Here is a 142,815-nt window from a genome sequence, read left to right as displayed (position 1 = left end):
CTTATTCGCCCTCCTTGTCTACTTTCCCCACTTCTCGACAAACTTTATACTCTGAGGACCATAATACAGAAACATACAAGCCACAGGCGCGCCTTCAGGGGGACAATCCTTTGACAAGGGTCCTTCCATTTTCGCTTTAAAGTTTCACTCACACACGGAAAAGAAAATAATGCTGCTCTTGCCCACAACGAGCCTTCTCCCTATTCCTTTTGTTTTGCTTATTTTTTTCTTCGTGGGACCCTGCCCACAGATGCTCACTCGCGGGAATCGAACCCACGGGTACCTCCGGCTGCCGCGTCTCTCCTCATACCTGAACGGAGGAATCGAATCGAAATTCCCGTCGCAACCGCTCGGCCAATTGCTACCCCTTTCGGCGACGATGCGATGGCGGACTTCAACTAACCCACCCGGAAAGAAATTAGCGTCCCGGCGACACACTCAGTCCCGCTTTCTCAAATATGAGCTGCCGCGGACTTGAGGCTGGTCGGTCACCGGGACTCAACTCCGCTTTCCTGTGTAGCGAAGCTAAAGATTATCCATGGCGGCAGAACCTCCAAGGAACTGTCGTCGCTGATATAAACTGGACTCTGACTCTAGCACTCGTTCTCAAGCAATCTTTATTTTACTTGAGCAGGAGGAGAACAGTCGGGCCCCTATCCCCGAACTATTCTAAAGTTTGAACAAAGAAATGCCATTTTTATACAAATATTGACTGGTTGGATACAGATCAGCTTGGTACGGCAACTGCTCTGCCCAGGACCGCAAGAAACTGCAGAGAGTTGTGGACACAGCCCTGTGCATCACAGACACCAGCCTCCCCTCCATGGACTCTGTCTATACCTCTCGCTGCCTTGGTGAAGCAGCCAGCATAATCAAAGACCCCATCCACCCAGGACATTCTCTCTTCTCCCCTCTGCCATCAGGCAGAAGATACAGGAGCCTGAGGGCAGGTACCACCAGGCTTAAGGACAGCTTCTATCCCACTGTGATAAGACTATTGAACAGTTCCATTACACAATGAAATGGACTCTTGACCTCTCAATCTACCTTATGACCTTGCACATCCCTGTAGCTGTGACACTTTACTCCACTTTACTCTGTATTCTGTTAGTGTTTTTACCTGCACTACATCAATGCACTGTGTAATGAATTGACCTGTATGATCAGTATGCAAGACAAGTTTTTCACTGTACCTCGGTACAAGTGACAATAATACAGCAATACCAACACTGTGTACTAAAATTGAAGGTTTTTTGGAGCATTGTCAAAGACAGTTACAACACCAGAGATCTAAGCCTGTTAAAAGAGATGATAACAAAATGCTTGGGTCAGCACCCTTGGCTGCCCCACGACAGCCAGCTTGGGCGATGGACACGGTAGAGGTAGGGGATGGGTCTGTTTTGTTTGCCGACAGCCTGACCATTGGGCTCCAGAATGCCCTGGGTGCCTGTTGTGAGAAAGGTTCTTTTGGTATCTTAAAAATAAAGGTCTGGACACACAGTCTTTGTAATTTAAAAATGGTTTATTAACAAAGACAAACGCAGGACAGAATGAATGGGAACAGATGCACACTCGCACACTCTCAAGCATGAGATCATGAACGTGGAGGGAAATCGCGACAGAGGGTGAGGTTCACACACACACACACACACACACACACACACACACACACACACACACACACACACACACACACAATAACTGGGTACAAGTGATCAAGGAATAAACTATACAATGTTTGGACACCCTGATTCTGGACAAACATTGGCTCTTTGGTCTCGGAAGTCCTTAACTAACTGCCCCGGAGTAGTGCACAGCTTACCTCAACATCCTGGGACACAGAAAAAAAAGAGGAAGAAAAACCAAACATGCAGCACTTTTATGCTGCTGGGGGGCTGGGTGGCCCAGCAAGGACAAAGGTGTTTTAAACGGGCCAATAGTAGATGTGGCCAGGAACAAAGGTGCTCGCACAGACCAATCCGAGTGGTCCAGCAAAACAAAGGTGTTTACCTAATGGGGGCGGAGCCGGACCCCTGATTGACAGTGGTATAGCTTCCGACCTGATAGGCAATGCTATCATCCGACCATGCGGGTCAGTAGTGTTGTCACTGTCATCTGACCCCTGGCTTTGCATACTACAGTGCCAAGGCCATTTTGAAAGTTATCGGCATCCACGTACGCCACCAGCTATGCAATTCTCCTTAAACAACCCATTTGATCAACAACCTCAGCTGCCACAACAGGTGTGCCACACCCAAATTTTGCCCTCTGTAAAGTTTTCTGAGCCTATTATTCCTTTGACTACAAATGGACAACAGCTTGATTGCTTGATCGATACTGGAGCCACTTATTCCATGATCTGTGCTTCTGATTGGCCACAGGCACCATTGAGCAATGAATCAGTGAGCGTTGTGGGACAGCCAGTCCCTTTACCTGTTTCTCGGAAGGTTATTTCTGGGCTTCAGGGATACCCAAATGGAACATCAATTTCTCATAGCACAGAATCCTCCAGCTAATTTGTTGGGTCAGGATCTCCTCTGCAAGCTAGGCTGTACATTGACATGCTCCCCCGAAGGGGTACAACTCAAGGTATACACAGCTGTCTGCGCCTTGTTAGAGGAGTCGGTTCGGTAAAAGCCAAAGTTTGGTGGTAGAAATTTACTCACGAATCTCTGTCCGCAAGGGTGTTAGCCAGTTAAGCAACTGCTGCAACCTCCTGAGGCCCAAATGGTGTTGGAAAAATACCCGTACATAATATCCGAGTGGCATACAACACGTCATTGCACAGTCCACTATTCCGTAAAAGGTCTGGACTGTTCGTATGAGGAATCTGTGAGGCAACTAAATTTAGATTTAGATTTAGATATCTTTATTAGTCACATGTACATCAAAACACAGTGAAATGCATCTTTTGCGTAGAGTGTTCTGGGGACAGACTGCAAGTGTCGCCACACTTCTGGCGCCAACATAGCATGCCCACAACTTCCTAACCCGTACATCTTTGGAATGTGGGAGGAAACCGGAGCACCCGGAGGAAACCCACGCAGACACGGGGAGAACGTACAAACTCCTTACAGACAGCGGCCGGAATTGAACCGGGGTCGCTGGCACTGTAATAGCGTTACACTAACTGTACCATATTGCAAGATCGCCACAGTAAGTCCTTTTCTCTTTGTCATGGAAACTCTAACCTACAATAAGAGACAATAACTCTGAGATTCGTTCCAAGGCTTTATTTTACATAGTACCATGGAGAGTGGGCAGCAATCTCCCCTGTCACCCAGACTCTGACATACAGAAGGTTACAAGCTTATTTTATATGTTAAGACAACAGCCGTATCACGTGACTGGTCCAGTTAAGTCACTTAAAAATTTAATCAATGTATCACATCGATCAAGACAAGACAAAAAACAACACCAATCAGTACCCCTTATCAGTGTGCTCAAGGCTGACCTAGCAACCTGTTTTATTTCAAAGTCTGGTTTCAGCAGTCTTCTGCAGACCTGTTGGCTCCAAGCCAAGATTTACTGTTGCCTGCAAGCATGGTACTCTAATACAATGTCAAGTATCCCAATGTCAGTATAGTCAAAAGACACCATTTATTCTTCTACACTCTTACTATGTCTGCCCTCTGTGTGGGTCCCAAAGGCGTTGCTGCTGCTGTGAAACTACTGCCTGATGCAGGCCCACTTTTCTGAATGCTGCCTAATGTAAGTCCACACGTTACCCTTCACGTTACGCCACCTTATTGCCAAAAGGACTTGGGACCAATGGTTGACCGTCTTTTACACGGGACACTGGAGGCTAGCTATACTAATCCAGAAGGAACTCTTTCAGTCTTTCCCCAAGCAGTTGTCTTCACACACAGTGAACTGACATCTTATCCCACCGATTTTTGAACACCATGTCTTTTTCAGAACTACAGAATGATGATCACCTGCTTGCCCGGATACCAGAGACACTATGGGCGAAAGGAAGAAATGATGTGGGACGAGTAATGTCAGCTGAACCCTTTAAGGTACAATTAGATCTGGCTAAACCACCACCGCAGAGACCTCGGTATCCCCTGAACCCTGAGGCTGACAAAGGTACTAAGCCAGTGTTGGAGGCTGCCTTACTCCAGGGAATTATTGTGCCAATGGTGAGTCCCTGCAATACTCCTTTATTACCAGAGAGGAAGCCAGGGAAGGGCACGTGGTGCTCTGCTCAAGACCTGCGAGCTATTAATGAGTCCATGATACCAGCCAAACCGATGGTTCCCAATCCAGCTACAATTCTTAGTTGCATTCCACCTAATACCACATATTATACTGTAGCTGACTTGTGCGGAGCATTCTTTTCCATCCCAATCCACCCGGACTCCCAATATTTGTTTGCCTTCACCAACCAGGGCAAAAGGTACGCCTGGACCTACCTTCCACAGGGATATACCGAGAACCCTACCATATTCTCTTGGGCTTTGCAGAAAGACTTGGCAGATGTAACTTTCCCATCTGTGTCCATATTATTTCAGTCTGTGGGTGATCTGTTTGTATGTTCCCCTGATCGTGGAGCGTCTGAATGGGATTCAGTGGTTCTTTTATGTGCTCTGGCTGATAAGGGCCATAAAGCATCAAGAGATAAACTACAACTGTGTCAAACCTCAGGATGTTATCTGGGTCATGTCCTGAGTGGGTCCAATCACCTGCTTTCAGATAAAAGGGTGATCGTTAAGAAGGATCTTGTCCATTTTCCGCGTATGACTGGGTATTGTTGACAGTGGATCCCTAATTATGCTGAACTCAGCCGTCCTCCTCACGACCTGGCTGGGTTAGTAAGTTTGCAGACGACACTAAGATAGGCGGTGTTGTGGATAGTGTGGAGGGCTGTTGGAGCTTGCAGAGGGATATTGATAGGATGCAGAGCTGGGCTGACAAGCGGCAGATGGAGTTCAATCCGGAGAAGTGTGAGGTGGTACACTTTGGAAGGACAAACTCCAGGGCAGAGTACTGGGTGAATGGCAAGGTACTTGGCAGTGTGGAGGAGCAGAGGGATCTGGGGGTTCATATTCACAGTTCATTGAAAGTTGCCTCACAGGTGGAAAGAGCAGTTAAGAAGGCCAATGGGATGTTGGCTTTCATAAGTCATGGGATCGAGTTTAGGAGCCGCGAGGTGATGATGCAGCTTTACAAAACTCTAGTTAGGCCACACTTAGAATACTGTGTTCAGTTCTGGTCGCCTCATTATAGGAAGGATATGGAGGCATTGGAGAGGGTGCAGAGGAGATTTACCAGGATGCTGCCTGGATTAGAGAGTATTGAATATGAGGAGAGGCTTAAGGTGCTAGGGCTTTATTCACTGGAAGGGAGGAGGATGAGAGGAGACATGATAGAGGTATATAAAATATTGAGAGGAATAGATAGAGTAGACAGTCAGCGCCTCCTTCGCAGGGCACCAATGCTCAAGACGAGAGGTCATGACTTTAAGGTTATGGGTGGGAGGTTCAGGGGAGATGTCAGAGGGAGGTTTTTCACCCAGAGAGTGGTTGGTGCATGGAATGCACTGCCTGGGGTGGTGGTGGAGGCAGATACATTGAACAGGTTCAAGAGCTTGTTGGATAAGCATATGGAGGGATGTGCGGGAGGAAGGGGTTAGGTAGTGTGAGGGTGGTCTGATGGATGGCACAACATGGTGGGCCGAAGGGCCTGTTTTGTGCTGTATGGTTCTATGGTTCTATGACCTTGCTCTGCCCACTACTCCGGAGCGGCTGAAGTGCACAATTGAAGCCAACAATTCTTTTGCAGCCCCTCAAGTCAGCCCTCCTGTCTTCCCCAGCCCAGGGATTCCCAGTCTACAATCAGCCCTTCCATCTGTTCGCTCATGAAATGAGATGCTTTTCCCAAGTAGTACTTGTGCAGCAACATGGCGACACCTACCACCCGGTGGCTTATTACAGCACGCGCCTGGACCCTGTAGCCCAAGGTTATCCTGGATGCCTGAGGTCTGTGGCTGCCCCATACCATGCAGTGAACTCATCTCAGAACTTAACTCTAGGCTACTTGGTTGTGTTGCATGTACTGTGCACTGTAATAAATTGTTCTGTACAAATGGTATGGAAGATAAGTTTTTCACTGTACCTCGGTGCAAGTGACAATAATATACCAATACCGCATTCTCTCTCCATTTTACTTAATAATCCAGCTACTCAACGTTTAACGTGACTCGCTATGAGACAGCCCTGTTGTCCGATCCCTCAATTACCATCATCCCATGTGCAACGCTAAATCCTGCTACACTGCTGCCAACCAAGGACGATGGAGAACCGCATGACTGACGCGGTAATCCAGGCCACTACCCTTTTGTGACCCAACCTTCAGGATACTCCTCACAAAATCCCGATGTGGTTGTCTTTGTTGATGGCTCCTCTTCCCGATCAAGCACTGGAGATGTTCTTGGTGGTTATGCCATATGTTCGCCCTACTCACCTGTTGAGTTGGCCCACCTCCCATCCAACCACTCTGCACAGGCCGCTGAACTCTTGCCTTGACAAGGGCCTGCATCCTCGCTGCTAACACCACAGTAAACATTCGTACAGACTCTCGTTATACCTTTGGAGTGGCACACGATTTTGGACAATTATGGAAACTACACGGGTTTCTCACCTCTCCGGGGGCCCTGTTCAGCACGGTGAGTTAATTGCTAATCTCCTTTCTGCTATTCGATTGCCTTCTGTGATTGCTGTTATTAAGTGTAAGGCTCACACTAACGGAAATAGCCAAAGGAAATAAACAGGCTGACACCACCGCCAAGGCAGCAGCAGCGGATTCTTATGGGCACGTGGTACCCCAATGTGTTCAGACTGCCAACCCCTTCCCAAACTCTATTGACGAACTCGTACATTTACAGGTTGATGCATCAGAGACTGAAAAGATTCCCTGGACTGAGGCATACTGTGTGCAAGATTCAAAAGTCCTCTGGTCTCGCCCTGATGGCTGTCCCGTCACGCGCTGCTCCCTTCTCCCATGGCTTGTCCGCATGGTACACGATTTGACATTGGGGGGAGGGGGGGGTGGGAAATGGTGGCCATGATCGAGGACCAAAGGTACGTGCTGGCATTCCCGGTCAGAGCAGGGAAAGTGGCAGCGAATTGCATGATTTGGCAAAAGCACAATCTGGGAAAGACGCCCCCAGTGTCTGCTGCCACTGGGCCCTCGCCCTGGGGGCCCTTTGTGCATCTCCAGATGGACTTTATACAGTTGCCTAAATGTCTGGTTATAACTATGTACTTGTTATCGTGTTTGTTTTCCAGATGGGTAGACGCCTATCCAACTCGTAGAAATGATGCGGTAACTGTTGCTAAACTTTTATAACAACAATTTATTCCTAGGTCTGGAACTCCTGAAATGATTTGAAGTGACAACGGACCACATTTTACAGGCAAGGCGGTACTGGAATTGATGAAGGCTTTACAGTCAACTGGAGGGGTCGAATAACAGAGAACAGGATCTTGAAGAACAGACTGGACTGAAATGACCAGAGGCACTTCCACCGGCCCTCATGACGATGCACTGTGCTCGTAACCGTGTGACGGGCCTATCTCCGCATGATGTAGTACTGGGACGTCCCATGTGGTTACTGGTCGCACCTCCCCTTTCTGTCTGGCAGATGGACATCCGTACCACGAGTCGCAGTATTGTATGGCACTAATTTTTTTATATACAAAATAAACTTTATTCATAATAAAAGAAACTATATACAATAATAAAAACTGTTCAAACCTTTACATTCGTGTACAGTTAAATTCTTAGTGTTACCTTTTTATATATAAAAAAAACACAGCACCAATGCCACTCATGTGGCTCCCTGAGGTGATACCCCAATACCATATTTACAACATTTGAGCAGCTTCCTCGCCTGACCCTTCCCCTCCCTCTCCAGTGGCAGAAGAACCCTAAACTGTCATCCTTCCCCACCGAGCCCTCGCTCTGGCTGCACCGAGCTTCAGTGCGTCCCTCAGCACAGACTCCTGCAGCCTGGAAGGTGCCAGTCGGCAGCATTCCCTCACGGACATCTCGCGGTGCTGGGAGACAAACAATTTTCGGGCAGACCAAAGGGCGTCTTTCACCGAGTTGATGACCTTCCAGTAGCAGTTGATGTCTGTCTCTGTGTGTGTCCCCGGGAACAGCCCGTAGATCAGAGAATCCTCTGTTACGCTGCTGCTGGGGATGAAACGTGACAAGGACCCTTGCATCTTTTGCCACACCCTCCTCGCAAACCCACAGCCCGCAAAGAGGTGGGCGACCGTCTCGTCCCCGGCGCGTCAATAGGTAACTGAAGGTCAAAGTGTTGTGACAACTGCATGGCAGTGTAGCATTTAGCGTAACACTTTACAGTGCCAGCGACCTGGGTTCAATTCCGCCTCTGTCTGAAAGGAGTTTGTACATTCTCCCTGTGTCTGCGTGGGTTTCTCCAGGTGCTCCAGTGTCCTCCCACATTCCAAAGACATACGGGCTAGGAAGTTGTGGGCATGCTATGTTGGCGCTGGAAGTGTGGCGACAGTTGCGGGCTGCCCCCAGAACAGTCTACGCAAAAGATGTATTTCACTGTGTGTTTCGATATGCATGTGACTAATAAAGAAGTCTTATCTTATCTTAGAGTGCCATACCTACCAGCCGTGCGATTGGGTACTCATGAAATCCTATCGACGGAAAAATTGCCTTGAGCCCCAGTGGGAAGGTCCATACCAAGTGTTACTGACTACGCATACTGCGGCGAAGGTCCGGGGAAACCAACTTGGATCCACGCATCACATGCCAAACCTGCTGTGCCTCCAGACCAGGGAGCCAGTGGCAAAGAAGGTCCTGAAGACAAGGACTAACCAACAAAATTATCTAATCATTATCCTTGAAACTTTAAGTAGTCATTATGTGTTTTTAGATTATGTATACTCTGTGTGTGTATCCTTTGCTTAAGTGCAGAACCACATTACAACACCATTTCACATCTTAGTTATGAATACTCTCTGCGTTCCAATCAGTTACGTTACTGGGTATATTCTAGCAGACCCAGACATCCAGCGGGAGGTCTTCCCTTAGATCCCATCTCCCTTTTCTCTTTCTGAAATGGAAGCTTGGCACCATTTCAACAACAAGATTAGGAAAACACAGCGGTACCTCGTGGTCGGGAGGGAACTGGGAAAGAATCGGTGAGGCCCAAGATTGATGGTATTAGGAAACAAGGTTGCAGGGCTGGACTGCAGTCTGAAGGAGAGATGTACACTATCTCCATATGTAGGCACCGGCTTTGATGGATGGTATCTGCCTTCATCTAACAGGCCCCCAGCACCATCCTCTCTAACCCTGACGGGGTGAAGGAGAGGTGAAGAGTGCACGTGCCATTGGGAAATAGCGCGTGTCGATTCAATAACACACAAGCTGCTGCACCGCTCCTGACCCATAACAGGACACACTGGGTGCGCGGCATCAAAGTGTACCCATGGTTACCTATAGGATGGAAAGGCTGTTGCTACTTGGCCTACGTAATACCACATATGCACCACCTATGGTCTCTTTCTCTGCATCCGGCTATGTAAGGCCACCATCGAAGGGCTGAACACTCCTGGATAATAGCAGGCCCATTTTGGGGATCTTCAAGACTTGCTCATGAAAACATCAATGTGGCTCCTGCCATGGAAGGATTGGCCAATGAGACGGCCCGGGCGTTACATGACACAAGCCAGGCCATTGAGGACATAATGGCTGAGATGGCAGCAATTCATACTGTGGCACTTCAGAACCAGTTGGCATTAGACTTCCTGCTGGCTGAGGAAGGTGATACTTGCACCATTATTGGTCGAGAGTGTTGCACGTACATCCCTGATTCATCCGAAAACATCAATGGTTTGGCCGCACATATCCAGAAGGAGGCTGATGAGGTCAGAAAGACTGGGCAGGAGTTACATAGGAACCCTTCCGCAATCTGGGGGCCCTTTAGCTGGCTCCATTCCCTGTTGGGAGGCTGGGGCAGCTCCATCATACAACAGATACTGGGTGCCATCTTCCAGCTGGTTGTGATATTCGTTTTAATCCCTTGCCTGATATCACTCTGTGGGGTGATGGCCCACAGAGCAGCCGCCTCCATCGTGATCCAACTGCCCCGATAAGATAAGATATCTTTATTAGTCACATGCACATCGAAACACACAGTGAAATGCATCTTTTGCGTAGAGTGTTCTGGGGTTAGCCCGCAAGTGTCGCCACGCTTCCGACGCCAACATAGCATGCCCACAACTTCCTAACCTGTACGTCTTTGGAATGTGGGAGTAAACCAGATCACCTGGAGGAAACCCACGCAGACACGGGGAGAATGTACAAACTCCTTACAGACGGCAGCCGGAATTGAACCCGGGTCACTGGCACTGTAATAGCGTTACGCTAACCGCTACACTACCGTGCCTGCCCTGTCCTGATGAAACCGTCATGGAGTTTCAGAGACTCTGTGCTACTGAAATTCAGTAAGATTTGTGTTGTCCTTTACAGGACAAAAGGGGGAAGGGTGGGGGAGTGTGGATGCTGTGGCAAGGCAAGGGTTAAGATAATGTATAGACAGAGATAGTTTACAGACAGGTCAACCGAGGCGAGAAAAGTCCTTGAGAGTATAGCTCCCCTTTGCACAGCATGGGACCTAAGGCCATTTGGCTTACCGAGACAAGACAAGGATCCAAACAAAAGATGCAAGGCACACACTAACTATTGGACAATTACTTCACTAGCTCTAGGGTCTTATTGGCCACTAACTTGTAGTTTCTCTTGGCTGTTAACACCTGTATTATGGTAGAATGATTGGTGATTAATTTATGCAAATAAGGGATTTGTATGTACACAAGGTTTCCAATTGGTCAATATCTGTATCCAATGAGTCAATATCTGTATAAAAATGGCATTTCTTTGTACAAACTTTAGAATAGTTTGGTGGATACCCTGAGGCCCTCTTCATTATTGCAGGTGACTTCAACCAGGCCAACCTCAAGAGTGTACTAACCTCAACCAAAGTACTATCAGCATGTCTCCTGCTCCACCAGGGGCGCCAACACCCTTGACCACTGCTATACAACCATCAAAGGTGCCTTCCGAGCCACCCCTCGTCCTCACTTTGGGAAATCAGACCACCAGGCTGTGCTCCTTCTCCCTGCATACAAACAGAAACTGAAACGGGAGGATCCGGTACGGAGAGTCGTGCAATGCTGGTCTACGTGACTGCTTTGAGACAGTGGACTGGACCATGTTCAAAGACTCAGCTGCCAGCCTTGATGAGTATGCCACCACCATCACAGACTTTATCAGCAAGTGTGTGGAGGACTGTGTACCAAAGAGGACAATACAGGTGTTCCCAAACAGGAAACCATGGATGAACCGGGAGACCCACTCCCTACTGAAGTCGAGGACTGCTGCACACAAATCTGGTGATCCTGACCTGTACAAGAAATTGAGATATGACATTCGGAAAGCTATCAGGAATGCCAGGAGACAATACCGACTCAAAATAGATTCCCAGACCAGCCGTCAGTTATGGCAGGGCTTACATGCCGTGTAACAGGCTACAAAATGAAGACGGGCTGAATAGTTAACAACAGTGCATCCCTTCCTGATGAACTTAATGCCTTCTATGCACGTTTTGAACAGAAGGGAAGTGGATTGTCACCACCCACCCTGATAGCCTGCAATGCAACTGAACCTGTAGTCACTGTTGAGGATGTAAGATCGGTCTTCCGGAGAGTGAACATGAGGAAAGCATCTGGCCCAGATGGTGTCCCTGGCCAAGTGCTCAGATATTGTGCTGATCAGCTGGCGAGGGTATTTGCAGACATATTTAAACTCTCCCTGCTTCAATCTCAGGTCCCCACCTGTTTTATGAAGACCGCTATCATCCTGGTACCGAAGAAAAGCAGGGTAACATGCCTTAATGACTACAGACCAGTGGCTCTGACATCCACCATCATGAAGTTCTTTGAGACGCTGGTCATGGCACGCATCAACTCCAGCCTCCCAGACAACCCGGACCCACTGCAATTTACCCACCACCGAAACAGGTCTATAGCAGACGTTATCTCCCTGGCCCTACACTCAGCTCTGGAGCATCTCAACAGTAAAGACACCCACATTAGACTATTGTTTATTGACTACAGCTCCGCCTTCAATACTATAATTCCAAGCAAACTTGTAGTACTATCACTACTAGATCAGTTTAGTGTTTTTTCTGGCTATAGATTAAATTTTAATAAGACCGAACTTTTTCCATTAAATATGCAAACCCCAATTTACAGGCAATTACCCTTTAGATTGGTAACTGACTATTTTATGTATTTAGGTATTAAAATTACCAAGAAACATAAGGACTTATTTAAAGCTAATCTATTGCCTTTAATTGACCATGCTGAACAATTATTTACTAAATGGTCCCCACTGTCTCTATCATTGGTAGGCCGAATTAATGCGGTTAAGGTGAATATTTTACCAAAATTTTTATATTTATTTCAAGCGATTCCAACTTTCATCCCGAAATCTTTTTTCGACACCATTGATTCTAAAATTCTTTCATATATTTGGCAGAATAAAAACCCAAGGTTAAGTAAGAAATATTTACAAAAACTAAAAAAAGATGGTGGTATAGCCCTGCCTAACTTTAGATTATATTATTGGGCAATTAATATCAGATATTTAATTTTTTGGATACAAGATTCAGATGTAATTCAATGTCCCAATTGGGTACACCTTGAGCACCAATCAGTACTTGGATTTTCATTAGTTTCCATTTTAGGAGCTCCACTCCCTTCTGCACTTACCAAATTAAGTAAACATATGATTAACCCAATTGTTAAAAATACAATACGAATATGGTTTCAATTTCATAAATTTTTTTGGATTGAATAAATTTAATTTATCAAGTCCCATTCAATCTAATTTTTTCTTTCATCCATCCGGCGTTGACTCAGCTTTTTCCATATGGAAAAGAAAGGAACAGTATGTTTTCGTGATTTATTCATTGATAACTGTTTTTCATCTTTTGAACAATTGTCTAACAAATACAACTTGCCTCGATCACACTTTTTACGATATTTGCGGATTAGAAATTTTTTAAAAGCTACTATACCCTCTTTTCCCACACCTTACAAAACTGAAATTACGGAAAAATTTTAGGTCTTAATCCTTATCAGAAAGGCTTGATAGCAATAATCTTTTAATTATGAAAATATGTCCAGAATCACTGGGCAAAATTAAGAATGAATGGAAAAGTGAACTCCAGACACCTTTACCTACAGAGACATGGAAGAAAATTCTTCATTTAGTTAATACATCTTCAATGTGTGCCAGACACTCGTTGATACAGTTTAAGGCAGTCCACAGGACCCATATGTCAAAAGATAAGCTAGCCCGTTTTTATCACCATATAAATCCTATATGTGACAGATGTAAATCGAATGTGGCTTCTCTGACACATATGTTTTGGTCCTGTCCTCTTTTGGAAAAATATTGGAAAGACATTTTTAACATTATCTCAACTGTATTGAATATTGATCTACAACCTCACCCTATCACTGCAATTTTTGGATTACCAAGGATAGAGTCTGGCCATTTATCTGCTTCTGCTAACCGTATGATTGTCTTTGTTACATTAATGGCCAAACGATCCATTTTGCTTAAATGGAAGGATCCAATACCCCCTACTGCTTTTCAATGATTCTCTCAAACTATATCATGTTTAAACTTGGAAAAAATTAGGAGTGGTACTGTTGATCCTTTGAATTTAAAGATATTTGGAGTCCATTTTGTTCAATATTTTCACATGATATAGATCCCCTTTCAATAACTTTCTAATTTAAAGGAACAGAGTTGACGACATAATATTGTTCTGTTTTTACTGAGAAATTTCAGTCCAGTCTTTTTTTTCTTTTTTTTTGTTCTTTTTTGAAATTTTTCTGTTTAGTTTGATATATTGTTTATAATTTTTCTTATTGATTTGGGGATTTTATTTTTTCTTTCTTTTATATATATATAATAAATCTTTTTCTTTCCTTTCTTTTATATTATATTCATTTACTAAGAGATTGTTGGATCTACAGATGTTTTTTATATTTTGTTGTTCTTTATGATTATCTATGCTGTGATTGTTATCCTGATCTCTTTGTATTACATGTACAAACATTGATGTTATATATTAATCTGTATTAATTTGAAAACTAATAAAAAGATTGAAAAAGAAAGAACAAAAGCGCTGGTCATTGACTTCAGGAAAGGGGGTGGTGTACATGCACCTGTCTACATCAATGGTGCTTAGGTCGAGAGGGTTGAGAGCTTCAAGTTCCTGGGAGTGAACATCACCAACAGCCTGTCCTGGTCAAATCATGTAGATGCCACAGCCAAGAAAGCTCAGCAGCACCTCTACTTCCTCAGGAGGCTAAAGAAATTCAGTATGTCCCCTTTGACACTAATCAACTTTTATTGATACACCATAGAAAGCATCCTGTCTGGATGCATCACGGCTTGGTACGGCAACTGCTCCGCCCAGGACCGCAGGAAACTGCAGAGAGTTGTGGACACAGCCCAGCGCATCACAGACACCAGCCTCCCTTCCTTGGACTCTGTCTTTACCTCTCGTTGTCTTGGTGAAGCAGCCAGCATAATCAAAGACCCCACTCACCCGGGACATTCTCTCTTTTCTCCTCTCCCATCAGGCAGAAGATACAGGAGCCTGAGGGCACATGCCACCAGGCTCAAGGACAGCTTCTATCCCACTGTGATGAGACTATTGAACGGTTCCCTGATACGATGAAATGGACTCTTGACCTCACAATCTACCTTGTTGTGACCTTGCACCTTATTGCACTGCACTTTCTCTGTAGTTGTGACACTTTACTCTGCACTGTTATTGTTTTTACCTGTACTACATCAATGCACTCTGTACTAACTCAATGTTACTGCACTGTGTAATGAATTGACCTGTACGATCAGTTTGCAAGATAAGTTTTTCACTGTCCCTCGGTACAAGTGACAATAATAAACCAATACCAATGATAGGGGCCGGACTGTTCTCTTTGTACACAAGTAAAATAAAGATTGCTTGAGAACGAGTGCCAGTGTCAGAGTCCAGTTTATATCAGTGACAACAGGGGAAAGAAGGGAGGGGTTGCTGGGAGTTAGAGAAATTGATGTTGAGGCCGTCAGGTTGGAGACGACCAAGGAAGATTATGAGGTGTTGTTCCTCCAGTCGGCATCTGGCCTCAACGTGGCAGTAGAGGAGGCCGTGGACAGACATGATCTCCGCATGGCGGCGAGGGTGGTGTGCAGAATCCGGCGGGAGAAGCGGAAGGAGTAGCAGTCAATGGAACGTAAGTATCTGGGATCCTCTTTGGGGCTAAACTGGGAGGCCTGGAAACAGAGCCGGAAGTCATTTGGCACAAGATGGTGGCGGACACAGGTGGGTTAGTAAGTTTACAGACGACACACAAATTGGCGGGTTGCAGACAGTGAAGAAGGTTGTCAAAGGATACAGCAAGATACAGATATGGGCAGAGAAATGGCAGGTGGAGTTTAATCTGGACAAGTGTGAGGTGTTGCATTTTAGGAGGTCATTTGTAAGGGGAAAGTATACAGTTTACGATTGGCTAATAGACTAGAATATCACATCCTCAAGGAATTCTAGTCTATTAGTCAATCATAAATTTTCCTTTGATAACTCTATGTTGATTCTGCTCAGACTTATTATTATAGATTCCAGCATTTTCCTTGCCACTGGCAGTAGGCTAACAGGGACCCACCCATCTACATTTACATCCAAGTCATTTATATATATAGTACAAATAACAGAGGTCCCAGTACTGATCCCTGCGGAACACCAACCAGAATAACACCCTTCCATCATTACCCTCTGTCTTCTGAGTTTCAGAATTGGCTTGCCCCAACTTGTAAGTCACCGTGGATCCCAAGCATTTTATTCTTCCTGATCAACCTACCCTGAGGGACCTTGTCAAACACCTTACTAAAGTCCACGTAGACAATATCCACTGCCCTATCCTCATCAATCACCTTCGTCACCTCCTCAAATAATCAAATTTGTAAGACGAGATGGGCCCTGCACACAGCCATGTCAACTGGCCCACATTCTTTCAAATCTGAATAAATGCTATCCCTGAGAATCCACTCTAATAGCTTCCCTACCAGTTATGTTTAAACTTGGAGAGTCTGTGCCTGTTTATTGGTATTGGTATTGGTTTATTATTGTCACTTTTACCGAGGTACAGTGAAAAACTTGTCTTGCATACCGATCGTACAGGACAATTCATCACACAGTGCAGTTACATTGAGTTAGGACAGAGTGCATTGATGTAGTGCAGGTAAAAACAATAACAGTACAGAGTAAAGTGTCACAGTACAGAGAAAGTGCAGTGCAATAAGGTGCAAGGTCACAACAAGGTAGATCGTGAGGTCATAGTCCATCTCATTGTATAAGGGAACCATTCGATAGTCTCATCACTGTGGGGTAGAAGCTGTCCTTGAGCCTGGTGGTATGTGCCTCAGGCTCCTGCATCTTCTACCCGATGGAAGAGGAGAGAAGGGAGAATGACCCAGGTGGGTGGGGTCTTTGATTATTATGAAGAGTCAGTGTCTTTTAACTGTAGGGAGTCGGTGTTATGACTTTGAATGAGCAATACGGAGACCAGAGCCATAGATGCAATGAGATGCAATCAGGCTTTGTTAAGGGCAGGTCCTGCCTTACGAGCCTGATTGAATTTTTTGAGGATGTGACTAAGCACATCGATGAAGGGAGAGTAGTAGATGTAGTGTATATGGATTTCAGCAAGGTGTTTGATAAGGTACCCCATGCGAGGCTTACGGAGAAGTTGAGGAGACATGGGATCCAAGGGGACATTGCAGTGTGGATCCAGAACTGGCTGGCCCACAGAAGGCAAAGAATGGTTGTTGAAGGGTCGTATTCTGAGTGGAGGTCGGTGACCAGTGGTGTACCTCAGGGGTCTGTACTGGGACCCTTACTATTTCCGATTTTTATAAATGACCTGGATGAGGAAGTGGAGGGGTGGGTTAGTAAGTTTGGGGATGACACAAAGGTTGGGGGTGTTGTGGATAGTTTGGACGGCTGTCAGAGGTTACAGAGGGACATAGATAGGATGCAGAGTTGGGCTGAGAAGTGGCAGATGCAGTTCAACCCAGATAAGTGTGAAGTGGTTCATTTTGGTAGGTCAAATATGTTGGCAGAATATTGTATTAATGGTAGGACTCTTGGCAGTGTGGAGGATCAGAGGGATCTTGGGGTCCGAGTCCACAGGACGCTCAAAGCGGCTGCGCAGGTTGACTCTGTGGTTAAGAAGGCATATGGTGTATTATCCTTCATCAATCGGGGAATTGAATTTAGGAGCCGGGAGGTAATGTTGCAGCTATATAGATCCCTGGTCAGACCCCACTTGGAATATTGTGCTCAGTTCTGGTCGCCTCACTACAGGAAAGATGTGGAAGCCATAGAGAGGGTGCAGAGGAGATTTACAAGGATGCTGCCTGGAATGCGGAGCATGCCTTATGAAAGCAGGCTGAGGGAACTCGGCCTTTTCTCCTTGGAGAGACAGAGGATGAGGGGAGACCTGACTGAGGTGTATAAGATGATGAGGGGTATTGATAGGGTGGATAGTCAGAGGCTTTTCCCCAGGGCTGAATTGGTGGCCACAAGAGGACATAGGTTTAAGGTGCTGGGGAGTAGGTATAGAGATGTCAGGGGTAAGTTTTTTACTCAGAGACTGGTGAGTGCGTGGAATGGGCTGCCGGAAATGGTGGTGGAGGCTGATACGATAGGATCTTTCAGGAGACTGTTAGATAGGTGCATGGAGCTGAGTAAAATAGAGGGCTATGGGTAAGCCTAGTAATTTCTAGGGTAGGGACATGTTCGGCACAGATTTGTGGGCCTGAATTGTGCTGTAATTATTCTATGTTCTATGTTCTATGAAACTGTTTGGTGGCTGACTGCATCCCTTGGTTTGCCTTCTCTCCCTCTGGTCAGCAATGGATGGCTGCTGTTTGGCTCAATCTCTGATCTAAACCGAACCCTTATTTGCATTTTACTGATCAAGTGCTGAACTTCAATCACATTTGCGTTCTAGGAGACCAGAATGATTTTAATTCTGGCTGGTCATTTGCATTTTACAAGACTGTGATTACATCACATCAAGCTTTCTGAAAGAATTCCAACACCTCATCAGGATGTCAGAAGTCTTTGTGATTAGGAAACGCAACATTTGACATTACACCCAATTCTTCCAAACTATCTCCCAACATACCAATCTCAATTTTCCAATTTAGGTAAATACAAATGATCAATTTCCCAAAATGCCCATTTCTCCCTAAAACATGGGAATCTCATATCTGGGATAAGAGATACTCATATTTTCCACACATTGACCTGGATTCCACATAGCTGGTGTGAAATCTAGACCTTTTGTTCTCTCTCATATCAGTTCCATGGTAACGAAATAAAAGAACACAAACTCAAAAGAGAGATATGAGAAAAACAAAATCCATGCTTGTGCTTTCCTTCTTTCAGAATCTTTGCAAGTAACTGAAAAAAATGCAAAGAGAAGTTAATTTCCTTTAATTTAAGGTGAAAAACTTTAACATATTCCAGAGAATAAAAGATGGATGGATGGGTCCCTTACACATTCACAGAGCTTCATAAAGAGACACTGCCACTTGAGACTAGTAGGTCCTGCAGATTTATTTCAAATAATCTTTCTTCTGGTCACATCCTACTCCTCTGAAACGTAAGATTAATATTCAAATATCCTCCCAACACAGATTTAAGAAACCTGTAACAACCTTTTCAATTGCTCACTTGTTTACATATTCTATTTCTGCAAATTTAAATGAACTCACCCGCTGCCACCCCTCATGCAACACTTTAAAACTCACAGACTATTTGCAATTTAAACCAGTTCAGAAAATCAAGGGTTAAACAGTTAGCAAAACAACTTAAAATAGATCAAACTTTAAGCAGCTGCTGATTATGATCAGAACAGCAGCAGAAGGATCTCGTTCAATTTGATTTGTAAATGACTGAATTCCTGCCAATCCGCTGTCCTGGCCTGGTACAGTCAAGCTCACCACAGGACATTAACTCTTTGGTGCTCTGTTTTGTTTCACCACTGTCCTGCGTGTACCTACTGGATTATGACTGTAGCTCTTCCACAAACTGATCAGAACTTTAGCAGGAACAGATGGAAACATTTTGATGGGGAAGGTTCCTGCAGCCCCAATTTTAACCTAACTTGCTTGTAGTGGGACTGCGGAAAATGAGGTTAAAATCACACATATGGGTGATCTGCACCCTTTCCTCACCATTACCAAAGCCCTGAAATTTCAGGGAGCTAATGGGACAATGTTAAAATCTCAAGTTGTGCTATAATGACGCCATACCTGCCTCACTCGACTCGCAGAGTCGGCTGCCCAGTAGGGAAATGTCGGCAAAACCCAGTGCAATTGTTGTCTGCCAATGGCTTGCATTGGTAGCTCCATGGGTCACAGGGACCATGTCCATCCATCTTCCTGATCATTCCTTCTGCACATCTTTTGAACTTACAATCATATAGTCAGAGGCCTCTGCTTTCTATTGACTTCATTATTGTTGCTTTGTTCTGGTTACAATTCCAACCTTGCTAAAATTTTCCAGTTGGTTTCATGCTCGTAGCATTGTGGTCAGTTATCAGCCGAATATTGAGCAGTTCTTAGAAATTGATCCAGAGATAGGAGTTGAAATCCCACCACAGGAATTTAAATTCAAGCAACTAAATAAATGTAGAAGTTAACAAGCAAGTAGAAGTTATGGCAGCTACTGGAGTCGTAAAAACCCATAGTTTATCTATATCCTTCAGGGAAGAAGATATGCCCTCTTTACATGGTCTGGCCCAAATGTGACTCCAGACCGACCAACGAATTGTCATTGAGTTACACAGCATGGAAACAGGCCCTTCAGCCACCCATCAAGAAACTATTTACATTAATTTTACATTACTCCAATTTTATTCTCCCCACATTCCCATCAACTCTCCTCAGATGCGATCTGCATCTCCCCGTTGCCAGTCACTTCAACTCCCCCTCCCACACTATCACTGATATGCCAGTCCTCGGCCTCCTCCACTGCTGGGAGAATTCCAAGCGCAAACTGGAGGAACAGCACCTCATTTTCTGTCTTGGAATCTTGCAGCCTAACGGCACGATCATTGAATTCTCCCACTTTAGGTAATCCCCACCCCCTTCGCCACACCCCCCCCCCCCCATTATGCTTCTTCTCTTCTTCCCTCTCCTAGCCTTTTTTATTCTCTTTTTCTCTATCTCTCCTTACCTTTGACCCACCCCCCAGTGGATCTGCTCTCCCCTCCTCCCCTGCACCTGCCTATCTCTGTCTCTTACCTGCATCTACCTATCACCACCCTGTGCCCACCCCACCTCCCCTCTTTTGTCCACCTATCACTGCTCTGCTTTTCCCTCCTATATATCGGGCTTCCCCTTTTCCTATCTTCAGTCCTGAAGAAGGGTCCTGACCCGAAACGTTGACCCCCTGCTTTTCTCCACGGATGCTGCCTGGCCTGCTGAGTTCTTCCAGCATCATCGTGTTTTTCAACTCTCCCCAGAATCTACATCTTATTCACACACCAGGGGCAACTTACAGCAGCCAATTAACCAGCTAACTTGTATGTCTAGGGGCACAAACTGTTGTTCTTCAGTTCTGCTGAAAACCCATTAGTTGGTATTGGTATTGGTTTATTATTGTCGCTTGTACCAAGGTACAGTGAAAAACTTGTCTTGCATACCGATCGTACAGGTCAATTTATTACACAGTGCAGTTACATTGAGTTGGTACAGAGTGCATTGAGATAGTACAGGTAGAAACAATAACAGTACAGAGTAAAGAGTAAAGAGTGCTGCCTCATCACCCTTCCATTCTTTCTTACCTTGTATGATTTCCTCCCTGATCACAGCACCTGACCACTACTATTACATTAGGCAGTTAATACTTTCATGCAATAAATACTTCAATGTTTCTAACTATACGAGTAGCACAAATGCTTAACCTCACTTTCACCATATTAATGAAGTTTGGTCCATATGTCTCCACATAACCATCTCTGTGAAGTTGATATTAGATGATCATTGTTTTGATGCTTGTTGTCCTTTCTTGAGGAAAGATGCTGTTGTTGGTGAGTTAGTGAAAGATGTGCAGTACTGGGCAATACTAAAGTTAATTTTCCTGTTCGATTTTCACAGCTTGTGATCCTTTGAGCAGAACTTCAGTGAGACCAGTAAAAGGAGTTGAGATACAGGTCAACCATGATCTATCTGAAATCAAGGATTACTCAGAGGGGCTGAATGGTCTTCTCTTTTCTCTTTTATCTGTGAATGAAGCACAGAGGAGGCCAGGGTGGAAGGGAACCATTGAGGAACTCTCAATCTGCAGTGTGGGAATAGTGGCCTAACCTTTGGATCCTAACCTTTCCCTATTCCATCTGCTGATTCATCTTAATTAATGGGTGTTATTTAGTTCAGGATTGCTAGAATAGTGGGATATGTTGGATGGGAAATTGTACAGTCACGGAAAACTGCTGAGGACTAAGGATTGAGGGATAGGGATTATGAAGGGATGTGATAGGGAATTGGACAGAAGGAGATCCCCAATGATTCCTTCTTAGTCCCAAGTACTAACCTTGGCCTCCACTGATCATTGACCTTGTCTACTCTCAGCCTATGCTGATGGCTCCCACATCAGATCAGAGCACCAACATTTCAATATTAATGAGGTCCAGCTTGCCAGATAACCATAGGAACAAACTTGGTGGTTATAAAAAATTAGCCAGAGGACAAAGAGTTCAGAATAATATCACAGTTCTAATGGATTTGCATTTCCTAATGCTATACAAAACAAATGCCCTGCCACAGTACAGCCCATTATCTTCACAATACATAGGACAGGATACAGTGCAGAATGAAGCAATGCACAAGTAAAAATATCAATTTGCAGATTTCCTCAAGAGCTGAAGATTCAAGTACTTCTAACGTTAGTGAAAGATGTGCAATCCTGGGCACTGATAAAGATAATAAAAGTAAGTTTCCTCTTTAATGTTCTGAGCTTGAAATCCTTTCCGTACCAAATGTCTATCAGCACTCTAAATAATGGTCAAGGTTATGCGCACTGATGGGACACTCTACACCTTCATCATTACTAATGGATAAGATTTTCTTGTTGGACTCTTATATTATCATCACTGTGTCCTGTTGAATCAGTTATGGAAGACTTCCTTCACATTTTCTTAACCAGATACTTGTGTAATAATTTTGCCATATATTAATTTTATACCTGCATTAGACTTCACATTCTCCCTGTTATATACTTATTTATGACTCAGTAGGGCACATGGCTAACTCCTGCTATTAGTTCTTATGTTCTCATGTTCCTAATTATAGATTTGTTCAATATTTTAGTGACATAGACTTGCTGCCTCATTAGACATCGTTAGTTGTCTTAGATAGTTTGTGTACCATGTTGTCTCTTCTTATACTTTTTACTTCCACTCTTATTTAAATTTAAAGTGAACACTTTGCTGTAAAATGGTATAATAATTTAAATATTCTCCTTGTCATCCATATATAACATTTTGATTAAATGTTGTTTACTGCTGAACGTTGCTTGGATAATTATTGACCTGGACAAATATTTTACCTGCAAAGTTGGTGGAGTTGCAAAGTTTGCATTTACTGTAGATGTGATCTGAAGCGTGTTGCCAGCAAACTAATGTTGTGCTTATTTTCTTTCATAAACCAGTATGTTGCTCACTGCGATACAAGTTGGCAGTCCTCACCTTTCTCGGAATAACATTGCTTATGTCATTATGTGTTAATATCAGTATTGCTATTGTGGTGATGGTTAATAATTATGTGAGCTCACCAGGAATTAGCGGCTTCAACCAAACACACTCAAATTTTACATCCCAACACAACTTGAAGCAGGTATGTAAATTGCTGAGGAACATAGAATACAGTGCATGTGGTCAACCGTGATTCTTCAGAGTGCCAGGAAATGTATTGTACTCTCAAGGGGTTCCTATTGGTACTATTGATATTTCGATGTGGGTTATTGATCTGGATAGAAACTCAATTATTTCCAGATGACAAAAAGGTTGGAAAAGGAGTAAAGTGATAAGGACAGCAACAGATTTCAGGAAGCCGTAGATGGCCTGGTGAAAGATTAAGGCACATCCCAATTGGTGAAAATGAAGAAAGGCATCAGATTAAATGGGGGTTACAGGAAAAGAAAGACCTGGATGATCAGATCACCTTTGAAAGTGGCTGGGCTGTTGAGAGGCTGTTAACAAAGTGTATTGGACCATGGGCTTTGTAAATGGGGGAACAATTTCCAATATTTACTTGGTATTGTTAACAGAGTGAGGTGAGGAACTCCCAGATCTTCCGATGAAATTAACTACAGGACAGTTTTAAAACTTTTCTAAATGGATTTCCTGCTCAACTGTCAGACAGCCTGGCTGATGGACTAATGGATGGGATGATTGACAGTCTGATTGACAGGTTGAGTGACAATCTGGCAGGAAAATAGCTTAACAGTAGTTGTTGGGTCAATAGAGTTCCGGGGGTAGGATAGGGCTTTGGAATGGATGGGGGGTGGTGGGGGGAGGTTTGTCAGAGTTTGCAGGGCAATCAGAGCTTGTGGCAGGCAGGGTATTTGGAAATTGCAGATGAGTTAGAGATTGCAGGTTGCATATAGGTATTGTGGGGCAAGGTAGCATTGCCATGGGGCAGAGGTAATGGTGTGGGGATGGAAGATTGATGGGGTGTTGGTAATATTGAGGGGAAACTTTGTTGGGAGGGAAGACGTGCAGGTTGTTTCGAAAGCACCCTGTACCACAATTTCTCTTAATACCTCATCCAGACTACTTATGCTCTTCTATTCACCCTTTATTACTATCTTCAGACTAATTCCGCTCTCCTGTTCTATTTCTGTACTCTTTAATATACCATTCACCCTCTATTCCTTTATTATCACACCCAGACTAATTCCATTCTCCTCTTCCATCTCTGTACCCTTTAATCTCCCATTCAGACTACATCTGCCCGTACTTTGTACCTGTCAATATCCCACCACACTAATCCCATTCTCCCTCTCACTCATTGCACACTTTCATTATTTCAACCAAATAATTCTACTCTTTAACTGCCCAAAAGTCTAATCTTGTCCTGCTTCATTGGCCCTTGCTTTTAGTCTCTCACCTGGTCAATTCATAATCCTCCTGAACACAACCCTTTAATATCTCAATTTATCGAAAAACCTTCCTATTCACACTCTGCGCCTTTCACCAAGACTAATACCACTGCCCTGCTCAGCTCTCCATGCCCTTTGAAATCCTCTCCAGGCTAATTCTACTTCCTTGCTCTTTCCGCTTCCCCTGCATTTCCCAACCACAATTATCCACTGAATTATAGTACCCACACTGCTTGCTTACTTCTTTCTGCCCTCCTCATATTCTACCTTTTCACCCAGTCTAGTCACACCAACTCTTTTCCCTTGCATCTTTTAATATCCCACCTGGTGTAATAGTGCTCTCCTTCCCACTTTCCTTCTCGCTCCCTTTCTAATTCCCACGCTCTGATATTCCAGCTAATCTAGCCTTACCCATTAACCACATTTTTAATGCATCGACCAATCTAATCTTCCTCTCTTCCTCATTCCCAATAGATTTTAAATTTCCACCAGACTAAAATAAGGAGTACGAGGAGTGACCAGTTTAATGAAACGTTAAAAAGAGGGAGCAGGAGAGTAGTGGGCAGGATATTAATGGGGTGTGGGAGGTGAGCAGTAGAATGGATTAGACCTGATAAACTACTGTTGGGCACAGGGAATGAACAGAGAAATGGAGTCAGTCTATATGAGATGTAAAACATTCAGGAAAGAAGCAATAATGTAACATCAAACTATTCCGGATAATTAGGATTAGTTTGGATGGAATATTAGTGAGTGTAGGGAATAAGGACAGTAACAGTGTACATTTTGAATGTAAAGGATATGATGAATGAGTGAAAGAATTGGGATTGACCTGGTGGATTATTAAAGGATTTGAAAATGCAGGAGTACTGGAGAGGGTGGGGATGGATTGGGTGTTACCTTAAAATGTGTGACAAATGCGTGAGAAAGTGAGTGTGAGCAAGGGTGAGGGTTAGACTGCATGTGATATTAACAGCTATGGAGGGTGGAGTTAGTTTGAGACAAGTGTCAAAAGGAAGGAGAAAATAGCAAGAAAATGTGATTAGACTAGTAGTAGATAAATCTAAATGTATACCTCACCACTTCCCTTATCCACACATCATAGACAGTTTAATTCCACTTTCTTCAAACCCCCAATGCCTCTCAATATTGCATTTAACCTAATCCGTGCTCGCTCCCTCAACACTTAGAGAACTCCACTCTTGCTCACTCTTCATGCCCTTAGTACACACCCAGTCCATCCCTCACTCTGGCTTACGCTCATATTCTCCCTCATTTGTCACACACTTTAAGGTGACACCCAGTCTATCCAGTCTAATTCCACTTCCCTGCTCAATCCCCATTAACGTTGTACCTACTCTAGTTCTTCTTTGCTCATTTCCCATATGCTGTGCTATTCCACTCAATTTAATGTCACTTTCCTTCTCACTATTTAGAACCCTCACCCTATATATTTATATATACACTATATACTATATACACCCTATATACCACCCAGTCTAATCCAGTGATCCTGTCCTTTCCTTGTACTTCCCACTAACCTACCCACTTTAATCATTCTCTCCTTCTCACGCTGCTATTTCCTCTGCATTTCCTACATATGCTTATTTTCTCTATTCCATCTCTTTTAATCCTTCTCCCCAGTCCCTGTACATTTTAATAGCCAACCATCCAATCTGACTCTCTCATACATGCCATTTGTTCCAGGACAAGGTCTACGACTGGAGCCCTGATACCCAGGGATGGATTCTAAGTGCCTTCTATTATGGCTATTCTGTTTTCCAAATCGCTTCTGGATTCGTTGCAGACAGAGTGGGAGGGAAGCTACTTGTTGGTGGTGGAGTACTTGGCAGTGCTGTCCCCACACTTCTGATTCCACTTGCAGCAGATCTGGGGGCTTCCTATGTCATTGCACTGAGAGTCCTAGCAGGTTTGGTAGAGGTACTTTATAAGGATTGATATTTGCTTTTTGGCTGTAGTTTGTTTAGGCTTCAGTGGGAGTTTGCAAAAATATTTTCATCTGGCCAGATCATTACCCTCATTCTACATCGGGCATGTTAATCACAGCAGATCAGTCTGGATTAACAAGCAGTCATTTCCCTTTCTCAGACAACACCAAAAGCACTCATCTACTTGTCCAAACTTGGTCTCCACCCTATCCTTGACATTCCCTTTGTTCTCTTCACTTCTCCCCAAACCTCCAATTGAAAAAGCACTTGTTTTCTCTTTTTTAAAGTTCTGACAAAGGTCATCGACAAGGAACATTCATTCCTTTGCACTCTCCACAGAACAGTGATGAGTAGTCGGATAATGCCTGCTTGGTGCCATCTTCTCATTACCAGCATGTTTGAGGCATGGGCTTCATGGTGGTGAGAATGGGCACCAATCATCTGCCTGTTCTCCTGTGGATCCAGATCCACCTTATCCATCAGTTAGAAGCAAGGTCCCACATGTGTCTCTTGGGCATACAATGGAGTAAAATGCAGGCAAAATTTATTCTGAGCATCCCTGAGCTATCAGCAGCACTTGATTCTTCATGTTTTTGACTGTTGAACAAGTTTGAAATATCTGAAATTTTCCAAAATTTATTTTACATATCACTAGAGTTCAATTTTACCTGCAATAAGTGCTGTCTGGTCAGAGTGGGCTCCGACACTCGAACGGTCTAGACTCCTCGGCATAGTTTATTCAGGTGAGTTAGCACAGTTTGAAATGTGGGAATCTTTGTGTGAGTGGGAGTCATGCATGAAGGGAAAGGGACCAGGAGTTAAGGTTGGAGAGATGGCAAGAGAGAGAGAGGTAGAGAGGGGCAGAGGGTGGCACAGTAGTGAAGAAGACAGAGAAGTGTGAAAGATGGGGAGCAAGGATATGGAGAGAGAGAGAGAGAGACGTTTGAGGATGGGGAGAGAGTGATCAGAAGGATGGGGTTAGGAGCAAGCATGAATTGTGAACAAAGGGACGGGTCTGAACAATGGAGCAAGAGAGAGCAATGGAGGCTGGAAAGAGATGGGAGTGAAGTTCGAGAGAGAGAGGGACAGGAGGGGAGGATGGAGAGAGAGACAGGTGGTTAGGGTGGAGAGAGAGTGAGAGAGGATGGGGAGATATGTGTCTGGAGGATGAAGAGAGAATATGTAAAGAGACAGGAGGATAGTATATGGAGACGTGAATGGAGAGTGTGGAGAGACAGGAGTAGAAAGTGGGAGAGAAGCAGCAGTGGAGGATGTGGAGAGGGCACTGAAGGATGGAGAGACGTCAGGAGAGAATAAGTGGATGAGAGAAATATGAATGAAGGGTGTGGTGAGAGAGACAGAGAGGGAGGAAGGTGGAATTGAAAGAGAGACACCCCAGCCTTGGCACACAGTCCTAACGCAGGCAAATGGGATTAGCATAGATAGGTATCACGGCCGGCACGGACAAGGTGGGCCATAACGGCCCATTTCTGTGCTGTATATTTCTATGATTCTGTGATTCTGTGATAGCTGAAATCAAATACCAAAGATGCCGATTATCTGAAACTGCTGAGTCCAGAAGGCTGTAAGATGCCTGGTTGAAGGATGAGGTGCTCTTTCTGAGTTCAAGGCTCAGGAGGCAGAGAGCAGAGAGGTCATTGGGTCTGCAGAAGCTTATGATAATATCACAAACAGAGGCAATATGGGTGCTTTTCTATTCTTGTTTTAATCTGTTCTTAAAGTAGAGAAAGATAAGTGAGAGAAAACATCTGATCAGCAACTCCCTGTAAAAGCTGCTCTGCTACAACTGGCCTGAGTTTGCAGTGTCTTGCAAGAACATGTCTCTCAAGCATGGAAAACTGAATCCTAGTGCCCCCAGCACCTAGCTCCAGTGATCCTGCAAACCCAGCTGGCTCGTACAAGACTCACAAAGTCATAGATCAGGTCCACGTTTTGTCCATCTCTCCTGCAGGATGTGTTTCACTTTGAAGTAACCCAGCCGTAACTTGAGACAATCTAAGGCTGGACCAAAAGGATAAATTGATGAGGTTCTGCTCTCTGTGAGCATGGCTTGAGAAAACTGGAGGAACACAGGAGAGAAAAGCAAATGGGAAACTGTGCTGAAAGGTAAGGCACAGGAAGTGGGTCAGGAATTACAAAGACCGGCAGAGTTGGGCCAAACAATCTACTTGTACTCAGTGTTATTCCACATTATCTTGTGCAACCGATGTGACAGTCTCCACCAGTCTGTTGTCTGTCAGCAAGGTTCCAGGCGAAATGACCCACTGTCTGTCAGCAAGTTGAGGCAGGCAGAGGAAATCTCATCCAAGATCACCTAATTAATAAAATTAGTAGAAGGCACCAACAGGCAAGGGCCCATGTTGGAGCCTTGGCTGATCGTTAATCATTCCTTGATTCAGGGAGGTTGAGATCCAGGGAATGTCTGCATCAATCAGTTCGATACAGACCAAGATCATGCTGGGACTTCATGAGCTGCATGGCCAAGTACCTCACTGCTTATCTTTGGGCTGTGGTCTGTGTTCATGGAAAGACATTGACCCAGGAATCTGATTATAACTTTGCTTTACGGCTCCTGGATCTCTAATTCAATAGAATAATATGTTCTCATTCTTTCTGTTTTAGGCATGTACTTTGGAATTTTTATCAGCCTGCCGATATCTGGGGCAATCTGCTATCACGTGGGTTGGGCATATTCCTTCTACATAATTGGTGAGAGTTCAAGTTAGTTTTTTCCTAAGTACTTGTGAGGCTGTTAAAAGACTTCAAGGCTCTGTTGTTGACTGGGAGCCACTTTACTCCCAGGCTTGAAGTCAATTGGCTGCGAGTGTGATGAGGACTTGGTTGACAGGATCTCAGCTCCAGTACTTAAAGGCCCAATTAAATGATGGAATTTGGAGAAGCTAAAATTGGAAGCAAGACAAGATTAAAAATTGTATTAAGGATACAGAAAGACACTCTCACCCCATTAATGGAGCCTCTCTTGTTGTACAACTGTGATCTGTGAACAGCAGGACAAAGATACTCCTAGGCAGGAATTAGAGGAAGAAATCTGGAAGTGGTACAGAGAAGATGTGACTAATGAGATCATCAGTAGAAACATCCTGTCACATTTCTGGACTCAGTGCAGGAATGGTTTTAATGACCTAACTGGATTGGTTATCTAAATTCTGCTGTTCATGTCACTCCCACCCCACCCTACTCGCTTTGTCAATCCTGCTAGACCAACATCCGTTTCAAACCCAGTCACCTTGCTAACATAACCATCCTTCTCTTTCTCTGATACTCCACATGTCCTCACCTATCCATTAGCCACTGCCACTCAGCTTAATGTTTTTGCAATTTCTTTCTGTTTCTGACATGTACTCCATCCACAGGGTGAACACGTTTCATTATAGTTACTAATAGTCTTTTCCTTCAGCACTGCTGGAGAAACATGACAAAACCCGAGGAGAGGGATTGAACCAGAGGTTGCCCTCCACATATCTCACAGCTCAAAACTCAGAGGAGGAAGCACAAGAGATCTGTATCCCCAGCCAGTGCTGATGCAAAGATGGGCATTTCCCAACTATCTGGTGACAGAATGAAATATAATACAGGCACACGTACACACTTGTGATACAACACTCAGTTCTATTGATGAAGTGGCGACACTTGTGGGCTGCCCCCAGCATGTTCTCAGTAATGCAAAAAGACACATTTCACTGTGTGTTTCGATGTACATGTGACTAATAAATAAATATCTTATCTTATATATCTTATATTAGTTAATTATAAGTTGCAACATTTAATCAATTCGTCTCTTTTCTCTCCACTGGGACCTTCATTGTTATAGGTGGAGCAGGTCTTTGATGGGCACCTCAGAGGTTTCAAAACCAGAGGTTGTCGGCCAGAAGCACAAAAGGTCAGGGTTCTGAGCACTTTGGTTGACCTCTGATGGACCACTCAAGGGGTGTTTAACTTGGGAAAAGGAAAAGTAAAGCCTTGCAGTTACACAAGGGTATACACCAAGAGTGCATGAGGAAGTGCTACATTGTGGAGCCTGGATTTGTTCGCAGAATCTCATAATTTTATCACTGTGCTCCTTTTTGGTTGCAGGATGACATGTTGCCCTTAAACTTGCTTGATGATGAATGGGAACCAAATAATTCCTGAAGACCACTGAAGGGATGTAAACGGGGTGAATGTTTGCAAGACAGCTCTGTTTCAATTGTATTAAAATGGGCATGAGGGGTTGGAGTGCAGGCAGACAGAGCACTTTGCATGGAACTAAATGAACTTTGAATCAATTAGGACATTGCTCATAGCAACATGAGTATCTGGTACTGCATTGCTCTCATTGCCTTCTTACTCCTCAGATTTAACCACAGATAATGTTCCTCCTGCAGCTCCAAAACATGTTGCTGTCAAATGTGCAGACATCATGGCCATTCGTATCTGCTTCCACCACTTCCCCAGCAGCGCATTCCAGCCACCTACACTCTCTGTGTAAAATAAATACTTGCCTCGCACATTTCTTTTAAACTTTCCCACTCTCACCTTAAATCTATGCCCTCTAGTATTTGACATTTCCACCCTGGGGAAAAGACTCTGATTACCTGACCTAAGCCTCTCATCATTGTATGTAGTTCTATCAGGTCACCCCTCAGCCTAAAACACTCCAGAAAAAACAATCAAAGTTTGTCCAGCCTTTCCTTGTCGCTAAATGGGTATTCCTGGTCTCCCAAAAGCCACCCTGTGATCCAAGGATATCAAAGAATTGGACTGCTGAGGACAACAGTGTTGTAGCAGCTCCCAGAAAAACTTGCACACACCTCCAGTGATTGTGCAGCAGATGTACATTGAAGAAGTGGAAGCCCATGCTCTTCACACAATACTCCTGACTGATCTCGGGGTGCATTGACTGCATCTCATCTGCAGCAGATTATGCCCTGCATCTGTGATTAGCCAGATAGACATAAACCAGAGTGTCAACTTGTTCTGAACAGTGTTACGTCAGGTGAAGTTCACGTTATTTGGTGCCTACCAAACATCTTATCAGTAACAGTAACCAGTAGCTTAGAAGTCATATCTGTGACAAACGGATTAGGAGATCCTGGAAGCGGCTGGAGACAAAAATCTTAAGGGTGACGGTCACTGTGACAGCCACTGATAACACATTGCCTTTAGATCCAGCAGGGAGCAGGTCTCTGTAAGGCTGTGGATACCTGCCACCATCTGATGTAGCATTCTGAGCCTCCTGAAGCTTGCTTTATAAATATTGCTTGGAAATCTGGTCCATGCCTGACACTTATTAGTGCTTGCCATGAGCTGCACATTTCTGTGTGCCCAGTGTCTGACACACTAAGTTTAGCACCAGAGGTAAGAGGTCAATATCTGATATATTGAGACCCAGTGCCAGAGGAGAGAGGCCTGTGCCTGACACATTGAGACTCAGTACCAGAGGACAGAGGCCAGTGTCTGGCCTCAAGCACGGTCTCAGTGTGGCAGACACTGGCGTCTCATCTCTGATAAACTGAGACCCAGTACCAATAGTGAGACTCTGAGATCTGTGTCAGAAGTGAGGGGCCAGTGTCTAACACACTGAGGCCCAGAGCCAGAGGTGAGAGGCCAGTGTCTGACACTGAGGCCCAGAGCCAGAGGTGAGAGGCCAGTGTCTGACACACTGAGATGCTGCTTTCAAGTAATTTATCATAGAAGATATTTGATTTAGGTGATAATTATATTTGAATTATTTTGATTGTTTAATTATTTGTGCATTTCCTTTCTGGCAGTAAAGTTGGAAGGGTTATGGACTGCGTGCAGGTCAATGGGACTAGCCGAATAAAGTTTCAGCACAGACTAGAAGGGCCGAATGGCCTGTTTTCCATGCTGTTGTGTTCTATGGTTCTATGGCTTCCTTCCTCACCATTTCTCTGTTGAATTCTTGATGATTTTAGGTGCATGTGGTGTGGTCTGGAGTCTGCTGTGGTTCTGGATAGCGAGTGACAGACCTGAAACCCACAGGAGCATATCTGCTGCAGAGCGGGAATATATCATTGCTTCACTTCGTGGTCAGGTCAGTGAGGCCTGAGGACGTTTATAACTGATGATGCACCAACAAATACAATCACAGAGTCCGTTCAGCAATGAATCTCTTCTGCATTGCACCTCGTTACAGACCAGAGCTTTTGTTTTTCTCCCTCACCTGCCTTCCAGTTTCTATTTTGAGTGAAAGGTCATGAAAATGAAACATTAACTCTCTCTCACTGGAATGCTGCGTACTTTGTGGAACTGAACAATATTAAAAGTTGTTATAATTGGAAGTTGTGGTCTGAAGTCAACAAGGTTGTTTTCATCCTGTCACAGGTTGGTGGAGACAGAGGGGTGGGGTCAGGTTAATGGGGTGTGGCAAGAATGCTAATGTTGACAGAGCAATCTGAAATAGGCAAGAGTTCCTTTTCTACAATTAAACTTCCTTTGCAAAGGATCTGATGGAAAAATATGTGACAGAGAAAATCATGAGCTACCCAGTGACGACCATCCATCTTGTGCCACAATCCAAGATGAATTCTGCTTCAAAGTGATTGTTGAGCATTCATGTTGCTGGATTTAACATAAATGTCTGTATCTCACTCTCATAGGTTTCTCCTCATGAGGGCGATATACCCTGGCTGTCCATAATGAAATCTGCAGCAGTATGGGCTATTATTATAAGTTATTGGGGTTGTGATACATTCCATTATTTTTTGACCACAATGTTGCCAACATACATGGAGGAAATACTACGATTTGATATTCAGCAGGTAAATATATTTTTCAGTAATTAACAATGTACATGGGGGAAATACTTCAATTTGATATTCAACAGGTAAATGTGTTTTATTAGTAATTAATGACCATTTGTATTGAGAAGGTTATTATTGTGAGTCCTGCCTCTCTCCACATCTGCTGTACCTCATTCTGGTGCCTCTATCTCATCATGTACCCATATCCCTCCATGAATACTGTTTCTTTCCATGTATCCTGGATCTGTTTATTGATGCTGTGTCTCCCTCCAGCTCTCTGCCTGCTACTAGCTCTCCTTATCACTTTGAATTCAATATCTATCCTGGGAACACATCTCTCTCCACTGTGCCCACAACACCCCTCCAAGTTCTTCAGCTTTCTATATGTCTTTGTACATGTACCTGTCCACGGAGCCTATATCTTTCCTTGGGTCCTTTATTACCATGTGTTATGTAATGACGTGGTCCTGCATATCTGAGTATGCCCCATATCTCTGTGGTGCCTATCTTCCTATTCAATAACTCTACCTTCTGTCTGTGGATCCCATACATCACTGTGGTGTGTGGATCCTATCCATATTAATCAGACATTACCATGTGCCTTGTACCTAATGTGGTGTCATCTATCTCTTTGTGGTCCCAGCATCTTTTTATGGACCTTACATCTCTTAATGGGTGGTGTATCTTTACATAGACTCATGATTTTATTTAACCATGTCATGTGAGCTTTGCTGGCAAGGCCAACTTTTAAAGCCTACCCTCAATTCTGCCTTGCAAATGTGATGGTGAACTGTCTTCTTGAACTGCTGCACTCCCACAGTGCGGATGGATAGGGAGTTCCAGTATTTTGACCTGGTGATGGTGGAGGAAAGGCGATATATTTCCATGTCAGGTTTGTGTATGTCAGAGAGAAGTTTGCAGGCAATGACAGGGATATCTTGTCTTTCTAGAGGTTGTAGATTTGGGAGGTACCACCAAAGAATTCTTGGTGACTTGGTAGTTCCATATTGGTCTTAGTAGATACAACACATTATAACCACTGTATGCCAGTGCTGAAGGGAATGGAAGCTCTGGGTTGTAGATGGTATGCCAATTAAGCAGGTGTTAGAACATATGATGGCATTGTGACTATTGTGTTGTTGGAGCTATGATCCCATCTATTGGAGAATGTTCCATTACACTTCTGACTTGTGCCTTGGAGACTGGAGAGGGGTCAGAAGCTGAGTCACACCACAGGATACTCAGCCTCCATTCTGATTGTACAGCCACAGTATCTTTCTGGTTGGTTCAGTTATACTTCTGGTCACTGATGACCTCCAGTATTTTGATGGTAGACTTAAAGTGTTCATAATGGTGCTGACTCTCTAAGTCAGTGGTGAGATTTTCTCCATTTTTAAATGGCGATTGACTGACTGTCAGGTGGTGTGAGTGTTGCTGCCGTGCTTCAGCCCCATCTGAATGTCATCCAGATTATGCTACACAGGGGGACGAACTGTCTCGTAACCTGAGGAATAGTGAGTGGAACAGGGTGCTGTACAATCATCAGATGTGCCCATGCATGATGGAAGGAAGACCATTGATTAACAGCTGAAGATGGATGGAGTGAGGACACTGGGCTGAGGAACTTCCCAATCTGTGTCGAAGTGATTAGCCTCCAGCAATCTCGATCATTTTCTCGAATGACTCCAGACCATGAAGAATTTCTATTTGGTTCCTATTTACCACTTTATTTAGGCTGCTGGGATGTGGCAAAATGCAATCTATGTCACCTACATTCAATGAATGGCCTCTGGGTCATTGCTGGACCACAGGAATTTCACCAGGCCACTAAGGATAGTATTGAATGGCTTTAGTGATTGTCACACTCACATTGCCCCTGAGAGCTACTTAGACCATTGCTGTAATGAAGATTGAAGGGGAGTGGTTGTGGTGGCATCTAAACTGAGCATCAGTGAATGACTATTCTGGCTGAAAATAGTCTCAGGAGTTTCAACCTGTTTATTGAACTCATGGGCTTAACTTGGAGGAACGGACTTGACGACATAATATTGCTCTGTTTCTACTGAGAAATTTTAGCCCAGTTTTTGTTTTCTTTTTGTTGTTTGTTTTTTTTTAATTTATTTTTTTTGTTTAGTTTATATTGTTTACAATTTTTCTTATTGATTTGGGTTTTTTTTAAATTTATATAATAAATCTTTTTCTTTCCTTTCTTTTATATTATATTCATTTACTAAGAGATAGTTGGATCTACAGATTTTTTTTATATTTTATTGTTCTTTATGACTATCTATGCTGTGATTGTTATCCTGATCTCTTAGTATTACATGTATAAATATTGATGCTATATATCAATCTGTATTAATTTGAAAACTAATAAAAAGATTGAAAAAGAAAAGAACTCATGGGCTTGATGTATTGGTATTGGTTTATTATCGTCACTTGTACCGAGGTACAGTGAAAAACTTGTCCTGCACACCAAACGTACAGGTCAATTCATTACACAGTGCAGTTACATTGGGTTAGTACAGAGTGCATTAATGTAGTTCAGGTAAAAACAATAACAGTACAGAGTAAAGTGTCACAGTTACAGAGAAAGTACAGTACAATAAGGTGCAAGGTCACAACAAGGTAGATTGTGAGGTTAGAGTCCATCTCATTGTATAAGGGAACCGTTCAATAGTCTTATCACAGTGGGTTAGAAGCTGTCCTTAAGTCTGGTGGTACGTGCCCTCAGGCTCCTGTATCTTCTACTCGATGGAAGAGGAGAGAGGAGAGAATGTCCCGGGTGGGTGGGGTCTTTGATTATGCTGGCTGCTTCACCAAGACAACGAGAGGTAAAGACAGAGTCCAAGGAGGGGAGGCTGGTGTTTGATTGTCCATCACTATTCACTACTGCATGGGGCTGGTTTGCAAGCTTTCATCTGATTTGTTGGTTATGAGTTCATTTAGTTGTGTTTATAGTATGCTGTTTCCTCTACTTAGCAGAAATAGAGTTCCGTGTGATAGCATTGCCAGGATGGCACTACTTACTTAATTATTACAAGACAGGAGGCCATTCAGCCCTTTGAGTCCATGTCAGGGCTCAGTAGAGCAAATCCCAACAGTCCCATTCTCCCTCTCCTGTAGCTTTGGAACTTATTCTCTCTCAAATGCCAATCAACTCCCCTCTGATTCCTTTTGTCACTAACCTATACCAAGGGGTAATCAACAGTGGTCAATTAACCCACTGGCATTTCTCTGGTAAGTGGGAGGGAACTGGAGTGCCTGGTGGAGATCATGAGGTTACAGGGAAAACATGCAAACTCTGCATAGACAGCACCTGAAGTCAGCATTGAATGGAGGCGGAGCAGGTCCCAGCAAGTGTGAGACAGCAGCGTTAACTGCTGCGCCATGATGCTACCCTGCTGCACCACTGTACTTTCATTGTCAGGTATACCCGGTTCTATTCCTGGCATGTCCTTCCTCAGTGAACTAGGGACAGTCAGAACAAAGCAAGTGGTAGACTGGGAAAGGTGCTAGATCATGAAGGTGATAGATTATGAATGGAATAAAATTCTGCTGCTGCTAATGATCCACAGCACATCATGTTGCTCAGTTTTGAGCTGCGATATCTGCTCCGACTTTATCCCACTCAGCACAACGGTAGATGCAGACAGCATAATGGATAACGACCTCAGTGTGAAGATGGGACTTCATCCCCTGAAGATCACTCCTCCAAGAATGTTTATCCAAAACAGGTGGACTGATGAGGACGAGGCCAATTAGCTTTTCCCTTATGTTAGTTCCCTTACAATCTGCTGCAAACATAGGCTGGTTTATATGTCCTTCCCAGTTTGACCAGTTAGGTCAGTGGTGGTGCTGGTGATGGAGCTGGATGTCCTCTACCATTTGCTATACTCAGTGTTCCTTCCAGCGGCATTCAACATGATTCCATGGCTGAGGAAAGATGGATACGTTAATCACGAAAGGTTTCCTTGTCTGTGCCATGAGACTTCCCGGAGTGTAGAGCCATTGTTGTGAATTCTCAGGGCAATTCCCTCCCTCCCGTATATCACCATGTCACCATCTCTGGTGGGCCTGTATTGCTGGTGGGATAGGGATGATGATAGCAGAGGCTGACACGTTCATTGAAAAGCTTCATTCTGTGTGTGACAACGTCAAACTTGTCAGTGGGACAGCTCTCCCACTTAAGGCATTAGACACCAAATATTTGGAAGAAGGATTGTGCAGGATCAGGTTATGTCTGCCATTTTTACCTCCAAATCTAGTGCCCAGGTTGATGCTGCATGGTTTGTTTGACCATGTCAGAGGACATTTTTATATGAAGTTGCATATAGACTCTGAATATTATATGTCTCTGTAGTTTCTGTATTTCACTTTTGGTCCTGTGTCAGTTTGTGGTTCCTGTACTTCAACCATGGTGTATCGCTCTTACCTCAAGTGTCACATTGTGGTTTTCCTTTCTCTAAATTATTAATTCATCCATTGTCAAATTAGCTGGTGAATGAAACAAAACAAATCCCTTTAAATTAATTGGATTGCTGCTATATGGAAACTTGTGATATATTTTAACAGGCCATTTGCTATTTTTGCTGCAGACTGGCTTGTCATCCAGCATCCCATTTATTGCCAGCTGGCTTCTCGTCATTTTTGGAGGAGAACTTGCAGATTACCTGATAAAATCACAAAACTTCTCCACTCTTGCAGTCCGTAAAGGATGTATTGTTTCAGGTACGATAATATTCTAAGTGCTCTGATGTACTCTAATGGGCATGTTGTATACTGATTGGTGCATTGATCTATTTTGATGGGTACAATATATTCTCAGTACAATGAATTCTGATTGTTAGCGTATATTCTTGTAGATAAACTGTATTTTCCTGAGGACAATATATTTCAATTGCAAAGATATATTCTGATTGTTTCTGTGAGAATATGTCTTATCATTGTTTTCTGTGACATACAATAAAGAACATAAAATATTACAGCACAGTACAGGTCCTTCAGCCCACAATGTTGTGCCGACATTTTATCCTGCTGTGAGATCTATCTAATCCTTCCCTCCCACATAGCCCTCCATTTCTCTATCATTCATGTGTCTGAGTCTCTTAAATGTCCCTAATGTATCTGCCCCAAAACCTCTGGCGGCAGTGCATTCCACGCACCCACCACTCTCTGTGTAAAACAAACTTACCCCTGACATCCCCCTTATACCTTCCTCTAATCACCTTAATATTATAGCCCCTCGTGTGAGCCATTGTCGCCCTGGGAAAAAGTCTCTGACTGTTCACTCAATCTATGCCGCTTATCATCTTGTGCACCTCCATCAAGTCACCTCTCATCCTCCTTCTCTCCAAAGAGAAAAGCCCTAGCTCACTCAACCTATCCTCATAAGGCGTGCTCTCCAATCCAGGCAGCATCCTGGTAAGTCTCCTCTGCACCCTCTCTAAAGCTTACACATCCTTCCTATGATGAGGTGACCAGAACTGAACACTATACTCCAAGTGTGGTCTAACTGGAGTTCTATACAGCTGCAACATCACCTCATGGCTCTTGAACTCAACACCCCGACTAATGAAGGCCAACACTCCATGCGCCTTCTTAACAACCCTAACGACCTGCGCAGCTGTCGGTGTTCTGATCAGTATTCTGAAAGAGACGATATTTATTGATAGGTATAGTCCATTGACTGGCAAGCTGCTGAGCTCCTCGGGTTTCTTCTCACCAACTCCAACACTACCTTGAGTCAGTCTCCTAGCACAGTCCATTGCTGGTAAACTGGATTGCCAGCTGATCAGTGAGGGCCACCCTGGCAGATAAACATCAAAACCTAATAACCTTTACAATATTATTAAAGCCATTAAACTAACGGAAAAACTTTTGAAATGAATTAAAGAGAAATTAAAGCACTTGGAAACAATTAAATTCATTTAAACCAACAAAGTTAAATTAAAAGTGGCAGTTACCTTGTGCTTACACTTCTCTCCAAAGCCTTTTATTTTAAATGAAGTAAATGGGCCACAGGACCAGGCTGACTTGGTGCAGATTGAATGGGCAGATTTCCCAGTTCAAATCCTCTGCCCCAAAGGACTACATAATTGCCAAATGGCATTATTCTGAAAGTAGCACAGAAACATGGTAGCACAGGAAAATGGCAGTTGGAATACTAATCAGATGAGTTGTAGTTTGGGGCCTCTGTACTCTTATCAGCACAATGTATTCTGACAAGTGCAATGGTTGACATGGAATGCACCTTCTCACCCACACCCCCTTCTGCATTCCAAGGGGGCCATTTCCTTTACAACACTCTTGTTCACTCCAAGCAGCCTTTCCAGGAGAAATAGCAATTTAATTAGACTCCTTTAAAATTAGTATACTGCATTTGCTGCTCACAACAAACTCTTCTCTAGACTGGTGAGACCAAATATAATTGGAGTGACATCTTTACAATGTATAACCATTCAGTCTACAAATATGACCCTGCTGCTGGTAGCCTCTCACTTTACTTCTTCCTGCTGCCATTCTGACCTCTCAATCCTCAGTCTCCTACACTATTAATATGAAGCTTAATATAAGTCTGAGGAATAGTGCTTCATCTTCCAACTAGGCAGATTAGAACCTCCTGAACTCATCACACAGCTCAGCAGTTTGTATATGGGCTGCAATTTGCTGGGAAATGCTGGCAGATCCCTGCTGAACTGTTGGCCTTTCTCTGCCTTAAAGCATTCAAGTTTGGGAACCCTGTGCAAATGTGAACATTCTTAATTTGCTAATTGTTTTTACCTGTGTCTTTGCTGCCCGCAGTCCAGTGTTAGACTTTTCATGGAATTCTGCCATGGAGCTTGTTGGAATTCCCCAGCATTTCTGTGAGGGAATGTGCTGGCTGAACCTGCTTCAAGTTAGACCTGGCATGGGAGGAACAGCCCATTCATTTCAATTTCAATGGTGGGGAATGACTGCAGGAGACAAAGATAACTAGTTAAGACATGTTTCTTTCAATTAATTTTCTTAGTTTGTTTTAATTATTTGAAAGTGCATTAAAGTGGCCTATTTCATTAAATTTTAAATTCTGATTAACTTTTAGTAGTGCTCTATTGTTTCATTGAATTTGAAAAGTTTTTGGAAGCTTACTAATGCTTCTGAATGTCAGGGACTACTGCCAAAGCTTTTTCAGCCTTGTCATGGGTGGGAGTTTGGGGCCACCTCCAAGGTAACATTGCATCACACCAGGATTTGCCATCATACAGGTTGTTCTTGGCAAATCCAGCATATATTCCTGCCTTTATACTTGAGTGGCCCTACCTTTTCCCTAGCTACCCTCTTGTTTTTAATGTATGCATAAAATGCCTTTGGATTTTCCTTAATCCTACTTGCCAAGGACATTTCATCGACCTTATTGACCCTCCTAATACCCTGCTTGAGTTCTTTCTTGCTTTCTTTATATTCCTTAATGGCCCTGTCTGATTTCAGCTTCCTAAATCTTACATATTCTTCCTTTCTCTTTTTGATTAAATTTACATCTCCTGTCATCCAAGGTTCCTGAACCTTGCCATCCTGAAACTTGCCATCATCTCAGAATCAACAGAATTAGAGTGGAAGCTATTATCATTGACTTTGAGAGATGGCATAACACTGTATGAAAACATAGACTGCCTCACTCTTTCAATTGTGTTGGTGGTGCACTGGTTCCTGAAGTGAATTGGTGCAATTAACCATTCCTTTACATCATCTCCTGCCTTGATTGTCCTCCTCATCTTCTTCATTCCTCCTCCTCATTCTGCTTTGGTTCCAGAGAGAAGAGCGCTATTTAATTTGGCAGGATAATATTTCATTGCATGAAATTTGATATCTACCTATTCAGTATAGTTCAAAGTGCAGGTGTTATACTGGAGACCACATGGTTTAATTTGCTGGAAGCATGAATTGAGCTACAGATGGTCATTTGTGATTGGCCAGACAGCCGTGGAAGTTTAATGCTGTCACCAGGCTAATGTATGGACCAACCAGTAAGCATAGGCAAGGTCAAGTACTCATTGTATTCTATCTGGAACAATATATTCCAACAGGTGCACTGCAATCTTATTGTTAGAACAGGTTCTCCATGATAAACCTTATTCCTAATGGTTCAATGTATTCTAGTAGATGAAACTATACTGATTTGCAAAATGTATTGAAATTGGTCGAAAGTATTCCAGTCAAAATGATGTATTCTCATTTGAGCAATGCAATTTCATTGGCAACGTTCTGTTATGTAATGCAATGCCCTGTGTATGTTTCTATTTAGGGCTGTGGATATCTGGCATCTTTATTGCAGTTACAGGCTATGTGGAAGATTATAAGTTAACTGTGGCCTTTGTAACAATTTCTACTGCAACATCAGCTATTTCTGAATCAGCGATCTATGTAAATTGTTTGGATCTCACATTAAAGTAAGTATTACGAATTATCCAGCATAAATAAAATAATTTTCTATTGGTTTCAAAATCACTTGGTTCTCTGCCTTCCATTTTGAGCCATTATCCCCAGTAGGAAGGTTTTTAAATGAGAAAAATGTAAGAGTCTTCATTGAGGCTGGAAGTCAAGACGATCGCTGGCAGTTGGGCGTCAAGCTTAAGGCAAGTAAGATGATGTGATGTGAGGAAGAGTGGCACGTTCTTTGTTTTGCACCATTGATTGGACACAGGTTGTATTGACAATTGAGTCCAGTTATAATTGTCAGTGTGTGCAATAACCTTACTGTGACATAAAATAGCTTTTCGATTTGTGAAGGACCTTATCATAACCTCATCTTTCTCAGTCCATCTAGAGCAAGAACAGAGAGGCAGTGAGTTCTCATGCAAAACAAATCTCATTCAGGTCTAAGGGATCTTACTGTTGATCCCAGAGTTACATAGATACAGTAAGCGTCATGTCTGTTTAATTTATTTGTACACAGGATAGGGCCATTGCAGGCAACACAAGCATTCATTGTCCCTCCCTAATTGCTCCTGATCTCAAGAAGCAGTTTAGAGCCAACCACACTAGCGGGTCTAGAGTCACACATAGACCAAACCGAGTAAAGAAAGCAGATCTCCTTCCTGAAGGACATTAGTGAATCAGATGGGTTTTTACAACAAGCCAGTAGTTTTGAGATTTCTGTTACTGAAACTAGCGTAACTTTAAAAAAAAATCTAGGTTTATTTAGCTACTTCAATTTAAGTTCCCCAATTTCCACTGGGGGACTTAAATTCATGCCTCAGGATCAAAGGTCCAGTAACTTAACCACTGTGGTACCATACTGCCCCATAAAAAGGTGCCCAGACTCCTTGAGAAGCAGTAGACCTAAGACAAAAGTGACCAATATTTCCCCAATGATCCAAACTATTCATTAGTTTTTACCAGGCAGTTGAATGTAGAACCAGCTTTCACAGGGTTTCATTGTGGTTGTTGTCAGAGGCAGTGTCATTCCACAGAACATGGCTCTGTGACAGGCAAAGTTTAATCAGAGACTTTGGAAGCTGCAAGGTTGCCTCCTAGCACAGACCAAACTAAAATTCTTCAGCAAATATATCACCCACAAGATCTGTCATCTACAGTATGTGTTCCTTGACTTCAATAATGCCATATAAGGTTTCAATCAACATTGGTGCTTAATCTTTAACAGGTATTCTGGGATTATATTCGGAATCACAAACACAATTTCCATAACACCAGGGATGTTATGGCCAGTTATAGTTAAACACGTAACACAAAATGTAAGTAATGGCTCTTTAATTTTTAAAAGTAACAGCAGAGAGAAATGTAAAAAACAAATCCTCTTCCTATCTCTGGTTCTTTTCCCAATTACCTGGATCTGCATAGTCTACCAGTGAATAGTTTCTCCATATTTACTGCCTCAAAACCTATTTTTGAATTTCACTATTGAATTGCCCTCAACTATTTCTCTATTAAATCACTGCTCAGAGGAGTGTACACTCAGCCTTTCCAGTCCCTCTCTGAAGTTCCTCATCTCTGGCACCATTCTAGCAATTGAAAATCAAAAACAAACTGCAGATGCCGGAAATCAGCAAAGAAAAAACAGAAAATGCTGGAACTGCTCCGCAAGTCAGGCAGCGCCTGTGGAAAGAGAAACAGTCAATGATTCAGATTAGCAACATTATCAGAACTGGGAAAGAGAGAGATGCAAGTTTGTTTTCAGGATGAGAGAAGGTGGGGAAGGGGTGAGTAGAACAAAGGGAATGTTGGTGATAGGATGAGTCAAAACAGCTTAATGGAAGCAATTATCAGCACATTAAGCTTCTTGGTCTGTGTAACGGTGAGGTAGTGGGATCTTCCCAGCAGGCCAGTCTGACATAAGAAGATAAGAAAAGCTGAGCCAACATGATATCAAAACAGAAAATGGAAAATGCTAAAAAAACTAATTTCATTTTAGAAATTCCCTTCCTCACATTCTCAAAATTTGACACCCTTTTTATACTCTAGGGTCCAGAACTGGACACAATAACCAGCTAAGATATTGCCAGTGAGTTATAAAGGTTAACAGCCTTTTAAACTTAGCCTGACACCTTCTAGGAGTTACGTATTGAACACACACCCCACAGATCACTTTTTCTTGAGCCAACAATCCTTGAATTAAAGGCAAGAGTAAAATCACAGAGCCAAGCATCCACAGTAAGGGCATTTGAGAAAGATGTTGGCAGTTACTTCAAGGCAGGGTGGTTATATAACAGTTTAGAGTGAAGTACCAGCTGTGGCTAGAGTAGAAAGTGTGGAGGGATCAGGGCACAGGAGCGACAGGGCTCAGAGCACAGGACTGATAGTGGTCATCAGGCAGGAGAGGCAAGGGACAAAGCATAAGAGAGGCTGGGGCCAGACCAGTGGAGTGAGAAGGATCAAAGAACAGCAGCTGCAGAGGTCAGACCACAGGAGTGACAGGGGTCACAGTTCAAGGCAGGCAGGGGCCAGGGTACAGGGAAGGCAGAGGTCAAGAACACAAGAGTAGCCTTGAGATCTTAATAGTAATTACAAAATGGTGTCCTGAGTTCTGCGATAATTTCAGAACCTGAATATATGCCCCAATATCAACACTAATTAAAGAATCACATCCTTAGATCAACATAAGTTACAGAACTATGTCCCAAGATCATGGATGATCAGTGATTTGAACTGAGTTAATTACTTTTCATGCCAAGTAGACTCACATCTGCCATAGATTTGTGCCTTGAGATGAGGGTTAATACAGAACCAAGCTCTCATGTCTCTGTGTTAATCAAAGAAATGTGTTCTTAGCCAGGGCTAAATACAGTGATATGAAGGCGCTATCAAAAATGCTATCCCCAGGCAAAATTTACGAAAATCAATAATCTAACTATGATGCTTAGCTTTTGTGCTGGCTGGATGAGTGCAGCTCTAACAATACTCAAGATCCTTCACAGCATCCGGGACCTGTTCGAATGGCAGCTAATTCACCACACTGAACATTCATTACTTCCTGTACCAGCACACCACTTCTGCAGTAATGGAAGAAGTGAATGTTCATCTATAAGATCCAGAGCAGCACACAGATTTTTTTTAACAGCTCTTCCTAAACTTGCAATCTCCGCCATCTAGATTTTTGCACTAACACCCATAAGTTCTCTTCCACGTTACTCATAGTCTTAATTTCGACTTTGAACATAGAACATTACAGCACAGTACAGGCCCTTTGGCCCACAATGTTGTGCCGACATTTTATCCTGCTCTAATATCTATCTAACCCTTCCCTCCCACATAGTCCTCCACTTCTCTATCATTCATGTGTCTATCTAAGAGTTTCTTAAATGCCCGTAATGTATCTGCCCTCCACAACCTCTGCCAGCAGTGCATTACCCCTGACATCCCCCTTATATCTTCCCCTTATTGCTAGGTAAAAATTCTGGTACTCTATACCAACAGCATTCTGCTTCAACCTTCACCACATACTGTGAAGTTTAAGAAGGCAGCTGACCATTGCTTTGTCAAGAAGAATTGGGATGAGCATAAAGTATTGGGTTTGCTAGAAACGGCCACAATGCAGGAAGGAATAAAATCAGAAGGAAGGGCCATATAGTCAAGGTGTTACTTGTGTTTTTCTCTGCTCTGTTCCCCCACCACTCCCTCCCCCCCATATATTGGGCTTCCCTTTTTCCTGTCTTCAGTCCTGAAGAAGGGTCCTGATCCAAAATGTTGATTGTCTGCTTTTCTCCATGGATGCTGCCTGACCTGCTGTTCCTCCAGCATCGTGTTGTTTTTTCATCTAGATTCCAGCATCTGCAGTCCTCTGTTTCTCTCTTTACTTATAGAACTGTGTCTTGATGTTAATGTGAACTTTGGAATTGTGTCCTGAAGTCAGGATTAATTACAAACCATTTACTGACATCATGTAACTGCAGAACCATCTCCTAACTGCAGAACTAATTATAGAACACCTCTTACACTAATCTTAGTGTGTCAGATACTGAGCACACAGAAATGTGCAACTCACGGCAAGCACTAAAAAGTGTCAGGCATGGCCCAGGTTTTCAAGCAGTATTTAAAAAACAAGCTTCAGGAGGCTCAGAATGCCACATCAGATGGTGGCAGATATCCGTAGCCTCCCTGATAGCAACCTGCTCCCTGCTGGATCTAAAGGCAAAGTGTTATCAGTGGCCATCACAGTGACCGTCACCCTTAAGATTTTTGTCTCCAGTCACTTCCAGGATCTCCCAATCCACTGGTATGACTTTTGAGCTACTGGTTATTGTTACTGATAAGATGGTTGGCAGGCACCAATTATGTGAACTTCGCCTGACGTAACACTGTTCAGAACAAGTTGACACTCTGGTTTATGTCTCCATCTAACTTCCCACAGATGCAGGGCATAATCGGCTGCAGATGAGATGCAGTCAATGCACCCAAGATCAGTCAGGAGTATTGTGTACATCTTCAATGTACAGCTGCTGCACAATTACCTCAACCGATGGGTTATAGTGGGATATAGACCATGTGCAGACAGATGGGATTAGTTTAATTTGGCAACATGGCCAGCATAGACATCATGGGCTGATGGGCCTATTCCTGTGCTGTACTGTTCTGTGTTCTACTTATTTAACTATACTTTGAGGTCAGTATTAATTGCAGATTTGTGTTAAAGAGGCATTAAATATAATGTTAGTCACAAGATCCCTTCCTTGTGGGAGTTCATCTTCAGGGAGAAGGTGGGATCTCTCAATAACCACAATCAAAGTACTATCCCTGCACTGTGCTGATTTCATTCAGGGGCTTTAGCTCTCTGGGCATGGAACTAATTTACTCAGTCACAATCTGTGTTTAACAATTTTTTCTTTGGCCTTTGCAGCACACAATTGAGGAATGGCGAACAGTCTTTGGGGTCATTGCTGCTCTTAACGTACTCTGCAGTCTGATCTATGCAATATTTGGCAAAGCTGAGACCCAGCCATGGGCAGCTGAAGAAAACTGAAAGATTCTCTGTAGTTTGTAATGGAGCCCCGATTCATATATCCCGGAAGTACTCTCATTGAAACCACTTTCTAATTGTTTATTGCCTGCCTGCTCTTTCATTTAATTTCTGTGTATAATTCTGTGATGTTTCTTTGGTGAATCTGATCCGGTGATGTGAACCAGTTGGTGACACCAGCTACCTGCATTTCTAGATCAGATCCCTGGATCTGTGCTGTGATTGGGAATTTTCAGTAGAATCCTCAACCACAGAAGGTACAAATTATTGTCTGATTAAATTTAAAGCCAAAGTCACCTACTGACACAATAATTTGAAAATAAGTTTTGTAATTGAAGCTCCTGGTAAACTGGTCAAGTGAGAATACTGTCCTGAGCAAATGTTTAATACTTGTGTTTAAAGTGCTGATAAGCCTCATTTTCTGATATATGCCTTACAAGGAGCTAATATTTAATGATGAGTCTGTTCATTTAATTAAATTGTTAAATTTATTGTTGTGTGAACACATTAGTCACTGCTGTCTCTGGGACATATTTCCATTAAATTGTCACTGCTCTCATGAAAAACTGTGAAAAATAAGGATGTAAATTAATAATTCTTTTGCCACCTAAACATGGAACAATACCACAGGGGTATTAGTTGGGCTTGAGGATCTGCTCAACCTCCTTATGATCTCATATTCCTCTGGTTCACTGAAAAGCATCATTTGTTCTTTGGATTTTGAGGAGAACTAGCAGCCAATAGAACAGTAGTCTATTCTCATGTTTGAAAGTGCTTCCCAAGCTTATGGTACAAGCTGACACAGAACACACGTTTCCTGTTTGCACTTATAATGTAGACAACATTGGTTTCCAATCCTTCAATGCAGCATTAAAGCAGCATTAATGGAGCAGAATTTCCCACCAGTGGTAAGCTGCCAGTGCACAACAACAACAACCCATAAAGCATCCAAATGTAACTTCTGCAGATCTAAAATGTCAACTTGTTGCTGTGTGCCAGGCTAAACCACAGATGTGTGTCTTGTGCATTAGATGTAAATTTTGCCATGTGTGGCTGCTGGGGAAAATATCTGTGTTTTCCTGGGAATCCCGAACTTGACGATATTTTTCTGCCAAATCTGATCCTTACCATTGGCTTTTTCCATTCCATCCCTTTCTATATTTTTCCTTTCTCTTTGCTTGTTCTTTTTGCACTTCTTTCTCCTCTGAAGGTCTGCGAGATTTATGTCGCCGACCTCTCAGGATAAAGTGACAATTTTCGACCTCAGGTTTGCAGGCTCCACACCTCACACCTGGGGTATTCTGAGTGACAAGAAAATCCCAGAGCATCATTGCAAAAAGGAGCAGGGGAATTATCCATGGTTTCCCAAACAACATTTGTCCCTAAACCAACAACACTAAAACAGAATATCTGGTCATCATCACATTGGTTTTATGTATTCATTTTTTTGGATCAGGGTGACTGCTGGCAATACCAAAATTTATTGTCCTCCTGAAAGTGCCCCTAAATCACTTTCTTAAAGCACTGCAGTCCTTCTGCTGAAGGTGCTTCCAGTGGTTTTAGGGAGGAGGGTTTAGGATTGAGACTCAGTTATGATGAAGGAAGGGCAATTTACTTCCAAGCCAAGATGTTCTGCAACTTGGATGGGAACATGCAGGTAGTGATGTTTCCGTGGAAGTGAAGTCCTTGTCCTTGTCTTTCATAATGGTGGAGAGGTTCTGGCAGAGTAGTCTGGGCGAGTAACTTCAGTGCATTTTGTGGATCACACGTACACTGCAGCCACTGTGTGCCAGTGATGAGGGGATGAATGTTTAGAGTGGTATATTGGATACCTATCAAGCAGTTGCTTTGTCTTGGATGAGCTTTCTGAGTGTTGTTGGACAGCACGCATCCAGGCAAGTGGAGAGCATTTCATCTTAATTCCAACCTGTGCCATGCAGATGGTGAAAAGGCTTCGGGGTGTCACCTTCTGAGTCATTTGCCCCAGCTCACCGAATTGAGTTTCTAATAAACAATAGCCCCCAAGATGTTGATGGTAGGGGACTAAATGATGATAATACAACTCAAAGTCAAAGATTGGTAGTTGGTCTATCTCTTGTTGGAGATGGTCATTGCCTGGCATTTCGGTGGTTTGAATATTTCCTGCCACTTGTCAGTTCATGCACAAATCTTGTCTATGTCTTGCTGCTGCCTTTGCTAAGGAGCTGCAAATGGAATTGAACATCGCACAATCAAAATCAAGCATCCCCACTTTTGAGCATCCTCCCAACATCCATGTCTAGCCATGTCAGAATTTTGTAAGTTTCGATTAGATCCCCTCTCATTCTTCAAAGCACTAGTGAACATAAACCTTGTGGATTTAACCTCTCTTTGTACGTCTGTCTTTCCATCCCAGGAGTCTGTCTGGCGAACCTTCGCTGCATTCTCTATATCACAAGTATACCCTTTCTTAAGTAAGGAGATTAAAACTGTATAGAGTACCGCAGGTAAGAAGTATGAAAGCAGCATGAAAAGCAAGAACTGCATTTGTGCAATTCAGTGGCGTTGGTTTTGGGTTTGCCTGTGTGATGGTGCACCGAGACTCATGTTGTCCTTTTCAGTGATCGTGTTCGCAGCTGATGATGACTGAGTTGGCTGTTACAACTCCTATCTAAGGCATTTTAAGAGGAATTCCAACCTACCTAACATCACAATATCATACCTAAGGAATGTCTGAAAACTATTCCATTCTTAGATTCCTTGTTTGTGAACATGTCACATAACCATAAGAAGCACGAATAATAGTAGGTCACTCAGCATGTTGAGCTTATCCTCCTATTCAGTAAAACCATGGCTACAGTTCTACATCAACAGCCATTTCCTGCTCTCTTCCTATGCCCCATTATTCCTTTTGTGTCCAAAAATATATAAATCTTGGTCTTGAAGATACTGAGAATCCACCACCCTCTCAAGAAGAGAATTTCAAAGATTCACAACCGTTCAAGCAAAGAAATTCTTCTCAACTCAGTCCAAAATGGACAATCTTTATCCTAATACTATGATTACTATTTTTAGAATTTTCAAGCAAGGGAAGCAGACACTCAGTAGTTACCTTATAAAACCTAACATCAAGAAAGGTCTAAGCCTACCTAAGGCAGTTATATCCTTCCTGAATTAGGAGACTAAACCTGCCAGACATGATCTCACAAAAGCTGTTTATAATTACAGCAAAACTTGGTTTCTCCTATCCTGCAATCCTCTTGAAATAAACCTAACACATCTTTGCTTTGACTCCAATGTTCTTCAAGTGTTGTACACTTAGATTAGTAAATTTCCTCTAAATATGACAGTAAACAATAGTTCTGCTGGACTTATTTGAGGAGGATCTATAATTTACTTTGGTTTTCAAAATGCATCAGGTTTGGTTTCTGGCTTCAATTCATACTATTGCCTTGATGCATTGACAGCAGAGAGCAGAGAATGTCAATCCACTGATATATCAGAATAAATGTTATCAGAGATGTGCTGCTGAGCCAAACAAACTAGGGTCAAATGTTGAATGATTCCAGGGACTTTCCCTTCATTCTTCTACCCCAAGACATTACCACTCCACAGCTATTTATGTGGTTAGGGTCAGGTCCTCAAATATGCTGATTATAGTCAGATTACTTGTCAAAAATATCTCAAATAATCATGGTGATGATGGGCGAGATAAAGAGAGAGGCCAGGATGGTGAATTTTGGTTGCTGGCACCAATCACAAAGTGGTCTGTGTGGAACTTGACTGAAGGCAAATTGCGTTTAGTTGTAATGTCTTCCGCAATCAAACAGGCACATATATATGGCATGAGTTCATTCATCAGTCAGGATGTTGAGTATTAAAGTACTCATGTTGCAGCTGTATAAAACTTTGGTTAGGCCACATTTGGAGTATTGTGTGCAGTTCTGGTCAATGCATTACAGGAAGGATGTGGAAGCTTTGGAGAGGTGGAGAAGAAGTTCACCAGGATGTTGTCTGGATTAGAGTGTATTAGCTATAAGGAGTGGTTGGACAAACTTGGATAGTTTTTTCTGGAGAGTTGGAGGCTGAGGGGTAACTGATAAAAGTACATAAAATTGTGAGAGGCACAGATAGGGTGGATAGTCAGAATCTTTTTCCCAGGGTGGAAATTTCAAATATCAGAGGGCATAGATTTAAAGCGAAAGGGGGAAAGCTTAAAGGAGATTTATGAGGCAAGTTTTTTTACACTGATCCCTGCAGAACACCACTGATCACAGACCTCCTGCCAGGATAACACCCTTCCACCACTACCCGCTGTCTTCTATAGGCAAGCCAATTCTGAATCCAAACTACTAAGTCACCGTGGATCCCATGCATCTTAATCTTCTGGATCAACTTACCATGAGGGACCTTGTCAAATGCCTTACTGAAGTGCATGTAGACAACATCCACTGCCCTAACCTCATCACTTGGGAAGGACAGGCAAAAAGAAAAAGGCTGTGATATCACTATTAATAAGAGAGATTGGTGGTGAAAAATTATCTTGGCCTGACAGATCATGATGCAGAATTAGACTCAATTTGGGTCGAGTTAAGAAACAGCAAAGAGAAAACAACTTTTGAAAGAGTAACTTTTGCCACCAAATCTTGCTTCTGAGATCCGAACTATCTATTGCAGGCACTGGAAAGGTATTACCAATGCCGCCTCTGCAAAATCCACCAAATCAACTCTAGGACAAGTGAATCTACAACACCAAACTCTCCCAGGCCAACATCCAGAGCATCGAGGCTCTAGTTATTCTCAGTCATTCTCAGCTATGTTGGGATGACCATGCCATTTGTATGCCTTACACCAAAAACAGATATTCTGTTCCAAGCTCTGAGATTACCTGACAGAGAAAAAGATTTAAGTATGTGCTCAAAGCTTCCTTGAAGAAATGCAACATCCCCATGACTCAGGAATCCCTGGCCCAGAAATACTCAACGTGGAGAAGGAGCACTTGGAATAGTATTGAGAACCTCGAGGCCATGCATTGGGAGCATACAGTAACCCTCCATTGGCGGTGGATGTAACTTTACACGTCTCAAGTTATCTACCTGCCCACCCTCTCAGCCACTTCCTGTCTCATATGTAGCACAAGCTGAAGTTGCCACATTGGCCTCATTAGCCACCTTAAAACCCAGAAATCATGACTAGATCAAATCATCCTTGAACCTGATAGGCAGCCTAAGAAGAAGACTGGCTGTAACATTGGGCATGATATAAATCAGAAAATTAGATGTGCATGTAACAGGGAAATAGAGGAATCATGGATGACTTTAAATTGCATGGAGCCTAGATGAATCAAATTTGCTATAATGAGGTGGAAAATGAATTCATGGAATGTATAGGAGATGCTTTTCTAGACCAATATGTTGAGGTACCAACCAGGGAAAAGGCTATTTTGGATCTCATGGGAAAGGGTTAATTGATATTCTTGTTGTCAAATAGCCTTTGGGGAAGAGTGACCATAATATGGCAGAAGATGGCATGGAGTCTGAAAGTGATAGAGTTCAATGTAAAACTAGGATCATAAATTTAAACAAAGTAAATGCTGAACACATGAGAAGAGAGTCGAAAAATAGATTAAAAGATATGATGGTGGACAGGCAGTGGCTGTCCACCAAGAAATAATCTGTTAACCACAAAAAAAAATTCCTTTGGGGCACAAAAACCCAGAAGGAAAAGTTATTTGTTCATGGCTGACAAGTGAAAATTAAAGATAGTGTTAAGTTTGAGGAAGATAAAGTTGCCAGAAATAGCAGTCCATCTGAGGCTGGGGAGCACTTTAGACCACAGCAAAAGAGGACCAACAAATTGATAAAGAAAGACAGTATAGAATATGACTCGACTAGCAAGAAACATAAAGGCAAATTCTAAGAGTTTTTGCAGGCACCTCAAGTGGAAAAAAACTAGGAAGGCCAAGCACAGGTCCCTTACGGACAGAGACAGGAGAATTTATAATTGAGAATAAGGAACTGGACAAAATTACTTTGTGTCTGTCTGCATGGAGGAAGACACACAAAACCTGCCAGATATTTAGAGAAACAAGGGCCCTGTGAGAATGAGGAACTGAACTAAATATTAGTCTAAAAATTGTACTAGAGAAATTGGTGAGCTTGAAAGCTGATGGATCCCAAGGAACTAATGACTTACATTCCAGAGTTGCGATAGAGGTGGCTGTACAGATACTAAAAGCTCTGATACCCATCTTCCAAAATTCAGTAAGTTCTGAAATTGTTCCTGTAGATTAGAGACTATCAAATGTGACCCTGTTGTTCAAGAAAGGAGGGAGAAAGAAAGCATTAATTGCCATGTGAACAACATGCTAGCCTAACATTAGTGGCAGGTAAAATGCTGGAATCCATAAATGAACAATGAAATAACAATGCACCTTAAAAAAATAGGATTAAGCAGAGACAACATATATTTATTACAGTCTATGTCATTCTGAAATCTTTACTATCCTTTTCTCTTTACTGATTTTTACTGATTTACTGACATTGTGTCAGCTGGAAATTTTGAAATTATATCCCAGTCAATAACACATGCCAGAAAAGCACTGATTCCAATAATGACCCCTTGAGAACCCTACTCTAAAATTCATGCCACTGAAAAGCTACAGTTCACCACCACCACCACTCTCTGCTTTCTGTTGATTCTGCAATTCACAAACTTGCTTGAAGCAAAGTTTTCACATACAATTTGAATGTGTCTGGTTGAAACCTCCCATGCCTGGTGAAATTACACAAACTTTAACCATCACTATAACTGTAATAATGACATTAACATGCAACAACCTAATCACCATTGTCTCACGAAAGGTGAGGACTGCCAACTTGTTTCACAGTGAGTGACAAGGAAGAATAACTCCAGGATTACTATACTCATAAGTTTTAGGAGACTGTATGTAGAGTACTAATAAACAGTGTAACCTGCAATTTTACTCAGTTTATGGGCAACATATTAATCCAAGTGCATAGTTTTCCAATAAATTTTCAGAAGCATACTAGGATAAGATTTCATTTAAATATTATAAAAATACATAAGTAAGCCAATTAAAACATTTTACAGATGCATAACTAACATTACAATTATTCACTTAACTGTACTACATCTGTAAAATTTTGAACAATTATATGACTTAAAGAAGCAACACACAGGTGAATTACTTAGAATGGAATGAAGTATTAATTAACCATAAATAAGAAAATAAAAATAAATCAAAGTGTGTCATTAGGAATATAAGATATTAAAAAAGAAGCAGGAGCAAGCAAAATGGCCCACTGAGTCTTACGCAAATCTGTAACTAGAATAATGTAGTCTAATATAAAAATAATAAATTATAAAACTATGTTATACAAATGGGTAATTCCGAATGTGAACTGAGTATTATACATGAGCACAAGTGACCAATTAAGAAGGATATCCTATACAGTATGCAATTAAAAGAGAGTGAAAATATTGTAAGAAGCAGGAGTGGGAGTAGGCCATTTGGCTCTGCTATTCATCAAGGTCATGGATGATCTTCTACCATTTTCCTGCACCATTTCAATAGCCCGTAATTCCCTTAACATTCAGACATTAGTGACTAAAGCTTAACCGTCTTCTGGGGTATTAAATTTCATAGATTCACCATTCTCTGAGTGAAGACATTTCTCCTCATCTTAATCTTAAATAGACAATCATTTATAAGATATCTTTATTAGTCACATGTACGTCGAGACACCCAGTGACATGCATCTTTGCATAGAATGTTCTGGGGGCAGCCCACAAGTGTTGCCATGTTTCCGGCACCAACATAGCATGCCCACTCCCTTTCATCCCCCCTCCGCCACACACCTACCTTCCCCCACTCACCTGGACTCACCTATCACCTGCCAGCCTGTGCTCCTCGCCCTCCGCAGACCTTCTTATTCTGGCTTCTACCCTCTTCCTTTCCAGTCCTGATGAAGGATCTTGACCTGAAATTTCAACTGTTTATTTCCCTCCATAGATGCTGCCTGACCTGCTGAGTTCCTCCAGCATCTTGTGTGTATTGCTCCAGATTCCAGCATCTGCAGAATCTCTTGTGTCAAAAACTGTATACTATATTCCAGGTATGATCTCACTAAGGCCTGATATAATTGCAGTAAGAGATCTTCTTTACTCCTGTGTTCAAATCCTTTTGTAATAAAGGCCAGCATACCATTTGCCTTCTTCATTGTTTGTTCTTTATTGGCTGTTGCTCCTTTTTCAGGTTATGCTTTGTCTGGAATAAAGCAACAATAGTTGAGTCAATACAAAGCAGAGAACGCTGACTATATGGTTGTAAGGACAGAAAATGTGCAGAAGGAATGATCAGGCAGATGGATTGACAAGGTCCCTGTGATCCACAGAGCTACCAGTGACAACCACTGGCAGACACAATCACAGTGGATTTTGCACAATTGTCAGACTGGGCAGAGCTCCCCAATTTTGAGTGGGGGCAGATATTGCCTTCAGAGATCTGAGATTGTTAGAGTGCTCCCAATTGCCCCATTAAATTGCAGCGGTTTTACCACAGTGATGCCACTGGTAGAGCCACTGCCTCACAGCGCCAGGGACTCAGGTTCAATCCGGACCTCAGATGCTGTCTGTATGGAGTTTGCACGTTCTCCCTGTCACCAAATGGGTTTCCTCCAGGCGCTCCGGTTTCCTCCCATATCCCAAAGACATGCAGGTTGGTAAGTTAATTGGCCACTGTAAATTGTCCCTAGTGTGCAGGTGAATGGTAGAATCTAGTGGAAGGTGATCACAATGTGGTGGGGGGGGGGGGGAGTAAAATGGGGTTAATGTAGGATTAGTGTAAATGGGTGGACCAAAGTACCTGTTTCCATTCTGTCTCTACGACTCTATGAACAATGAGTGAATGGTGGAGGACACCTGTTTGTATTATTTCAACTTAATATTCCCCATCCCCATCATGACTGGGCTAGGATATACTGTAATTGGGGTGACAGGTACCTTCCCCCACATAAATGATTCAACTTGTGAAAGAAAACTTGCAGGATTGACTTCCAAATGTTCCTGCTAATATTCTGACTGGTCTATGGAAGAGTTACAGCCACATTTTGTTTGGTACATCCAGGGCAGTGGTTGTAAACAAGTTAATATCCTTTATTCATTTTCATATTAGAAAGTGATGTTTCTGTTGTTGTTCTGTGCCTCCTCTTCCTAAAAGGAAAGTATTCAAATCACCCATTGGGTTTTGGCTCCAAGGGTCAACTTATTCAGCAGGTGACTGTCCTTTCTAAACTCCTGTCAGTCAAGCAGCATCTGAGTTACAGCTGAAGATGACAGACTGGACTCTCACTGCTGCAAGATGTAAGGATATTAGGATATTTTACTTTAAAATATTAATTAAGAATTTTAAAATATTCAACCTACCTAATATTTCTGAAGTCTATTCCATTCTCATGGTTTTATTGTTCTTGAATGTATAAGAAATAGAAGCAGCAGTACGTGATTCAACCCATTCAGCCTCTCCTCTCATTCAGTAAGTCATGTCTATGATTCCATATCAATTCTTCCTATCCTCTCCCATGTTGCATTGTTCATTCTGTGTCTAAACTCAATCCACCTTAGTCTTGAAGATACTGAGCATGCACTGCCCTCTAGCATAGAAAATTCAATAGATTTGCAGCACTCTGAGTAAACATGTTCTCCTCAACTCAGTTCTAAATGTTTGAATCTATATCCTGAGACTATGATCTCTAGTTCTAGATTCCAGCTGGGCAAAAGATTCTCAGTGGTGACTATGTACTACCCTCCAAGAACACATGCTACTGCTCCTGTCAGGTTTGTATATTCTTTTAGGTGAGTAGACCAAAACTGGACACAATAATGCAGATGTTATCTGAACAAAGTTATTTATAATCACAGTTTTATCACAGGCTTCTCTTTATCCTGCATAAGTCTTGTATTAAATGCTAACATACCATTGCCTTGACCCTGATGTCAGCCAAGTGCAGCCCAAGGCAAAGATTTGTAAATATCAGGCATATTATTTACATGAATAGTACTAAATTTCACATTGAAACTTCTGTAATATTTCCTCTTAATCTTCTCTGCTGTAATTCAAATTTCTCTAGCTTTTCTCCATAACTTAAATCCTTGATTCTTGAAAAATAGACCTAGCAACAATTAGTACATTTCCAAGTAAGGAGAGCATCTTGGAGGAAAAACTGTGCATACTGCTGTTGATTGCTGTTGTTGTTAGTGGTGGAGGTGACAGATTTGGTGTTCATGGTGAAGGTAGCAGACTTTCACTTAACCTCTGGAGTTTGGCTCTTTGGTTCATGTCTGGTGAGGGCTAGAGCTGAGCACTCCTGGCAAAACCTAAAATGGGCAGGTTATTGGAGTAAAAGTGCTGCTTGATAGCACTGTCACCAATGCTTTCCATAGTTTTGCAAATGATTGAGATTATATTGATTGGACAGCAGTTGCAGGATTGGATTTGTCCTGCTTTTTGTGAACAGGGAAATTTTCTACATGGTCCGGTAGATTACAGTGTTGTAACTGTATTGGAACAGCTTGGTGAAAAGTGTGGCTAGTTCTATGGCCAGGATATTTTCTGGTCTCATAGACTTTGCCAGATCTGGTGTTCTCATTCATTTCTTGATATCACGTGGAGTTCATTAAATTGGCTAAAAACTTACTTGTCTGGTGGTGACTTACTTCTCTGAAAGTTGAGATGGATCATTCCCTCTGGATTTATGAATGAATATGATTGCTTCAGCCATGTTTTTAGCAAACTAATGCAGGGCTCCATTATGATTGAAGATGGGGATGTTCTTGGAGCTTCTTGCTCCTGCTAGCTGTTTTATCATCCAGCGCCATTCATAGCAGAATTGCAGGGCTTTGGTCTGATTCATTGCTTGTGGGATTGCTTAGTTCTTTCTATTGCATGCTGATTTTTGCTTTTTAGAACGTATGTAGGTCTGTTTTGCAACTTTGCCAGGTTGGCATCTCATTTTTAGGTGTCCTTTTACCATCCACATTGAACCAGGCTTGATCCCCTGCGATGCTAGTAAGGGTAGACTGAAGGGAATGCCAGACTATAACACATATTGTGATGGTGTACATTTCTGCTGCTGATGATGATCTACAATACCTCAGGGATGCCCAGTCGTAATAGCACAATTCTAGTGCCACCAGAACACAATGGAGTGTGTCCTTATTGTGAAGACGGGACTTCTATCAATGTTATTGTGGACAGATGCACCTTTCACAGATAGATTGATGAGGTCAAGGTCAAGTGGGTTTAACCCTTGCCGCTACATCCGTGCTGCTTGTAGATTCATCCTTTTCTCATATATCTGAGACCCTACCAAAAGCAACAATATTGCCAGCCTTTTCCCGTCTTTTACCAAATTGTCTCTGTTGCATGCCTTCCTTTGCGATGTTAATGCTTTTATTTGACTTAAGAAACTTTCCCACTGGTTAAAGTTTCAGGACGAATGGCCGACTCCACTTGTGCTTTTCATGATCCACAACATATCCAGTAGATCTACTACCCGCCATTGCCACTGAGGCGAACATCCTTCCTAGGGGGAGGAAACCCACTAACAACCTGTTCCCTTGCTGTTGTAATACAATGTTGTGCCTTTCCAGACTTTTTGTTTTAATATTGTGCATTAAAACATTCGTTACGTGCACTTGAAAAAGTAATAATGGGGAGGAATTACAGTCTATGCAATCAGAACTGCTCCGAATGTCCAAGATTTGGTGAGTTTACCATTGTGCTCCCTGTCTCTCCCTCCTTTATCTCTTCCATTCTGCCTCCCCTCCCCTCTACAGTTTCCTGGATTCATTCCCCTCCTCCCCTGGTTTCATCAGCCCAACATCCACACTGCCCATCATCTCTCCCTTATCTGGCTCCCTCCCCCCGCTGTTCACAGCAGAAGCGCGCTCCCGCGGTTCACAGCTCGACAGCGCGCTCCCGTGGCCCACAGCTCGAGAGCGCGCTCCGCGGTCCACAGCGCGCGCCATTAGCGTGCGCGCTCCAGTGACGCCCTGCGGGCGGTTGGAAGCCATGGAGACGGAAGCGGTCTGTGCCCGTGACTGGTGAGTGGATCCGGTCGCCGACGTCAGCTGATCCGCTGCCCCAAGATGGAGGGAGAGGGTGAGGAGGACGTGCGGCCGCTGCTGAGCGGGGAGCGGAGGCAAGGTGTGTGGCCGTCATCTCCGGGTCTGTGTCAGCACCGACCCACCGTCAGTGGGCTCACGGGATCATGTGGGCGAGTAGGTACTGTGATCAGAGGAAGGCAAATGTCTAACGCGGTTTCAACCTTTGCAACTTCTGTCCACTGCTGGAGAGATAAGCAGGACTTTCCGATGTGTAATTGGCCCACGAATCTTTCTCTCTGTTTTAAAACAATGAGAATTATAGTAAAAAAAACACTGGTTCTCACACCTCTGACGTGTCTCCAGAATCACCTCAGTTCCATTTGCTCTTTCCGCATCTGATTCATTTCTGGAAGTTATTGTAGAATTTGCTCCTGGACCATTTCGGGAAATGTATAACATTATATTGAAAGATATCCTCGGGTTCTTTTTGTCGCTAAACTTTAAATCTGTGGTCGCTAATTAGTGACTCTTGCATTGGAAATAGTTCCTCCGTTTTTAATATCAAAACCATTCCATGATCTTTGAACATCCGTTTACCACCATCTCTCCTCCATCTTAACAGGTTCTCCTTTTTAGTTCCTTCACACAAGTCTCTTCCTTGATACCATTACAAATAAATACTTTTCAATAAATAGTCACCTTGATGTCAGATTTGACACATTTTACTTAAACTGTAGCCTAATCAATGATTGGTGAACTTCTTTCCTATTTACAGTTTTGTTTTAAGTCATGGATTTTCATTTAAATAGCCTTATTAACATGTCTTGCCACTTCAAAAAATGCGTCTAATCCTGAGGGTCTCAATATTTGTATTTAACAATGTGTGTGAATGAACAGATCTGCAAGCGAAAAATATCAGGGTATATGTCAAGATATCTGGGGTGTGTGTAGAACTGGGAAATAACCCAGTACTGAATGGAATGGGATCAAGTAGATATAATTCAGAGGTTTCACTTGGGGGAATAGCAGTTAAATGCAACAGCAGCAAAACATAAGATTACAAACCAAGGAATTACACCTGTTTCATTAGTTAAGTGATAAAGAAATTCATTAAGAAAGGTAGTTTTCTCATTAAAGTTACTGATAAGGGATTTAATAAATTCAGGTAACCCATACCCCCTTTGTTCCTTTCCCACTCATATCTGTCCACCTCGGTTCTCTCTCCCTCGTTCATCTTTTCCATTCTGCCTCCGCTCCCCCCCTCTCTAGAGATTCCTCGATTCGTTACCCTCTTCCACCTGGTTTCATCTACCCAACATCCTTATCCTTGTGAGTTTCTTCTCCCTTGACCTCCCGTTCCTATCCCCTCTCCCATCAGTTCTATCTGCCAATCATCCCTCCTCCTCCCCTCACCATTAGTCTCAATCTATTCTTCGGAGGGCAAAACTAATTACACTGAAATCCATCTCATTAGTTAATGTTTCTAAGGCAAATCAGGAAACCCAAATTGAGCATCAATCCTAAATGAGCATATGGTACTTATAAGATTGTATATTTAACATCTTTCTTATGATAAGTACCATATTGCTCACTTGGGATATGAAAAAACAACAAGATACTGGAGGAACTCAGCAGGCCAGGCAGCATCCATGGAGAAAAGCAGGCGGTTGACATTTCAGGTCAGGACCCTTCTTCAGGACTGAAGATAGGAAAAGGGGAAGCCCAATATATAGGAGGGAAAAGCAGAGCAGTGATAAGTGGACAAAAGGAGGCGGGGTGGGTACAAGGTGGTGATAAGTAGATGCAGGTAAGAGATAGTGATAGGCAGGCGTGGGGGAGGAGGGGAGAGCAGATCCACTGGGGGATGGGTCAAACGTAAGGAGGCAGGTGCCCAATGGGGGGAGGGGAGGAGAGAGGAAAAAAATAGCCAAAGAGAAAAAAAAGAGAGAGGCTAGAAAAGGGGAGAAAAGAAGAGGCATGGGGGGGGAGGGGGGGTTGGATTATTTAAAATGCGAGAATTTGATGTTCATGCCATTAGGCTGTAAGGTCCCAAGACTGAAAATGAGGTGCTGTTCCTCCAGTTTGCGTTTGGACTGACATATCGGTGATGGAGTGGGAGGGGGAGTTGAAGTGACTGGCAACGGGGAGATGCAGGTCGCAGTTTTGGACAGAGTGCAGGTGTTCGACAAAACAGAACTCCACCACCAAGCATATCTTCCCCTCCCCACCCCTTTCTGCCTTTTGCAGGGACCGGCCTCTCTGCGACTCCCTAGTTTGCTTCTCCCTCCCCACCTATCCCGCTCCCACCCCGGACACTTTCCACTGCCCCTGCCGCAGGTGTAACACCTGTCCCTACATCACCTCTATCCAGGGACCCAAATGGTCCTTTCAGGTGAGACAGAGATTTACCTGCACCTCCCCTAATATCATCTACTGCATTCGGTGCTCCAAGTGTGGCCTCTTCTACATTAGCGAGACCAAATACAGACTAGTTGATCGTTTTGTTGAACATCTGTGCTCTGTCCGTAACTGTGATCTGCATCTCCCTGTTGCCAGTCACTTCAACTCCCCCTCCCACACTATCACTGATATGTCAGTCCTCAGCTTCCTCCACTGCCAGGGGAATTCCAAGCGCAAACTGGAGGAACAGCACCTCATTTTCCGTCTTGGGACCTTACAGCCTAACAGCATGAACATCGAATTCTCCCACTTTAAGTAACCCAAACCCTCCCTCCCCTCCATGCCTTTTCTTCCCTTTCCTAGCCTATCTCTTTTTTCTCCTCGCCTTTTTTTTTCTCTCCTCCCCTCCCCCCATGGGGCACCTGCCTCTGTAACTTTGATCCATCCCCTGGTCGATCTGCTCTCCCCTCTTCCCCTGCATCTGCCTATCACTATCTCTTAGCTGCATCTACCTACCATCACCTTGTGCCCACCCTGCCTCCCCTCTTTTGTCCACCTATCACTGTTCTGTTTCTCCCCCCTATATATTGGGTTTCCCTTTTCCTATCTTTAGTCCTGAAGAAGGGTCCTGACCCGAAACTTTGACCGTCTGTTTTTTCTCCACGGATGCTGCCTGGCCTGCTGAGTTCCTCCAACATATAGTTGTTTTTTCATCTAGATTCCAGCATCTGCAGTCCTTTGTTTCTCGTTTGGCATATGGTACTTATCATAAGAAATACAATCTTTCTTATGATAAGTACCATATAATGTTCTGTGTACTTTAATTATAATGTCATATTATTAATTTATTAAGAAATATCCTCTTACACCAGGGATGTGATATCCTCTTACACCAGGGGTATGACATTTGCTATGACCAAGAACTCACCCTGAACATTGAACGTGTCTTGCAAACTTGGTTTTAATTAAATAAAATCAGTCTTCATGGTAGAAGTAGTAATAGAAAATTTGCATGATGGAACTCAATGTGAACATGTTCCAAACAATATACAATTAAATATTAAAAATATTGGGCTAGTAGTCTCTTGAATCCAAAACAAGCATCATGGTTATAGTTTAAAAAGTTGGAAATCAGTGATTCTGAAACTGAATGTTACTGTGATAAAAGAATGCTCAATTTGGGATTCCTGATTTCCGTCCCAAAACACTGCACTGAAATCCATCTCATTAGTTAAGTACTTTTGCCCTCCAGAAGAATAGATTGAGAGCAATGTTGGCAGTGTGGCCTTAACAGTTTAAAGATGTTACGGACTCAGTGAAAGTCCCTTTAAGATAGAGAGTGTGTGTGTATGTGTGTGGGGCGTGCTTACGTCAATAGAAGATAAAGGACGTAATGACGTTGTTGAAGAAGTTAGAAGGAGAGAGAGAGAGAGAGAAGGGAGAGAGACACCAGCCTGCTTGTTTTCTCTATCGATGGATGAGAAACAATAACTGTGTTTGCCACTGAAATCCATGTATGGAAGTTGGAAGTAATCCGGTGGAGTTCACTTTGTTGCTGACCTGTAAAAGGAAACAGGTATTTGTGTGTGGACGACCACAATTCGGATGCTTTTCAGGGTGAGGAAGTCACTACTGAGTAAACACTGAAGTGTCGCTGGGGTTCCATCGTGGAACATTTGGATTTCGTATTTACTCTCTCTATGTTCTCTACATCTACGTCTTATCTTCAGACAACGGTGGTGTTTGAAGAAGCCCTTGCTCATGTTTCACCTTATGGCTTGCGGAACTGAACTTTAAGAACCATTCCGGAACTGGGAGTTTTGGACTTTGCCACACACACACGAAGAGTTTAGTTTTAGGGTTAACATTTGAGGTTTAACATTTTTGAATTCTAACATACTAACATTTTTACTTTTATTTTATGTATTCTCATAAGTAGTAATTAGTAAATTAGTTTTTAACACTGAATCATGCTCAGTGTGTTTCTTTTGTTGCTGGTTCGTGACAAAGAAAAATCAAGAGTTAAAAGAACTGGAAAAAAATCCAGAAAATATTGGAACTTAGAAGAATGATATGGAAGAAGTTGGACAATTCACTGATTAGTTTGCACAGACATTGGAGGTTTTGACATTCTCTTACTAAAATGTGTCATCCTTTCAAATCCCTGCCTAAACCTTTGTCTCTGCCTTCAAATGCCTGTTTTGGCAAGGTGCCACATAAAAGACTGGTTTGTAAGATAAGATTGCATTGGGAGAACTGTGTTAACATGGATTGATGATTGGTTATCACATAGAAGATACAGACAGAATAAACAGCTCTTTTTCAGGCTGGAAGGATGTCACAAGTGCCCCATAGATCAGTTTTCAGTACTCAATTACTTTCTATTTATATTAATGACCTGTTGAGTGGGGCAGTATGTAAGGTATTTGAGTTTGCTGATGACACAAAAAGTAGGTAGGAGGGCATGTTACACTGAGGATATTTGGACTCTGGGACAGATAGGTTATAGGTAGGTTGAGTGAGTGGGCAAAGACTTGTGGAGAAAGATTGCAGATGAGCGAAGTACAGAGGGATCTAAGTGTTCTTGTGCATGAAATGCAAAATGTTAGCAGGCAGGTGCAACTAATGGATAGGGAGGCAAATTGCTTATTGGCCTTTATTTCAAGAGGTTTGAAATTTAGAAATAGTAATGTTATAATTGTAGGGCTATTGGTGAGGCAATACCTGGAGTACCATGCACAGATTTGATTCCCTTATTTAAGAAATGATACACTAGCATTGGAGGCAGTTCAAAAGAGATTCACTAGGCTAACTGCTGGGATGAATGGGTTGTCCTGTGGCAAATGGCTAAAGAAATTAGATTTATACTCTTTGGAGTTTAGAAGAAACTCCAAAGAGTATAAATCTTTGGAGTTCAGTAAGGGGTGATCTTACTGAAACATATAAGATCCCGAGGGTGCATGACAGGGTAGATGTTGGGATGTTTCCACAAGTGAGAAAAACTTGAACAACAGGACCTAGCTACAGGATAAAGGGGTGATCATTTATAACAGCTGCATGAAATTTCTTCTTGTTGAGGGTGGCGAAACTCTGGAATTAGAGGTATTTAAAGGGGATGTAGTTAATTTCTGAAAGATTGAGAAATTGAGGGCTATGGGGAACTGGCATAGAAGAAGAACTGAGGCCTGGGGCAGCTCATCCATGGTCATATTGAATGGTGGGGTAGGCTTGAGTGGCTCCTATACAAGTAAATCTATTTATATATTTTTCCAACAACTATTCTTAATATTTTTCCAGTACCAGCTTGCTGCTCAGCTCGATACAACCTGGCGATTTTGGCCTTCTGGGGATTTTTTATTGTGTATGCACTACGTGTGAATCTCAGTGTTGCAATGGTTGAAATGTTGGATGATAATGCAACTTTGCCCAAGAATGGTAGTGTCGAGGCATGTCCACCACACTCCAACGTTACTCACCAAAATTATGGGAAAAAGGTAAGCTACTTAGCTGTGTCTCTTGTTTGTACACCCAAATGAAATTATTTATTGTTAAAGTTACTAAAAATAACCTAATCATTGCACAATAATTGCATTCAACACGTGATTGGGAAATCCATTTTTGAATACAAAAAAATTCTTAAGTTAACATTATGACTTGAGGTACTGTTGCTCAAATTTTGCAATTGTGTGTATACTTGTACTAATGATTAATGCTACTGGACACTTCTGCAGTCCAACTTTCTAATGCTCTGAATCCTCTTGGGTTGGATATTGCAGTGGTGAATATCAGTTCCAAAGGGAAGGATGAATGGTTACTCAGTAGTAGTGTACTGTGTATTCCCAGTGAGGATTGCATTCATCGAGATGTATAGTCAACAAAATCTTTGTGATGTGTTTTGAAGAAGAATGCAAGGACCAGCAACAACTACTAGGCCTCTTACACCCTTACAAAAGTCATCGACTTTCAAGGGATTGTGAAGATTCCACCTCAAAATTGTGGCCATCAGAAATTCATCTCTATTCTACATACAAGCTGGGATTCTAACTGACAGATCCACCGTAGATCAAATCCCTGTACAGACTATGATCAAGCAAGGCTGTGCCATCGCTCCAGTCTGCTTCTCAGTCATTCTTTCTGCAGTATTGCATCTCAATCCGAACTAGCTTCCCATTAGTGTGGAGATACTCTACTGGACAGATAGTAGGTTGTTCAATCTCTGTCACCTCCACTCCAGAACCAAGATCATTCCAACATCAACTTAAGTACAAAGATGACACTTGCAAATTTGGAGGCAGAGCTCCAAATCATCATTTACTCATTCACTGAAGCATTTGAGAGAGTAGGCCTAACAATAATAATAAACCTTCTCCATGGATTGTCACCTTGTCGTGGTGGAGAAGCTTGTGTGGTCCTGAGATCCCAAGAGCGATGCCGTCTGGAGCTGTGCTCCTGCTAGGGTCACCCATGGCGGTAAGGTCGACTGTGAGGTCCGTGACAAAGAACAATCCAACCAAGATCTCAGTGGTGGAACAGGCGAATGAAGTTACTTCAAACTCAACGGCTGTGAAGGCGGATGAAGGCTGCAACAAATCCATCAGCTCCAATCATCGCAGTTTCCATTGCCACTGGAATCAGTTGGTTGATTTGTGAAGTATCGTGTGCTTTTTGTAGTGCAACGTCAAGTACACGTTAAACAAATACACACACAGGCACCTTCGCTCTGTGGGCTACTTCTCAGCAACAACCAAAGCCCGATCTGCCATCTGGAACTGCCTGTCCTGAATGCGGAAGAACTTTCAGAGCCAAGATTGGACTCATAAGCCACTTGAGAGCCCATAAGTAGATCAACGGAACGAAGACCATCATCCTCGACCTCGAGGGATAGCCACAATAACAACGGAATAATAAACAGACGTAAGATAAAGGTACTCTTTGAACTTGTCCCCATGGCAAGCACTGACTCCCAACAGCAAAGGTCCATGATTAAACTCTGCAAAATGTGAATAACTCCCTATCTTGGTGAAGGAGGCATCAGTGATAAAATTTACCACGCCCTCCAGCGCATAGCCATTGGATACCTGAAGAAAGAATGTTTAAAGATCAAAACCTCAAATCTGGCACAAGCAGTAACCCCAGTCCTCCTGTACGCTTCAGAGACATGGACTATTTACAACATGCTCCTCAAAGTTATTGAGAGGTATCACTATTACCTTCTCCACAAAATTCTCCATCTTCACTTGTAGGATCCTTGTTCTCTCTCAGGCCAACACTTAAAATGCCAAAGCTATAATTATGTTCAGTCAGTTGCGACTGGCAGTCCACATCACTTGCATGCCTGACACCAGACATCTGAAACAGATGCTCTGAGCTGCATCACAGGAAGAGATTGCTTCAAGAATGTTTTAACAGTAACATCCTTATGTACTTGTGGGACTCCCTGGTCCATAACTATTCAAAGTAGAGAAGGAGCATCTGGTAAAACACTGAGAATCTAGAGTCTCTTTGTTAGAAAATTGAAGTAGCAGTTTCATAGCTTGAGGAACTGCTGCTCCAACCCGGTGCTTCAACAGATCTTCGATGCCAAAGCCCCATGTGCAATTGTTGAAGGTGTTCTTCATTGTTTGTAAATAGAGTTGCATCTATCATTCACCTTGCTGGGGTTTAAAAAGATTAGGTAAAGAAGTGTTGGAGTAATATTTCAGTATTTTCTGGCAATTTACAATGAGATGGACTATGACCTCACGATCTACCTTGTTGTGACCTCGCACCTTATTGCACTGCACTTTCTCTGTAGCTGTGACACTTTACTCTGTATTGTTTTTACCTGTACTACGTCAATGGACTCTGTACTGACTCAATGTGACTACACTGTGTAATGAATTGACTTGTATGATCGGTTTGTAAGACAAGCTTTTAACTGTACCTCGGTACAAGTGACAATAATAAACCAATACCAATTTGGGGATGACAAATTAGTTTTGTCTGAAACAAAGCATAAGGAAAAGAGGCAGGATTGGACCATGCTGCCCCTCTAACCTGCTAATTCCTGCCCAATTGTACCTCAAATGGCAACCTTTACATTCCTAGGTATCAAGTAAGTGAAGTTTCAGTTCTACTTCAATGCAAATACATTCCTCCCTAAATCAGGAGATCAAAAATCTATAAGAGATAAAGAGTTCTTTATTAGTCACATGTACATCGAAATGCACAGTGAAATGCATCTTTGCGTAGAGTGTTCTGGGGGCAGCCCGCAAATGTTGTCATGCTTCCGGCACCAACATAGCATGCCCACTACTTCCTAACTTGTATGTCTTTGGGGTGTGGGAGGAAACCCACGCAGACATGGGGAGAACATACAAATTCCTTACAAACAGCGGCCGGAATTGAACCCAGGTCACTGGCACTGTAATAGCGTTACGCTAACTGCTACACTACCGTGCCTGCCCCACGACGTATACAGTACGTCAGGTGTACTTTGGCCCTTGCAATAATGGTCTACATTATATTTGCCTTCCTATTTGCTTGCTGCAAGAACAACAGCAAGTTATAGACCTACAAATGTTCTTTCCAAATCTGCTGCTAAATGAGATTCATAAATTCGTAATTAAAGGAAGTCCACCATCCTCCTACTGAGCACAGCTGATGATAATAAATAAACCATTCCCTGGCAACTTCATTTTCTGCACACTGGAGGTCACACAAAACTTTGTTGCCTGGATTCTATTCCTAATCAGCCTTCATCCTTGTACATTCTAACCCATGTTGCTTTCTGTTGAAGCAATACCTTTTGTCTTTAAGTGCTTATCCATCTGTAACCTTGGCACTCTGGATTTTTGTAGTCTCGCCAGTTTTGAACTCTTATTCGTGCTTCTTCAATTCTTTTAATTTAATTGCTCCTCCATTACTGACCGTTCATTAAATTGCTGAGGTCTTAACCTCTGAAGTTGTCTTCCTAAGATCTCTATTGCTTTACAAGGATGGTGTTTAAATCCTTACTCTTTGACTAAGCAGTTGTTCATCTATCCTGATATTTCCTTAATGTGACTCAGTGTCAATTCTGTTTATTCCTTAGAAAATGTTGCCATTGTTGAGAGTGTAACAGGGAGTGATGGTAGCTTTCACCCTGAGAACAAATGAAATATAGATGTTCACCTATGTGAGGTGGATGGTTGAAAGGTTCCTTCTGAATGATGTACTGGTATGTTAACCAGGTGTCAAACTGTTTTATTTATTACTTTTGCCTTACATCCACACTAAGGAGTTTTATTTTATCTTTTATCATTTCAGAAATTTGCCAAAGTCACATTTAATACAAATTTCTCATTGTCTCTAACAGGGCAAAGTATATAACTGGGATTCGGATATACAGGGGTGGATCCTTAGTGCTTTCTTCTATGGTTACATCGTTACTCAGATTCCTGGTGGATATCTGGCTGGTAAATTTGGAGGGAAGCTGTTGCTTGGTTTTGGCATTCTGGGCACTTCGTTTTTAACACTGTTGACTCCACCAGCAGCTGCAATGGGTCCTTACTGCGTAATTGTACTGAGGATTATTGAAGGCCTGGGAGAGGTATGTTCCAACTTTTCATACATGTTTAAGAATTTTGCATTATTGAAACATTTGAATCTCTATGGCAAGGAAAATCAGAAAAAAATGTAGATGTTTGAAATCTGAAATAAAAACAGAAATTGCTGGAAACACTCAGCAGGTCAGGGAGCATCTCTGGAAAGAGAAATAGTTAATGTTTTGGGTCAGTTCTGACAAAGGGTCTTGGACCTGAAGTGTTTCTAGCATTTTCTGTTTAAATCTCTATAGTATTTGCTACAGATAAAAGGTTAGCTAATTTTTTTGAGCTTATTTGCTACCTAAAAATGCAACTTCTTTGAGAAAAAAAGATGTCTTTTGCCATTAATTGTAATTGTGAAATTAAATATAACTGGACTGAAAAGATCATATTAGTGTGAAATGTTTGTGGAGGAGGTGATGAAGTTCATAGATGATTCATTTTAAAGGTATCTACCCATGGATGATGGAAAATATTTAGTTGGCAGGTCATAAGGTTACAGGTTGCAGCAGGATACGATTCCATATGCTGTTAGTGGCCCATAATGCCTCATTATGCAATTTTTGGCTGGTAGATCAGTTCCAAATGTATTTCATTTAGCTCGATGATGGGACTACCCAACACAATGGAGAGTGTTCCCAGGGTGACAGTGCAATCTTGTTCTCATTGTGATTGTGTGCAGTCATCATTCCTTGTAGTATTGTCATGGACAGTGGTATCTATTTGTTAATTAATTTGTGAGCATTGCTGGCAAGATGAGAACAAGATTGATGAGCCCAAGATCAACTGGAGTTTACAGTCATGCTGGTTTTTGCACCACACGTTGCATGCCCACTCATGTAGTTATGTCCTTCATGAATTATCCAGCTCAATAAGTGAAGTTACTACTGAGGCACTTGTGATTAGGAATTTCATAACCGCAACCTAGAGTACATTTTGTGCCCTCGCTACCCTTGGTACTTTTAATAAGTGATGTTCATTATGGAAGTGTTATTATTTGGGGTAAGGGAAGCACAAAGAAATCAGCAGGCAGTTTCCTTGCCTCTGCTTGACAGGGTAGTGAATCTTCATGGGCTCTGAGGTCATTGTTAAGGACATATTATGCTGTGCTGCTGCCTCTGTTGTAGTTGTCCTGCTACAGGACAAGACAGATTTAAGAATGGTAGTAGAAAGTTTGGAATAATGGATGAAAGGTGAATTTATATGAATATGACTGTGGAGTTAATGCTTGACTAGTTTGTAAAGAAAACTCTCCCATTTTAGAGGATGAGATTGGACTGGCTGTGTTATCTTTTGCCATTCTGAATCTAGTACATTGGTTGAATGCACAATGCTCTGATTGATTTTATTCACTTCTTGTAGAGATTTTCAGAACAAATGAATGGCTTGCTAGGCCATTTGAGAGGGTGGCAGGAGTCTACCATATTAACATTGGTCCGAAGAGACATTACTCAGGCTTAGTGAGTATGGTAGATATGCTCTCTTGAGGGTGGGCGAACCAAGAGGTTTTAGGGAGAATTCTATTAGTTTTACAGCCATCAGCTTTTTAATTACAGGAATATTTAATTAATTGAATTATTCCCCAGCTATTGTGGTTGGATTGAACTTGTGTCTCCAAATCATTAGTCTTGGCCCCTGGATTAATAGTTTTGCAATATAACTACTAATTCTCTGTACCCAGAATACAAAGTACAAAAGCTTTGAAAAGCCATAATTTTCAAAAGAAAATCCTCAATTCAAATATTTTGGAATATAGTAAAATTTGTCTATAAGTGTTAATACAATATATTATCTTATAAATGACAGTAATGTTTTGGAGCCATCTTATTAAGCTTTCCCTTTAAATGAATATCATCTATTATATATAAATGTACAAGGTATTAAAAACATCAGTTTTTTTATTATTTTGACATTACATTATATTTAAAGAGCACTTTATTTAAAGTAGTGGATAGTTTAGTTAATCAGACAAAATTTTATACCAAGCCAAAGACAAGTTTGTCATATGGCTTTTGCTGGCACAAGGATTTTAAGGAACTTCTTAAAGAAAGAAAATAAAGCAGAAAGGTTGAGGAAGGAATTGCAGAGCTTAGGACTTTGGCAAATGGTGTGAGAAATGTATAGTGACCATATTTCAAACAACACAGGTGGATGGGAGGAGCAGGGAGAGTATTAGAACAGCCGAACATTCAGATTTTTAAAAAATTACTTTTAGTACATGGACTGAGGCAGAAGTGGATAGAAACAGTATTACAGAGTTTGAAGCATATGGGTTTAAACCTGCACACCTGGTGATGGAGAGTATATCTGAAGCGTGGTTCAGTCAAACAGAATGCTGAAATTATGACATTCAGGTTCAATATGAAAAATTATTGGGGAGGTGGATGGAATTTGTGGTGAGGAAGTGGAACTGAGGGCAGTGCCTGTGTCTTTCCCAGGATGACTGTCTATAGTTGCTCATTTATGAAGTTGAACTTTATTTAATTATTTTTCATAGGGTGTGACCTTCCCTGCCATGCATGCAATGTGGGCTGAATGGGCACCACCTTTAGAAAGGAGCACACTTGTCAGTTTATCATATGCAGGTGAGTTAATTTTGTTTAAAGCATGCATTGTACTTTGTGCTGAAATTTATGTAGGATCTAACCTTACCAAAGGTGACACTAATGGAACAAACTTAACATTATTTTTTTAATGACTTCATTGGTAATAATGACATAATAATGCATTTTTGGCTTCCAGGGTGTCAGATTTATTACCTTTTTATGAAAGCAGTACCATATTCCTGATTATTATGGAACTCTAAACAAAAATCATAATACAATTTTGATATTTTTTGGAATGGCTTGTATTTTAAAAGGGCTTCTAATACTATGACAGTCTTTTGTCGTGACTGTCTCAGATGCTCCTGTTCAGTTAGGGTCAAGGAGTATTGACTGGACTGTTAGAATCCCTCCCACTATGTTGTGTACATTTCCAAATGAAAATGTAACTGTGCTTCTAGTTTTAGTTTTTTTGGTAATGTTGTTTAATTGAGTAATAATGGTATTCACAGATTTTTTTTGAAAATTTTGTTATCTTTATTAATGCCTGTATCTGATTGTGTGGAAATGTGTTCAGTTTGAATTAAATAGGATTAATATCTGTTGACATTGTATAAACTTGACAGGTTGCTTATTTGAGCCAATGAAGTTAAGTGTCAATATAAATGCATACATATACTTAATAGCCTAAATATGTGTCACATACTAGGTTCTAAATCTTACATAATCTTCTAGGTGCCCAACTTGGAACAGTTGTTTCCCTTCCATTATCTGGAATAATTTGCTATTACTTGGATTGGTCATATGTTTTCTACATATTTGGTAAGGTCTCATAATGTAATTATAAAGCTTTGCATTGTAATTTAATCTTGCTCAATGAAACTTTATTTGTTTTCTTCCTTCCTTCTTCCTAAATCATTTAACCCATAGAGTACCAAGATCAGATATTTGAGTGGGTAAGATATGCTTCACTAAAGCAGGAAGAGCCATTCCCTGGCAAGTTTATTCCTTGTTAATCTGTTAAAATACACCCATCCAAGGAGAAGGAAAATTATGTATAGTTAGCAGTAAGTGGGCCTCTGTGCCATTTTCAATAAGGGGTTAGATGCATTTGTTGCAGATCTCATTGTCAAACAGGGCTCAATATGTATCAATTGGAGGCTAGAATCCTTGTACATTTTACCTTGCCCTTGACATACAGGTTCTCTTGCTGCCTCTGCTGAAAGCAGCCAAACGGAGGAATCCCATTCGAGAACTATTCTGTTTGGTTTTGTGTACCTAGGGATTTCATTATTGAGCTCTAACAAACTACGTTTCAAATAGAAATTAAAACACTTTTTTGTAAAATGCTTTGATTAGATAATGCATAGTAATTATATGACTATTGTGCTTTTGAATATATTTAGCAAATATATTATTTTCAGCTAATGTAAATAACATCATGACCTGTCCTCTTCACCGAAGAATAATTGAGATTGAAGTGTCCTGAATCATCAGGTAATGGAGTCATGGAGCATGGAAACCAGCCCCTTTGGCCCAACTGGCCCATGCCGACCAAGATGCCCATCTAAGCTAGTCCCATTTACCTGGGTTTGGCCCATATCCCTCTAAACTTTTCCTATCCATGTACCTGTCAAACTGCCCTTTAAATGTTATTGATGTACCTGCCTCGACCACTTCCTCTGGCAGCTCATTCCATATACAGACCACCCTCTGGGTGAAAAAGTTGCCCCTCAGCTTCCTATTAAATCTCTCCTTTGCCACCTTAAACCTATGCCCCCTAGTTCTTGGTTCCCCAACCCTGAGGAAAAAGACTGAGTGCATTCACCCTATCTATGCCCCTCAGGATTTTATACACCTCCTTAAGATCAACCCTCATTCCCCTACGCTCCAATGAATAAAGTCGTAGCTCATCCTCTCTCTAAAACAGTCCCTCGAGTCCTGGCAACATCCTTGTGCATCTCTTTTGCACTCTTTTCAGCTTAATGGCATCTTTCCTATAGCACGATGACAAACACAATATTCCAGATGCAGCCTCACCAATGTCTTGTACAACTGCAACATAACATCCCAACTTCTATACTCATTTCCTGACTGATGAAGACCAGTGTGCCAAAAGCCTTTGTAACCACCCTGTCTACCTGCAACGCCACTTACAGGGAAATGATGCCACTTACAGGGAATCTTTTGTAATTCTGCAGCCTTTTATTTATATCTTAAATTTGATTATATACCTTGTCCTCTTGACAGTATTTACACTTTTAAATAGCAAACTGAGTCTCAAATCCTCTTGCAGGCCTAATGCCATTTTGTGTGAAAATCAATAAAGCTTTCTTGGAAATGTTCTCATGTTTGTAGTGATTGGGTTACTTAATCTTTTCACGTAATTTGTTAAATGAAATAGCTCAGTGCCTGATGCTATCAATTTAAAATTAACTATTTGTGGTACAACAATGGACACGGTATGGTGATAGTTATTAGACTAATGATTCAGGGAGCACCCAATTAGATTTCCACCATGGAAGTTTGGGAATTTGAATTTGGTTTATTTTATTTGAACTCTGTATATATATCAAGCTAGTATTAATAAAAGTGATATCATAAAATCCCAACCAATTAACTCATCACCTTCCATAATGGAAATATATCATCCTTGCCTTGTCTGGCCAGAACCACTCAGCATTGTTACCTTTTAATCTCTGAAATGGCTAAGCACATCACTCGGTTATAACATACAGCTCCAAAAGGTACTACAATGGATTGCAACAACAGAAATGTATAGCAGTTCCTTGGTACTACAGTGAAATAGTTACCTGTAGCCTATGTTGAAATGTGGCTTTATGCTGTAAATTTGTTGAGAATGACTTTGTAACTGAAAATTAAAATTGTGGAATTCTTGGGAGGGTTACTTCCTTCATTTGTACACTAAATTTCTAGGGTCTTTACAAACCATTGTATTTTGCACCAATTGAAATTAGTTGCTACTGGAGGGTCAGGATGGAGAATGTATTGTACAATATCTTTTTGAATGCAGTCTGACTGAGTATTCCCTGCAGTTATTTTATTTGTTTAGATTTACAGCTTGGCAATTATTTTGCTTTCCTGTCACTGCACTTATAACCATTAGTGGTGATGCAGCATTCACATTGGAATTCCACTATTCTTTCAAATGGACAAGTTTTACAATTTCTAAGGCTGTCATTGTCTATTATAAATGTGTATTGGGTAGAAGAATCTTTAAATTGGTGACCATAAGCACATGGTATAGATTATATATTGTGCTTTTGATGTGTAGATTGCCTACTTTTTCCACAGTGAAACAGTTTCATTTCTTTTTCAGGTGCACTGGGAGTCATCTGGTGTCTGTTATGGTTCTGGCTGGCGAGTGACACACCAGAAACCCACAGAACAATATCTCATGCTGAGCAAGACTATATAATGTCTTCACTTCATGGCCAGGTAGGATATATGCTGCCACACAGAATAGTTGACACATTGGAATTGGTTTATTATTGTCACATGTATCTAGGTACAGTGGAAAACTTGTCTTGCAAACCATTCATACAGATCAATTCATTACATCAGTGCATTGAGGTAGTACAAGGTAAGACAATAACAGAATGCAAAATAAGGTGTTACAGTTACAGAGAACAGTGCAGGTAACTAATAAGATGCAAGATCATAATGAGGTAGATTGTGAGGTCAAGAGTCCATCTTATTATACCAGGGAACTTAGTCAACATGGTTTTGTGGAAGATAAATTACATTGGAAAAATGTGCTCAATTTCTTTGAAGATGTCCCAGAGAGAGTTGGTAAAGGGGAAATTATAGATGTAGTATATTTAGATTTCCAAAAGGTATTTGACGAGGTATCAATAAGAGGCTGGTGCATAAATTAAGAGCCCAAGGTATTGGAGGAAATGTGTTAGCATAGACTGAAAACTGGCTGTCACAAAACAAAGTAGAATAAATGGGTCCTTTTCAGGCTGGAGGAATGTACCAGCGGAGTACCCCAGGGATCGGATCTTGACCCTCCATTGTTTACTATTTACACTAATGACCTGGAGGAGGGAACAAAATGTAAGGTTTCCAAATTTTCCAATGATACAAAAATAGGTGGAAGGGCATGCTGTGATTGTGATTCTGCAATGGGGTATAGATATACTGAATGATTGGGTGAAAACATGGTGAATGGAGTTTAGTGTTGGGAAGAGTGAGGTCCTGCACTTTGGTAAAGGAAATCAAAAGGAGGATTATGATGTAGATGGAGAGAGACTGCAAATGAGTGAAGTTCAGAAGGATTTAGCTGTTCATGTGGATGAATCACAAAAAGCTAGCAAGCGGGTCCAACAAGTAGGTGATAGGGCAAACAGCATTTTGGCCTTTATTGCAAAGGGATTGGAATTTAAGAATACGGAGATTTTGCTACATTTGTACATGGTATTAGTGTGGCCACAGCTGGAGTACTGTGCAGTTTTGCCCCCTTTGCTTACGAAAGGATATATTAGCATTTGAGGCAGTCAAAAGGAGATTTACCAGGCTAATTGCTGCAATGAGAGGGTTATCCTATCAAGAGAGGATTGACAGTTTGGTTTTGTTTCCTCAAGAGTTTAGGAGAATGAGTTGGTGACCTTATTCAAATATGTAAGGTCCTAATATACAAGATCCTACAGGGGAGATGTTGAGATGTTCCCACTAGTGGGAGAGTTACAAACAAGGGGATATAGTGACAAAATAAGGGGCCAATCATTTAAAACTGAGGTGCATTGAAATTATTTCTTACAAAGGGTAGTGAATCTCTGGTATTCTCTGCCACCAAGACAACAGATCAACCAGAAGCCATGAATGAACTGAGAGATCCACTCACAACTGAAGTCCAGGTCAGCTGCATTGAAATTGGGTGACCTATTCAGGAAATCGAGGGACGACCTTTGTAAAGCTACAGAGATGCTAAGAGATAATAACAGTCCAAAATAGAGTCCAGAACCAGCCGTCAGTTGTGGCAAGGCATGCATGCTGTCGTGGGCTACAAAATGAAGTCAGGCAGCATTGCCCAACAACAACGTATCTCTCCTTGATAAACTCAATGCATTCTATTCAAGTTTTGAACAGAAGGGCAATGAAATGACACTACCTGCCCCGACAGCCTCTGACGTAACTTTACCCACAGTCACTGTTGCAGACGTCAGATCAGTCTTCCAGAGAGTGAACTCGCGGAAAGTGTCCGGCCCTGATGGAGTCCCTGGCTGTGTCTGCAGATCCTGCGTGCATCAGCAGTATTTGCAGACATTTTTAACCTCTCCCTACTCCAATCTGAGGTTCCCACCTGCTTTAAGAAGACCACTATTATTCCAGTGACAAAGAAAAATAAGGTAACTTGTCTTAATGACTACCGCCCGGTGGCTTTGATATCCACCATCATGAAGTGCTTCGAGAGGCTGGTCATGGCACTCATCAACTCTAACCTCCCAGACAACCTTGACCAACTGAAACAGGTCCATGGCAGATGGCATCTCCCTGGCCCTACACTCATCTCTGGAGCATCTGGATAACAAAGATACCTACATCAGATTCCCATTTATTGACTACAGTTCTGCCTTCAATACCATGACCTCCAAACTCCTAGATCTAGGACTCAGCACCTTCCATTGCAACTAAATCCTTGACCTCCTGACCAACAGACCACAATCAATAAGGATAGGCAGCAACACCTCCAACACAATTATCCTCAACACTGGTGCCCCACAAGGCTGCGTCCTCAGCCCCTTGCGTTACTCCCTATAGACTCATGACTGTGTAGTCAGAATCTGCTGTAACTCCATCAACAAGTTCGCAGATGACACCACCGTAGTGGGCCGGATCTCAATTATTGATGAGGTGGAGTATAGGAAGGAGCTAGAGAGCCTACTGGCATGGTGTCAAGACAACAACCTTTCCCTCAATGTCAGCAAAACACAAGAGCTGGCCATTGGCTTCAGGAAGCAGGGTCGAGCACGTGTCCCTTTATGTATCAATGGTGCTGAGGTGGAGATGGTTGAGAGCTTCAAGTTCTTAGGTGTAAGCATCACCAATAGCCCGTCCTGGTCCAACCACATAGACACTATGGCCAAGAAAGCACACCACTGCCTCCTTCCTCAGAAGGCTAAGGAAATTCAGCATGTCCCTGTGGAGTCTCACTAGTTTTTATAGATGTATCATAGAAAGCATCATATCCAGATGCATCACAGCTTGGTATGGCAACTGCTCTGCCCATGATTGTAGGAAAATGCAGAGAGTTGTGGACACAGCTCAGTCCATCATGAAAACCAGCCTCCCCTCCATTGACTCTGTATATACTTCTTGCTGCCTAGGGAAAGCAGCCAACATAATCAAAGACCCCTCCCACCCTGTCATACTCTCTTCTCCCACCTTCCATCGGGCAGAAGATATTAAAGCTTGAAAACACGCACCACTAGGCTTAAGAATTGCACCTATCTCACTGGTATAAGACTATTGTCCCTAGTACGATAAGATGACTCTTAACCTCATAATCTACGTTGTCATGGCCCTTGCACCTTATCATCTACCTGAACTGCACTTCCTTAGTAACTGTAACACTATATTCTGCATTCTGTTACTGCTTTTCCCTTTGTACTACCTCGATGTACTTGTGTTTGGAAATGATCTGTATGGATGGCAGGCAAAACAAAGTCTTTCATTGTACTTGGTACATGTGACAATAATAAACCAATTAGCTATATTTAAGATGGAGATAGATAAATATTTCAAAGTTTGAGGAATTGATAGCTATGGGGAACTGACACAGATGAGGGGTTGAGGCCAGCATAGATAAGCCATGACCACATTTGAATGACGGGGCAGACTTAAGGGGCATGATGCCTTACTCCTCCTCCAATTTCTTTGTTCTTATGAATCCAAAACCTAACTGTGCGCAAGTTATCGGAGATTAAGTGACCACTAATGGTGCTGTTGACAACTCCTTCCATCACTGTGCTGATGATTTGGAGTAGGCTGATTTGGCAGCTAGTTAGAATTTGCCCTGCTTTTTATGGGCAGGATGCTCCTGAGCAAATTTTGAACATATTTTCAGTTAATCGTGACTAGTATGTTCTTTCCTATTATAAAGAGTTTGACGTATGTTAATCCCAACCCCCAAGGAGGATTAGCTAAAGTGTATCAGTTTGAGTTAGTAGCAATTTTTACGAGACTGAGTTAAAGCTTTGTGTATTTATTTTCATGAAGGGGAGGGGAAGTGACTTGTTTTTATTCGGTATTCTTTGTCTGTGAGTAGTTGACTTTATTTCTAATGATGTGACTCAAAAGCAGGATTCATTGGCTGAACTTAAAACAAAAAATGAATTAGTATGGAGTAACAATTTAATGAGCATAATGTAAGGAAGTACTAGCCAAGAGTAACATCTGATTCTAGGATTAGGGTGCCACTCCCAGATATGTGGCTGTTATGTGCATTTAAATAATATTTGGGTTCTTTTCTCCTTCAGCTTAATTTTTCTCCTTTTCTATTTCCATAGCATTCTTTTAAGAAAAATGTACCATGGCAATCTATATGGAAATCTTTGCCACTCTGGGCTATAGTTGTTTCTCACTTTTGCTACAATTGGACTTTTTATACATTATTAACACTGCTTCCAACATACATGGAAGAGATTTTACAATTTGACATTAAAGAGGTGAGTGTGAAAGTTTTACTTACAGCTTAAAGTCATTGTGCGCCTCATGTTTCATGCAAAATTTGGATGAGACAGTAATGACAATTAAGGAAGGTCTTTTGATGTTCTAAAGCTGTATCATGCCTTGCTTGATAAATGGTTTCTGATGGTGTTATGAGTGAGAAGACAGATTCGGAGGATCTCAAAAGTAAACGACTCTGAACACAGTCTGGCAGGAAAGGATTTTATTTACAAAGGCAAACAAGGGAAAATGGTAACGGGAATAACACACACACACGCACAGTTTATAGCGAGTGTGGGAAAATTGCAATGGGTAAAATACACAAACACACACACACACACACACGTCTTACAGGTCTGACCCTAAACAATAACTTACCTGGTGGCTCCACTTCAGGACCGAAGAGTTGCCGCCGTGTATCCGTGTATCTCGGAAATGTGGCAAGAGGGCTGGGCTGCAGGTGAGGCTGAAACAACGTGGTTACAAGACCCCCCTCCCCAGCTTACTTCTAGCTAACGTCCAGTCTATTCAGAACAAAGTTGATGAACTAAGGGCAAGACTGACCTACCAAAGAGAACTGAGGGACTGTTGTGTACTATGTCTCACTGAAACGTGGCTTACACCTGCCTCTGCTATTCAACCTGACGGCTTCTCGATTCATCAAATGGACCGTACAGAGTCCTCAGGCAAAGTTAAAGGTGGAGGGGTCTGCTTCTTAATCAATAACCTGTGGTGCTCGGACGTGACGATCCTGGCGAGCTCCTGCTCACCCAACCTGGAATATCTAACGGTGAAGTGCCGACCATTCTATCTGCCAAGGGAGTTCGCTTCAGCTATTGTGATGGCAGTCTACATCCCACCACAGACGAACATGAAGCCTGCACTCAATGAGCTATACTCCATGGTCAACAATCTTGAGACAGGATACCCTGAGGTCCTCTTCATCATCGCGGGGGACTTCAATCAGGCCAACCTCACGAGTGTGTTACCAAAATACTATCAGCACATCTCCAGCTCCACCAGGGGCGCCAACACCCTTGACCACTGCTATACAACCATCAAAGATGCCTTCTGAGCCACCCCACATCCTCACTTTGGGAAATCAGACCACCAGGCTGTGCTCCTTCTCCCTGCATACAAACAGAAACTGAAACAGGAGGATCCGGTACGGAGAGTCGTGCAATGCTGGTCTACGTGACTGCTTTGAGACAGTGGACTGGACCATGTTCAAAGACTCAGCTGCCAGCCTTGATGAGTATGCCACCACCATCACAGACTTTATCAGCAAGTGTGTGGAGGACTGTGTACCAAAGAGGACAATACAGGTGTTCCCAAACAGGAAGCCATGGATGAACCGGGAGATCCACTCCCTACTGAAGGAGAGGACTGCTGCACACAAATCTGGTAATCCTGATCTGTACAAGAAAGCGAGGTATGACCTTCGTAAAGCTATAAGGGATGCCAAGAGGCAATACCAACTCAAAATAGAGTCCCTGACCAGCTGCTAGTTATGGCAGGGCTTACATGCCATAACAAGCTACAAGACGAAGTCAGGCTGCATAGCTAACAACAGCGCATCCCTTCCTGATGAACTTAATGCATTCTATGCACGTTTTGAACAAAAAGGAAGTGGATTGTCACCATCCACCCTGACAGCCACCAACGCAGCTGAATCTGTGATCACAGTGGAGGATGTAAGATCAGTCTTCCGAAGAGTGAACACGAGAAAAGCACCTGGCCCAGATGGTGTCCCGGGCCGTGTGCTCAGATCTTGTGCTGATCAGCTGGCAGAAGTATTTGTGGACATATCCCACCTCTACCTGCTTCAATCTCAGGTTCCCTCCCGTTTTAAGAAGACCACTATTATCCCGGTACCAAAAAAAAGCAAGGTAACATGCCTCAATGACTACCAACCAGTGGCTCTGACATCCACCATCATGAAGTGCTTTGAGAGGTTGGTCATTGGCACGCATCAACTCCAGCCTACCAGACAACCTGGAACCACTGCAATTCGCCTATCGCCGAAACAGGTCTAGAGCGGATGCCATCTCCCTGGCCCTTCACTCAGCTCTGGAGCATCTGGACAGTAAGGACACTTACGTTAGCCTATTGTTTATTGACTACAGCTCTACCTTCAATACAATAATACCAAGCAAGCTTGTCACCAAACTCCGAGACCTAGGACTCAACACCTCCCTCTGTAACTGGATCCTTGACTTTCTAACAAACAGACCGCAATCAGTGAGGATAGGCAGCAATTCCTCCGGCACGATTATTCTCAACACTGGTGCACCTCAAGGCTGCATCCTCAGCCCTCTACTCTACTTCCTATACACTCATGACTGTGTGGCCAGATTCTTCTCTAACTCCATCTACAAGTTTGCAGATGATACCACTGTTGTAGGCCATATCTCAAACAGTGATGAATTGGAGTACAGGAAGGAGATAGGGAGCTTAGTGGAATGGTGTCATGACAACAACCTTTCCCTCAATGTCAACAAAACTAAAGAGCTGGTCATTGACTTCAGGAAAGGGGGCAGTGTACATACACCTGTCTACATCAATGGTGTTGAGATCGAGAGGGTTGACAGCTTCAAGTTCCTGGGAGTGAACATCACCGACAACCTGTCCTGGATAAACCATGTGGATGCCATGGCCAAGAAAGCTCACCAGCGCCTCTACTTCTTCAGGAGGCTAAAGAAATTTGGTTTGTCCCCTTGACTCTCACGAACTTTTACCGATGCACCATAGAAAGCATCCTATCAGGATGTATCACGGCTTGGTATGGCAACTGCTCTGCCAAGATCGCAAGAAGCTGCAGAGAGTTGTGGACACAGCCCAGCGCATTACAGACACCAGTCTCCCCTCCTTGGACTCTGTCTTTACCTCTCGTTGTCTTGGTGAAGCAGCCAGCATAATCAAAGACCCCAGCCACCTGGGACATTCTCTCCTCTCTCCTCTTCCATCGAGTAGAAGATACAGGAGCCTGAGGGCACGTACCACCAGACTTAAGGACAGCTTCTACCCACAGTGATAAGACTATTGAACAGTTCCCTTATACAAATGAGATGGACTATGACCTCATGACCTCACGATCTACCTTGTTGTGACCTTGCACCTTATTGCACTGCACTTTCTCTGTAGCTGTGACACTTTACTCTCTACTGTTATTGTTCTCTTTTTACCTGTACTACATCAAGGCACTCTGTACTAACTTGATGTAACTGCACTGTGTAATGAATTGACCTGTAAGATCGGTTTGTAAGACAAGCTTTTCACTGTACCTCGGTACAAGTGACAATAATAAACCAATACCAATACACACACACAAAACGAACTGGGTACATACAATCAAGGATAAGTCAATACGATACTCGCCACCCCTTGACTCAGTGCAGGCACAGCTCTGTGCTACTAGGGACAATAACTAAGACGCTCCCAACCCTTTTAACAGTGCACACCTCACCAACTATTCCTCCAGCACCATCCCACGGTCCGCGACCTGGAATGAAACAGGGTGAATCCCTCGGAGCAGTCAAAGAGAGTGAGCCAAGCACATGTGGCACTCTTTATAGTGCTGGAGGGCTGGGGGGGGTCCAGCCTGGGTGATTTACAAAGGCCAATGGCCCGGTGCCAGCAAGGGCTAATCGATCACAAAGGCCAGTGGCCCAAGGCCAAGTACAAAGGTGCTTAAATGAACCAATGGTCAGGTGTGCACTGATGGGTGGAGCCAAACCTTGATTGGCAGTGGTGTGTCTTTCGACCAGGTAATGTGCAGTGCTGTCACGTGACAGCCACGGCCCTCCACAATACAGATGGATAATTGGTTGTGTTAATACGATTCGTGTCCCATGAAATTACTTTAAGTGGAGATCCATCCTCATTCGCTTCATTGTCAGCAAGAAACTCTCTTGTGTATCTGTTTGGCTAAGATTATTCTAATACCAGTTTAGTCCAAAATCATGACAGGATCCTTGTAATAAATGTCTGTTTAGATTTGCTGCTGTACACAGTAAACACTGTATAGCAAAACAATTTGGATGCCAGTCATGATGGTGAGCGATAGAAGATATGGGATTCCCTTGGCTAATGTGTAACATACATTCATGCTGATAGTGTTCACTGAGTGATATTCATGTTCACTGAGTGATATTCATGTTCACTATCTCATCAACTTCATTGATTTCAGTTTAGGCTAATTGAGAACTATCCTAGAACACCTTTTGTCTGTGTACTTTAGTATAGTAAGTATTGCACCTACCAGGTAGTGCTCTTGCCTATTAGGAGCACTGACTCGTACACCAAGCAATGCATTTACGGTAATGTGTTTTGAATCAAATTCATAAACTTCCACACACAATTGCAAGCTTTTGTAGAACAGTAGTTATAAAGCATCTGCCTGTCTTGATGGTAGAAATGAACCACAGTTTAAATAGAACCACACTTTAAGATCTCTTGAGTGATAAGCTTCTCTCATACAGTAGTTCCACAAGTTCATATATTCAAATACAAGTTCAAATGTTCACCCCCAGTGCATCATGTATCTACATGGTAAATAGGAAAGTTTTGGGGCAGCCACAACTTTTCAGTTCATTCCAGCTTGTAGCTCAGTGCATTAACAAAAAATCCTCCATCTTGCCTCTAGTTCTTTGGCCAATTATCTTACTTTGTTCTTTGGTTACTAACAATCCTCCCAGAGGAAATAGTTTCTCCCTATCTTCTCTATCAAAACCCTTCATTTTGAAGGTGACTGAATCTCCCAGTTAGTATTGTTCAACGGAGAACAATCCAAGTTTCTCCATGTAACTGAAGTTCTTGGTAGCACTCTACCAAATCTCCCCGAACCCCCTCTAAGGCCTTAACAACTTTCTAAAGATTGTCACATGATGCTCCTGATAAGGCCAGTAGTATATAATGCTTTGGTCTGAGATCTCATATACTTAACAGCCTTAACTTGTCACCTTTCAAAAATTATCAACTGTTAGATCTTTCTGTTTCTTCATTTGAGATTGTAGCATTTAATTTATGTTGCATGTCATTTTTTTCCTTCTTTCCAAAATGTATCACTTGGCAGGTTCTGTTCAAAATTACACCTGCCAAGTATCTGCCTATTTTGCTAATACACATCCTTCTGAAATCTGCTAAGGCTTTGCCCTACCTCCAACCCAGCAAATATTTAATCTTCTGTGTTCCTCCAAAATGCAACCCATTTTGCTCCTATCATTGGTAGCTGTCTATTTGAGGACCTTATCTTTGGAATTCCCACCCCCAACCTCCTCTGCCTGTGTCTTGTCCATTTAAGACACTTACAAATCCACCTCTTTCAAAAGTACTTTTAGCCATTTGAAATATATGCTGCTGTTTCTTGGAGACAAACTTTGATATTGCTCATGATTTTTTTTTGAGATATTCACTTAACTAAAATCATTCTGACTTTCTCCTGCAGTTCACATTTTAAGAAATGGCCAAGTCTGGCTGACAGATTTGCAGGGCCAAAAAATGTCAGTTTACTCTGCTGCTGGACTCCACATGGACTCCAATTGCTGGGCAGGGAATCGTGAGTGCTCAGACCTGGAGCTGGATCCAAGAGACCACTGATTTCACTGGAGAGTGTAGAGCAAAGATTTGGGAGGCAAAGGGAGAATTTTTTTTTAACAATCATTTTGCTTTAGTTTAATGTTTTATGTGTTTGGTTAACTGTGATTTTAATTGTCTTTAAATTTCTCTGAGTGTCAAAGACATTTAAGAACTTAACATTAATTTCTCTTTATACAAGTGGCAAATGTCCATGCCTATTTTGCCAGATCTCAGTGCATCTTGAGGTTGGGACCTCCTTATGTGTTGTTCAAGGCCATTGAGTTATTCAGACCACACAATACACTTGCAGAGAGCCAGTGAAATGAATCCTTTTCTTCCAGCTCGGGTAAATTCAGGCACGGGCAGTTTGCAGATTACAATTTTAAGCATGGGGGACTAGGCCAATGAGATGGGGCCTATATTAAAGCAAATTCATGTTATAGTGTTGTGCAACATAAAAATTGGGATTACTATTACAGGGTTTCATTTGGAAGGAAATTTCAATGAGGTTTTACTTGATGATTTCAGTTGGAAGATTTCTCTTGGACCATCTTGAAGGGTAAAGTCCATTATTGGGAAAATTCTCCATTGTTATATTTCTTGTTACAACTAATCATTTTTTATCTATAGAATGGATTTTTATCGGCACTACCATATCTCTTCTGTTGGATAATGATGATCAGTGCCGGATTGATTGCTGATTACCTGATGAAAAAACAGAACTGGACTACATCTACTGTTCGGAAAATGTGCACCCTAATAGGTAAGTTTTTCAAATTTTTGAGGGGAGGTTTTATTGCCGAGGAAATGCTGGCAGTTTAACTGAGCTGGTTCAGGATATATAGAAAACCAGAACTGAGATTAAAACCAATAATAAAATAAGTAGTTAAATAATTAAACAGCTAATTAGCTAAGATAGCTAATGTTGTTCCTTTATTTAAGGAGAACAGCAGGGATAAGCCAGCTAACGACAGGCTGGTGAGCTTTATTGGAGAAAACTCGAAGGGACGGGATTTATGTTCATAAGAGTCTGATTAGGGAGAGGCAGCATGAGTTTATGAGGGGGAAATCGTGCCTCTCTAATTTGATGGTGAGTTTTTGTAGAGGTAACCAAGGAGATTCATGAAGACAGGGTGGTAGATGTTGTCTTTGTGGACAAGGCATTTGCCAAGGTCCCGCATGGTAGGCTGGTCTGAAAGGTTAAGGCACATGAGATCCAAGGGGAGCTGGTGAATTGGATTTAAAATTGGTTTGGTGATAGGAGGCAGAGGGTAGTGGTGGAAGGATGTTTTTCTGATTGGAAGCCTGTGACGAGTGGTGTGTCAGAGGGATTGGTGCTCGTACTTTGCTATTTGCAATATTTGTTACCGACTTGGATGTGAATGTACGAGGAATGATTAGTAAGTTTGCGGATGACATGAAAATTAGTGTGGTGATGTGGGTAGCAAGGAAGATTGTCTAAGGCTACAGCAGGATATAGATTATTTGGAAAGTTGGGTGGAGCATTGGCAGATGAAATTTATTCCCAGCAAGTGTGAGGTGGTGCATTTTGGCAAGTTAAATAGGAGTAGGATATTTAAGGAATGTTAATGAACACAGAGACCTTGGGATCCAAGGCCATAATTTCCTGAAAGTGGCAACATATTTGGATAGGGTGATGAAGAAGATATAAAGTATGCTTGCCTTCATAGGTTGGGGCATAGAATATAAGAGTTGGGACTTTATGTTGCAACTTTATAAAACACTGGTTAGGTCATGCTTGGAGTATGCAATTGTATGCGGTTCTGGTCTCCACACTGTGGGAAAGATGTGTTTGCGCTGGAGACAGTGCAGAGGAGATTCACCAGGATGTTGCCTGGATTGGAGGCTGAAGGGTGACCTGATAGTAATGCATAAGATTATGAAAGGCATAGATAGGATAGATAGTCAAGATCTTTTTTCTATGACAGGGGTATCAAATACAAGAGAGCATTGCTTTGAGGTGAGGGATAAGGAATTTAAAGTGGATCTTAAGAGTAAGTTTCTTTTACACCGAGTAGTTGAGATCTGAAATGTGCAGCCAGAGGAGGTGGAGGACTCGGATACAATTATTAAGTTTTAGGGGCATTTAGATAGTCTAATGCGGACAAATGAGATTAGTGCAGATGGGCAAAAGGGCCGTCATGGACGTGGTGGACTGAAAGGCCCGTTTCTGTGCTGCACAACTGAGAGTTACTTTATTAAGCCAGAGCAGGTTTTTATTTTAAAAGTGGCCGTTACTGGCATTTAAACAGCGTGGATGCATTTAATACATTGATAGAGTTACGTGATGGGTTTTCAGAAAGACAGGATATTGTGCAAATTAAAAATGGCAAAAAGAAAAGGATTGTAACTGATAAATTATTGGCTTGAAATATGATTATTACTAGCAGCATTTCCAGTTATTTGTTTAATAACTTATTTTGTTAGATCTTGGAAATGATTGGCTAATAGATAAAAAGTGTGGATTAGTGCTGTACTGAAGTGGAATAGATTGCGTATCTATGAAGAGATATACAAAGATATGAATTAGAAGCAACAGGGACCACTCAGCCCTTCAAGCTTGCTCTGCCTTTCAGTTTGATCATGGCTGACCTGACTGTAACCTTAGCTTGGCATTCCTGCTTATCTCTGGTAAGCTTTCACCCACCTGCTTATCGGTTCTTGAATCAACCTGCACAACCCTAATCACTACAGTTTAGCAACACTGACCACTTTGATCACTTTCCACTAAAATGGGCCTTTTTTTGTTTTAATTATGTTCTTTCTTGTAAAAATTGTGTATGATTTATGTTTAATTTATTGTTTTCTTGTGAATGCTGCTTATATCATGCTATGTGTCTGTGATGCTGCTGAAAATGTTTTTCATTGAATCTGTGCATACATGTATGTACTTGTGCATATGACAATAAACTTGACTTAGACGTTAACTTAAGAATCTACTTCTAACTTTAAAAAAACTCTTAACGCTCTTCTTCCACTACCCTTTGAGGAAGAGAATTCCAAAAAAAAGCTTAATCTGTCTTAAATTGTATGAACCTTACCCATGGTTCCAGATTCTACTGTAAGGAAACATCTCCTCCACATCCATACTGTCATGACCCTTCAGGATCTCAGATGTTTCAATCAAGCCCTCCAAGATGAGCCAGTCCAACCTTTCCTCCTGGTCACTCATTGCAGTATCAGTCTTGTGAAAATTCTCTGAACTGCTTCCAGCATTTACAGCCTTTCTTAAATAAGCAGTCCAGTAATAGTCACAGTACTTAGGATGTAGTCTCACCAGTGTCCTATATAAATGAAGCATAACCTCCCTACATTTATGCTCAATTTCCCTAGAATTAAACAGTAACATTGTGTTAGCTTTGCTAATTATTTAATGTACATGAGTACTAGCCTTTTGTGAATCATATTCTAGAGCACCTAGGTCTCTCTGCATTTCAGAAGCCTACAATCTCACACCATTTAGTGACTATGCTGCTTTATTTCTCCTGCCAAAATGAACCATTTCACATTTTTCTACTACATTCCATTTCTCAGCAATTAGACCACCAATTCAACTTGTATCCCTTTGTGGTCTCTTTGTCCTCTTTGAAAAATATTTTCCTACTTATTTCTACATCAGCAAATTTAGCAATCATACCTTCAGTCCCTTCAAGTCATTTATATGATTGTTAAAAGTTGCGGCTCTAGCTGCAATCCCTGTGGCACACCACTCATTACATCTTGCCAACCAGAAAAATGACACATCACCTACTCAGCTTACCTTCTACGTATGCCAAATGTTACCTGTGAGTTTTTATTTTTCCCCAATTACCTTTGATGCAGCACCTTATCAAATGCATGGTTCCCCATTGTCCACAGTGCATGTTCCTTCTTCAAAGAACTCCGGTTTATTGGTCAATCATGACTTCCCTTTCACAAAACCACGTTGATATTAATTACATAGAACAGTACAACAAGGGAACAGGCTCTTCAGCCCATGATGTCTGCGTTGACCATGACTAGTCTCATCTGCCTGTACATTGTCTATATCTCTCCATTCCCTGCCGGTTCATGTGCCTGTCTAAATGCATCTTAAATATTGCTGTTGTATCTGCTTCCACCATTTCCCCTGGCAGAGCATTCCAGCACCTACAAAAACTCTTGCCTCACAAATCTCCTTTAAACTTCCCCCTTTCACCTTACAGCTATGCCCTCTTGTATGTGATATTTCCACCATGGGAAAATGACTATCTACCCCAACTATGCTGCCCATAATTTAATATACTTCTCTCAGGTTGCCTCTCAGCCTCCGATGCTGCAGAGAATATAATCCAAGTTTGTCCAGTCTCTCATTATAGCCAGTACTCGCTAATCAAGGCAACATTCTGGTCAACCTCTTTTGTACCCTCTCCAAAGCCTCCACATTCTTCCTGTAATGGGGTGACCGGAACTGCACACTGTACTCCAGGTACGGCCTAATCAAAGTTTTATACAACTGCAACGTGGCTTCCTAACTTTCATACTCAACACCCTGACTGATGAAGGCAAGTATGCTGTATGCCTTCTGTACCACCCTGGTTAGTGAAGAAGGCATCTGCTTGTGTTGCCACTTTTAGGAGCTATGGAATTGTACCCCATGATCCTTTTGTACATCAATGCTCCTAAGGGTCCTGCCATTTACTGTTGTACTTCCTCTTGGGAAAGTTATTGGAATCTATCCTCAAAGACGGGGTTACGGAATACCTAGAGGCACAGGGCAGGATACGTCCTAGCCAACATGGTTTTGTGAAGGGAAGATCCTGCCTGACCAACCTATTGGAGTTTTTTGAAGAAATCACAGGTAAGGTGGATAAGGGAGAGGCGGTAGATGTTGTGTATTTAGACTTTCAAAAGGCCTTCGATAAGGTGCCTCACAAGAGACTGATTAATAAGATGAGAGGTCATGGAATTACGGGTAGGATAACAGAATGGGTGGAGCATTGGCTGGTTGACAGGAAGCAAAGAGTGGAAATAAAAGGATCTCGTTCTGGTTGGTTACCGGTTACTAGTGGTGTGCCGCAGGGGTCAGTGTTGGGACCGCTCCTTTTTACCTTGTACATTAACGATTTGGATGATGGAATAAATGGTTTTGTGGCTAAGTTTGCGGATGACACCAAGATAGGGGGAGGAGTAGGGAGTATTGAAGAGATAGGAAGGTTGCAGAGGAACCTAGACAGTTTAGGAGAATGGGCAAGGAAATGGTAGATGAGATTCAATGTAGGGAAATGTGCAGTTGTACACTTTGGAAGCAGAAATAAGCGGGCAGATTATTATCTAGGAGGAGAGAAAATCCAAAGCACGGAAGTACTAAGGGACTTGGGGGTACTCGTGCAGGATACCTTAAAGGTTAACCACCAGGTCGGATCGGTGGTAAAGAAAGCGAATGCTATGTTGGCATTCATTTCGAGAGGTATAGTGTATAAAAGTAAGGAAGTGTTGATGAGGCTCTATGGGGCACTAGTGAGGCCTCATTTGGAATATTGTGCGCCGTTTTGGGCCCCACATCTTAGGAAGGATGTGTTGACGTTGGAGAGGGTTCAGAGGAGATTTACGAGGATGATTCCAGGAATGAAAGGGCTTACGTATGAGGAACGTTTGTCGGCTCTTGGACTGTACTCGCTGGAGTACAGAAGAATGAGAGGGGACCTCATAGCGACATTTAAAATATTGATAGGAAAGGACAGAGTAAATGTGGCTAGGCTGTTTCCCTTGGTGGGTGAGTCCAGGACCAGAGGGCACAATCTTAGAATTAGGGGGTACAGTTTCAAAACAGAGATGAGGAAAAATTTCTTTAGCCAGAGGGTGGTGAATTTGTGGAACTCCTTGCCACATACAGCAGTGGAGGCCAGATCAGTGGGGGCGTTCAAGGAGGAGATAGATAGATATCTAAATAGTCAGGATATCAAGGGATATGGGGATAAAGCCAGTAATTGGGATTAGAATAGTTTTTTTTTCTTCTTCTTCCCCCATTCCCCATTTCTCATTTCTGTTTCCCTTTCCTTGGAGCAGACTCGATGGGCCGAATGGCCTGCTTCTGCTCCCTTGTCTTGTGATCTTGTGATCTCTTGCATTTGACCTCCTAAAGTGCAATACCTGACATTTGTCTGGATTAAACTCCATCTGCCTTTTCTCTGCGCACATTTCCAACTGGTCCATCTCCTGCTTAATCCTTTGACAACTTCCTCAACATCCATAACTCCGCTAATTTTTGTGTCATCTGCAACTTGCTGATCAGCCAATATACATTGTTATCCATATTTTCATTTTATTTATATATTTAATGTGTGTGTGTGTGTGTGTGTGTGTGTATATATATATATATATGTATGTGTATATATATATATATATATATAAATATGCATACACATACATACACAAACAAAGTCCCAGCACTGATCCTTGCGGAACACCAGTCAGAATAACACCCCTCCACCACTATCCCCTGCCTTCAATGGCCAAATCAATCTTGAATCCAATCAACCAAGTCTCTATGGATTGATCCCCTGTGCCTTAATCTCCTGGATCAGTGTACCAAGAGGGACCTTGTTGAAAACTTTCTAAAGTCTATGTATACATATCCATTGCCCTGCCCTCATGAGTCATCTTCAACATCTCCTCAAAAAAACCCAAAGACATGTCCTCCCCCGCACAAAGCCATGCTGACTATCCCTAATAAGTGTACGCTTTCTCAAATGAGTAAATTTTATCCCTAAGAATCTTCTCCAATAATTTCCCTACCACAGGTGGTTCATTCCATTGGTTAATTGATTTTTTTTTAAAGTGTAGTAACTAAGATCTCTAGAAGGTTTGGAAACATTAGCATCTAAACAAGGAGAGCTGGTTACCTGATTTTACTTTTATACGATAATATCCGTAACAATTTTTGTTTTATTGTAGGTATGATTGGGCCTGCAATGTTCCTGGTTGCTACTGGATATATAGGCTGTAATTATACAGTAGCTGTATTGTTTGTAACAATATCCTCTGCGTTAGGAGGCTTCAGTATGTCTGGATTCAACATTAATCATTTGGATATTGCTCCATCGTAAGTGAATCTGTTTTAGCAAAATGCTTGTCTGAAGTTCCCCCATGAAATCTGTGGGAAAGTAACTTAGAAATTGCTTTTTCCACCTCCAGCAGTTTGCTGTTCTTCTGAAATTGACATCAGAAGCTCTAAAAATGCTTGGGCTGTTTCTTTTATCCTTTTAATTGTGTTTTGGTAGTATCTCCCCTAACTGCAGTGTTAGGGGAGATACTACAAATATTGAACAGTAAGTTGCAATACAATTAATTATATACAAAACAGGCATCTATCATATACTTACACATTACTTACATAAACTGGAAGAAATAATGTTAGATTTGTTGGCATTTGTGTTAAATCTTATTTACCCCTTTACCCCCCACTGCCAAACAGCTAAAAAAAATTATCTAGACCAGCAAATTTTAGTCAGGTGGATAAAAAAAAATGGACTGCTGCTTCTATCGATTTGCCTTCTCTTCCTCAACAATCGTCATTCCCCCTATTTTCCTGCTGTGTAGGGGAAATATAATTTTAGACCAGAAAACTGATGGTGATGTTGAAGGCAGAAAATTGTCCGTCTTTGAAGGTCATGGTACTTTATCTAAAACAGCTGTCAAATTAATAGAAACATGCTGGGGGGGATAAAACTCAGTAGCTAGGCAGCATCTTTGGAAAGAGAAACAGTTAATGTTTCAGCTCCTGGCTCCTTCATCAGAACTCTGAATCTGTGAAGTCCACTGGGTGGAGACAGTTCAGAAGGATTCTGGTGATGATCTTCCCTGTGACGGACATTAGGGAGTCTGTGGTCTCCTTTCTTAAAGATGGTTAGCATCCCTGAGGTCCACTGGTAGATACTCCTTTTCCCAGATGTTGATAAAGAGATTATGGATAAGTTCTATACCACCGTTTTTAGGATTTCAGCACTTCTGCTGCTTCTGAGGTCTTGTTATTCTTGTTAAATTGGGCTGTGACCTTTTCAACTTGTCAGTTAGGGTTGGCTGCAAGGCTGGCCTGAATAGTTTGCTGTGGGATGGAGTCAAGGGTGTTCATGTTGAGAATTTGGAGTTGAGAATTTCAAAGTGTTCTTTCCAGTGGCTGCTGATTTGTTTTTGTCTCTGATGAGTTCAGCCCCATCCTTTGCTTTCAGTGGGGTGAAGCCAATGGGTATTTGGGACTTAGATGCCCTTAACAGTCCTGAAGAACCTGTGCATGTCATGGTTCTCAATGAATTGCTGAGTCTTTAGGAGACAGATTTTCTGTCGTCTGTTGGACTTCTTATCCTTTGAGGAATGGTGGAGGCTCCAGGAATGCCTTATGTTTGCAATTGGCAATTAGAACTCCTGGTCATTGTCATCAAACCAGGTTGGTTCAACTTGGTAGAGAAGTTAAGATTCTCTTTGCAGGTGCCACTGAAAGGATTTGGTCAAGGGATTTGAGAAATAAGTTGCACACCATAGAACAACCTGCCACTGACCACCTCCTGCAGTCACAGTACTTATGAGGCCGATCCAGTTAAGTTTCTCATATTTGCTCATTTTCCATTAATGACATAGGAGGCCATCCAGCCTATTGAATTTATGCCAGTTCTCATTATTTCCATCAGTGCCATTCCCCAACTTGTGTCCCCCAGATTTTCTTGCCATCTGTCTACATCAGGGGCAATTAACAGCAGCCAGCTAACCTACCAGCACATCTTTGGAATGTGGGAGGAAACCAGGGTACCTGGGGTGGGGTGGAAACCCATGTAATCATAGAGAGAACAGGCAAACTCCACACAGACAGAACTCTGGTTGCTAGAGCTGTGAGTCAGCAGCACGACTTGCCATGACAAGGTGCCGCCCAGTTTTCTGTTCAATGGTGATTGCCCCAGGAGGTTGGTGAGGAATTGGAATTGGTTTATTATTGTCACAAGTACTGAGGTGTAGTGAAAAACTTGTCTTGCATACTGTTCATACAGATCAATTCATTACACAGTGCATTGAAGTACTACGAGGTAAAATAATAACAGAATGCAGAATAAAGTGTAACAGGTACAGAGAAAGTGCAGTGCAGGTAAACAATAGGTGCAAGGTCATAACAAGGTAGATTGTGAGGTCATGAGTCCATCTTATCGTACTAGGGAACCGTTCTAATAGTCTTATAACAGCGGTATAGAAGCTGTCCTTGAGCCTGGTGGTACGTGATTTCAGGCTTTTGTATCTTCTCCCCAAGGGGAGAAGACAGAATGTCTGAGGTGAGTGGGATCTTTGATTATGCTGGCTGCTTTACTAAGGCAGGGAGAAGTTGATGATTATTCACTGTCAGTGGGATGTGAATAGACACTCTTGTTGGAGAAGGTTGTTGTCTAGCACTTATGATGTTACTTGTAACTTATGAACTTAATGCGTGAATGTTGCCCAGATCTTGCTGCTTGCTAGCTTTAATGTCGTCATTATCTGAGGAATTGCATTCATCAGCAAACAATCCTACTTTTGCCCTTATGATGGTAATTGAAGCATCTGTAAGTGGTTAGGCCTAGGACACTGTCCTGAGGAACTATTCCAACAGTATCTTGGGGCTGACAATGATTACCCTCCAACAACCATGTTCTTGAGGTGCTAGGTGTTAATTTAGTCATTGGTGAATTTAGTTCTGATTTCCATCAACTTGAATTTTACAGGGTTTCTTGATGCGCCATTCATTCATATGCTGCCATATTGTCAGGAGAAGTTGTCCTCTCCTTGCGTCTGGAATTATGCTGTTTTGTTTGGACCTGATTCTGCTAAGATCTAGGAGTGTTTCAGCAGAACCTAAACTGTGAGTGGTTGTACAAGTCCCACTCGAAAGCACTGTTGGCAACACCTTTTCCACTTTGATTGAGAACAGTCTGGGCATTGGTTGACCAAATTGGATTGGTCCTATTTTAGAGAGGCCATACCTAGCGATACTTCAATTTGTTTTAGACAGCATGACTTTGTTTTTGCTGCATTATAATTAAAACCCCACTGGTTCTTGAACTAATGTTGGTAAGAACTGGGAAGAATACAGTCGGATTCTGTGAGACCATCTCTCACTGTTCCCCTGCTGTCCGGCTCTTTGACCATGTTCTTACCAAGACTTGCTACTACAGTATCCTTCCTCAGCGAAGTCTCTTCAAGGTAATACAGGAGGATTTGGTGGAGGTACTTAATTATGTGTTACGAGTCATGTTGCTATTTGGTGAATGTCCCTTTAAGGCACCTGGACAGTAGAGTAGTAGTAGTGTGTGTGGTGTCATCACAACAGCAAGACTGTAACAACGTGCTGGCTGTTTTGCTCAGTAAAAAGAGAGAGAGAGAGAGACTGAAACTGACTGCTGGTCTCCGTATCTATGGATGAAGAACAATAGCTGTGTCTGTCACTACAATCCATGTATGGATTTTTGGAGCAAACAAGTGGAGTCCACTTTGTCATTAACCTGTAGTGGGAAACAGGTATTTTTGTGGGCGGCCACGTATTGAATGCCTTCGGGGTGGCAGATACTTCGGAACAAAGCAGTGGAGATCATTGGAGATTGAGGTGTCGTATGGGTTCCATCGTGGAACACGTGGATTATGAAAAACAATGAATAAACTGATGGTTTACTGCTTAGAGTCTAGAATTGAAGGGGCAGAATATATTAGATTTAGGACAGTGCAGAAGAAACTACCATGATGTTGTGAATAGTGCTTCTCATTTGAATTCAATTGAAATTAGTTTTGACAGATTTTGTTTTAATATTGTTAATCAGTTGGCCTCCATTATTTATGCACACTAAGGACTGCCATGGCAGATTTGACATAGCACTGATTTTTTTTATCATTTAAAATTCCCATTTTGAAAGGAATATAGCTTTAAGTATAATTTTTATGCAGCAGTGGCAGAAATATAGACACGAGACTGCAGATGCTGGAATCTGGAGCCACATACAATCTCTGGAGGAACTCAGTGGGTCGAGCAGCATCTGGCGGGGGTGGGGGGGGGGGGTGGTGGTGGTGGGAATGAATTGTCAGCATTTCAGGTTGAGATCCTGCATCAGGCTTGACCCAAAACATTGACGGTTCCTTTCCTCCTACAGATGATGCTGCTCAACCTGCTGAGTTCCTCCAGCACATGGTTTATGGTAAAAATGTAGGACAGATATAGTTGACCTCCTAAATTTGTTATATGTCTGATCTAGACTAGGGAGCAGCACTGAATAAGGTAAATTCTAGCTTTAAATCTTACATGGCCCAATTAAAGTGGTAACTATAATTGCCTTTTGCAATCTGGACAGCAGCCTGTACAAAATTGATTTCTTTGGTCACTCATTTTGACAACCACAGAAAACCAACTGACTGAATTGGAATGACCTTACCTACTACAGGAGATTCATTTAAAAGTACAGCATTGTGATAATAGTACAAGGCTAGTAATGCAGAAGTTGTCAATTCAAATTGTATCAGAATAAATTGTGTAGTTAATTCAATGTGTAGTAATTTGTGAGGTGACAGAAAATGGACATGAAAGCTTCTGATTCTAATTAAAACACCACTGGCTCTTGAAACAATATTAGAACTAGGAGGAATGAGGATTTCATGGAAATAATATTTTGAAACAATGGACAATTTGATAATACTAGTTAAAGAATCTAGATTGAGGGCTCAGAGACATAATAAAATTCATAAAAGAAATTGGTTAATTATTTGAAGCAGAAGATTGTGTAGAGCAGTCAGATTTGTTTTGGACTGCTGCAGTAAGGAGCTAGTATGAACATGCTGGGCTACTCCTACATGTTAAACATTTATGGTTCTCTGAGCGTTTCTGCTCTTTGTAGGATTTAATTGGTTCACTCACAGTTCAGTGTGCTTTCAATTGGAAAGGGACTAAAGGTGAGATCTGCATGAGTGTATTTCCTCCCATTCTGAGGCCCATCATTATTTGATTGCCATTCTTCCATTTCCTTTGTGTTTGTTACTGGCTAAATTGCAGAACCAAATAGATGCTGGAGCAACACATACAAAATGCTGGAGGAACTCAGGTCAGGTAGCATCAGTGGAGGGAAATTAACAGTCGATGTTTCGGGTTGAGACCCTTCATCAGGACTCTGATACAGATGCTAGAACCTGTGTCTTACATTCACTAATTGCATCATAGGATTTTTAAAAATATTCATTCAAGGGATGTGGGCTTCGCAGGCTGAGCCAGCATTTAATTGCCCATCACTATTTGCCCCTGAGAAGGTGGTGGTGAGCTGTCGCCTTGAACCGCTGCAGTCCTTGAGCTGTGGGGATAACTACAATGCTGTTAGGGAGAGAGTTCCAGAATTTTGACCCAGTGACATGAAGGAATGGCATTATATTTCCATGTCAGGAATGGTGTAAGTCTTGGAAGGTAACTTCTAGGTGGTGGTGTTCCCATACTTTTGCTGCCCTTGTCCTTCCAGCTGGTTGTGACTTTGGAAGGTCCTTTCTAAGGATACTTGGTGAGTTGCTGCAGTGCATTCTGTATCATTGTTGTTGGGAGTGGGGAAAAAATCTTTTGTATTTTTGTTATACATTCATCATTGAACTTAAATCATGTATTCATGTATTTTGTGGTTATTAGGTATGCGGGAATCTTACTTGGGATCACAAACACATTTGCCACGATTCCTGGAATGGTAGGACCAGTTATTGCCAAAGTCTTGACATACAATGTAAGTATTCTAAATATTTTAACCAAGTGAAAAACAATGCATGATCACTTTCTTATTAAGAAAATTGTTTCAACATAAATCTTGTTATTTTAGTGTTCGGTTGTTAAAATGCTAATATTTAGATAGACTTCCAGGTAAGTAAATTATTTGCCTTATTCAGTGTGCCACAGTAGTGGTTAAAAATAGAATTTTAGCCCATTACAGCGGTATACAGAATAAGACAAAGCTTTAGGATTTTGGCAGTTATTGAAACGGTCTTTTGTCTGGCATAACTGACAAAGCCAGGAGGTATTGCCCACCAATAACTAATCCTTTAGGTGGTACTGGTAAGCCTCAATCTTGAATCACTGTAATGCCCAGCATGAGAGTACTCCTGTCGTTGGGTAGAGAGTTCTAAGATTTTGATCCAATTAAATTCCAAATCATGAAAGGATGCGACTTGGAGGAGAACTTGGGAGGAGGTAGCACTCCTGTGCAACTGCTGCTTTTATCCTTCTAGGTAATGAAGTTGTGGATTTTGGTATGATGTTGAATAATAACTATAATACTTAACTTCTGAATAACATAATCAGTTTGAAATGACAACAATGAACTTGTACCTTGAGAAATACAGCTATAAACTAAGTGTGCTGCTGGTTCATGAAAGATATCTTTAATTTGACAGTATGCAAGACTGTCCAAGATTTCCCCGGCTCATTATAATGAAGTCAAAAACCCATTTACTTGGAAATTAATTTGAAATGTATTCAATTCCCATAAAACTGTTTTTTAATATTGACAGCAGGAATGAGATTATCTATATTATATTAGTAGTCTGTTCTTAAATCAGGATCTAGTTTCAATGTTTTCCTTCTTGATTCCACAGCATACACTTGCAGAATGGAGAAGTGTGTTCTACATTGCTGCCAGTATTGATGTGTTCGGTGCACTGTTTTTCACCATTTTTGGGAAAGGTACAGTCCAGTCCTGGGCAATTGATCACTGAATATTTATCTGTAACCACACAGTCCTTGGCAACCAATCAATGTTTCTCATGTGACTTTAACATAGGTTTAATTTTGATCATGTGACCTAACAGTTTTTTTCCCCTACAAACTTCATTTCACGACAAACTAAAAACAAATTAAAATACTAACCACAGTATTTAGGATGCATTCCAGTCCCTGCAGTGCCCTTTAGTTGCAAAAGACCTGAATCTTAATGCTAGTGCCTGTGCATTCACTCTCTTTTTTCTAGTAACTTGAGCTTGAACAGAGCAGCAGGGAAGAGGTAGACAATCTGGAAAGAGGGATTCTCTGACTGCCTGGGCCTGTGAATACCTTTTTATGGCTGCACCTGAACCTGATCAATGAGGTCCTTCAAATATCCCATAAAGCCAGCTCCCATCTTCCTCTGCATAAGGTGCCAAAAGACCAGGAGCATGGGACTAAAATGAATTAAAACCTGAGCAGCTTCTCAAATACTGAAAGAGGAACTGTAGTCTCTTGCATTCTGTGTACATACATCTAGACTGCTGAAAATAAATACAGGCAGCCAGGAGATTTTGAACCTGCTTGAATATCTATTGAAATCTACTGAAAGGAAACTACCCCCACCCCCTTTACAAAGAAAGGGAGCAGACCTCCAATGGGAATCCTCCACCCCTCATTTCCAGATGGCAAAACAGATCATCAGGGTACATTTGGCCTGCAAACAAGAGTAAGAAAGTGGAGAGTACACCAGAGCATCCAGTACTGTGAAGACATTTCTAAGAGACAGTTAAAGTTGTGGTGGACCAGCTCCCAAGGATGGTTTGGGGACTTGACTCCAAGAGAAATCATGGTTTGTCCCCTAATCTAAACATGCACTGATGGGCATCCTATAGACATTGGCCACAAGCCTTTTTGTGGTCCAGATCACTGCTTCACCGTCCAGTATGTCTTTGACTCTGGTCACCTCACCAACCTGCGTTTCCCCTCTGCCAATGGCGAAGAACAATGGCTGAAGGCAACTAATACCAGACTCTAATTAGATTCCAGTAAACAGCAGGCAGGTCCTATCAAGAGGCAGAGCCAACAAATGCTCAAGGGAGTTCTGTGTTGCCTGCTGGCAGAAAAAAATATGTTGTCAGCAAGAATCACCTCAAGGTGTGCTCTGTACAGGTAATTCTGGATGGTCCAAAGGTGAAGAGTTACAGCCTGGACAGAATTGCATAGTGACGGACAGTCTTCCTCAGTGGGAGACTCTGAACTGCAGCTTAGACATAATATTCCCTCTTGTTCTAGAAGTCAATGAGCTTCCTCAGTCCCTCCAACTACTTTTGTTGCCAAAGCACAAAGTGTCCAACCAGCATCACAGGATCAAGGCCACCAGCTGATTTATGATCAGCACTTGTCTGCATTGTTAAGTTACCATATGACCCGTATTCATTGTCTTTCACATTGCTGAGTTTCCTTTATTACTGCCAGTGGTAGTTACTGGTTAATCTATTTGTCCTTATCCTGCCTAATCCAGGGATTCTGGAGCTATTCAGAAAGAAAAGTGACCAAAGCATTTCCAGAATTTTTTGTTATGCAAATTTTAAATGTGCGATTTTAAATGCTGAGAAAAATAGTATCCACAATTTCCAAAAGGTCTGTAAATTAATTTAATAAAAAAATTAAATTGATTGTGTGGTAAGTTTTCAATATAGTCATTAAATTATGGCATAATTTTACACCAGAAATAAAAATAGTTGCTAAAGTTCCAGTTTATGAATGATCTAGGGGGAAAAAAGACTTTTCTATAACAATGAAGGTACTGGAAATCAACACTCTTAAGTGGATTTTTCAGGGTCTAATTTCCCACAAATGAGGAAAATATTTTGCAAGAGAAAAGATTCTGTTCCACTTCATCTTGACTGCTTCCTTTATTAATCACAGATTGCAAGTTCATTTTAACAATTAATTTTATCTTTAAAATAATTTATTTTTAAAAAAACTCCGCAGTTTTTTAAACTGTAAGATCAGTTAAATTTGTCAAATTAACTAGTGTCAAAGATCCAGTCCAGGTTCTTAATCAATTTTGAATCTTGATTTTGGAATCATAATGTAGGCAGCAATTTTAAAATTTGTTTTTTTTTGCCCTTTCAGTTACTCTGGTTTGCTTCTATATTATATTTGTAATTCAAAAGAAATTACATATTTCTGAATAGTTTAACCCTTTCAACTCCAAATAAATTTAATTTGATCAAATGTGTAGTTCTGGCCCTCCCCAAAATAGTCAGCAGCAACATTAAGACGGAAAGGGTGTTTCTGGCTTGTATATCCTTTTTAAAATATTTTCATATTGTTCGTCACCTCTTCAGACGTGTCTTTATTGGCAGTTAAAGGTGACGTGGAAGTTGAACTGCTGTGCAGGGGAATAGTTTAGTTCCTATTGACCGAGATGTAAGCTACCAAATGAAAGCATTCAGGAAGGACCACCAACAGCTTGATCATCGGGTAGAGCCAGAGCTGCATAGCACAGATACGGGCCCTTTGGCCCACCACGTCCATGCCAACCTTTTTGTTCACCTACACTAATCCCATTTGCCCACATTGGGAGCGCATCTTTCTATGTCTCAAGATTTCGATTCTTTTTTTGCAGAACGTGTTACATGTTTTGAAATTTTAAACTCATCCTATATTTTATGTTTTCAACAATTTGATTTTATATAGCTGTTGAATTTCAAGATAAATTACACTATTTGAAATGATCAAACTTAACTATTTGCTTCAAGCTTCTGACTTGCTACAGCTAATAAGTCTCTGGCAAATGTTGGCATAAATTTAGCATTAGCAAAGCTAAATGCTAAATTAAGCAAAGCATAAATGATTCACTTCATAAATATCACCAGTAAATTGGGTTGCAGTGAATTTTGGGCCTTTAATAATTGTTTGAAAACAAGAGATGTTACAAAATAAAACTGCTTTTTCACATCAAGCATAATAGAAGAAATTTTTAAAGAGAAAATTATAAGGGATAGAAGAAATCCTGACTTAGAAATAAGCTGGGTGTTTTATATTTTAAGGGTCAGCTCTAGGTTTGAATTATGTTTTCATTTTGTACTTTATGCAAATCAACTTAAAACAATATAACAAAGTTATTTTTAAAAGGTTACCTGGCATTTTTCTCCAAGAGGCTTCAAAGTATTTCAAGAATTCCACTCAGCTGCCTGATTAGCAGATTTGAAAAGCATCCGGAATAATCCTGAAATCAGAAGTAGTATGTAATTTTAATATTTAAAAAAAAGCAGTATGTAAAGATTGTAATTATGGTTGGAAGGAGTAGCTCTTATTACTTGGAGTTTTTTTTGTTGTTCATCACTACTTACAACTCTTATGCTAAGAACAGCAAATTTACCATAAATGGTTAAACCTGTCCCAGATTTTGCCTCTGGCAACAGTTCATTTGGCACAAGTATCATTCCGAGCAGTCTTCTATCATCTAAGGAGGGGTGGTATGTTGAAGGACTAATTACCTCAGGGATTGCATACTCTGCCTCAAGGCTTCTCAGAGGATTCTATTTGTGTCATTTACATGCCGAATACCAGACTTCTGAAACAGACACTATATTCCAAGTTGTGTCAATAGAAAGGGATTACAAAGTGTACTGAGATGATCATTCAAGGATCTGCTGAAAGTCTCCTTGAAAAATTGCAGTATCTCCACTGATTTGCTGGCACGTAACCACTCAAAATGGTGGCGCATTCAGGATGGGACTGAGAACCTCAAATCCATGCATCAGGAGCACACAAAGCCCTACTTAAAATGGCAGAAGGAGTGTATCACCTCTACCCACCTGCCCCATCAGGCACCTCCTGCCTGCTCCATCTGCAGAAGAGTCTGTAGTTCTCACTTGGCTTTATCAGTCACCTCTGAACCCACAAAACTGGAATGGAAGTACATCATCCTTTATCCTGAGAGACTGCTTAAGAAGATGAAGATGATAGTGTCTTGAGGCTATGTAAAAGCTTCTGCTTTGGATGAAATGGACCAAGAATAGCCATCAGTTTCTTATTTCTCCCTGTTATTTTGATTCTTCCCTGTTTTCTCCCCTCCCACCTAAAGGCACAGACTAATATCAGGATTCAGTTCTGATAATTTCCGACAGTGAACACATAGGGAGCATAATAGAGCTGTCTGATTCAGTTACATACATATAGGTTGCCTTGCAATTTTGCTTTCTAATCCATAACACCCACCTGCCCATGATTAGTTAACTCAGCACGTATCAGGAATCAAATTTAATCTGTGTAGGCCAACTTCTCACTGAGAGAGGCTGCTGAGTCATTGGGAGGCAGAGACTGACCTGTTTGGTTCAAAGAACAAATTGTAATAAATTAAGGCTTGAATTTTAACCATTGTGCCACCATTATAATTGGATTTGAGTGTTATCATTCAGCAGTAATAGTTTTAGCTTGATCAGACTAGAAACATCTTTAACCATATAATTAAGGAAAGCGCACCTAATTTTGTTGCACATGATTTTAGGAAATATTTTATGCACTTTATGTCTTTGATCTGTTCATGTATACATTTGACTATCATCTAATTTTTATTACAAATTTAGTTTTTTTTTATAACTTTGCTAACAGTAGAAGTATGTGATTATTTAAGCAATTTATCCAGCACAGATCAAAGGTAGTTGCTTTAATGACTAAAGGGTGAGCTAGCAAGTGCAATGTTCAGTTTTGTTACCAAGCAGAGCCCAGAAATACTCCAGAGGCAATCTGTGATCTGTACTGAGTTTATTTTTTTCCTAGGTTAACAGTACTATTAGCCTTGGCATCCTTTTGCAAGAGGAAAAAAATAGTCAAAACCTTTGCTTCAACAATGCAGTAGTTGAAGGGCATGACATGGAAGGATCCTGAACTTACAAGTGGCGTAGTCTGCCAACTTGTTCAGGTAAATACTAAGACAGCACTTTGGGCTAGCTGTCAGCTTCCTTATAGTCCTACAATATGGATTAATATTATCAAGGGAGGATGGGGGAAAATAAGGAAGAAAAACAATTTTCTTTTTGAATTAACTTACTCAAATGTACTTTTTTAGCCAAGGATCCAGTTACTACATATCCCAAAGCATTAAGTCAACCAGAGCAGGAATGCCCTTGAAGTTTCACATATGACACTGCTTGGTAATAACAAGGTAGTATTTTAATGGTTGATGGAGGAAAATTGTAAAACTGTTGATTGGTGCAAAAGAGGATTGGTTTTGCTTTATTTTTAATTCTCTTATTCCCATGTTTGAAGCCAGCACAGAAAGTTTAGTGTTTCATTTTACAAAACAAATCAATGGTTTTCATTTGCCAAAAATTGCGCTAAGGAAGAACAGAGGCTTGGTATTTTGTAATTAGAAATTATCAGCATGAAAATACCTATTCTTGTTAGTTTTGTCTACTGTGCATTAATTTTCTCACTGTTACTAGTTCCTTCAAAAAAGCTTTTAAACAATTTCCATTTGATAGCTCTTGTAATGTACCCACACATACAAAAATTCTTTACAGGAAGCATAAATTTTGAAGCCAAACATATATGTTGAAGGACTGTTGACAAAAGGCTTGGTTGAAGGAGCAGGTTTTAAGGAATGTTTTGGAAGAGGAAAAAGAGGCTCAGGGGTTTTAGGGAGGGAATTCCAGAGATTAGGGCTCCAGTAGCTGATGTAACAGCCATGAATAATAGGGTGATTTAAATTCAGGAAGATCAAGAAGCTAGAATTCTAGATAAGCTCAAGTGTACAAAGGTAGAATGAGGGAAGACAAGAGGCTGAGAATTTTCTTGGTGGAGAATGTCCTGATATTCTTAAAGGTGATATAACATGTTTTTGTTATTTTCTTTGGTAGAAATACATTAAAAAGGATGAAGTATGTTTAAAAATAACAAAATGCTTAAATATTCAAAAAATTAAAGATATTACTCTTGTTGTTAAAAAGGAGACATTAACTTAGTGCCCATTTTCATTGATTGAATATCTTATTTTTAATCTTATTTCCTCAAATTTTGTAACATATAGTGTTTTGTAACCAATAGTTCTCTGACACTCCACTGCTCTGAAAGCATTGTGTTCCTCAATTATTTTGCTGTGAAAATTCCACATCTAAAGGACCAGTTCCTGCAGAGAACTTTGCAAGTTTATAAGATATCTTTATTAGTCACATGTACATCGAAACACACAGTGAAATACATCTTTTGTGTAGAGTGTTCTGGGGGCAGCCCGCAAGTGTCGCCACGCTTCTGGCGCCGACATAGCATGCCGGCAACTTCCTAACCCGTACGTCTTTGGAATGTGGGAGGAAACCGGAACACCCGGAGGAAACCCACACACACACTGAGAGAACGTACAAACTCCACACAGACAGCAACCGGAATTGAACCCGGGTCGCTGGTGCAGTAATAGTGTTATGCTAACTGCTACAATTAAACCCTGATGCAAACCATCTAGTATGGCAGTTTGTCACACTTTAGTACCATTTATTTTCTTCATTTTTTACAGCCAGCACAGCAGGTAGTATGGGTGCCTTTTAGCCCCAGTGACCTGGCTTCAATCCTGACCTCTGATGCTGGGTATATCTAGTTTGCACATTCTCCCTGTGGCTGCAATGGTTTCTGCTGGGTGCTGTTTTTACTCAAAGAGTTATTGGTTGGTAGGTTAATTGACTACTGTCCATCCCAAGTATGAGTGGATGGTAAAAGAATCTGGGTAGAGTTGATGGTTATGTGAGACAGAGAATATGTCACAGGGAAATAAGTGAGGAACTGGGATTGATGGGATTGCTCCGAGAGCCGGCATAGACTCAATGGGCTAGAAGCCTACAATGTTATGAAATAAAATAAGCATTTTGAGTAGGGAATTGTTACTTGACCATGTTAATTCCAGTAAGATGCCCCCCCCCCCCCCCAATCAAGTATGCTTGCTCAAATGCTGTCCTCATGCTCTATCATAAATACTATCTGTCTACCATTCCTTTCTTGGTAAATGATATCAATACTACCCTTTTCTTTAACATAGTCCAATTTTACTCAAGACCATGTGGTGATTTAGATACCCCTTGCAAGTTTGTTTTCATACCTTTTAGCAATTGCTGCAAATGCAAAGGGGGAAAAAGGCAGAAGTAGAACATTTGTCACCTTGTACATGCTCCAATATTCAACAAGATCATAGTTGATCTTTCACCATGGTGACACTTTCCTGCACTATCTACATATCTCTTGATTCCTTTTATATCTAGAAATCTATTGATTTTTTTTGTCATTTTTGTTGCTCTTTGTATCCCATTTGCTTGGATTATGCTTTTTTTTTGTCCTTTGCATAGCATTTTTATTGTTATCCTTTTAATGCTTCAGTTGCTCTTTTTTTTTAAAATTTGGTAAGTTCCTGCCCCTCAGGATATATATGAATTCTGATTAACAATGTTGTTTTGAACATCTATTGATTTACAGTAAATTTGTGACTCTTATAAATTGACACAAATGTGACAGTAATGCCAGTCAACTAAGATGTATTTTAGTAACTTTGAAATGTTGCCTTAACCTCATACCATTCTCACTCTTCTGAAATTTAGCCAATGCAAAGCACTATAAGTGTACAAATCTTCACCCACTCTTTTCCTTAATGCAACACTATATGGGGATACTCAATCTCACACTCTAATTATCCCAGGATACACAAATGTAAATATTTATTAAAACTTTCCATGTCAATTTGTAAATACCTGTTTAGTTACAAACATAAGACAATAGCTTTGAACAGTTTCTCATGGTACATTGTTAATGCTTAAATTTTAGTATAACTGCATTTGGCAATCCTCAATCTAGAACCAAATGCTTTCAAAAATTCTTTTAAAAACTCATGTGCACTTGGTCAAGCCTTTCCCACACGGAACCAAATTTTTAGCAGACTTCATGCCTAAATGGTATGATAAAAGAGTACGTAACTCTCATATAATGTTAAATGGTGAATTTTTCCTGGGCATTCAAGTGCAGAGATGCATTGGTACATTCACCCACCATGACATTTCTGTTGAATCCTAACCCTAATTGAAAAAAAAGCCCTCCACAGCTGATGTTTCTCCCTGACTTTCCTGAGCAATTTCTTGGTTATCCATGTTGTACCCAATTTACCTCAGTACATACTACCCCCTTTCTGGAGAGAAACTAGGGACAAAGCCTCCTAAAGATGACACAGACCTCTCTCCCAATAATAGTCTGATGAACAAGGTTTTGTTGGAATTGGCATTTAAGTCAAACTACAGATTAAATATTTGCTTTTGTTATAAAAAGGCACTAAAGTTTATGGCAATTGCAGCTTTATAATGTTTAGTTTGCCATCTTCAGTTTGCCATCTTCAGTTAAAGTTCATAGCAGTAAAGTCAACACAAAGGAATGGCTTTGATATGGGGTTTGAAGGTGGCCTTCTTCTTTTGTCACGAGGTTAATGCCAGCCAATAGTTGTGACAGTAAAATGAGACTACAGGGTTACTGAAGCCAGAGTGACTCCTAACCAGGAGTTCCAACACAGACTTCTACTTGGTGTTGTTTTCTTACCTGTATAAAATGAGGAAAGCATTGCACAAAAGCTGTGAGGAATGAGAAAAACACTCAGCCAATTTATTCGAACTCAGCCCAAAACCCAATTTACTCTAACACCAACTCCACTTTCATTCAACCGAGCTCCAAATTCCTTCCTCAAATGCCCCATGTTGGTCTTGCCCTGTCAAAGCCGTAAAGCATGCTCTTTGAGTCTGCATCAATCATCAAGCAGCCACTTTATTCCTCCCCCCCCCCCCTAGGATTCTACCACTTGCCCACACACTGGGGGCAATTTACAGCAGCTAATTAACCTACCACCCAGCACATTCTTGGGACATGGGAGGAAAACCGGAGCTCCCGGTAGAAACCCACGTGGTTACGGAGAGAATGTGCAAACTCCACACAGACAGCGCCCAAGGTCAGGATTGCACCCAGGTCTCTGGAACTGTGCCAACATGGGCGCACTCTTCGGAGTCAGAGAGCTTGAGGTTCAAAACCAGCTCCCAAATCTTGGGCACAAAACGAAAACGCTGGCTCTCGAGTGCAGGACTGAGTGAGGGAGTACCGCACCGTCGAGCGTATGGGTCACAGGTGAATTCCTTGAAGCAAGAGCCCTTCTGCTCTCTAAATGAAGGGAAGTATTCCCGGTGTCCTTATTAATGGTTATTCCTCAACTTGTGTCATGATCTATTCAGGGTAGCTAGTCAGAGTCTGTCTCCCAGGGTGGAAATGTCAGGGTTATAGCTTCAAGGTGAGTGGGCAAAAGTCTAAAACACAGAGTGGTCGGTGGCTGGAATGCACTACCAGGGTGGTACTGGAACCAGATACAATAGCAACGTTTAAGAGGCATTTAGACAGGCACATGAATAGGCAGGGAACGGGGTGGGGTTGGTGAGGGATTTGGACCACGTCCAGGCGGATGGGATTAGTTGAATTCGACATCAGGATGGGTCGAAGGGCTTGTTCCTGTGCTGAACTGCTCGGTGTTCACCGCTATTTTTTTTTCGCAGCTTGCTGTGCGCGCAAATGGCTGCCAACGGGTTTCTTAAACCCAACAGGATTAACTTGGCCGACTGCAAAGGGCTTTCGGAGCGCGCAAAAACACAACCATCTCATCTTCCTCCTTCATTCCCGCCCGCCTTACCTTGCTCGCAACCCGCGGGGTGGGGTGGGGTGGGGTGGGGCAGGGCGGGGAGGTGTGAACCGCCCCCCCCCCCCCCAGCGCTGTGCCCGACAGACGGGGCTGGCACGGGAGCGACAGCGGCGGACGTTATTTTCAAAAAAAAACCCGCGGCCGTTGCCGGGTGAGGCGGTGGCGCGCACTCGGGGGGGAGGGGGGGCTGAGATCGGAGCGCGAACCGGTGAGGGAAGGGGCGGGGCCAGTGTTCCGGCCGGGGGGGGGGTAATTGACGTCAATCAGCTACCCACCCGATTCCCTCTTGCGTATTAAAAGCGGTGGCGCAGTCGCCGTCTCCGAAGCGCGGGTGTGGAGCAGGTGGGTCGAGTTGGTGGGTGGAAGGGAGCAGCAGCCCCTCCCCACCCGTGAGGGAGGAGGAGGAGGAGGAGGAGGAGGAGGAGGAGGCGGCAGTTTGGGCACCGGACGTCTAGGGTGACCGCAGGCGCTGGCTGACCGTCGAGGGGGCGGAGAGGAGGCTCGGGCTCTCCATTGTGCGGCGACCTCGGTGGTGGAGGGAGGAGGCTTTCTCTCGGGTCCCGCCCCGCCTCTCCTCATCCCCGCAACCGCTGCGCAGTTGGACGGACGCCCGAGCACCGACAGGTGCCCTCCCCGCTCTCCATGTCGGGCGAACGTTTTTCTCTTCTTCCTCTCACTACCTCTCCCCCGCCCCCCCGGCGATCTGACCGCCTTTTCGGTGGCCGGGGTTGGTTCCCCCCCCCCAGGGCGAGTACAGCCTCTCCCCGCTGCCCGCAGGGGCCTTGTTTGGTTGCTGGTTAATCAGAAAATGGCCGGGGTGTCGGAGCTGGACGGGGAGGGAGTTCGTCTCCTCTAAGTCAAAATGGAGGCGAGCGACCAGGAATGGCGGGCCGGAGGCTCTATCTCTTTAACAGTGCAATCATTGCGCTTAATTTGGTGGCTTGGGTGGATGGCACGATCTTCATTAGCGTTCAACCATTTTTATTCAATTTTATTTCCTCTTGGCTCATCCTCTTCCTCCCTTTCATTTAGAGTGATTAAAGGACTGCGGTAACGTCCAGCCACCGCAATGGGCAAGGAGAAGATCCACATCAACATCGTCGTGATTGGGCACGTAGATTCTGGCAAGTCCACCACCACCGGGCACCTGATCTACAAATGTGGTGGCATCGACAGGAGGGTTATCGAGAAGTTTGAGAAGGAAGCTGCCGAGGTGAGCAATAGGAAGACCAAATTTTCTTTAATCTGCTCCAGGGATGTCGGTTTGTACGTCTCTGTAGCTGAAGACTTAAAGAGCATAACTTGGCAGGATGATTAACATTCGACTGTAATAATTGTTTTTAAAACGCATACACACTCTTTTTGTATGGACCCAGGCCTTTTTAAACCATGAGAATGCAACACCCAAGTGAATATAAATTCCGAAGAGTATTGTAGATGTTGTATCTTGAACTCTAGTGAGCAGAATTTAAGCTTGTATACCTTTCTTACTGAACTGGATTCATTGTGTATCTTGTCTCCATTGTGATCCAAGAATGCATCATGCAGTTATCTTCAAAGTTAGTATTATTTGATATGTGCTAAAATTGTTTCTAATTTTAAATGTATTAGATTTGAGCATTGCAGTTTAATTGTTGACTTAAAATGTGATGGTAGTGAAAGGGTTAAATTCCTAATCAGTCTAGTGTGATTGGTGAATCGAATTGCTGGGATCCTTGTATCAGCATTTTGCTATTGTTGACCTGTTCATGCAGTTGCTTTCTTTTTGTGTGGAGAACTGTTTGGATTAAAAAAATTGCTGTGGTAGATTGAATTTCCAAGGCTAATAAACAGTTTGGGGGTGTGGTGGGGAGGGATTGCTAATTGTTATTGCTAATAGTGAGGTTTTAGGATAATTTGGTGTTTTTTAACTGTATGTTAACTTCAACTGTGAGCAAACTTAGAATAAAATCTTCTATCGGTTCCCTAATGTAAGGTTGTCTAATTCAACTCTAGATAGCAATGGTTTTCCAAGTGCAGAATTGTAGTAATTACATCCTCAAATTTTGCCTTTAATTTCATAGTTTAAAAATTAACCCATCAGAAATGATTGGACACAGGACCTGGGAATACAGATCCATATTTCCTTGAAAATGGTGTCACAGGCAGATAGGGTCGTAAAGAGAGTTTTTGGCATATTGGCCTTCATAATTCAGGGCATTGAGTACAGAAGTTTGGCTGTTATGTTCAAGTAGTACAAGATATTAGTGAGGCCAAATTTAGAGTATTGTGTGCAGTTTTGGTCACCTATCTACAAGAAGGATATCAATAACATAAAACAGTACAGCATAATACAGGCCCTTCAGCCCACAATGTTGTGCTGACCTTTAAACCTCACCTAAGACTATCTAACCCCTTCCTCCCACATGTCCCTCTATTTTAAATTCCTCCATATGCTTATCTAGTAATCTCTTGAATTTGACTAATGTTCCGTCCTCCACCACCACCCCAGGCAGCTCATTCCATGCCCCAACCACTCTCTGGGTTTAAAAAAAACCTTCCTCTGATATCTCCCTTGAACTTCCTGCCCATTACTTTAAAGCCATGCCCTCTTGTATTGAGCATTGGTACCCTGGGAAAGAGGTGCTGGCTGTCCACTCTATCTATTCCTCTTAATATCTTATACACCTCTATCATGTCTCCTCTCATCCTCCTCCTCTCCAAAGAGTAAAGCCCTAGCTCCCTTAGTCTCTCCTCATAATGCTCTATAAACCAGGCAGCATCCTGGTAAATCTCCTCTGCACCCTCTCCAACACTTCCACGTCCTTCCTATAATGAGGTGACCAGAACTGGATACAGTACTCCAAGTGTGGTCTAACCAGAGTTTTATAGAGCTGCATCATTTTCTCATGGCTCTTAAACTTGATCCCTTGACTTATGAAAGCTAACACCCCATAAGTTTTCTTAACTACCCTATCCACCTGTGAGGCAACTTTCAGGGATCTGTGGATATGGACCCCCAGATCCCTCTGCTTCTCCACACTACCAAGAATCATGCCATTAACTTTGGAAGGACAAACTCCAATGCAGAATACAAAGTGTACCACCTTGCACTTCTCCAGATCGAACTCCATCTGCCACTTCTCAGCCCAGCTCTGCATCCTATCAATGTCCCTCTGCAATCTTCGACAATCCTCTACACTATCCACAACACCACCAACCATTGTGTCGTCTGCAAACTTGCCAACCCACCCTTCTACCCCCTCATCCAAGTCATTAATAAAAATCACAAAAAGCAGAGGTCCCAGAACCGATCCTTGTGGGACACTGCTGGTCACAGCTAGTTGAAAGAGTGTGGAGAAAATTTACAAGGATGTTGCTGGGACTTGAGGACCTGAGTTAAAGGGAAAGGTTGAATAGGATAGGACTCTATTCCCTGGAGTGCAGGAGGATGAGGGGAGATTTTAGAGGTATACAAAATTGAGGGTTATAGATAGAGTGAATGCATGCAAGTGTTTTCCCCTAAGGTTGGGTGAGACTAGAAGTGGAGGACTTGGGTTTAGGGAGAAAGGTGAAATATATAAAAGGAGAATCTGAGGGGAAATTTCTTTACTCGGAGGGTGGTGTGAGTGTGGAACGAGCTGCCAGTGGAAGTGATAGATGTGGGTTCAATTGTAATATTTAAGAGAAGTTTGGATAGGTACATGGATGGGAGGGGTTTGGAAGAATATGGTCTAGGTGCAAGGAGATGGGATTAGGCAGAAGATCAGGTGGCATGGACTAGATCGGCCAAAGGGCATGTTTCTGTGCTGTAGTTCTCTGACTCTGTGTAATGGTTAAGTGTTCTGTCATTTAGCAGTGTATGCCAGTAAAGAATATATTCCATAACTGGTGGGGGGGGGGGAAGGGAAAAAAGGTAATGCTCTTTCCCAACAGTTCTCGAGTCTCATTGAAAGTTTGTAAGGAATTGATGTAAATGTGTGATCTTGCATTTACTTTAACAAGGGATTAAGAATGGGAGGTGGGTGGAAGAGACACAAGTAAGTTTTTTTTGTGATTAGCCAACTTTTTTTAAGATACCTTCATTAGTCACGTACATCGAAACACACAGTGAAATGCATCTTTTGCGGAGAGTGCTTTGGGGGCAGCCTGCAAGTATCGCCATGTTTCTGGCACCAACATAGCATGCCTACAACTCCTAACCAGTATGTCTTTGGGATGTCGGAGGAAACCCACGCAGACACTGAGAGAACTTACAAACTCCTTGCAGACAGTGGCTTGAATTGAACCTGGGTCACTGGTGCTGTAATAGTGTTACGCTAACCGCTACACTACCGTGAACAATTGAGAGAAGAAGAGAACAATTGGTTGTGGCCTCAGCATATAAAATATCGTGAAAATTGCATAGATACCCAATGGCTAATGTACAGTATTGTTTGCATGAAACTTTGAAACAAAACACAATTTTAATTTGGGGTTATGTTGTCATATAATTTGAGCCTTTTCTATTATATAGTATCTGGCATTGCACTATTAATTGTATTTTAATCTTGTAGATGGGCAAAGGTTCTTTCAAATATGCCTGGGTGTTGGACAAGTTGAAGGCTGAACGTGAACGTGGTATTACTATTGATATTTCTCTCTGGAAATTTGAAACTAGCAAGTATTATATTACCATAATTGATGCTCCTGGACATCGAGATTTCATTAAGAACATGATTACAGGTACTTCACAGGTGAGTATATGCTGTGTCGAGAATCACCATATAACATTTTGGAAAAACCCTGGCGATGTGAAGGACATCTTTATCTTTTATTTGTAGGCTGACTGTGCTGTACTGATTGTTGCTGCTGGAGTAGGTGAGTTTGAGGCTGGCATATCTAAGAATGGCCAAACACGGGAGCATGCCCTGCTAGCTTACACTCTGGGTGTGAAGCAGCTCATTGTTGGAGTAAATAAAATGGATTCTACTGAGCCACCATATAACCAAAAGAGGTATGAAGAAATTGTCAAGGAAGTCAGTACCTACATCAAGAAAATTGGTTACAGCCAAGAAGCCGTGGCATTTGTACCAATCTCTGGTTGGCACGGTGACAACATGTTGGAGGCTAGTTTGAATGTAAGTAACTCCAAAGAGAACTGGCTCTTTTGCTATAAACAAAATAAGCACACATTCACGTAATTCCAACGTGTTACCAATCTGAACCTGAATTCAGCAATCTTAAACTAAAGAGAACATGAAAAATAGAAGCAGGAATGTGCCACTTCCCTGCATTAACTGAATCAGATCAGTCACAGTTCCATTAAATGATGAACATGCTTGAGAGAACAGGTGGCAGCTACTCTCCTATGTTATATGTTCATTTGCATCTCTATATTACTTGATTCCTTTTATTTATAAACTCATTGATCTGTCTTGGATGTGCTAAGTAACTGAGCCTCCACAGCCTCCTGTGGTGGAGAATTCCAAAGATTTACTATAGATTCGAAGAAATCTTCTGGTCTGAATGGTTGATACTTTATTTTGGGACTGACCCTGGTTCTTGGCACCTATTGTGTCCTGCAACAAATTTGCACATTTCATGAGATCGCTCCTCATTCTTCTAAACACTTCTAAGCTCCATTTGCTTAATGTCTCCTTGTATGACCATCCTGCCATCCCTGGAATCAATCTGGTGCACCTTCACTGCACTCCCTCTAATATATTCCTTATCCTTCTGTAGATAAAGGAGAGCAGATTTGTACTTGATGTTCCAGGTCTAGTCTTATCTGGGACATCCCTTGATGTCTCCCATCCTGTACCTTCAAATATTCTTGCAGTAAAGGCCATATTATATTTTTCCTTTGAATATTATTATCTTTAACTTGATAGCATGGCTGGAGGTGCAAACTAGTTTTCCCTGTGTTGTCTTGAAATATAAAAAGGACATTCCATGAACTATTCTTTTAATCAAGAGGGGGGGAAAAACTTTTTTTACACAGATGGCATGGTTCAAAGGTTGGAAGATCACCCGTAAAGAGGGTAATGCTAGTGGAGTTACTCTTTTGGAAGCTCTGGATTGTATCATGCCACCTCAACGACCAATAGAAAAACCTCTTCGTCTCCCACTTCAAGATGTCTACAAAATTGGTGGTAAGTATCAGTTTTAATTTTGATTGACGTCAAGTGAAGACAAACTCAACTCTGGATTTTGATAATGAAAATTAATATTGGATTATATTTTCAGGAAAGAAGTGAAATAAAATCCACCCTTGGGTAGCCAGAAAGTTAATGGTCAGCAAACCAAGAATTGAGAGAAAAATTGGTCTTTAGGCCAGCTGGTGGATCAGAAGCTTTATTCACATTGACCCGTGGGGGTTGCATTGAGGTGAAGGGAAATGATGGAAGAAGCTGCTAATATTGTTCTTTTAGAAAAGGAGTAATGTCATCTAAATACTTATCTTTCGTATCTATTTGCTTAAGTGTGATATTTGGGTAGTTCTGCCTTTGAATCTGTGGTGCATTGAATCTTGGTCTTATTGGATGCTAGTCTGGTTTGGTGAACATGGAATGCTGACTCTTAATTGAAATTTTTTTTCCTTTTGCAGGTATTGGTACTGTACCAGTGGGTCGTGTTGAAACTGGTGTTATGAAACCAGGAATGGTAGTTACTTTTGCACCTGTTAATGTCACAACAGAAGTGAAGTCTGTTGAAATGCATCATGAAGCCCTGTCTGAAGCTTTACCTGGTGACAATGTTGGCTTCAATGTTAAAAATGTGTCCGTAAAAGATGTCCGTCGTGGCAATGTTGCTGGAGATAGCAAGAATGATCCACCAATGGAAGCTGCCAATTTTACTTCACAAGTCAGTTGTTTTTTGATTTTAGTGTTTCTATTTGGTGCTGTTTTCTGTTTATTCATTATTGGAAATCTTGATCCTAATAAATAAGGCTTGTTGTGGCTTTAGTTTGTTTCCTGTAAGGTTTTAATGGTTTGAAATGTGCTTCCAAAGATTGTAAATAACTTTAATATGATCTGATTGCTTAATACAGGTAATCATCTTAAACCACCCAGGACAGATTGCTTCTGGCTATGCTCCTGTCTTGGATTGCCATACTGCTCACATTGCTTGCAAGTTTGCTGAGTTAAAGGAGAAGATTGACCGTAGGTCTGGGAAGAAGCTCGAAGATAACCCCAAGTCCCTGAAGTCTGGGGATGCGGCCATTGTTGAAATGATTCCAGGCAAGCCCATGTGTGTTGAGAGCTTCTCTGAGTATCCACCACTGGGTAAGTTAAACCATTCCTTTAGATGAATGGATATTTTACTGGTCTCTTTGCTACTGTGTAAAATTAAATTTAGCAAGTACTCTTCAAATGTTGCAGGTCGTTTTGCAGTCCGTGACATGAGGCAAACTGTGGCTGTTGGCGTCATCAAGGCTGTTGAGAAGAAGGCTACTGGTGTTGGAAAAGTCACCAGGTCTGCCCAGAAGGCTCAGAAAAACAAATGAATTTTACATCTGTCAGCTTCCACTTCAGTCTCCTCAATTGGAGGCCCAGTTTTAGAACGGATGATCACAGTTTACCATTTAAGCTCCATAATAAAAGACTGGTTAATGATCAAAATGCATCGTAAATACTTCAGAAGGAAAGGATTGTGGACCATTTCATTATACTGTTGTAGCAGTTTTTTAAGTTAGTAGTTTTAAAAGTCTACTTTTAAATAGAAACCAATGCCTTGGCCAGCAATTTGGTCACAGAAATTAAAATTAACATAACCAGAATCCTCTTTCTCAGAATTTTCCAAGAATTTTTTCACGTCTCCTGAAACTGCTCCAGGCTTTATTCTGAATTAGAGGAACAGGAGTAGGCAATTTGGAGCCAGAATGGGTACAGATAGTTTGGTCGGGTACATTAGTCTGATTCATTCCATATTTCTTGACATCCTTTTTTAAAAAAAATTCAGAGATCCAATTTTGTAACATTAATCCTAAAAGATTTTGAGTTTTATTGCTAAAACTAATATTTCAGTTATCTAAGTGCATGAAAAAAGCTTGTTGAAAACCATTAGATGAATGCTAATTTATCTTGGCTTTTTTAAAATATAATCTGGACCTTAGTTGATTTTAATCTTGCCAAATTTGGATCAGCCAATTCCTTGGTTTTCATAATTGGGTCATGAAAAAGTTGATGATTCAAAGTTAATGCTTATAGTGAAAAGACAGGAAGTACTGGATTCGAGTACTAAAGCTGCCCTATAAGAGTTTAATGAATGTGATCTCCAGGCTCAAATCTAATCCAGAATCTCTCTACAATTGTTTAATCTCTCCTTTCCTGTGCAATAACATGTGCCCTAGCTATTGTATTTGCAAGTTGAATTTGGTTATTTGATGAAATGTGGACTAGCGACACGGTATACCCACCAACTGAACTGTTTAAAATGTTGAAATGATTTCCTAATTTACCACCAAGTAAAGGAATCTACCAAATCTGGTCTGCATATGCTCCTTCCCCACACCGCATAGTTGACAGTTGTCATCTTAGGGCAGTTAGGTTGAATAAGAAATACAGGCTTGACCCATCGTGTGAACACTTAGTTTTAGCTAAAACTGTACTTTTATAGTTGTTGATATTAGTGTCAGTATGATCTGTGATTGACCATTAGAACCTGTCTCCATGCTGCCTGTCGCGCACATTGTGTTGTGCCTGTTTGTGCAAAAGTTGCAAAGTAAATTTAAGGTTCAGTGTTTAATTCTCTTGCTTTGTTTATCATTAAAAAATCAAAAAGGTATTCAACGCTATCATTGCCTGTTTTATAGTACCTTTTTAATATTCCTTGATATTGTATCAAGATTACGACTTGAAGTTTTGGATCTTCCAGCTGAAAGCATTGCTTGAAAGAGGGTCTTTTTCCAGTTGGGGCTATATCTTATTCTGATCTCCCTTTGATGCAGACCAATGGTTCTGCTATAATTAGCAGTCCTGCTTTCTGTGGTTTGGTTACAGCTGGTAGTTTTGTATGCCCTTTCATTCTCTTGTAACTGCAGTCCTGGCCTCTATTTCTGTTGTGATTGGCTATCATATTCTCTATTTTCTACAAGTTTAGTATGTGATTTGTTGTAGGGCGTCAAAGCTTGTAGGAAATTGGGCCTATGGCAATATTTCCAGCAAGTCCCTGCCAATTTTTTACTTGGAATTCTTCATTACCTATCAGTATTTGTTTGTTCTGCTTTTTTTTTTGCACATGTTCTTAAATGAGATCCCTGTGAGAGAGTATTGATGGGGATCTCCACTGTTTGGTATTTGCAAGGGGTCCTTCTGTTTGGCATAATTTACTATGGACTGGATCTTCAAAGGCCTATCAAAACTGGTGCTGTTTGCACCTAAGTAGAAGTAGGAAACTGCCAGCTTCTCTGGTAATTGCTTGGGGCTCATGCTGTACTGCTGAGCTTGACATAAAAGATGATCTGGCCAGTGGAAGGAGGAGTTGGTATACCTGAGAGGTACATGTGTCTTGTCAAATCCTGGGTTGGGAATGATCATTAAACTATGTGGACTCTCTAAACCTCTTTGGGTTTTGAATGTATAACCCACATGAGGAACAGAATGCAAATTCAATGAAAATGTCATTGTGACATGCTGGGATCCTTTTGATCCAGCCCTCCTGATCATTTGTACTCGTGATTCTCCAATTCTGACTGGAATCCAGCCTCAGCCCCTTTTGATTTCTAGTTACTGGTTCTGGTGAAATTACTGTACATAAAAGGTTAGGACCTTGCCAATCTGCTGGGGGCCTGCCACCTGGTGGGAAATGCTGTGTCCAGCTACACTGGAATGAATGACATTTAATTGCATTTGGTCAATTGTTGGGCAATCTGATTCAAAATGTATGCTGAGTGGGAAAACCTGATGTAGCACAGATAAGATCTGCAGATATTGAGAAAACTAATGTTCAAAAAGAAGCTACTTGACCTTATTCTTCCAAGTCTGTTAACAGCTGTGTCTACTGTGATATTACCTATAGTTATGAGCACCATGGAGTCCTTGAATTTGGGTCACTTGCATGCACATTTGGTTAAAGGAATAAAGAGCTGAATTCCACAAACAAGGTGAGATCAGGGGGAGTCTGTTTAGCTAGCAGCACTTGCCCTGTTGTAGTTGAAAGCCCCTTTTGTGAAATGGAAGTCAGTGATCATTGAGGAAACTTCACTGGTTGGTTATGCTTAGTATAAAGGATGATCTGGGTTGCAGTTAATGGAGGATAATCCCCTCAGGCCCAGATCATTGCAGGAATTTGAGACTGAGGTCAACCCCTCTTCATCTGCTTCACTAAGTATCTCTTCATCATGCAATCTGAATATAGTACAGTACAGGAACAGGCCTTTTAGGACATCTGTGCTGACCATATTGAGTCTAAACTAAGTCTATCTGCATACACGTCCTATTCCTCCATTTCCTGCCTGCTCATGTGCCTGTCTAAATGCCTCTTGAATGTTCCTAGCATTTTTTAGTTCCACTGCCTCCCATGGCAGTCTGTTCCAAGCATCTACCACACCTTTTCAAAAAAAAAACTTGCCTTGCAAATCTCTAAACATTTCCTCCCTTGCCATAAATCTATGCCTGTTAATAATTGACATTTCTGCCATGTGAAAAAGACTGGCTACCTCATCTATGCTGCTCATAATGTAATATATTACTATAAAGTTGCTCCTCAGTCTCTGGTGCTGCGTTTGTCCAACCTGTCCTTATAACTAATACTCTCTAATCCAAGCAATGTCCTGGTGAACCTCTTCTGCTCCCTCTCCAAAGCCCTCCTGATCCTGCCTGCAATGTGGCAACTAGAACTGTGGCCTCATCAAAGTTTTATACAGCTGCAACATGACTTGTCAACTTCTATACTCAGTGGCCTAACTGATAAAGCCAAGTCTGCTGTATGCTGCCTTTACCACCCTATCTACTTGTACTGCTTTCAGGGAGCAATGGATTTGCACCCCAAGATCCCTCTACATCAATGCCCCCATTCACTATATACTTGACCTCCTGTAGTGCAGTACCTTCCACAGTTCATAGTTAAATAGCATGGAAACAGGCCCTTTGGCCCAACTGGTCCATGCTGACCAAGATGCCCCATCAAAGCTAGTTCAATTTGCTAGCACTTAGCCCACAACCTAAACCTTTGCAATACATGTATCTGTCCAGCTGTCTTTTAAAAGTTGCTACTGTACCTGCCTCAACAATTTCCTCTGGCAGCTCATTCCACATACCACATACCACATCCAGATTAAATGACATCTGCCATTTTTCTGCCCATATTTCCAACTTGTCTATATCTTGCTGTTTCCTTTGACAGCCTTCATTACTATCCACAACTCTGCCAATTCTTTTCATCTGCAAACTTACTGATCAGCTCACCTACACTTTGTTCAAATCTCACAAACCGAGGTCTAGCACTGATCCCTGCAGGACACCTCTGCTCACAGACCTCTCGACAGAATAACACCACTACCTGTTGTCTAATATGACTAAGCCAGTTTTGAATCCAATCTTATCAAGTGTCTGGATCCCATGTGCAGAAGAGGGGATGTTTGATTATACATTCTAGTTAAATTTGCAACTTGTAATAAAGCAGTACTTAGTTGTATGTAGCAAGACCTATTCAAAATTCAGTCTTTGACTGGATATGTTGAGTAACATTTGTGCTGCACAAGTGCTTGGGATGGAATGTCTCACAGAAAAGGAGCTCACCTTGTCACTTGAGAAATACTGTGGAGTTAACATTGACTAGAAACTTCAGACCTGTAGCTTCTGTTTTTAGCATCCTCTGCAGGATCCATCTGGGCACTCTTTATGTCTCTTTAAGAACAGCAATTTTTTTTTAAAAAAGACACTTCCTACATTCTCAATGTTTTCAGTGAAACTGGAGACACTGGACCTTGCCAACTTCCTGTGCATTTCACTCCATGCTGTCGTGATCCTGTAGATGGTGCCAGTGAGTCACTGATTTCAGCAACCTAACTACCATACTGCTACGTATGCATGGAGCAAGAACGACAAAGGTGCAGTAGAATAAACGTTTTTACTGAGTCATCTTAACCAAGAAACTAAGCAACTTGCAGTTCAAGAGCAAAAAGAAGGCTGACAGAGACAAAAGCGCACAAGTCCCCAAAGTAATCCCTGCGTGTAGGAGGGCATCATCTATCTGCTGATCGACTGAAAGGTGTGCGCGCATGTGTACTTGCTGCATTCTTGCAATCGACCAACAAATGTGTGTATTTGTTGCATTCTCTGTACTGTTCATTCCTCTTACACCCACCACCCCACCCCACCCCCACCACCTCCAGAAGGGAACTGCAGGGGAAGAAAAGGTGAACATAGTGGTGGAAAAATCATTGTTTTTCTATCCTGCCTGGTATTGGTTGACTGGCTGATGCACCCTCGTGGACTGCCGTGGGGGTGGAGCTTCTCTCTCTGTGTCTTCGATTAGCTGTTGCTGAGTTCAGTGGGCTGTAGACGTCCTCCTCTCTTGACAAAGAGACCACTGGTTCCTTTGCTTGAATGGTTGTTTCTGTGGCTTTGCTGGGTCCTCTTGTCAGTTCACCAGTGTACATGATCCAAATGTCACCTGATAACTTGTCCAAGTTCTGCAACTTGACTGTTATTTTGTCAGACGACAGCCAGTTGCCAGTTTTCTTGAGTCAAGTGTAGACTTTGGCATTAAATATTTGCAGCGTCGTGTGGGGATCATAGTTTTGTTTCATGGCCTCTTGTTTACTCCAAATTCATTCATGGACAGCCAGCTGTAGGAGTTTGAATCTGGCAAGTAAAGTGTGCTTGAACATTAATTTGATGGGGGATGCACCTATTAGTTTGTTTTGGGTGATTCAGTAATGGAAAAGGAAGCTGCTTAATTTTGTCATCAAATCACCCCATGTTTGTTTAGAAAGGCCTCATTTCACCGTTCACACTGCTCGCTCCGCCAGGCCATTTAATGCTGTGTGATATGGAGCTGTTGTTGGGTGCCTAATACCATTCTTCTCTACAAACTCCTTAAATTCTGCACTTGTGAAAGCTGGGCCACTTGGATACGGTCGTTTCTGGAATACCAAATGTAGCAAAGACTGACTGTAGTTTGGTTATAGTAGTTGTTGAGGAACACCTACAAACAAGTAGGTAATGCCTCTATCCACTTTGGGTACCCACAATAATCAAACATGTTCCTAGAACAGTCCAAAGTAAAATGAATGTGCTTCCTGGGGTGAATCGAGTCAGGCCCATGGTTTCAGGGGGGCCTTTGGTGATGCTTTTTGTGTCCTCTGACAAATAGGGCAGATGCGCACCACTTTCTCAATATCGGTGTCAATTTTTGGCCACCACACATACCTTCTCATAAGTGCCTTCATTCTAACCACACCTGGCTGAGTGTTGTGCGGATCATGGAGTATGTGCTTGCATCCTTGAGGGGGAGCCACTACTTGACTGCCCCATAATATGCAGTCATTCTGTAGGCTCAGTTCATATTGGCAATTGGTAAATGGTTGAAATTCAGGTGAAGGGCTGGTGGGCCAACTAACCTCTTTACTCTTCTTAACTTTGTTAGAAGTGGATCACAGGTGTCCACCACCTAATGAGATATTTCATCTAGGCTTTGTAACAGGTGAACAACTTCAAATGGAGGGGTGCTGGATGCTGTGCACTCAACAATTGGTAATCTGCTTAAGGCGTCTGCAACAAGTTTTGTTTATGGGGGCATAGTCCCCTCCTTCACCTGTACTCCAGGGAACAAAGTCCTAACCTATTCAACCTTTCCCTATAACTCAGGCCTTCAAGTCCTGGCAACATCCTTGTAAATTTTCTCTGCACTCTTTCAAGCTTGTATCATTCCTGTAGGTAGGTGACCAGAACTGCACACAATCCAAATTTGGCCTCACCAATGTCTTGTATTACTTCAACATAACATCCCAACTTTTGTACTCCATGCCCTGATTTATGAAGGCCAATGTGCCAAAAGCTCTTTACAACACTATCTACCTGTAATGCCACTTTCAAGGAACTATATAGCTGTACAGGAAGTCCCCAATTTACAAACATCCGTACTTACAAACCGACCTTCATGGTCGGTTGGTAAGTGGGCCCGGCCCCCCGATCCTACCACGGCGTCAGTACACCTTCTTTGGTCCAACCCCGGGCCAAGTTCGCATGTGCAGCCACAATCCCTGGGCCAAGTGCGCATGCTCCGACACTGTTCCGAGTTGCATACGAAGTCTGGTTACGAGCAGTCTCAAACAGAACTCGTTCGTAACCCGGGGATTCCCAAGTCCCTTTGTTCTATCACACACCTCAGCCCTACCATTCACTGGGTAAGTCTTGCCCTGGTTTGTCCTCCAAGTGCAACACCTCACTTGTCTGCATTAAATTCCATCTGCTATTTTTCAGCCCATCTTCCTAGCTGGTCAAGATCACGCTGCAAGCTTTGATAGCTTTCCTTGCTGTCCACTACGCCCCCAATCTTGGTGTCATCTGCAAATTTGCTGATCCAGTTTGCCACATTATCATCTAAATCATTTAAGATTGATGATAAACAATGGAAACAGCACTGATCCCTGTGGCACACCACTAATCACAGGCCTCCAAGTCAGAGACAACCATCTACTACCACTCTCTGGCATCTCCTGCTTGGGATTCTCTTTCACCCTGTCTGCCCAAGCAACCTCAAGACTTCTTTTTGCCCTCCTGATTTCTCTCTTAAGTGTTCTCTCTTATTCTGCATTTATACTCAAGTACCACATTTGATCCTAACTGCCTATAACTGATATGCACTGCCTCCTTTTCCTTTACTTGGGCCTCAATATCCCTCCATAACCAAGGTGCCCTAAACCTGTTAGCCTTTTATTCTAACAGGAACATAGAGATTCTGTACTTTCAGTCTTTCACTTTTGAAAGCCTCTCACTAAGCATCTCCTTGCCAGCAAACAGCCTATCCCAATCCACAAGAGGAACAAAGGACTGCAGATGCTGGAATCTAGATTTGGTGGGGGGGGTGGGTGAAAAAAGATGCTGGAGGAACACAGCAGGTCAGGCAGCCTCTGGAGAAAAGCAGACAGTCAATGTTTTAGTTCAGCACTGAAGATAGGAAAAGGGGAAACCCAATATATTTGGGGGGGGGGGGGGTGAAGAACCCAGAGCAGTGATAGATGGACAAAAGAGGGGAGGTGGGGTGGACACAAGGTGGTGATAGGTAGATGCAGGAGAGGAGGGGAGAGCAGATCCACCAGGGGACGGGTTAAAGGTATAGGGGAGGGGAGAGAAGAAAAAATGGCAAGGCTAGGAAACAGAAGAAAAGAAGGCAAGGTTGGGGGTGGGGGGGGAAGAGTGAGAGAATTCTATCTTCATGCAGTTAGGCTGTAAGGTGCCAAGACAGAAAATGAGGTGTTGTTCCTCCAGTTTGCATTTGGATCCACACCTGCCAGATCCTTTCTGATGCCATCAAAATTGGCCTTAAACCAATTTAAAATCTCAACCCAAAAACCAGTCCTATCCTTGTCCATAATTATCTTGAAACTAATGGAATTATGATCACTAGATCCAAAGTGTTCTCCTACACACACTTCTGTCACCTCATTCCCAAGGAGGAGATCCAGTATCGCACTCTCTCGAGTTGGGACCTCTACATATTGATTGAGGAAACTTTCCTGAATGCATTTGACAAACTCTATCTCATCCAATCCCTTTACAGTATGAGAGTCCCAGTCAATATGTGGAAAGTTAAAATCACCTACTATCACAACCTTATTTTTCTTGCAACTGTCTGCTACCTCTCTACAAATTTGTTCCTCTATAGCCTGCTGACTATTGCGAGGTCTGTAATAATGTCCCATTAACGTGGGCATCCCTTTCTTATTCCTCAGTTCCACACACCACCTCAGTAGATGAGCCCTCCACTATGTCCTTTCTGACCAGTGCCGTGACATTTTCCCTGATGAGTAATGCCACTCCTCCCCTTTAATACCTCCCTCTCTATTACATCTAAAACATCAGAACCCCAGAACATTAAGTTGCCAGTCCTGCCTCGCTTGCAACCAAGTCTCACTAATGGCTACAACGTCATAATTCCATGTGCTGATCCATACTAAGTTCATCTGCCTTGCCTACAATACTCCTCGCATTGAAATAGACGCATCTCAGAACATTAGTCCCACCATGCTCATCAACTAGTCGATTTCGGTCTCTGCTTGTGATCTTAACATCTACTTTCCCCACAGCCACTGCAGTTGCTGCCCTGCCGCTCTGGTTTCTAATCCCTGCAACTCTAGTTTTAGACCCCCCCCCCCCCCCAACCCCCAAACAATTTTGTGATGAAATCATCTATGTTCTTGTCTCGAACCTGAAGTGTGCCGTAAAGACGTTGTCCCGTATCCCCCCAAACGTTGTTTAAAGCCTCAAACATGCTGGCCAATTCAGATTTGTTCTGCAAGTGCAGAGCATCAAAGTATTTCTGCCTGAGTTTTCCCAAGTGCACGTGAAGAAGCCTGAGTTTCGTTGCTGCTCCCAGTTCCGCCATCAGTGTTAAAATTGGTAGAAGTTTGATCTCGTCCTGGAAGGTTTATTTCCATTGCAGCCAGCTGTTCCATTTCCAGTGTTTGCTTTTGCCATAGTTCTGGCCAAAATGGATTGGGTACTTGGCCATTCTTATTTTGATCCTTATCGCCAATTGTTATGTATGCGTGGAGCAGGAATAACAACAGTGCAGTCTAATGAATGTTTTTACTGAGTCACGTTAACCAAGTAAAGAAATTAAGCAGCTTACTGTTCGAGAGCAATGAGAAGGCCGATGGAGACAAAAGCGCGCGAGTCCCCGAAGTCCTGTGCCAAAAGTAACATCTGCGCGTAGGAGGGTATCATCGATCTACCGAGCAATCGACTGACATGCGTACTTGCCATGTTCCCACAATTGATCCGCATAGCGATTGACTGACAGGCGTAGGCATATGTATTCACCGTGTTCTCCAGTTCGCATACCATCTGCAAAATGTCTATTCACAAGGTAAAAGTCTTTACCATTCATGAGCATGTTTACATTACGGCCTTGATGGAAATCTGGATGATTGATTATGACATTTTCCATCTTTTACCTAGCAATACATTCTGGCTATTGGGATGTCAATGTGGGTGTCATCAGCAAATCTGATCTTGGTTTACCATCCCCTTTCCTTCTCTATGCACCCCATACCCCCAAGCTGATCCTATTCAATGGGAACACTGCACTTGCCATCTGTAAGAATTAGGCCTTCATCTCAAGAAATGGTCTCATAAATCTACTCTACACTGATACCAGATATACCTTGCCATTTTTCATTCTGCAGGGAGCATTCCTTCATTACACTTGTATCTTTATTAGTCACATGTACATCGAAACAAGCAGTGAAATGCATCTTTTGCGTAAAGTGTTCTGGGGCAGTCTGCAAGTGTCGCCACACTTCCGGCGCCAACATAGCACGCCCACAACTTCCTAACCTGTACGTCTTTGGAATGTGGGAGGAAACCGGAGCACTCTGAGGAAGCCCACGCCAACGCAGGGAGAATGTACAAACTCCTTACAGACAGCAGCCGGAATTGAACCTAGGTCACTGGTGCTGTAATAGCATTATGCTAATGGCAGCACTACCGTGCCTTCCATCTCCACCAACAATCTTACATCATTTTACCACGCAACTACAGGTATTGCAACATTTTTTTTTAACTCTCCCCTCCCACCATCCAGAGACCCAAATGCACCTTCCAGATGAAACGGTGTTTCACGTGTACCTCTTCTGACTTAGTGTGCTGCATTTAGTGCTCGTGATGTAGTATCCTCTGTTGGAGAAACTAAATGTGGATTGGGTAGCTACTTGGCAGAATATTCACTCTGCAAGGATAACCTGAGCTTCTGGGACTTGCCACTTTAATTCTCCATCTCATTTCTACTCTGACCTTTCTGTCCTTGCCCTCTTAAACTGTTCCAATGAAGGCCAATGTAACTTCAAGGAAAAGCACCTTGCAACTCTGCCATGAATTTAACAAATTCAGATAGACACTCTTTCCAGTTTAAATTGGTGAATTTACATATATAAAAGGGAAAAGCAAAATGTTAGTTAAAGAGAGAGTGCCGTGCAGGCAGACAATAAGGTGCAAGGCCATGACAAGGTAGATTGAGGTCAAGAGACCATCTTATTGTACAAAAGATCCGCTCAATAGTCTTATAACAGTGGGATAGAAGCTGTCCTCTAGCTTGGTTGTACGTGCTTTCAGGCTTTTGTATCTTCTGCCTGATGAGAGAGTAGAGAATGTCTGGGGTGGGAGGGGTCTTTGATTATCTAGGCTGCTTTAAAACTTGTATCACAACTGGCGATTTCTGATGAATCTATAAAGTTAACTCCTGTTTCTCTCTCTCCATTGAGGTTGTCTGACCTGTTGAATATTTTCACAATTCTCAGCTATTTCAGGTTTCCGGAAAGTTACATCTCTCAAGTTCCAGCATTGTTTTTCTTTGTGTACATTCAGCATCTAAAGCTCCAGTCAGATCAGCTGTGATTAAACAAGCCTTCACCAGCCTTATTCTGTGGCCTGCACTTTCTCTAAATTTCCCTTTCACAATTACTCCCTTTGTCTTTCCCTCTAAAACACGTTTGATTTCTATTTTATCCCAGTTCTGATGATGCTGCCAGGTCTGCTGAAGATGACCGACATTTTCTGCTTTTATTCCAAGGCCAATATATGTGGAGCACATTGGTATCTATTTTTAATAATAGAGATGAGGGAATTACAAAACTCCAAATGAGTTGTGATCATAGTACTGTACATCCCAGCAAGACCTCCCTTTTACTCAAGCTCTTTGCAATAAATTGATTCCCATACCTGGTTGTTAACTTTAGGCATTTCAGAATCAGCACACCAAGATCCATCTATACACCAACATTGAAAGAATTCCGATTTTTCTCTTAAACCAATCTATAAATATATTTCCCACGTTACCTTGCCCATTTGATTAACTGGTCTATTTCTCTTTGCAGGCTCTGCATCTTCCTCATAGCCCACATTCCCAATTAGTCTTGTCTCATCAAAGAATTTGAATAGGTTACACTCTATTTAGAGTTTGAATATATTACACTCTCTCTTTTCATCCATGTCCATAACGTGATTTGTGACCTGCTGAGCAGGCAAGACATTCCTTTTGCACCATACTAATAACAGTCTGTCAATCTGACAATGATCTTTTTATTCCCACTCTTAGTTATGTATTACCTCTCACCCCATGAACCCTTACTTTATATAACAGAGTTTTGTGTGGAACCTTAATGTTCTTTGAAAATCCAGGTGTACTGTATGTGCCATTTTTTTTTCTTCCTTATCTACCCTGCTGGTTACATCAATAAACTTTTACATTCGTCAGCTATGATAATCCCTTCATAACATCGTGTTGCCTCCAGCTAATATTACAATTGTCCAAGTACTCTGTTAGCATTTCTTCTGACAAAGGCATTAAGCTCAGTGATATGTAACTTACAACATTTTTTCTCTCCTTAGATGGCAATGCTTCTTGCCATTCTGTTGATACCGTTCCAGAATTCATGGAATTTTGAAATTTTCACTAATGCACCCTGACTTATGCAGCCCCTCTTTAGAAACCAGGGATGCAGCCTTTCGGATCCAGGGAAACTGTCTGGTTTTCTCCAGTACTGTACATTCTGTGTAGTCATATGTGTTACTTTAAGATCCTTATTTACATTAGACTCCGTTCCCCTGCTATATTTTTGGGTCATCTGCTGTAGAGGCAGATGCAAAGTATTTGTTGACATTTCTTTACACTTCCATTGTAATTTCCCTATTCATTGTCCCTTTGCCCCACATTTTCTTTATTTGTTACCTTTTTGTAGAAAGATCATACCATTTCCCTGTATTTATAAACACTTGAGATAGTGTTATGGGATCACAGGAAGTGTGGCACCATTGACACTGCGTGTCTGGCAATGTCAATACTTGCAGACACTTCACTGGAGTGAGAAAACCTTGAGGGGTCCCTGTGAATGTGTTGGTATTTAAAAGGCATCCCAAAGCATGTCAGTGTTTGCATGGATGCACAGGCAGTGAGTTGATACTTAATGACTTTCCCTGGCAGTGTCTTTGTATTTATTGAATCTTCCTTGGTTTTAATAATTACAGGTGTTGGGTGCATGTCTGAATTTCCATGGGATATCAGCATTCCAGGCATGTTTCAGTATTTATCAGTTCTCTGGTTGTCGTTATTGGTATTGGTTTATTATTGTCACTTGTACCGAGGTACAGTGAAAAGCTTGTCTTACAACCCGATCGTACAGGTCAATTCATTACACAGTGCAGTTACATTGAGTTAGTACAGAGTGCATTGATGTAGTACAGGTAAAAACAATAACAGTACAGAGTAAAGTGTCACAGCTACAGAGAAAATGCAGTGCAATAAGGTGCAAGGTCACAACAAGGTAGATCGTGAGGTCATTGTCCCTCTCATTGTATAAGAGAACCGTTCAATAATCTTATCACAGTGGGGTAGAAGCTGTCCTTAAGTCTGGTGGTACGTGCCCTCAGGCTCCTGTATCTTCTACCCGAGAGAAAAGAGAATGTCCTGGGTGGGTGGGGTCTTTTTTCCTCTCATTCATGTGCCCATCCAAGCCCCTCTTAAAAGCCCCCAATGAACTTGCCTCCACCACTCTATCAGGCAACGCATTCCAGGCATCCACCACTCTCTCGGTAAAAAATGTACCCCTCATGTCTGTTCTGAATCTACCCCCTCTCACCTTAAATGCATGCCCTCTGGTATTGGGTCGCTCAATAATGGGAAAAAGATATTGCTTGTCCACCCTATCTATGCCCCTCATCATTTTATACACTTACAACAGATCACCCCTCAGCCTCTGCCGCTCTAGAGAAAAGAGCCCAAGTTTGTCCAGCCTCTCCTGATAGCACATGCCCTCTCCAGGTAGCATCCTAGTAAACCTCCTCTGCACCCTCCCTAAAGCCTCTACATTCTTCCTATAGTGAGGTGATCAGAATTGCACACAATACTCTTAAATGCGGCCTCAGAGTTCTATAGAGATGCATTATGTCTTTTTGACTGCTATGCTCAATACCCTGATTAATAAATGCAAGCATTCCATAAGCCTTCTTAACCACCCTCTCTACCTGTGTATCCACTTTCAACGAGTCATGGACTTGCACCCCAAAGTCTCTCTGCTCTTCAACACTGTTAAGGATCTTGCCCTTAAGAGTGTACTGCCTCTTGCCATTAGTCCTACCAAGGTGCAACACCTCACATTTATCCTGGTTAAACTCCATCTGCCACTTCTCTGCCCACATCTGCATCTGATCTATATCATGCTGTGTATAGATTGATGATGGGGTTGGGGTTCTGGAAGTGAGCAGTGGTCTGGAGGATATGGGGTGCTGGGATTGTTTCAGCCTGCTCATGCCCCACCAAACCTGTTTCTTCCTACCTTGACTCCATCCTTTGTCTTCTGGTCCAATCCCTTCCCATTTATACCCATGACGCCTCTTTATGCTCTTTGCCATTTTAACCATTTACAATCCCCTGGTCCCAAAAGGCTTGTCATTACCATTAAACAATCTGCTGGAAGAACTCAGTGGCTCAAGCAGCAGCAGAAACACCGACAATTCCTTTCCTCCCACGGATGCTGCTCGACCTGCTGAGTTCTAGCAGATTGTTTGTTGCTCCACATTCCAGCATCTGCAGTCTCTTGTGTCTCTCTCATCGTTACCATGGTCATACAATTCCTTTACACCTCCATCCCACATCAGGATGATCTGAGGGTGCTCTGCTTTTTCCTGGAGTAGAGACCCAATCATTTCCCCTCCACCAACACATTCATTCTGGCTGAACTTGTTCTCACATTGAACAAGTTCTCCTTCACTCACCTTCTCTAGATCAAAGGTTGCTATGGACACCACATGGGCCCAAGCTCTGCCTGTCCTTTTGTGGGAGACGTGGAACAGTCTTTGTTTCAGTCCCTCCCAGGCCCACTCCCTCGACTCTTTCCCCAGTACTTTGATTGCATGTAGTCATGCATGACTCGAAGATCTCATTACTTGTATTGCCAATTTCAACACTGCCCTCACCTTCACATTGTCTGTCTCTGACTATTCCTTTTCTGGATCTCCACCTCAGAAGATAAAGTCCATTACAAGTCTACTTACTCCTCCAGTTATCTTGAATACTCTTTGTCCCACCTTGCCTCCTGTAAGGACTCTTTTATTCGCCCTGTCCCTTTGTCTCTGTCGTATTTGTCCTGATGATGGATAGAGAAGGTTTCGAGGGATGTGGGACAAATACAGGCAAATGGGATTAGCTTAGATGGACAACCTGGGTCAGCATGGATGAGTTGGGCTGAAGGGCCTGGCTCCATGCCGTATAACTGTGATTCATATGACTTTACACAAAAGGTGTCTCAGAAATGTCTTCTTCCTGACCCATGGCTTTCCTTTTAGTACTGTTAACAAAGTGCTTGACCCTGTCTCATCCATGTCCCATGCCTCTGCTCTCACCCCTCTCCCCAGGACAGAACAAGGTTAGAGTCACCTCGGTCCTTGCCTTCGACCCCACCAGCCTCCATATTCAACAGATCATTCTCTGCAATTTCTGTCACCTTCAGAGAGATTCCAGCACCAGACACATCTTCCCCTCTCCTCTTTCAGAAGGACTGATCCCTTTGCGACACCCTGGTCCACTCTCCTGTTCCCACCAACCAGCCACTTCTTAATGGCACTTTCCCTCGCAACTGCAGGCAGTGCACCACCCGTCCTTTCCCCCCCTTCCCATCATCCAGGGACCCAAATGGTCCTTCCAGTTGAAGCAGCAATTCACTTCCAATCCTTCCAATCTGGTGAACTGCATTTGGTGTTCACAGTGTGGTCTCCTCTACACTGGAGACACCAAATGTAGATTGGGTTTTTGTTTTGTAGAACACCTGTGTTCAGGATGCAGGGACAACCCAAAGCTTCCCGTTGCCTGGCACGTTAATTCTCCATCCCACTGCCACTCTTACCAGTTGGTCTGTGGCCTCCTGAGGTGCTACAATGAAACTCAACACAAGCTTGAGGAACAGCACCTCATCTGTCTGGGCACATTGCAGCCTTCTGGACTTAATGTTGAATTCTATAACTTCAGTTACTTGATTTCTCTCTGTATCAGTCATCTGTCTGTGATAATGGCTCAGCTTGTTTTCTTTGCTGGGATTGGACAACATGCTCAGTCTGACCTGCTGGGTATGTTTTCCTGCTCTGCATTTAGAAACATAGAAAACCTACAGCACAATTCAGGCCCTTCAGCCCACAAAGCTGTGCCGAACATGTCCCTACCTTAGAAATTACTAGGCTTACCCATAGCCCTCTATTTTTCTCAGCTCCATGTACCTATCCAAAAATCTCTTAAAAAGGCCCTATCGTATCTGCCTCCACCACCGTTGCCAGCAGCCCATTCCACGCACTCACCACTCTCTGAGTAAAAAAACTTACCCCTGACATCTCCTCTATATCTACTCCCCAGCACCTTAAACCTGTGTCCTCTTGTGGCCACCATTTCAGCCCTGGGTAAAAGCCTCTGACTATCCACATGATCAATGCCTCTCATCATCTTATATACCTCTATTAGGTCACCCCTCATCCTCCGTCGCTCCAAGGAAAAAGGCCGAGTTCCCTCAACCTGTTTTCATAAGGCATGCTCCCCAATCCAGGCAACATCCTTGTAAATCTCCTCTGCACCCTGTATGTGGCTTCCACATCCTTCCTCTAGTGAGGCGACCAGAAATGAGCACAGTACTCCAAGTGGGGTCTGACCAGGGTCCTATACAGCTGCACATTTAACAACTCCCACAGTATACCACCTGTGTTATGTTGTCCTTGTGCTCATTTACTAGTTATTCCCATTCACTCACATACCAGATAACCTTGTTTATGGTTTATCCCCATGGTCACCCTGGTTTTACCTTATCAGAGACATGCCCTCTCCCCACCCTCTCTGCAGCTTAACAAGAGACACAAGGGATTCTGTCCTCATCTTCCCCCCTCCCCCCCCCCCGCCCGACATAACAGAGACATGGTTCCCCTTGTGCTCACCTACCACCCCACGAGCCTCTGCATCCAACACATCTGCAACTTCAACCACCTCCAACGGGAACCCACCACCAGGCACACCTGCCCACCACCCCCCCCCGCCCCCCCCCCACTTTCCGCAGGAGTCGCTCTCTCCGCGACTCCCTTGTCCACTCATCCCTCCCTGTTATGTTTGTTCTTCATCACGAGACAAACTTGGCGTGGGTTTAACATCGGAACATTTATTAAAACAACAGACTGCACAGACTTGCAACACCAGCTGGCTTGCTTTCCCTCTGTTTTTACAGCCACTTCCTGTTCCCCCATGTGACCCCTTGCATTGTCTACTGGGAACTGTAGTTCTTTATTATAACTACATAATAACACCTCTTCCCCCTTAAAGAAAAACAAACACAATACTTTGTCATTATAAACCTGCCAAGAACCCTTGTCCACTCAGCAGCTTTCAATGAGTCTCTGAGGTGGCTTAATGGTCCTTTTTGGTCTGGTACTTGTTTTCGCAGGTGTGTTGCTTTCATTTGCTGCATTACCATTGGTGTTTTCCTGGGAACTCTGGTCCACATATTCACTTTCTCCATATGCTGGCCCCTTTGGTGTACTGACAGGGGACGGGTCACAGCCATGGGTTGGAGCCTGTGGTCGTAGATCCACACGGTTCCTCCCCAGAGGAGTCCCTCGCTCCGTCTGGATCTGGTATGAATGTGGATTTACTTCCTCTTGTACAACTCCTTGCATGGATCATGTGCCAGAATCATGATCTCGGATTCGCACTTGATCCCCAGGCTTCAAGACTGGTCGGCTTTTCACTGTCTTGTCGTGATTCTGTTTCTGTTTTTCTTTCCCTTCCTCTTTAGCCTGTTTGACCTTGTGTGCTCCTTCAGGTGTCAACAGGTTTTCATGTATTGGAAGATTAGTGCGTATGCGTTGACCCATCAGCATTTGGGCTGGTGAAAGGCCGTTCTGCAGCGGCACACTTCTGTAAATCATTAGACTTCTGTGGAAATCCTCTCATCCATCTTGCGCTTTCTTCATGAGGCCCTTCACCACCTTAACTGAATTCTCTGCTAGGCCATTAGATTTTGGGTGATGTGGGCTTGAGGTTATATGTCGAAATCCCCAAATATTGGCAAAGGATTCAAATTCACAGCTTGAAAATTGTGGATCATTGTTTGATACTACTTCACATGGAACTCCATGCCTCACAAACACAGCTTTCAGGATCGTGATAACTCCTTTGCTGGACGTTGATTGCAGTGTCGCAACCTCTGGGTAATTGGAAAAGTGGTCTGTTACAACAATATGGCTCTTCCCATTACAGTCAAACAAATCCACTCCAACTTTGAAATACGGCCTGTCCGGTGCAGGGTGTGGTGTAAGTGGTTCTGCTGGCTGCTTTGGTCTGTAGGTGAGGCATATTTCACATGAAGCAGTGGTCCGGCTGATGTCTTGGTTCACTCTCGGTTGGTACCTCACTTCACGTGGTCTATGTTTACATTTTTCCTCCCCAAGATGCCCTTTGTGTATCTTCTAGAGCATCTCCTTGCGTAGCGACACTGGAATCACAAACCTGTTCCCTTTGAAGGCCATATGTTACGGACTCAGTGAAAGTCCCTTTAAGATAGAGAGTGTGTGTGTATGTGTGTGTGGGGCGTGCTTACATCAATAGAAGATAAAGGACGTAATGACGTTGTTGAAGAAGTTAGAAGAAGGAGAGAGAGAGAGAAGGGAGAGAGACACCAGCCTGCTTGTTTTCTCTACCGATGGATGAGAAACAATAACTGTGTTTGCCACTGAAATCCATGAATGGAAGTTGGAAGTAATCCGGTGGAGTTCACTTTGTTGCTGACCTGTAGAAGGAACCAGGTATTTGTATGTGGACGACCACGGTTCGGATGCTTTTCGGGGTGAGGAAGTCACTACCGAGTAAACACTGAAGTGTCGTTTGGGTTCCATCGTGGAACATTTGGATTTCGTATGTACTCTCTCTATGTTTTTCTACATCTACATCTTATCTTCAGACAACGGTGGTTGTTGAAGAAGCCCTTGCTCATGTTTCACCTTATGGCTTGCGGAACTGAACTTTAAGAACCATTCAGGAACTGGGAGTTTTGGACTTTGTCACACACACACACGAAGAGTTTAGTTTTGGGGTTAACGTTCCAGGTTTAACACTTTTGAATTCTAACATACTAACATTTTTTTTTAACTTTTATTTTACGTATTATCATAAGTAGTGATTAATAAAATAGTTTTTAACACTGAATCATGCTCAGTGTGTTTCTTTTGTTGCTGGTTCGTGACAAAAATCTTTCACTACTGACAGTTCAGCTCTGCATGCCCAATAATCCCAAATACACATTGGACAGTCATCCTTTGCTGCTGGCCATCCTTTCATACTGTATGCTGTATCCTTAAGTACTTTCATTGTTTCATCTGCCTCCGCTGCTTTCCTAATCTGTTCTGTTCTATCCAGAGATACTGGAAGAGAGATGACAATCATGTCAACATAGGCCTGGATATCTGCATTAACCTGTTGGTCACACTTTTCTGTCTTGTCGACTGCTCGAGACAGCGCATCAGCAGCAAACATACATTTTCTTGGTGTGTAGATCATCTTCACATCATATTTCTGCAGCCTTACCAACATGCGCTGTATCCTCATGGGACAGTCATTCAGTGGTTTGGACATAATTGAGACCAAATGAAGAAAGCGCAAGATGGATGAGAGGATTTCCACAGAAGTCTAATGATTTCATAGACTTTCTCATAGTTGGCTTCTGCACTTGTTAAAGTCCTTGATGCATAGGCCACAGGTTGCCATGTGCCACCATGCTGCTGCAGTAGTACTGATCCAAGGCCATACCAGGACGCATCAGCTGATATCCTGAGACACATTTCCGGATCATAAAACTTCGGCATGGGCTCTTCAGTTAGGACCCTTTTCAACGTCTGGAAATGCTCATGAGACCAAATCCATTCATTTTGTTGCTCAAGGAGTGACCTAAGTGGTGCTGACACTGTTGACAGTCGAGGGATGAACTCAGCTAGGTAAGTCACCATCCCTAAGAAACGCCTCACCTCCTCTTTGTTTTGAGGCCTCTCCATGTTTTTAATAGCTGACGTCTTTCTTGGGTCAGGCTTCACTCTCTCTTGAGATATGACGTCTCCTATGAAGATCACTGTCTTAACACCAAACTCACATTTCTCTTTATTTAATTTCAAATTGACATTCCTTGTCATGTCAAGCACTTGCCTCAGTCGAGTATTGTGTTCCTTCTTGGTGGACCCCCAGACGATGATGTCATCCATCATGGTCTTGACACCAGGTATGCCCTCAAAAACCATGTAGATGGTTTTATGGTAGACTTCTGGTGCAGACAGGATCCCATATGGCAGCTGAAGATAGCGATATCTTCCCTGTGGTGTGTTAAAAGTACACAGTCTGGAACTTGCCTCATCAAGCTTCATCTGCCGAGACCCAGACAATGCGTCGAGCTTGCTAAACCATTTGGCACCTGAAAACTGGGACATGATCTCCTCCCGTGTTGGCAATTTAAATTGCTCTCTCTTGATGGTTTAATTGAGATCTCTTGGGTCTAGACATACACAATGCTCCATTTTTCTTTTGCACAATGACCAGTGAACTCACCCAATCTGTTGGTTCTTCAATTTTCTGTGTGGCATTCATCCGTTCCATGCGTGCTAGTTCTTGTTTAAGTTTATCTCTAAGTTGAAACTGAACTTTCCTGCATGCATGGACAACAGGAGCCACTGCCTCATCTATGTGAATTTTGTGTACACCAGGTAAGCACCCGAGCCCCTCAAAGACATCTGCATACTCTTCCATGAGTGTTGTGTGGTCATCTTTGGTATGTGAAGCTACTATGAAAACTCTTTTCACTAGGTTGAGCTTTTCACATGCACTCAGACCTAATATTGGCTGTACTCTCTTTTCTACAAACAGTAGCTATGATTTTAAGTGCTGCCCCTTGTGCTTAAAGGTCACCACACAGCCCTCTTTTACTGGAACTCTCTCTCCAGTTTAGCCTGTCACTTTTAACTTCACAGGGTAAATCTTACTCTTTACTGTGAGAGTCTTATAATCATCCATGGATAACAGATTCACCTGAGCTCAGGTGTCAAGCTTGAATGGAATTACTGTCTCATTCACAGTTACTGGAACAATCCATTCTGTTTTACCAGCAGCCACAGTCTGTACAGAATCCACAAAGAATTCCTCCATTTCCTCATCAACTGTGTGCACCTTTCTCTTGTTAGCCCCAGCTTTGCAGCACCTTGCAAAGTGATTCTTCTTCCCACAACTATTGCAGGACTTCCCATAAGCAGGGCACATCTTTGGAATGTGTCTACCTCCACGTCTGCTGCATTTGCTGTTTGAGCCTTCCTCTTTGCTTTGTTGTTGCTTTCAGAAACACCTTGGGAGCTGCTTCTCTGTTTTCACAGCATGTACTGTTGTGTCTGCTCTGTACAGCTCCTTAGCTTGTGCTCGTGTGGTTTCTGCTGACCTACACATATTCACCGCCTTTTCCAGGGTCAAATCTTTTTCACTCAGCAGTCTTTCTCTGAGTCCATTATCTGGAATTCCACAAACTATTCTGTCTTTAACTAGTGAGTTTCCCAAATCTCCAAATTCACAAGACTCACTCAGTGTGTGAAGCTCAGCTAAGTATTGGTCGAAGCTAACACCTTGTCACAGGAGAAGAATTTCTATCTCTCAAATGTGATGTTTTTACTTGGGATAAAATACTCCTCAAATTTTTCCATCAAGGTGCCCAACTCAAAAGCTGTCTCATCAATTTGAAAGCTGTTATAGATGTCCAAAGCATCTTCGCCAATCATGTGCAGAAAAATAGATGCTTCCAATTATTCACTGTTCCTTCCCACTCCACTAGCATCTAAATATATGTTGAATCGCAGTTTGAAGCATTTCCAACTATTGGTTAGGTTGCCAGTAAACTGCATAGGCGTAGGAGGACTTAGCTTATCAATAACGGGAACTCTTGGCCTCTCACCTGAATCTCTCTTGGCAAATCCGGTGACTGCTGAACTTCAGGAACAACGTGCTCCCTCGCCACACCAGCCAGCTCTTTCTCCGTCTTATTACAGCTTTTCTTTTGTACTCACTGTGTCTCTTTCTCAATTGCACACAGTATTCATTTACTTTCCTTGTTCAGACTTCACACCAACTTCTGACACCATGTTATGTTTGTTCTTCATCACGAGACAAACTTGGCGTGGGTTTGACATCGGAACATTTATTAAAACAACAAAACAACAGACTGCACAGACATACAACACCAGGCTGGCTGGCTTTTCCCGCCCTTTCCAGCCATTTCGTGTTTCCCCCATGTGACCCCTTGCACTGCCTGCTGGGAACTGTAGTACTTTATTATAACTACATAACAACACACTCCCCACTGATGAGCCTCTCAGCACTTATCCCTGCAACCGCACTAAGTGCTACACCCCCTCCCTCACCATCATTCAGGGCCCTAGGCAGTCTTTCCAGGTGAGGCAGTGCTTCACCTCCGAATCAGAGGGAGTCATTTATTGCCTCTGGTGCTCCCAGTGTGGCCTCCTCTACATCGGTGGGACCCGACGCAGATTGGGTGACCACTTTGTCGAGCACCTTCGCTCCATCCGCTGCAAAAGCAGGACCTCCCGGTGGCCGGCCACTTCGATTCCACATCCCACTCCCATACTGACATGTCTATCCGTGGCCTCCTCCACTGCCACATTGAGACCAGACATGGGTTGGAGGAGCAACACCTCATTCCGCCTTTGTAGTCTCCAACTTCTGGATTTCTGTAACTTCTGGTGACCGCTCCCCTCTCCTACCTCCTAGTTTTCTCCCTCCTTTGTCTTCCTTCGTTCCTATAGCCTCATCCCCCTTGTCCTTCCTCTTTCCCCTTCCCCTGCCTCCTGACCTGCCCATCCTTCCCCCACCCACATGTCCCACCCATCTATCCCCCACCTCCTTCCCTTCATTCCATGGTCCACTGCCCTCTCCAGCCGGATTCCTCCTCCTTCACCCCCCAGTCGCTTCTACCTGTCACCGCTCAGCTTCTCACGTCAGTCCCTTTCATCCCCCCTCCCCCACCCACCTACCTTCCCCCCTCACCTGGACTCACCTATCACCTGCCAGCCTGTGCTCCTCCCCTCCCCTGACCACCTTATTCTGGTTTCTGCCCTCTTCCTTTCCAATCCTGATGAAGGGTCTCGACTCAAAATGGCGACTGTTCATTTCCCTCCGTAGATGCTGCCCGACCTGCTGAGTTCCTCCAGCATAACAATTGTTGCAGCAGAACGTCCCCCATCAGAGACATTCCCCCTCCCCTCCCTCCCTCCAGCATAACAAGCCTCCTTTGTCTCCCTCACGCTTCTGACGAAGGGTCTTCGACCTGAACCGTGAACTCTGTTTCTCTTCCCACAGATGCGGCCCAACCTGCTGAGTATTTCGGGCATTTTTGTTGTTATTGACATCTGAGGGGTGGGGGAATTGATGGGGTCAGGGGACGGATGGGGCGGGGCTTGGGAGGCTGTTGATGGGGCGGGGTCTAATGGGGGTGGGGCATCGATGGGGTGGGGGACCAATGGGGGTGGGGCTTGGGGCATGGGATTGATGGGGGCGGGGGATACCAGAGCAGGTGGAGGACCTCAGCAGGTCGGGCAATAACTGTGAAGGAAAAGGGATAAAGGATGGTTCAAGTTCAGACTCCACATCAGCACTAGGATGGAGGGAGTGTTTGGGTGGGAGATTGATTGATGGGGGGTGGGGGGGGGTGATTTGGGAGGGAACCAGTGATGCGGGAGTTGCCAAGCGGTAGTTACTACGAAAGCTTTTTAGTGCTTTAGTCCTTTCTTCCCGTTGGGTACTTTAATAATTCAGCTCATTAAACATTAATTGTTCAGCTTCTCTGTCAGGTGAAGGAATGTTTGCCTCACACTTTCAGGAAGTGAAAAGTTTGGGCTTTGGTTTGACCTCCATCCAAACAGTTGTGGGGAATTTACCACCCATTTTACAACAATCATCTGCTTGGCATCTGAATTAAAAGTGTAAGGTCAGTCTTTTGGGGGGGGTGGGGGGGGGAGGTGCGGAACAAGGATACATGGCTCATGGTATCTGTGCTGCTATAGGGCCAGTCCTATGTTGTAATGAGATAGAACATCGAACACTACAGCACAGTACAGGCCCTTCGGCCCACAATGTTGTGCCAACATTTTATCCTGCCCTAAGATCTATCTAACCCTTCCCTCCCACATAGCCCCCTATTTTTCTATCATTCATGTGTCTATCTAAGAGTCTCTTAAACATCCCTAATGTATCTGCCCCCACCACCTCTGCCAGCAGTGTGTTCCATGCACCCACCACTCTCTGTGTAAAAAAAACTTACCCCTGACATCCCCCTTATACCTTCCTCCAATCACTTTAAGATTATGCCCCCTCGTGTTAGCCATTGTCGCCCTGGGAAAAAGTCTCTGACTGTCCACTCAATCTATGCCTCTTATCATCTTGTACACAATAGAGGTGTACAAGAACTTGATAAAGTTGCCTCTCATCCTCCTTTTCTCTCAACCTATCCTCATAAAACATGCTCTCCAATCCAGGCAGCATCCTGGTAAATCTCCTCCGCACCCTAGATGTCAGTATTAACCAGCCAATATCTTATGGGGACAGTATGGTTAAGAAGGACTTTATAGTGAGAGATGTAAGAGAAATAGCATTACAATAGAGTTACATTAATGAGGGAGTTTAACTTCCCTATATTGTGATTGCCCTGGTGTGAGGTGTTTGAATGGTGTGGAGTTTGTGAAGTGCATCCAGGAAATTTTTTTTGAGCCACTACATTGACAATCCTACTAGTGACAGGGCTGTCCTGGACCTAATCCTGGGAAATGAGTCTGGACAGGTGTCAATGAGGGAGCATTTCAGTGATAGTGATCATAATTCTGTAAGCGTCGAGGTAGTTATGGAAAGGGGTAAGGATGGTGTAGAAGTTGATGTCCTAAATTGGAGGAAAGCCAATATAATATTTTTATAACAGAAAACAACATTCAGCAAGTGGGAGTCTTAAGTGAGATATTAGGAGTTCAGGGCCAACATGTTCTCATTAAGGTGAAAGGTAAGGACAGCCAGATTAGAGAACCCCAGATGACAAGAGATTTCAAGGGTTAGATGAAAGGAAAAAAAGGGGAATAGGTGACTGAAAATGGGGGCACAAGTGAGTGTAGAGAGTGTAGGAGAGTACTTAAAAAGAAAGTAGAAATTCAAATAGAAGTCATGAAATGTCACCGGCAGACAAGATTAAGGAAAATCCTTAGGAGAATTTTGTAAGTATGTCAGGAGCAAGATATTAACTGGAAAAAGTGTAGGTTCCCTTGGACCAATGAGGTAATGTGTGTGTGGAGCTAGGGGATGTGGGTGGCTAAATCTGCAGGGTCTGATGGATGTAATCCAGGCTGCCATGGGAGGCAAGGGAGGAGATCACTAGGGCCGTGAGGGAGATTTTTACATCTTTGCTAGCTGCAGGTGAGGTACCGGATGGAAAGTAGCAAAAGTAGTTCCATTATTCAAGTCCAGCAGCAGGGATAAGCCAGGTGACTACAAAACTGGCAATCTTGCATCAGTGGTAGGGAAATTATTGGGAAAAATTCTCAGTAACAGGATTTACTTGCACTTGGAAAGAGGGAGATTGATTAGGGATGGTCAGCAGGGCTTTGTTCATGGGAAGTCCTGTCTCACTAATTTGATTGAATTTTGAAGAGGTAACCAAGTATATTGGTGTGGGCAATGCAGTAGATGTTGTCGACATGGACTTTAGTAAGGCCTTAGACAAGATCCTGCATAGTAAGTAGGCTGATCCAAAATGTTAGAGTCTATGGGATCCGAGGCAAGCTGGCAAATTGAATCCAGAATTGGCTTGGTTACGGGATGCAGAGGGTGTGTTACTTTTGGAGGGGTTACTTTTCTGATCGGAAGGCCATGACCAGTTTGAACCCAAGGATTGGTGCTGGGACCTTTGAAATTTATTGAGCATTGACATTGTGAATGTAAGAGGCATGATCAGTAAGTTTACATTTGACATGAAAATTGGTGGTGTTGTGGATAGCAAGGAGGATTATCTTAGGGTACAGCATGATATTGATCAACTGGAAAGTTGGATGGAGAAATGGCAGATGGAACTTAATCCTGACAAGGGAGAAATGATGCCTTTTGGAAGGTTCAGGTACAAGTATTACCTGAGGAAGGATATTCTTGTGGAAGGAGCGCAGCAAAAATTCACCAGAGTGACTTCTGCCAGAGCAGGATTGACATTTGAAGAGACTGGGTGAGTGTGCTCACATTTGCTCACTGAAACTATAAAATCCTGACAGGACTGGACAGACTAGATGTGGGAAGGATGTGCCTGATGGGGTGGGAGTCCAGAACCAGGGGTCAGAGGCTAAGCGTACTGGGTCGGCCATTTAGGACTGAGATGAAGAGAAACTTCATCACTGAAGGAGTAGTGAACCTGTGGAATTCCTTACCATAGAAAGCAGCTGAGGCCAAATCATTATTTGTGTTCAAGAAAGATGGCTAACACGATTAAGGGATATAGAGAGAGAAAGCAGGAACAGGGTACTGAAATTGGAGACACGAGACTGCAGATGCTGTCATCTGGAGCAAAAAACAAACTGCTTGAGGAACTCAGTGAGTTGGGCAGCATCTGTGGAGGGAAGGGGATAGCTGACGTTCAGGTTGAGACCCTGCATCAGGACAATCAGTTGTGCTCCTGTTGAATGGTGGAACAGGCTCACTTCAATATTTCTATTGGACTTGTTGTCTTTAAGTTTCTATGTACAAATTTGCATCATTGAACATAGAACATTACAGCACAGTACAGGCCCTTTAGCCCACGATGTTGTGCCGACATTTTATCCTGCTGTAAGATCTACCTCCCACATACCCCTCCATTTTTCTATCATTCATGTGACTATCTAAGAGTTTCTTAAATGTCCCTAATGTATCTGCCCCCACAACCTCTGCCGGCAGTGCGTTCCACACACCCACCACTCTCTGTGTAAAGAACTTACCCCTGACATCCCCCTTATACCTTCCTCCAATCATCTTAAAATTATGCCCCCTCATGTGAGCCATTATTGCCCTGGGAAAAAGTCTCTGACTGAATTCTGTTAGGGGATTTCTGCTGGGCAATTTCAGGCAATTAAATAGAATTTTGGTAATAGAGATAAAGTTAGTTTCAACAGCAGTAAGCGGCAAACTACCTGAATAGTCATCAAAACCTATCTGGTTCACTAACATCTTTTAAGGAGGGTAATCTGCCATCTTCACCCTGTCTGGCTGACATGTGACTCCAGGCCCACAGCAATGTGGTTGGCTCTTAATAACCTCAGTTTGGTGGTTCTTGTTGATGAGTAATAATTGCTGGCTTTGCCAGGAACATCACCACCCACTAAACGAATACATTTTAAAAATACAGAAGCAGCAACAAATCCAGTGGCAGAATAGATATTAACCTGTGCTCCATCTCCTTTGCAGAAATGTTGTACAGTATTTTGTTGCACGCTGCATCATTGTGCAGTGCTGGGGGGAGGAAAAATCCGAGAGGAACAAAGGTCTGCAGATGCTGGAATCTAGATGAAAAACATGACGATGCTGGAGGAACTCAGCAGGCCAGGCCGCATCCGTGGAGAAAAGCAGGCGGTCAACGTTTCGGGTCAGGACCCTTCTTCAGGACTGAAATAGGAAAAGGGGAAGCCCAATATATAGGGGGGGGAAAGCAGAGCAGTGATAGGTGGACAAAAGAGGGGAGGCGGGGTGGGCACAGGGTGGTGGTAGGTAGATGCAGGTAAGAGATAGTGATGGGCAGGTGTGGGGGAGGAGGGGAGAGCAGATCCACTGGGG

The 142,815-nt window shown here is 42.5% G+C and overlaps 3 protein-coding genes across 14 annotated transcripts; all 3 read left to right on the top strand.

Moving 5' to 3' along the window:
• Positions 1–22,031: 22,031 nt before the first annotated feature.
• On the top strand, positions 22,032–46,989 carry LOC127574908 (sialin-like). The gene is made up of 11 exons (XM_052024411.1): positions 22,032–22,133; positions 22,853–23,037; positions 26,012–26,245; positions 26,909–26,996; positions 28,897–28,983; positions 32,211–32,329; positions 32,895–33,056; positions 37,637–37,769; positions 41,323–41,467; positions 42,682–42,772; positions 46,372–46,989. Exons 2-11 carry the CDS (start codon positions 22,912–22,914, stop codon positions 46,492–46,494), a joined length of 1,308 nt encoding a protein of 435 aa, XP_051880371.1. The 5' UTR covers positions 22,032–22,133; positions 22,853–22,911; the 3' UTR covers positions 46,495–46,989.
• Positions 46,990–58,556: 11,567 nt separating this feature from the next.
• slc17a5 (solute carrier family 17 member 5) lies at positions 58,557–104,046 on the top strand. Of its 7 annotated transcripts, none has more exons than XM_052024402.1 (12): positions 58,557–58,699; positions 64,297–64,493; positions 68,336–68,569; positions 71,062–71,149; positions 71,843–71,929; positions 74,448–74,566; positions 78,640–78,798; positions 85,007–85,139; positions 91,313–91,460; positions 97,023–97,113; positions 97,979–98,066; positions 98,350–104,046. In XM_052024402.1, the coding sequence occupies exons 1-12, from the start codon at positions 58,642–58,644 to the stop codon at positions 98,355–98,357; spliced, it is 1,410 nt and encodes a 469-aa protein (XP_051880362.1). In that variant the 5' UTR covers positions 58,557–58,641; the 3' UTR covers positions 98,358–104,046. The 7 variants fall into 7 exon arrangements, 6 of the variants coding, with proteins under 6 accessions (XP_051880362.1, XP_051880361.1, XP_051880359.1 ...); XM_052024399.1 differs by having other exon boundaries at positions 58,618–58,777; XM_052024401.1 differs by having other exon boundaries at positions 97,979–104,046.
• A 3,724-nt stretch (positions 104,047–107,770) lies between these two features.
• LOC127574906 (elongation factor 1-alpha 1) lies at positions 107,771–116,544 on the top strand. Of its 6 annotated transcripts, none has more exons than XM_052024409.1 (8): positions 107,771–107,947; positions 108,829–109,009; positions 112,332–112,511; positions 112,599–112,895; positions 113,759–113,909; positions 114,365–114,621; positions 114,809–115,043; positions 115,140–116,544. In XM_052024409.1, the coding sequence occupies exons 2-8, from the start codon at positions 108,866–108,868 to the stop codon at positions 115,262–115,264; spliced, it is 1,389 nt and encodes a 462-aa protein (XP_051880369.1). In that variant the 5' UTR covers positions 107,771–107,947; positions 108,829–108,865; the 3' UTR covers positions 115,265–116,544. The 6 variants fall into 6 exon arrangements, with proteins under 6 accessions (XP_051880369.1, XP_051880367.1, XP_051880370.1 ...); XM_052024407.1 differs by lacking the exon at positions 107,771–107,947 and adding an exon at positions 108,030–108,138; XM_052024410.1 differs by lacking the exon at positions 107,771–107,947 and adding an exon at positions 108,119–108,252.
• The last annotated feature ends 26,271 nt before the right edge of the window (positions 116,545–142,815 follow it).

Source organism: Pristis pectinata, chromosome 10, assembly GCF_009764475.1.
Source record: "Pristis pectinata isolate sPriPec2 chromosome 10, sPriPec2.1.pri, whole genome shotgun sequence".
Classification (NCBI taxonomy): Eukaryota; Metazoa; Chordata; class Chondrichthyes; order Rhinopristiformes; family Pristidae; genus Pristis; species Pristis pectinata.
This window is presented reverse-complemented; position numbering and strand designations above follow the sequence as displayed.

Coding starts and splice junctions, on each gene's coding strand:
- LOC127574908 (XM_052024411.1), top strand. CDS start 22,912: ATGTCATTATGTGTTAATATCAGTATTGCTATTGTGGTGATGGTTAAT. Junction 28,984..32,210: donor ATATTCCTTCTACATAATTG/GTGAGAGTTCAA, acceptor TGATGATTTTAG/GTGCATGTGGTGTGGTCTGG. Junction 33,057..37,636: donor TACGATTTGATATTCAGCAG/GTAAATATATTT, acceptor TTTTTGCTGCAG/ACTGGCTTGTCATCCAGCAT.
- LOC127574906 (XM_052024409.1), top strand. CDS start 108,866: ATGGGCAAGGAGAAGATCCACATCAACATCGTCGTGATTGGGCACGTA. Junction 112,896..113,758: donor TGTTGGAGGCTAGTTTGAAT/GTAAGTAACTCC, acceptor TTTTTTACACAG/ATGGCATGGTTCAAAGGTTG. Junction 113,910..114,364: donor AGATGTCTACAAAATTGGTG/GTAAGTATCAGT, acceptor TTCCTTTTGCAG/GTATTGGTACTGTACCAGTG.
- slc17a5 (XM_052024398.1), top strand. CDS start 58,642: ATGGAGGGAGAGGGTGAGGAGGACGTGCGGCCGCTGCTGAGCGGGGAG. Junction 64,494..68,335: donor ACCAAAATTATGGGAAAAAG/GTAAGCTACTTA, acceptor TGTCTCTAACAG/GGCAAAGTATATAACTGGGA. Junction 78,799..85,006: donor TACAATTTGACATTAAAGAG/GTGAGTGTGAAA, acceptor TTTTATCTATAG/AATGGATTTTTATCGGCACT.